This window comes from Delphinus delphis, chromosome 4 (genome assembly GCF_949987515.2).
Source record: "Delphinus delphis chromosome 4, mDelDel1.2, whole genome shotgun sequence".
In the NCBI taxonomy this organism is placed as follows: Eukaryota; Metazoa; Chordata; class Mammalia; order Artiodactyla; family Delphinidae; genus Delphinus; species Delphinus delphis.
In genome coordinates this window covers 142,703,657-142,847,835 of record NC_082686.1, presented here as the reverse complement: position 1 = coordinate 142,847,835, position 144,179 = coordinate 142,703,657, and the positions used below count along the sequence as shown (strand labels likewise).

Sequence of the window (144,179 nt, the reverse complement as noted above, 5' to 3'; positions counted from 1 at the left end):
ACAATACCACTGAAAATAGTGCTCTCCCCTTATTTGGCTTCGTTTTCTTCCCCTAGCACTTGTCACTATCTGACATTACATGTATTTATCCACTTTCTAGCTCCCGCCCTAGAACCTAAGTCCTATGAGAGTGAAATTTTATTTAAGTCACTGCTGTGTCTCCAGCACCTGCAGCAATTCCTACAAATAACAGGCACTCAGCAGACATCTGTTCCATAAATAAATCTATGCCATGTCCCCATGACTCAGAAGAAAGAAGAAATAAAAGCTTAGTGTGTGCAGAAGTTGTTTACATGGCAGGCCCTGGCTCTTCACTCCCCTTCTAATCGAGCTAAAGAGGCTGTTCTAGTAACATCATAAAACCAAACAAAGAAAAGATCAGTTCCAAAGGGAGTACAAAGGGTGGGCAGGATTCCTCGTCTGAAAAGCTTTGGAAGTAGTATCGTTGAGAATCAGAGCCATGACACTAAAAGCCTTTTTAAATCCTTCAAGTTCTAAGTGACCGTAAGGCCCAAGTCCACTTGGAGACACGTGTTCAGCCACCTCGGCGTGATGCCACACGCTAAAGAAAGGATTTTTCCAATAGACAGATGTTCCTGGAGAAACTGCTGTACATCCTCGTAGGGAGAAGACCTGGCACCTCTTAAAATGACAACCCAGAGACCCATCCTGTATTTAGGGGTTGGGGCCGGGGATGGGTTACATTTTATTTTTACATTTTTAAAATAGTTTCCTGCATTCAAACATTGGAATCCATACTTTCTATGACCTGTTGAAAATGTGAAAGCTCTAGCAATACCTAATAGTCAGTGTGAGGCTAGTGACAGCTGCTCCCTCCAGATCGGGAAGCACTCAGACTGCCGCCCCGCTTCCCATGACCCATGTATGAACTCAGGTGGGTTCTCTCATTTAGTTGACCTGTCTGGGCCACGTAGCCATTTAAGTTCTGATTCCTGGCCTTAAACCTGATGGGTTACTTTCCCTAGAGTCAGAAAGACCATAAAAGGAACAGAAACACTGATAATGCCGTGAAGAACCACCAACTTTTTAAATGAGGCGTCACCGTAGAAATGTAGAGCTGGGAGGGGCCTCAGGAATCAAACAGTGGCTTCCTTATTACAGGTGAGGGGCAGGTGGTCACACTTTGAACAGATCAAAGATTGCATCTCCCAATACCCGATATGGGTCTTATATGCCATCTACGGAGTGGCCATCAGAACGTGTGTTCGCAGATTAACAAACAGTGCTATTGGTCAATGTCATGGCCATTCAGTGGCCCCCATCCCTAATGTTTTGAAAACATTTTTAAAATCTAAATACTAAGAAAAGGCAGCCTTTCTAACCATGTAAGGGCAATTGAGAAACATCTATTAAATAATATCCTCATGAGGCCAGGACAAGATTCGGAGAACTGAGTTGGCCTAAATCAAAGGTGAGGAAATTCTTTTGGTAAAAGACTAGAGAGTAAATATTTTAAGCTTTGTGAGCCATCGGGTCTCTACGGCAGCAACTCACCTCTGCTACGGTCTCAGGAAAGCAGCCCTAGGGGATATGTAAGTAAATAGGTATTACTCTGTGCCGATAATACAGGCATTACTATGGACACCGAAAGCCGAATTTCATAACACTTTCATGTGTCATGAAATAATAACCTTCTTTGATTTTTTTTTTTGGAACCACTTAAAATTGTAAAACGCATTCTTAGCACACAGGCCATAAAAATGACAGGCAGACACAACATCGTAAATCAACCGCGCCAATAAAATTTTTTAATTTTAATGTTTAATTAATTTATGAAAATGATAGATAGGATTTGGCCCTCGGGCCATGGTTTGCAGATCTCTGGTCTTGATGGTGAGGGGGGATAACAAGAGCAGCCAACCTGCCTGTCCTGGTATCCCAAGGTTGCTTTCAGTTTGAATACAAGATCTCTGTCCCTAACTAGACCAGCCTGACTTTTTTGTTTTTAATTTCTCTTTTATTTTATATTGGAGTATAGTTGATTTACAATGTTGTGTGAGTTTCATGTGTACAGCAAAGTGATTCAGTTATACATATACTTATATCCATATTTTTTTAGATTCTTTCCCCCTGTAGGTTATTACAGAATATTGAGTAGAGTTCCCTGTGTTATACAGTAGGTCCCTGTTGATTATCTATTTTATATATAGTAGTGTGTGTGTGTGTTAATCCCAAACTCCTAATTAATCCCTCCCTCCCCCCACCTTTCCCTTTCGGTAACCATAAGCTTGTTTTCGAAGTCTGTGAGTCTGTTTCTGTTTTGTAAATAAGTTCATTTGCATCATTTTTTTAGATTCCACATATAAATGATATTAGACGGTATTTGTCTTTCTCTGTCTGACTTAGTTCATTTAGTATGATAATTTCTAGGTCCATCCATGTTGCTGCAAGTGTTATTACTTCATTCTTTTTTATGGCTGAGTACTATTCCACTGTGTATATGTACCACATCTTCTTTATCCCTTCCTCTGTCGATGGACATTTAGGTTGCTTCCATGTCTTGGCTATTGTAAATAGTGCTGCTATGAACATAGGGGTGCATGTATCTTTTTGAATTAGTTTTGCCTGGATATATGCCCAGGAGTGGGATTGTTGGATCATATGGTAGTTCTCTTTTTAGTTTTTTAAGGAACCTCCATACTGTTCTCCATAGTAGCTGCATCAATTTACATTCCCACCAACAGTGTAGGAGGGTTCCCTTTTCTCCACATTTATTATTTGTAGACTTTTTGATGATGACCATTCTGACTAGTGTGAGGTGCTACGTCATTGTAGTTTTGATTTGCATTTCGCTAATAAGTTGCAATGTTGAGCATCTTATCATGTGCTTTTTCCAGCCCAATGTTTTTCTTTCTTTCTTTTATTTTATTTTTTTTTCTGCCACACTGCACGGCTTGTGGGATCTCAGTTCCCTGATCAGGGTTTGAACCCAGGCCCCAGCAGTGAACAGAGTCCTGACCACTGGACCACCAGGGAATTCCCCAGCCTGACTTTTACAAAGTGAATCAGTTATACATATACATATGTTCCCATATCTCTTCCCAGCCTGACTTTTTAATGGCAGTATTTGAATTGTCCTACAGTTTATCTAGTTGACTCATATTCTCTTGTTTGATCTTTACCATGTTCTATGAGTTACACAGGGCAGGTATATACATATATATATGGCATTTCAAATTTGTTCATTTTCATACAGATTATAATCACAATAACAGATGAAAAATTCACCCAAAAAATCAGAAACTCAGGAAAAAATATTTGATGTTTTTCTTTATATTGCTCTACTCTCTTTTCACATGCCAAATTTTACTGAATTGGCACCATAATATTGATAAAATGGTAAATTCCAGTTTTTCACATAATGAGTCTATGCATTATACTGCATTACTAAATAGACCTCATGGTGAATGTTTAAGATTCTTTTGTACTTTATCATTATTTACTTAATCTTTTCTCACTTGTTGGACATTTAGGAAGTTTCCAATGATTTACGATGATAAATAATGCTGTAATGAATGTCTTTTTCCACTTTACTTTTATAGGAGTATTTTCTTATGATATCCCCAGAAGTGAGATTACCAGATAAAAGGATAGTAACACTCTTTAATTGTTCGTAAGCTTTGGAAATTCCTTTCAAAAAATTTTTACCGAAGCAGAATTTTTATTAGCATAGGGTTAAAACAATGGGCCCTGGAGAAGCCCAGTTCTGTCACTGACTCCTGTGTGACCTTGGGGAAAGTCTCTTATACTTTAAGCTTCAATTTCCCCATCTGTCAAAAGAGGGAAATAATCTATGCTCTCAGTGAGGATTAAAAGAGATAATCTATGTAAAGGTGACTCATAATAAGTAACTTCCCAATACTAGTGAAGATGGTGTAATGATGGTGACGGTGATGATAATGGTGATGATGAAGGTGATGATGATGGTGATGGTGATGATGATGATGATGATAATTCTGATGATGGTGATGATGATGGTGATGATGATGGTGATAATGGTGATGATGATGGTGATAATGGTGATGATGATGGTGATAATGATGATGGTGACGGTGATGATAATGGTGATAATGAAGGTGATGATGATGGTGATGGTGATGATGATGATGATGATAATTCTGATGATGATGGTGATAATGATGATGGTGATAATGATGATGGTGATGATGATGGTGATAATGGTGATGATGATGGTGATGGTGATAATGGTGATGGTGATGGTGATGGTGATGAGCTTCAGTTTATTTATGAAGAACTGAAGTTCAGACTTAAGTGTCTCACCCAATGCCACACAGTTGGGGAATAGCACTTCAGACTCTAGCTCATGCCTTTTGCTGTTTCTTTTGGACGGCACCCAAGGATCTCCCACGATTTTGAATATATACGTAGTTTTGATTTCTTGTTCCCTCTCAGGGGCGTTTCATTTGCAGACTGACTTCTAAGTCCCAGATATCAGCCAATCTGTTCCTTCCGGACTGAGGACCCTACTGGTCCATCTCTAATCTGCTACACAAATCCAGAGGTGAGGCTTTTTTTCCTTTTTATTTTTTAAATTAAACAAGTAACAAATGAGCATTATGTGGCATAACATTTGTGCCTTTACATCAGCCTAGTCACTAAACTTGCTGCAACAGTCCCTTCCCTTCTGACAATATTTACTTGCTATTTAAAGTAGATGTCAGCAAGTCCTAACTGTGAGTTCATTTATATTCTTAACGCTTTATCGACACTCTGATATTTCAAGGTTAATGACATTTGTACTCCTGAAACTGAGAATTAATATCCAAGAAGAGTTCATATATGAAAAACATTTATTACTTCCCCTTCTTTATTTCTTCTTTTACGAAAATATCCCTAAGAAACTTCAAAATTATAGAGTTAATAACAACATGAGAATGGTGACAAAAACTGTAATCTTTGTCTATATAATATTCTGAATGAGATGCAAAGATGGAGTCTAGGAACTTCCTTGGCCGCTTCTGTCAGTGCTTAATCACTCCTCCCAGGATGTTTTCTGTAAGTTTACTCATTGACGCAGTTGTGTTTCTCACTGTTGGTTGCACTCAGTAACAACTTTGGTTTAAAGTATTTGAGGTGGACTTCCCTGGTGGCGCAGTGAATAAGAATCCTGCCAATGCAAGGGACACGGGTTCGAGCCCTGGTCCCGGAAGATCCCACATGCCGCGGGGCAACTAAGCCCGTGCGCCACAGCTACTGAGCCTCTGCTCTAGAGCCCGTGAGCCACAACTACTGAAGCCCGCGCACGTAGAGCCCTTGCTCTGCAACAAGAGAAGCCACCGCAATGGGAAGCCCACACACTGCAACAAAGAGTAGCCTCCGCTCGCCGCAACTAGAGAAAGCCCGCACGCAGCAACAAAGACCCAACACAACCAAAAATAAATAAATAATGAAGTATTTGAGGGACTTCCCTCATGGTACAGTGGTTAAGACTCCGTGCTCCCAATCCAGAGGGCCTGGGTTCGATCCCTGGTCAGGGAACTAGATCCCACATGCATGCCACAACTAAGAGTTCACATGCCGCAACTAAGAGTTCACATGCCACAACTAAGGAGCCCACGTGCTGCAACTAAGGAGTCTTCAACCCGCAACTAAGGAGCCCGCCTGCTGCAAGACCCAGCACCACCAAATTAAAAAATAAATAAATATTTTTAAAAAAAATAAAGTATTGGGGACTTCCTTGATGGTCCAGTGGGTAAGACTCTGTGCTCTCAATGCAGGGGGACTGCGTTCGATCCCTGGTCACGGAACTAGATCCCGCATGCATGCTGCAACTAAGAGTTCGCATGCCACAACTAAGAAGCCCACGTGCCACAACAAAGATCCCACGTGCTGCAACTAAGACCCAGTACAGCCAAAATAAAATAAATAAATAAAATAAAGTATTTGAGGCAAATCTGGTTCTAGGAATTAACGACACTTGTAGTTATAGGTTGGGGGAAATTGGGAGTTTTAGAACAGATGTCAGCAAACGTTTTCTTTAAATAATCAGATGGGAAAGATTTTAGGTTTTGTAGGTCTCTGTCATAACTAGTCAACTCCGCTGATAGCACACACGCAGCCACAGACAGTGTGTAAATGAATAGGTGTGGTTATGTTCTAACAAAACTTTATTTACCAAACCAGGTAGCAGGCCTGCAGGCCATAGTTCTCTCACTTCTGGTCTAGAAGTTGAGAGAACTTGCACTTCTAGGTATCAGTGACACTAGTAGTATCTTGGCACTTTGTGGCACTTTTTCACACTTTTAATGGCACACACTATTCTAGGTTTTGGCGTTTTCTTGCACTTTGTGGAGCCAGCACTTGGTGAAGGCCTCTTGGGACTTGGTGGAACTTATGATTCTAGATCTTGATAGCACTTGAGGTTTCATGCTTGGCAATTCTTGTGGCTGTGAATATTGCTGGCATTTACATTTCTAGAAGGTGGTTATTTAATGGCATCAGTGGTCATTTGCCAATCCCAAACTCATAGCCCTGATAGTAAACTCGCAGAGAATGTTTAGTGAATACATGACTCCTTCGTGGGTCTCCAAGGTGTGCCAAAAATTATATCTCTATTATCATGCTAAGTGAAGTAAGTCAGACAGAGAAAGACAAAGACCGTATGATATCATTTACATGTGGAATCTAAAACAATAATACGAATGAACTTATTTACAAAACAGAATAGACTCACAGACATAGAAAACAAACTTGTGGTTACCAAAGAGGAAAGATGGGGGGGGATAAATTAGGAGTTTAGGGTTAAGATATACACGTTACTATATAGAGAATAGATAATCAGCAAAGGACAGGGAACTCTACTCAATATTCTGTAATAACCTATATTGGAAAAGAATCTGAAAAAAATGGATACATGTATATGTATAACTGAATCACTTTGCTGTACATCTGAAACTAACACAACATTGTAAATCAACTATACTCCAATATAAAATAAAAATTAAATTTAAAAAAATGTTAAGAACCGTAATGGCAAAATAAAATAAAATAAAATAAAAATTATGTCCCTAATATTTACAAATTTCTGCACTCCATGCTTTTTATTCAATAAAAACTGGCTATTAAATTTGGAAAAACTGACAGACTTTGGCCAACAGGTGGTTCTGGTTTTCATTAATTCATATTTGCAGTCATTGTGTCAGCAAATATTAATTTAGAATCTACCATGTATAGGGCACAGAACCTCCTCTAACTAACCTTTTTTTTTTTTTTTGTGGTATGCGGGCCTCTCACTGTTGTGGCCTCTCCCGTTGCGGAGCACAGGCTCCGGACGCGCAGGCTCAGCAGCCATGGCTCACGGGCTCAGCCGCTCTGCGGCATGTGGGATCTTCCCGGACCGGGCCACGAACCCGTGTCCCCTGCATCGGCAGGCGGACTCTCAACCACTGCGCCACCAGGGAAGCCCTAACTAATCATTCTGAATGTTGCATTCGGGTATCTGGGTTCATCAGCTTTATAAATACCTTTTACTGAAAGTTAGTATATCTCCCAAAGTACTATGGAGAAATTTCTGCATTCCCTAAGAAATGGGAATACTATTAGATACAGATCCTACTGGTCTCATTCTTAAATGTAAAAAGTATATAATTGTTTCCCTCTTCAGCACAACTCTGAGAATGTGCTCCTCTGGGTTAGAAAACTCCAGTTTTACAAATAAAACATCATGAGAACTAAGTCAGGTCTACCTGTTGACTTAAGAAACTGATTAGAAATAAAACATTACTTTGAAGCTACAAAAATATTATTTATGTTCCATGACTTTGTTTCTTAAAATAAAATAACTGAAGCCAACGCGGCCACGTTTCTATACAAGAAGGAATTTGCAAGCTGGTCTGAAAAGCCATATTAACTACCAATGCTTTGGCACCATCATGTGGCCGTTTAGATTCACCCACTAAAAACTAAAGTGAGTGCTGCCATGACCAATATGGCAACTCCACGCAGATCATAACCGGCATCTGGAAATGGAGAAGAAGCTCTTCAAAACGGTGTTTCAGTCCAACCTGTTCTCTGGTTCTCTGACAGGGGACAAAAGATTATTATAATCAAATTATTATCTGACGTATAATGGTAGCTTGCCTATTTTGAATCCAATTGTTGTCAAGCCTTGTGGAATTTGCTGGCTAGATATCCGCTGCATCTTCTCTCTCCTGTCTTTTCCCACTGCCACCACCCGAGTCCAGGCCCTTGCATCTGTCCTCAGCAGATCTGTCTCCTAGGCTCCTGAAGCAATTTCCCGCTCGAGTCCCTTCCCCCTTTCTCCACTCTGTTACCACAGTGAAAACAAGACCAATCCTGTCACTCCTAAACTCTACCTAAAACTCTTCAATAATGTCCCACTTCTCCCAGGAAAAACGTCCCAATTCTAACTCAGCCTTGCAGGCCACCCAGCTCTGTCCAACAGAGGAGCCTCCAGCCACTTGAAAGGAGGCTTGTGGAGATGAAATGTGCTGTGAGTGTAAAATACACCCCAGAATTTGAAGACTTCAAACATAAAAAAGTATGTAAATTATCTCATTAAGAATTTCAGAGTAAAATGATAATGCTTTGGATATTAAGGGTTAAATGCAGGATTTTTAAATTTTTTTATTACTTTATACAATTTTTTAAAATTAATTAATTAATTTATTTTTGGCTGCGTTGCAGCTTCATTGCTGCGTGCGGGCTTTCTCTAGTTGCAGCAAGCGGGGGCTACTCCTCACTGCAGCGCGTGGGCTTCTCATTGCGGTGGCTTCTCTTGTTGCGGAGCATGGGCTCTAGGTGCACGGGCTTCAGTAGTTGTGGCGCACCAGCTCAATACTTGTGGCTCGCGGGCTCTAGAGCACAGGCTCAGTAGTTGTGGCACACGGGCTTAGTTGCTCTGCAGCACGTGGGATCTTACCAGCCCAGGGCTCGAACCCGTGTCCCCTGCATTGGCAGGCGGATTCCTAACCACTGCACCACCAGGGAAGTCCCTATTTTATACAGTTTTTAAAGGTTACTTTCCCTTTACAGTTATGACAAAATACTGGCTATGTTCCCCGTGTTGTATAATACATCCTTGAGCTTATCTTACACCCAACAGTTTGTACCTCCCCCTAACCCCACTGGTAACCACTAGTTTGTTCTCTATATCTGTGAGTCTTCTTATGTTATAATACAGTATATTATTAAACTTACTTTCACCTGTTTCTTTTTACTTTTATAAGGTGGACGTAGAACCTGGGGATATAGTGAAGCAAGCAAGAAAAGTGCCTTTCCCTGTGGCATTTCTCCCAATCTTATAGGAGAAGTGGGAGGTAGACAACACAGAATATGAGACAGAGCAGGTAAGGGGGTGACACGTGCTGAGGAGGGGGGGCGGATAAGAAGAGCCGGGACAGGTGGGTGAATTGGAGATAAGCAATTCTAGGCAAGGCCTCATTGAGTAGGTGATTTTTGAGTCCTAAAGGAAGTGAGGGAAGCCACCCAGAAAAACCATTTGAGGCAGAGGAAATAGCAAGGGCGAAGGCTGTAAGGCAGGAGCAGCTCTCACTCATTTAAGAAGTCTCCAAAGGTCAAAGTGGCTTAGCCTCAGTCAGCAAGAAGAGACAGGGGAAGTGAAGGTCAGGGAAATAACAAGACATCACTGAGAGTCTTACAGAAGGTAGGAAGGACTTCAGCTGAGGAAGACAGGAAGTTACCAGAGACCTTAAACAGCAGACCAGCCCCAGTGCTTTCCCTGACTCAAGCCTCTGCATCCAACCACTGCACACCTTCCCTTCGTTGTCTAAAAGCTCTTTCAGAAGTGACTGATTCCTGACATGTGGCCCCCAAGACCAGCTCCTCACCCAGGAGTCCTCATCTTACTAAGTTACATCTACATACACCTATGTAGCACCTAAATAAAAGGAATTGACAGTAAAAGTCTTCTGGTGTTAGCCCCAATATGGAAAAAGCTTGGAAGGCATCACTCCCTTCTTACAAAAAGAAAAAGCTGAACAAACTGAAAATCAGAGACTTTTCTTGGACCTGTCAGAGAACTGAGGTGGCAGGACACACAGCACCCTGAGATCTTGAGAGACAGCGGCATCCAGAGGGTCACAGCCAAGGTCAGCAGAAGCCACTGGAGTCATAAATTGGCAGCCACAGTTCCACATGGTGGCTACAATTAGATTGAGAATTTGACTCCTAGGCACCTGGCAGGTTTCAAAGGCTTTTCTGAGTAAGAAATGGAAACCAAAAGTAAGACATTTACCCAAGCCATGAAACCTAAAAACAGGTTTTGATTATGCACATAAAAATGAAGAACTTCTGTACAATGAAAGAGAAGAAAAGTTTAAAAATAACTAGGAAACTGGAGGGAGTTATTTGCAGCATAGGTAACAAAAGGTCAATGTCCATAATATATAAACAGCACCTACAAATCATTTTTTAAGTATGAGCAAGTTCTTGAAACATTGTTTCCAATACAGAAAAACTGGACTACCTTCACCATAGGCAGGGTATAGCCATTCCATAAGGTTCTATGCAACTGATAATAAAGGACTATTGTAACTCATCTTCTGTCTTAGAAAAAGCTCCATGATTTGTATTTAAATGACAATAGCATGATAAATATTGAAAGTCTCATCTCAAGACAAAGTATGTAATTTATCTCTTCAAGACTTCTTTATGCTCAGAGAAAAACATAATTCAAAAAGACACATGCACCCCAATGTTCACAGCAGCACTATTTACAATAGCTAAGACATGGAAGCAAATGAAATGTCCATCAACAGAGGAATGGATAAAGAAGATGTGGTACATATATACAATGGAATAGTACTCAGCCATAAAAAAGAATGAAATTGGGTCACTTGTAGAGCTGTGGATGGACCTAGAGAGTGTCATGCAGAGTGAAGTAAGTCAGAAAGAGAAAAACAAATATCATATATTAACGCATATATGTGGAATCTATAAAAATGGTAGAGATGATCTTATTTGCAAAGTAGAAATAGAGACACAGAGGTAGAGAACAAATGTATGGATACCAAGGGGGAAAGGGGGGGAGGTGGGAGGAATTGGGAGATTGGGATTGACATATATACACTATTGATACTATGTATAAAATAGATAACCAGTGAGAACCTACTGTATAGCACAGGAAACTGTACTCAATGCACTGTGGTGACCTAAATGGGAAGGAAATCCAAAAGAGAGGGGATGTATGTATACATATGGCTGATTCACTTTGCTGTACAGTAGAAATAAACACAACATTGTAAAGCAACTATACTCCAATAAAAATTAATTTTAAAAAAACTTTAAAAGAGAGAGGAAAAAGAAAAAAAAGATTTCCTTATGGCTCCACGATGGAGTTTTACAGTTTTCTTCCAAAAGATCCTTTACATTTTTCATTAGATTTATTTCTGGATATTTTCTGTTTCATGATGCCAATATGAATGGAATATATTCTTCCATTATATTTCCTACATAAATTTCTATACAACTCATATAAAACTTGTTCATGTTTTTACATAAGAAATCTGCTGATTTTCAGATATTAATTTATAATTGGACTCAGAGAATTATCTTATTGTTTCTAGTAGTTTAATAACTGTGCTTACCCATTCTATTCCTTATGTTTCCTCCTCTATACCCCCAAGAGGAGCTGTTAAACATGACTGCAGTTCAGGGGAATTTTACTGCTAAACAGCTGGGAAAAGAGAATAGGGAACCATAAAATTACTCATATTTGAAAACAAAACAGTTTTGCAAAATCAAGTAAGTCAGTATGTGGTCCCTGAACGACGGTTCCTGAGTCTTTCTCAGTCTGGGCAGTGGTGATCACACATGCTTTAGGCAAGCAGCTCTTTCTCCAAATGAAACCTTGAGCAGGAAAAAGCCCAGTATCTAAAACAGAGCTTGTGTGATTGACACTGCCGGGGGAGAGGGGGGGCAGAGGCGGGGAGGGGGTGCAGCATCCTGGGTAAGAGAGGAAGCCTCCTCTGAACTCCGGCAACTTCCCAGAATAATACACTAAGCACTGAGAGCCCCTACTACTCTCACTTCCCCTTCATCCCTGACAACTGCGCTCAAAATTCTTTTCTTCACTTGTCCCCTTCTCTCAAATGTATATGCCTCTTCTGCCATAGAAAATTACTCTTTTTCAACGTATGGGGGCCCCAAGATAACTTCTGGACACAAATATAGGGCATTTTCTCACAGTGCCAATGAAATGTTCCACGATCACCTGGAACATTCTGGGATTTGACTTGACTTCAAGGAACCAGAAAACAAAAAACTGTGTATGATGACTCTTTGCTTTAAAACCCATTTAACCGATTCTTGAGAATTCCAGCCTGTTGCCCTTAAAAACATAGCAAGTGAGTGATTAAAATTCCAGTGTTTCTGTTGATTTTCTGTCCTTATGACGGTTATCAATTTAACAAAGTTCTGCGTGCCCACAGCTGCTTGAGAGAACTTCTCCACAAATCAGAAAAATCAAATCAAAACAAAACTGGAAAGGAAGCAAAAAACTTTTAAAACATTCCAGACCCAGGATAGGGCTTTAAACAGCAGGGCTTTCACCCAACACTGTGCCTGACGCAAATCATTCTTCACGTTCCATTTACCTGATTGGCAAACTGAGAGGTCTGCTGTCTGGCAAGTACTCACAAGCACCCACTGGGGGATTTGGTTCTTCCAGTCCCCTGTTCCACAGAGCTGGCAGCTGTGCTTTGAAGCTCCTCTCACCATCCTGGAACGCATCCGCGTGTGCTTGCATAAAATTCCATCTGGTGCTATAAGCGTGATTTTAATTACAAGACTGAATTTGGCAAGTAGCTGAGAGAATGCATCAAAAGTTCTCCACATGATGGAACTGCACCTCCTGGCATTTTACTTTTTGATGAACCTATGAGGCTAAACTACATTGTTTTTGAGCAAAAGCCTTTCCACTGAAATCATGTCTTATGGTAGGAGGAGCTGTCATGAGCTGAGCCATCACACTGACCAGAAGGCTCTCCCCAAAGAAAACGCTGTTGGCTGCTAGAGGCTCTATAGAAAGTACAGTGTGGCACAGGGATTAAATGAATAGCTTTGATAACTACTCTGCATAGGTGATATAAAGAGAATAAATACACAGTTGAGGAAAATCATAGGTGTCCAGATTCATAGTATTTAATTAGCTTAGCCAAGACTGAATTCACTATTTCCACTTCCACTTCTTACAAGTTTACTGTGCTCCCATCTCCAGGCTTAGGTTGAATGCTTAGTTTTCTGTCTCAGTTAAAGTCTAGACGTATAAGCTTCAGGAGGCGTTACCTCTCCTAATAGCCAAATGGTGCATGTAAGTTCTATTGGTGTCCATTTCTTTCTGTCCACAGAGCTCTCCCATTGATTCTGAACCTACTGCATGTTGGTTTTATGCATCAAGTATTGCTGATGAAAAGTCTGATATCATTCTGATTTTCTTTCCTCTGTAGGTAATTTGGTTTTTATCCTTCAGGATTTTCTTTTCATGTCGAGTGTTTCAAAGTTTCACTCCAAGGTGTTAATTTTTGTGACAGGTGTAAAGTCTGTGTCCAGGTTCATTCTTTTTTTTAATTTTAAAAGAAAAAGATTTTAATTGAATAAATTTGACATGTAATATTGTATAAATTTAAGGTGTACAGTGTATTACTTTGATACATTTAAATATTGTAATATGACTGTTGTAGCGATGTTTATCAGTATTATATAGTTATAGTACAATATTATTGTCTACTTTCATTATGTTTTATATTAGACCTTTATGGCTTATTTACTACTCTTTACAAGTTCATAGCCTTAAACACCATCAGTCTTATCCCCCCAGCCCTCATCTCCTGACAACCACCATTTTACACTCTGTTTTTTACTAGTTTGACTTTTTTAGATTCCACATGTAAGTGATTGGTTTGTACAATAGGTTCATTTTTTGCTTCTGGCTTTCCAATTGCTCCAGCACCGTTTGTTGAAAAGATTATCCTTTCTCTATTGAATTGCCTTTGATCCTTTCTCAAAAACCTGTGAGGGTCTATTTCTGAGCTCCTTAATCTGTGTCACTGATCTAAATCAATCTACGTATCTGTCACCAGTACCATGCTATCAGCATGTCCTGCAAGAAAGGTTTCCCAATAACACTGTTTTACCTTTTCTCCGTATCGCCATCAATAATGAATGTTATGTCTTTAAAATGTTTTTCCAATCTACCAGACTCTTCTCCCCATCCCAAATCTTTACTTTTTCAAAACGCCTAGTATATTGTGTCATTTGTTTTATTTTTTTAATTTATTTTATTTTATTTATTTTTGGCTGTGTCGGGCCTTAGCTGCAGCATGTGGGATCTTCATTGAGGCTTGCACGATATTTCACTGCAGCGTGCAGGATCTTCGTTGCGGCATGCGCGCTTCTCTCTAGTTGTGGCGTGCAGGTTTTCTCTCTCTAGTTGTGGTGCACAGGCTCCAGGGCATGTGGGCTCTGTAATTTGCAGCACATGGGCCCTCTAGTTGAGGCGCAAGAGCTCAGTAGTTGTGGCACATGGGCTTAGTTGTCCCACAGCATGTGGGATCTTAGTTCCCTGACCAGGGATTGAACACACGTCCCCTGCATTGGAAGGCAGATTCTCTACCACTGGACCACCAGGGAAGTGCCTGTCATTTGTTTTAATGATTTGTCAATACTGTTTACATATTACAGATATTGACCTTTTGTTACCAATATTGGAAATAGTTCCCTTCAAATTCCTAGTTATCTTTTAACTTTGTTTCCCTTTTATTACATGAAAGTTCTTCATTTCTATGTAGTCAAACCAGTCTTTTAAGTTTCATGGCTTATGTGAATGTTTTACTTCTGGTTTCATTTCTTACTTAGAAAAGCATTTGACACCTGCCATGTCCTTGGAGTCAAATTCTCAGTTTAATTGTAGCAACCAGGTGCAGCCTGTGGTTCACATATTTTCATTTGAAATTTTTGCTTTCTCATGTCATCATTCTAAACTTCTTAATGTTATCTAATATCCAACTGAGCTAATATATCAAATACCACCTCAAAAAATGTTTGTGTCTTACATGAAATAGAAATAAAGTGGATAAAAATAAATGTACATTTCACTCAGGTATATACCCAGAAGGATTGAACCCAGGTCTTCAAATAGAAACTTGTATACAAATGTTCATACAGCCCTATTCACAAGAGGCAAAAGGAGGAAACAAGTCAGATGTCCATCAAATGATGAATGTACACTAGAGATGATCATACTAAGCGAAGTAACCCAGACAGAGAAAGACAAATATCACATGATATCACTTACATGTGGAATCTAAAAAACTGATACAAATGAACTTATTTACAAAACAGACACATGAGTGTGACAGGGGCCGTGGCGAGGCTCTGAACGGAAGTCCTGGCTGTGCCCAGCCTGATTTCTCACTGTCTCAGGTGGGTTTCCCTCAGTGACCCTGGCTCAGCATGTCACCTGAATCAGATGCTTTTAGTGCACATTGCAGAAACCTCTTAACCCCACGTCTTCCTTTAGCCATTGCTGCAGTTACTAGTTCTATGCAGGCTTTGACCTCCTTTGTCCCTGGGAGACTGGGTTGTACCTTGCCTTTAGCTGCACTGAGAACCTCTTGCTTTGTGCCCAGGGATTCCTTTGAGGCGAACCCAAGATGTCTTCCAAATCACCCGGAATTCATGCATTCTCGATCCAGATTACAAGGAAGCTAACGTCAGTGAGACCACCCTTGACCATGGGGGACAGATGTTGATTAGTAAATGCTCCCCCCTTGCATTCTCCACCCCCTGCCCAAGAAAACAATTCCTGGATGCATTTCCTAAGGTTCCTCACGAAGTCTCACTGGATCCAACACCAGATGCCTCCAGCACTGGTCCAGCTCAACAATGCATCCTTGTACTGCCTTCCCTCCTTTCCGGCTTCATTCCTGCATCCTGCACCCTTGCTCCCTGGGATCATATTTTTTAATAAACTGACTCTGCACAAACTGATATCTCAAGTTCCACTTTAGGAGAAATCCAGCCTAAGACCCCTCCCTCCACTTTCAAATCTTACTCCTCCAGCGTGGAGCCTCTTGGAACGTGGTGCCTGCCTGGAATCTCGCAAATTGTCACACTCACCTGATCTTGACTGACAGCCAGTTCTACCCTGGCTGCCCCTCAGGCCCTTTTAGCTCCCAGTCACCTTCCCCTCCCTCTTCATCTCCTCTGTTCCCCAGAGCTAGAGACAGAAAATGAACCTGGAAAATAGGGGGCCAACAGATTGTGAAAGTCCTTGGATGCCATGCCAGAAGTTATAGGCAGAAGAGATCCACTGGGTGTTTTTAATCAGGGGAACAATGTGATCATATTTGAGAAAAACAACTAAGGGAAGAGTATAGAAGGTAGATGAGAAGAAAAAAGTCTAGAGCCATGGCGATTAGGAACAAAGAAAGTGGAGGAATACCCACTCTGATTATGGCCATTCTCTCCCCAAAACTGGTCGTATGCCAACAATGCTGGGCATAGCAGTGGAGCCAGGGCCCACGGGGAATGGTGGATGTGCTTCCTTGAGGTGCTCAGGGCTGGGTTGCTCTGAGTGGGGTTGGCATGGTAGGTGCACTGGGAACACAAACAGATGGGGGCCCTGGTGATGTGAGGGTTATGGTGGAAGGGATGCATCATGGGACTCATACTGGATGGGAAGGTAAAGAAATCAAGAGGCATGACCCACACTCTGAAAGAATCAAGACAGTCAAAAAGGGACTTCCCTGGTGGCGCAGTGGTTAAGAATCCACCTGCCAATGCAGGGGACACGGGTTCAAGCCCTGGTCCAGGAAGATCCCACATGCCGCGGAGCAACTAAGTCCGTGCGCCACAACTGCTGAGCCTGCACTCTAGAGCCCACGAGCCACAACTACTGACCCCATGCACCACACCTACTGAAGCCCGCGTGCCTAGAGCCCGTGCTCTGCAGTAAGAGAAGCCACTGCAGTGAGAAGCCCGTGCACCACAACAAAGAGTAGTCCCTGCTCGCCGCAACTAGAGAAAGCCCGCGTACAGCAACGAAGACCCAACGCAGCCAAAATAAAAGACAGTCAAAAAGAGATGCTTGTGAGAAGGAACAAGGAGGTGGAACCCTAAAATGTCCATCTTGGGACTTCCCTCGTGGTCCAGTGGTTAGGACTCTGTGCTTCCACTGCAGGGGGCACGGGCTTGATCCCTGGTGGAGGAACTAAGATCCCAGGTGTCACACAGTGCAGCCAAAAATGAAAAAATAAAATAAAATGTCCATCTCGCTCCTTCATTACATTTCTGAGTGGAAGGCTTGTTACAGAATCCATGGATGCTAAACATTCAAATGAGGTTTGGAGATTATCTGTGGATTTTAAAGGTAATAGGCAATGAAATTCAATCCTGCTTAACTTACAGGAACTAATGATCGCATTTCAAAGTCTAAAGCGAGACAGGACGAAAACTTTCTATTAGTTCAGCATAAATATTGCACAGGGCTAGAGAAAGAAGGCCAGATTCGTGGCCCTAAATTTACTTAGGATAATGCTCACTGTGGTCAGAAACTAATCACACAGCATTGTAAGGGCTGACAAGACTCTTAAAAATATAAGTAAATTAGCAATCTTTTAAGCCAACTTTAAAAGTAAAGTCGATTCACCAATATGGCCATTTTTCCTTGTTCTTAGTAAGTTAACTTTCCCATTTTCTTTCTGTAATTGAACAACCAATTAGTCATTATTCTTTTTACTATTGAAAATATTTTCATATATATGAAATTAGATAAATGCAAAAGGCCAAGATAGGAATGCAGTCTAGAAACTACCAAGGAGGTTTTTGCTTGTGTCTTTGTTTTGTTCTTTTACTTGTATCTAATTATAATGGATGGACATTATCACTTCAGCTGAACTGCATTTATTACCTTGAAAAAAATTCCAGGAAAATATGTTAAGGCTTAAAAAACTACCAATTAATATATGTACTAATAAAAAATAAATGCCACTGTATCAGTTGTCTGTTGCCACATTCATGCTGAGTACCAAACAACCACAAATCCTCACTGACATACAAAACCCGGCATTTAGTGTTCACATATCTGTGGGCTTGCTGTGTGGTTCTGCTCATCTTGCTGGGTTCACTCAAGTTTCTGTGGGTTGGGTGGGCGGCTCTGATTTACTCAGAACTTTATTGAGTCAGACTAACTGGGCCTGTTCTGCTTTCACTGTCCTTCTGGAACCAGCAGGCTAGCTAGGAATGTCCTACGGCAATGGCCCAAGTTCAATTGCAAAATCACTTCTCAAGACTCTCCTTGCATCCCATTTCTAACACCTCATTGGCCAAAGCCAGCCATCTGAGCCCAGGGGAGATATTACACCCTGCCCACAGTGGGAGAGAGCTGAAAGGCTACACGGCAAAGGGCACGAATACGAGGGGGGGAAATGCAGCCTGTGGCACAATCCACCATACCCACTTCTAAGAATTTATCCAAGGAAATGTTTTAAACAGATAAAAACAAAATGATGTACAAGAATGTTCAGCAACATACTGATTACTATATGGAAAAACTAGAAACCTAAATACCCGTGAATAGGGGCCTTTTGAAGCACATCATGATACAAGAAAATGAAAACTTATCATCTATAAAAATTGAAGTAGACGCTTTTCTTCTTTAAATGGGAAGAGGTCCACTACATATTATAGAGCAGGAAGGATAAAAACAACCTAGAGAATAGAATGACTGATATGAACCCATTCATGTAAAATGTGTACGTATTTCCACATGTTACACACATGAGAAATATCTGAAACAATGTCATCTGAGGTTTTCTTGCAATTGTCGAGTTCTAGGTGCTTGTTTTTCTCTGTATCATTTGACTTTAAAAGTGCATAAGTATTGGGGCTTCCCTGGTGGCGCAGTGGTTGAGAGTCCGCCCGCCGATGCAGGGGACACGGGTTCGTGCCCTGGTCCAGGAGGATCCCACATGCCGCGGAGCGGCTGGGCCCGTGAGCCATGGCTGCTGAGCCTGCGCGTCCGGAGCCTGTGCCCCACAACGGGAGAGGCCACAACAGTGAGAGGCCCGCGTACCGCAAAAAAAAAAAAAGTGTACAAGTATTATTTTTACAGAAGCAGTAACATGCTCAAAAGATAAGTAAATTACTCATCTTTAAAATTAAATATAGTAGAAAGAGGTATGGATAAAGAAGATGTGGTACATATATACAATGGAATACTACTCAGCCATAAAAAGAATGAATGTTTGCCATTTGGAACAACATGAATGGACCTGGAGGGTATTATGTTAAGTGAAATAAATCAGGCTGAGAAAGACAAATACTGTATGATATCACTTACATGTGGAATCTAAAAAATACAGCAAACTAGTGAATATAACAAAAAAAGCCGACTCACAGACATAGAGAACAAACTAGTGGTTACCAGTGGGGGGGGGGAGGGGCAACACAGGGATAGAACAGTAAGAGGTACAAACTAGTATGTATAAAATAAGCTACAAGGATATATTGTACAACACAGGGAATGTAGCCAATAATTTATAGTAACTATAAATGTAGTATAACCTTTAAAAATTGTGACTTACTATGTTGTATGCCGAAAACTTACATAATATTGTACATCAACTATACCTTGATTTTATTAAAAATTAAACATAGGAGAAAATAGACCTTTGCTCTTAATTTAATTCCTGACTCATTGTCAAGATTTATACTGGAAGTCCCAGTTTTTCTGCACGAGAAAAGAGTAACTACTCATTTAAAAACGTTTCATTTTTTTATTAAACTTGGGTGGGAAGTACAAAGGTGTTTGTTGTGTTATGCTTTATACATTTTGTGTGTCTTATTTATTTCATAATAAATATTTTTGAAATTTTTTAAAACCAAACCTGTTTCACTACTCAGTGTACTTTATTACAAATGCAATTTTTTAACATCTTTATTGGAGTATAATTGCTTTACAATGTTGTTAGTTCCTGCTTTATAACAAAGTGAATCAGCTATATGTATACATATATCCTCATATCCCCTCCCTCTTGCGTCTACAAATGCAATTTTTATTAGTTCTGAGACTCTTAATGTCCTATAAGGAAAATTTTCAAATTTGAGGCTATTTTTAATAATTTGCTCAAAGCCTCTAAGAAGTAATCATCATTTAATAAAGCTATCATTTATGGAACTCCTACTATATACAACAGACTATATCAAGGGCCACTCAGGGTTTGTTTTTAAGTACATGACAAAGAGTCTACTTTTAAAGAGGAAAACGCTTCATATTTTGAAGAACAGTCCCTAAGTAGGATATGATACAAAGAATTTCTGCCTCTAAAATGATCTAGGGAGGACCTTCCTGGCGGTCCAGTGGTTAACACTCTGCTTCCACTGCAGAGGGCATGGGTTCAGTTCCTAGTCAGGGAACTAAGATCCCACAAGCCACGTGGCACAGCCAAAATAAATAAATAAAAATAAATAAAATAATCTAAATGTCAAAGCTAGATTTCATGGAGAAGATTCATCTCATCTATGAGACTCTCATATTAGTATAGGTGTCCTACGCCCATGCTTCTATTGGCTTGAAACTTTGCTCCCGAAACTATAGACAGTCAATAGCCAACTTTAAGACCCAATTACAAGCATCTTGCCCACAGGGTACCAAATAGAATATGTATTCGAGAAAAAGAACAAACACAGTGATATTAAACAGTGATATTGCTTAGCACAGCAATCCAAAGTTGGCCGGTATCCCAAGGTGACTGTTCTCCAAGGCTACTTAAAGTAGTTTGTTGTCAAAAGAGAATGGTTTGCTGTCAAAAGAGTCTAACGTACACACCTCTCGGTCTTGGCTTAGCATGACTGTGCACACAGATTCAGCTATGACATTGTCAAATCACCGTCCTCCACTTTCTACCAAAAATGGGGATTCAGCTATCTCTATGTTAACATACACTGCAAGAGCTTTGCATCATTGCCAAGCGACATACTGCAGCCAGACTTCCCAGTAGAGGACTGAAATGGTGATACATTCATTTTAGTTCTTCAATACCAACTACCTGCTAGAGGTAATATTTGTTTCTTTAAACTCCTGTAGTTTATTTTTCCAGTACAATTGCACTTATGTGTTGATTTACATTTAAAGCATTTTCATCTAGGTCCTGCCTTCCTTCACTGACTGTTTATCCCTTAAGGCAAGAACAGCACCTATTCATCATTGAAGCCCCAGAACACCTACTACACTGTCTGGTAAAGAGCAGACTCTCAATAAATGGATTTTTAAAAAATGAATAAATTCTAATTCTGTTTCTAATTCTGAGCTATAAAAATAAATCTGATGAGATAAGAGCACTGGACTTTCAGTACAGAGATATAGCAGACACCATTGGCTATCAACTCCACATTCACTTTGCAATACTGTCCTACGTTACAGCAAAACCTGCCTCCAGTGACGGAGACTAAAAATGCCAGATACTCACTTTTCCTGACCTCCTTGCAATTAGGAATAAAAATGTAACCAACTTCTAGCCACACTGATACCTGGAGAAATCTTTGGAGAATTAATTCTTGGAAAGATGTACCCCCCTAATTGAAGAGGGGGAGAAGGAAAGAATGTGAAAGTGAGAGAAAGAAGAGATAAGAGATGAAGAGGGAGGGAGGGAGGGAGAGAGAAGTAGACAAAGTCAAGGAAGAAAGAGGGAGGGGGAAATAGAGAAACAGAGTGGAAGAGGTGGGCAGGAAACGACGAAGGGAAAAAGGAAGAGGGAGGAGGAGAGGGAGAAGGAGAGAGAGCTATCCTATCTCTCCCTTCCTGCTTTGGGTTGATTCTGTAATGGGAAGATGTGATGGCTGGAGCTGTTGCAATCATCTTGTGGCCTTGAGGGGAAGGTCAAGAGAATCAAAGAGACACAAGCCTAGCTCCTTGAACTAACCTGGAACCACTTGCTTCCAGTCTTCTGTTCATGTGAGATTGTTAATGGTCTTTTGTGTTTAAGCCTATATTAGCCAGATACCCTGCCATATGTAGCTGAAAGCATCCTATCTGATAGGTTTAAGCCCCAGCTCTGCCACTTACTATCCGTATGACCTTAGAAAAACTTCTTAATATCTCTGATTCTCCATTTCTCTATCACTGCCTTCCTCACAGGAATGGTATAATGAGTGGCTATGAAAATTGATTTAATTACAGGTTGAAGCTATAGACATCCTCACACTTTGTCAATGATTGTTGTCAGATCATGTCCTCAAATCCCAAACTCAACAGGTAAAGAAAAGCATACCATAGAAACAAAATCACAATCTGCTGATTAACAGCAGCAATTAAATTTCTCATATCTCCAGGTTATATTCCTTCCAAAGAGAATTCCCAAAGACTCACTTTACCAACTTACCAACTACCAAGAATTAGTTTTTTTCATGCAACACGATACCATGATTTTAAATAATACGGATTTTAGTTTTCTTAAAATATGTTGAAAGTGGGCCAAGGAACATTTTTCTGGAATGTAGTTATTGCAAATATGGACTAATTACAGGACAAACCCAAGGGCTGTTTTTCTGTGCAGGTTGCACACTAACTCACTGTGGGTAATGGCCCAGTCACTTAGAGCAGCACATAATTACTCAGCAGTTAGGACTTCCCTGGTGGTCCAGTGGTAAAGAATCCACCTTCCAATTCAGGGGACACGGGTTCGATCCCTGGTCAGGGAACTAAGATCCTACATGCCGCAGGGCAACTAAGCCCACTTGCCACAACTACTGAGCTCGTGCGCCTCAACTAGAGCCCACGTGCTGCAAACTACAGAGTCCACACGCTCTGGAACCCGCGCGCCACAACTACAGAGCCTACGTGCCCTGGAGCCTGCACACCACAACTAGAGAAGAGGAAACCCACACAACACAACTAGAGAGAAGCCCACGCACCACAACGAAGAGCCCGCACACCACAGTAAAAGATCCCACGTGCTTCAACAAAGATCCCGAGTGCCACAACGAAGACCCAACACAGCCAAAAATAAATAAATAAATAATAAATCTTTAAAAAAAAATTACTCAGCATTTACAGCTAAGTCTTTTCTACGCTTTTGCCAAATAAAACCATGAAAATACTGTAAGACTGTAAGGCAAGCAAATGATTCAGAGAAAGCTAAGTGTTGTATGTACGGGTCACTTAGTGTCTGATTCAGAATGATTTTTGCTTTTAGCTGCACACACTTGTGTGGGAAAACTCCAGCCTGCTTAAGCTCTATCAAGCAGAAGCACTGCTCAACCTGCCCTTCACGTAAGAGGCTTGAGCTTGAAGATGTCTTGCTAATGATAGTCGCCTGTAGGAACTACTATTTTGTCTGCTCCACATACACACTCTCCTCTCTCCTTTCTTCTAGTAACAAACTCTCCCCACCAGTCACAGGCTTGGGCATGTGACCCAAACAGGATCGGTCAAGGGCAACAGCCTCCTGAACCCAGTGATTGGTTCAGGGATGTGCACATACGGCCAATCAGAATCCTTCCCTGGGTTTACTGTATGAATGTTAGTAAAAGTCCATCTCCAATAAGAGAGAGTCAGCTGGCACATAGGAAGAACTAGTTTCATCGTTTGGGTGAGGCTTTTAGCCTCTGCATATGGGCAGGTTGCCAATCGAAATGACTTCTGACGAAAATTCTCTGGTTAATTCAGACATGTGACTTAATTGCTCCTCCAAATAGCAGTCAGCAAAAAGTGGGTGGCAAAGTCAGCCGCCACGTGAACTCAGAAAAGACTTGACTTAGCTATACCACTGGACACAGTGATTAACATGAGAAGCAGAAATAGAGAGTAACTAAGAGTAAAGATTAATTGATCCAGAGAAGAGAAGAATCTAGAGCAGCATTATCCAACAGAAACTTCATGTAAGCCACGCATATAATTTTAAATCCTCTAGTAGCTCTGTTTCCGAAAGTAAAAGGTGAAAATAATTTAAACAATTTCTTTTATTTTATATAGCCAAATCTTATTATTTTGACTTGCAATCGATATTTTTAAATTATTAGTGAGACATTTTGCTTTCTTTTTTTAGTAGTAAGTCTTGAAATCCTGTGTGTATTTTATACTTACAGCTCATCTCAATTCAGACTAGCAGTATTCTATGTGCTCAATAAACACATGTGGCTGGTGGCTACCATATTGGATAGTGAAGCTCTAGAGAATAAGATATCCTAGTGTTTAACTTTTGCTGGCAGCTCCCTAATATCTCTTTGAGCTGGGAATCAGGGATTCCCCTAGATCCAAAGCTTCATTTACCAGCACAATATGTAGAAATTCCATCCTGGGGAATTTTTTTGGTTTTTTGTGGATTTTTTGTTGGTTGGTTGGTTGGTTGGTTTTGTTTGTTTGTTTGTTTTTGGCTGCCCTGTACAGCATGCAGGATCTTAGTTCCCCACCCAGGGGTCAAACCCGTGCCCCCTGCAGTGGAAGTGCAGATTCTTAACCACTGGACCACCAGGGAAGTCCCCATCCTGGGTATTTTCAATGGCAAATTCAAGATTCCACGTGGGTGTGGATACACCCAAGTATGTGAGCCGAGAATCTGAAACACCTCATGTGGATTACGACACCTGCTCAGTGAAAAGATGACCATGGATCATCTATCCTGTCCTTGCACCCAGGTTGTTGAGCAACTCTCTTGGAGAAAAATGACATAACTCGGAGCATTGGTACCATTACAAATTCAAAGCTTTAAACCTCAGATAGAAACTCAGTTCTACCGAGAAATTCTGTCCCTGGTCAATCCCCTTTCCCACTGTCCTCCACAGCTATTTCACATCTTCACCATTTTCCTTAAGCCCCTTACCTCAGCATGGCCCCTTCTTCTGGCAACTTTCCATGCACAACCCTAACCTTCCTTCATAGAGAAATGGAGCCCTCATGTAAGAATTCCATTTCCCTACACTTGTTTCCTCCTTCAAACTTCAGACTTCAGCCTTTATCCATCCTTTTCTGCCTCTTGTCTAACTCCTGTCACCTCCCGTCTTCCGGGCTCGCTCCATCTACTATACCACTTCTTGCACATTCAGCCTTTCTTCTCTACTTTCTCCTCTATTCAGCATATAAACCTGTTCAAATTTCTATTGTATTGAAATTATATACATCCAATTATTGCTATTGCTTGCTTTCTCTGCATCCTTTCAAAGCAATCTATCCTCCTTTCCCCACGAAAACTGCCCTAAGATCATCAGATGCCTCTTCCTGGAAAACCCAGAAGAGTCTGTTCTGTCTTTGCTATTGTTTCTCAGCAGCATTTGACCGAGTTGAACACGCTCTCTGTCTTGAAAATCTTTCCACCATTCACTCCATGACACAATCACTCTCCTGATTTCTTCTATTTCTGGCTACTCTTCACAATCCCTTTGCCGCTTTTTTCCCCCTCTGCCTATTATTTAAATATTGTTGTTCCTTAAGTTCCAATCGTCTACCTCCTTGGTTTTCCAAGTGTGGTCTGTGAAGCAGTAGCATCATCATCATCTGGAGCTTGATGAAAATTCAGAATCTTGGGCCTTGCCCCAGGGCTTCTGAATCAGAATCTGGATTTTAACAAGATTCCCAGGTGATTTATGTGCACATTCAAGTTTGAGAAGTGCTGCTTTCCCCTGGTCTCTTCTTATTCTACACATTTCTCCATGAGTGATCTCATCCGCTCTTATGACTTTCATCACTACCCATATACCAATGACTCAAACGTGCATCTCCAGCCCGGCTCTCTTGTCTGAGCTCCTTGCATATCTATAAAATTGCCGACAGGAGACTTCCCTGGTGGTGCAGTGGTTAAGACTCCGTGCTCCCAATGCAGGGGGCCCAGGTTCGATCCCTGGCCAGGGAACTAGATCCCACATGCATGCCGCAAGTAGGAGTTCACATGCCACAACTAAGGAGCCCACCTGCCGCAACTAAGGAGCGTGCGTGCTGCAACTAAGGAGCCGGTGAGCCGCAACTAAGGAGTCCTAGAGCTGCAACTAAAAGAGCTTGCCTGCCACAACTAAGTAGCCGGAGAGCCGCAACTAAGGAGCCCTCGAGCTGCAACTAAAGGAGCCCACCTGCCGCAACTTAGACCTGGTGCAACCAAATAAATAAATAAATAAATGTTTTTTAAAAAAATTTAGTATGATCCCACAGACAAATCTGATCCCACGTGTTCAGATAAGGGAGAGATCATGAGAGAGGAGTAATCATAAAAGACCTCACCTTGGAGCTGGGGTTGAACTTGACCTGAGCCTATGAAAATGCGGAGGGCAGGGATTCAGATAAAGGGAAAGGGAAAGGACGTGTAAAGCACATTTATCTTTTTTTTTAATTTTTTAAAAAAATTTTATTGGAGTATAGCTGCTTTACAACGTTGTGTTAGTTTCTACTGTACAGCAAAGTGAATCAGCTATACGTATACATATATCCCCTCTTTTTTGGATTTCCTTCCCATTTAGGTCACCACAGAGCACTGAGTAGAGTTCCCTGAGCTATACAGTAGGTTCTCATTAGTTACCTATTTTATACATAATATCAATAGTGTATATATGTCAATCCCAATCTCCCAATTCATCCCATCCCCCCCTTTCCCCTTGGTATTCATACGTTTGTTCTCTACGTCTGTGTCTCTATTTCTGCTTTGCAAATAAGATCATCTATACCAATTTTTTCAGATTCCACATATATGCGTTAATATACGATATGTATCTTTATAATTGATATGTAAGGCTTTCTCCCAAGGCAGCCGTCTCCTGCCAGGGAATCTAAGGAAGAAGTAGTGGTTCGGTGTTTCTTCAGCTGGTGTGAGAATTCCCCTAGATCTCTTAGTCTCTATCCTCTTCAAATTTCTTTTCATTAATTGAACAGATGTTTACTGAGATCCTGCTATGTGTCAGGTACTGTTCTACGTGCTGGAGATAAAGTAATGAAGAAAACGCAAAAATTGCTGCACTCACATTCTTGGTAGAAATCTTTTTTTAAATTCACTTTTTATTTATTTTTTTGGCTGCATTGGGGTCTTCGTTTCTGCACGCGGGCTTTCTCTAGTTGCAGCGAGTGTGGGCTACTCTTCACGTGCTTCTCATCATGGTGGCTTCTCTTGTTGCAGAGCACGGGCTCTAGGTGCGCGGGCTTCAGTAGTTGTGGCATGCGGGCTCAGCAGTTGCGGCTCGCAGGCTCTAGAGTGTAGGCTCAGTAGTTGTGGCACACGGGCTTGGTTGCTCTACGGCATGTGGGATCTTCCCGGACCAGGGCTTGAACCCGTGTCCCCTGCATTGGCAGGAGGATTCTTAACCACTGCACCACCAGGGAAGTTCCTTGGTAGAAATATTTATTTTCTCCTCTTAATGAGTCATTTAAAAAGAGACTATCATGCAAATCGAGTCCTTTAGTGATGAAGTACCAGGGCTCAGGAAGAATCCCAAGACATCACATGAAATACTTTAAGGCAAAGGCCTTCTGTTGGTGAAACTTATGAGTAAGTGTCAATAGGCAAAGAAGGCCTGGATCCTTTATGTTCCCACTGGCCCTACCGAGAGGCTTGCTGGGATGACCCCCTGGCAACCCGAAATGACTTATGCAGCTATTCAGTGCTTATATATGCTAGACCCTGATATCACAAAGAGGAATAACATCTCTGTCCTCCAGTAGGGAGAGGAGGTGAAGCGTGAATGGAACAGTGCAAATCCACCACCACATCTGAGAAAATTTTCCCAAGTAGATTATTAGGTTTATCAGTGTAAATAAAAACAGTGTGAAACATCCTGTTGTATCTCTTATTTTGTATAGATTTCACTTGTGATACATTCCCCATTGCTAGGATAGACTGATTAAAACCAGCATTAGAGCCCAAAGACCAAAAAAATTAACTAGTGACACACGCCCACAAAAGTGAAGGTTAGTCTAGTAGAGTTCAGTTATGAGCAGAAAAATACCGATAACAAAACACTAAACCACAGAAAATAGATAGTGGAATTATCAATTAACTGCAAAAATGGAGTGTGTCTTTGACACTTTCATAAAGTGATATTTTCCTCAAATTCCAAAGATAATTGTAAAAGTTGGAACTGTAAGTCACCACATGTATCTTCACATTTCTCTTTTTATATTGTATTTTAGTGCCAATAAAATATAATAGGGGAGAAAAAAGTAGAGCTTTGATATCAGGCCTCTTACCTTTTCATTTGATTTCAATCTTATATTTCTAGAAATACACAATAGTGCCAAATAGCTTTCTTTATCTTGGGTTGGTTTTTCTGTATATTAGCAGTCATTGTAAAATTATTGCACTCCTACATGGAGACTAAAATTCCAGACAACAGTTACTGACAAATTTCTCTACAGTTCACTGATTCCTCAAAGAAAATGGGTTTTCTACACAGCTAAAATTAATTATCATTGTAACAGAAGTCAGAATGCATCTGACAGCTGGAACAGAAAACACAGCTTTCCTTTTTTATCATATCAGTAATAACATTCTCCAAAACCAATCTGTATAGTATAATCTTCCTAAAGAAATACCTACCCATGATACACACTTACTGTGCAAAAGTCAGTCACAAAAATCTCCTGAACTGGAGGGATGCAGGTTTGGGCAGTGAGAGAAGGTATCAGGGAATGTTTTATCACCTCTTGCTTGCCCCAAGAATACGTAGGATCTGGGAAAGTGATGCTATGGTACCAGGCAGCCCAAGATGGCAAGTTTCAGGGTGTTTTAGTACTTCTGCCTAACAAGCCACCCAAAACTTGATGCCTCAAAACAGCAGCCGTAACAGCAAGGTCCTACCGTGGAGAACAGGGAACTATATTCAGTATCCTATGATAAACTATAATGGAAAAGAATATTAAACAAAGAATATATATATATATAACTGAATCACTTTGCTGTACAGCAGAAAGTAACACAACATTGTAAATCAACTATACTTCCATTAAAAAAAAAACAAAACAGCATCCATGTATTATTGCCCACACAGGTATGGGTCAGCCAGGCAGTTTGCTGATGTGAGCACACTCCAGTCTGTAGCTGTGCACTGGGCTATCAGCAGTGGCTCCAGCAGACGCTCCTCCACGCTCCTCCACATGGTCTTATCTTTCAGCCAGCTAGCCTGGGCTTGTTCCCATGCTGGTGGCAAGGAGAGAACAGAAGCGTGCAAAGCCCTTGATGACTGGGATTGGCCAAAGCAAGTCACCAGCCAGCCCAGATTCAAGGGACAGGGAAATGGACTCAACCTCTTGACGAGAAGGTCTTCAACGTCACGTGGCAAGGGGCTAAAATACAAGGACAGAGAATTATTCAAGTGTCTTGGCCGTAAGTCTAACATCCCTAGGAAACCCCCGGCTAGTCTCCTTAGGTGTTATAGTTCTACCTGGCACATCCCTGAGGAACTGTTCTTGCTGAGACTTTATCTTACTGTGACCCTGTCTTGCAGTCGCCATTACTCTCTAAAGGGCAAGTCAGAGGAGACAGGGCCAAAGGGGGAGAGGAAGACACTACCTGTGTCCACAGGGCTTTACTGTCTCTCGACTCCCACCAATAATACACCCAAACCCTTGCTCTGGCCTCTCAGTGGGAGAAGTAAGCTTCCCTGCCCCTCACCTGTGGGACAGCCACATGCCTTGCTTTGGCTGATGAGACGTGCCACCAGCAAAGATTTAAAATGTGCTTTTAAGCATTAAGCTTACGCTATTGCACTTGGGCCATTGCCATGAGAAAAACATACCCTGGGAAGACACTGCCCCTTCAGCACAGAGCAAACCAGCCCGGACACCCCAGAGTACATGAGCCAAAAATAAATGCTTGTAGTGGTATGCAACTGAAATTGACTGAATTCTTGATAAACTGAATTAAGAGTAGATGAAGTTGATTTACAATGTTGTGCCAGTCTCTGCTGTACAGCAAAGTGACTCATTTATCCACATATACACATTCTTTTTTTTATATTCTTTTCCATTATGGTTTATCCGAGGAGACTGGACATAGTTCCCTGTGCTCTACAGTAGGAACTTGTTGTTTATCCATTTCTAAATGTAATAGTTTGCACCTACCACCTTCATGAAAAGACTCGCCATTATTTATTTATTTGTTTATTTATTTATGGCTGCATTGGGTCTTCGTTGCTGCGTGCAGGGGCTACTCTTCATTGTGGCGTGTGGGCTTATTGCAGTGGCTTCTCTTGTTGCGAAGCACGAGCTCTGGGCGCACAGGCTTCAGTAGTTGTGGCACGTGGGCTTCAGTAGTTGTGGCTGGAGGGCTCCAGAGTGCAGGCTCAGTAGCTGTGGCGCACAGGCTTAGTTGCTCCGCCACATGTGGGATCTTCCCAGACCAGGGCTTGAACCCGTGTCCCCTGCATTGGCAGGTGGGTTCTTAACCACTGAGCCACCAGGGAAGTCCCAAGACTCACCATTATTAAATTTGCCTTTTTAATCAAAAAAAAAAAAAGGAGTGGATGAAGAAGCAAGGAGGAGAACAGGAATTCTGAAGGCAGGAAACCAGCAAAGAGGTGATGGAATCATCATCTTTAATACAGGTTTATTCAACACATGAATTTTCTGAGAGAAATCATGCAGAGTCATTTTTACTCACTGAATATTACAAGCATCAATCCAAGAGCATCTTTTCTATCTCTGCGTGTGTGTGTGTATATGTGTACGTCTTGTTTAATGGTAGGCACTGGTTGTGGCTAATCATTAAGAGAAAACTTTGTATTATTTTTGTAAGCATAACAGGATACATTGGTGTTTGCTAAAGAAATGTCCCATATTCCCCCATCTGTGAAATGGAGATTAACATGTTAAGATGCCTCAAAGGGTTTTGTTTTCTGGGATATTTTTTCCCTGAAGAATAATGGAAAAGATAACGGAAAAAATGTACGGAAATACAAAGCGGTATAAACAGTAAATAATAATTACTTGTGAGAATTGAAATGAGAATTGCTTTGCCAAGAATCTTGAGTTAGATTATCGCTCCATTATTTGCGAGGAATAGCTAATGAGAATCCTCATTAAGATTTCTCATTTTCTACCGACTGACTCTTTACCAGGTCGAAATTATTAGCAAATCCCTATCAAGCATTGTGAAGCAGAAAGATATTCAAGGCAAGCAGCATAATTTCCTTTTGGGACACGGCTGACTAGGGTTGTCAGAAGTCACCTAGCCATGGCAGAAAGACATGGCGCTTCCAGTTAGGGAGGAAAACAATCACCCCCCAGCAGATAAAGCTGCACAAGGGCACTAGAGCCTCTAGTTAGTTAGCTGGACGGCTAACTGATGTGCTATCTGTACTACCACCATTCCAGAAGACTTATTGCTGGTTTACGCCTGCACACCAGTAATAATAATAACAATAATAACAGCCACTACTCATTGAGCAACAAGTATGTGTCAGGAACTTTATATAAATGAGCTTATCCTGACATCGATCATGTCCAGTTCTTTATATATAATAGATGCCAACACACATGTGTTTAATAAATCAATGAATGTTTATAATTCATTTAAACAATGTAAAAAAAAAAAAACCTTTTCTGAACCCAAAGCCTAGTCTCTTTCTATTACATCTCCAGTGTAGACATGAAGAACAGAATGGAAACAAACAGAATCCCTGCTCTTTAGACATTTCTGGTCTCAACCAGTAGAGATGTTACCTGCCGCATCCTGAGTTGGGCTGACCGTCCTGCAAGGTGAGGTGGAGAGGTGTGGCTTAGATCACGTGACTTTCTCTACCCCTCTCTCCCATGTCTCTGAGGCTGTGCTCTCTGGATATCAGAGAAAGGTATCCTGGTGCTTCCAAGCAAAGAGTCCGCCCAGTAGGGCTCCCAACTTCACCCCTGCCCTAGTTCTTCTCATTGCTCTACCGCCCCGCGAAAGTAATGACCTGCCCTTGTACCCCCTGTTCTACAAAGATGCCCTGTTCCTTGCTGCAGGAAAACACACGGATAAGTCTGGGCTTCCAGGATCCCTTAATTTTCTTGTTCAATTTTCCTCTTATTTACCGAACAGAACACCACCACCCCTGACTCCCACCAGGTCCCACTCAGATCACCACGTGCCTCTCTGGTGTTTACTAGGGTATCCTGAGCATAAAATCTGAAGCCAGAAATCCCAGCTCTGTCATTTATTCACTGACTTTGAGAATGTCTCAAGACCATCTAAGCCTTCGTTTTCTCATTTATAAAGTGGGGACAAATCTAAACAGAAAAAAAAAAGGACTTTAGAGCAGGCCTTTTATAGCTCACCAAAATTATCATTAATCCAGGTACTTCAGATAGAGTATCATAACAAGTTGGGGTGAAGGAGAGTGAGTTTTTAAAATTTTATTGAGGTATAGTTGATTTACAATGTGTTAATTTCTTCTGTACAGCAAAGTGATTCAGTTATACATACATATATTCTTTTTCATATTCTTTTCCATTATGGTTTGTCACAGGATGTTGAATATAGTTCCCTGTGCTCTACAGTAGGACCTTGCTGTTTATCCATTCTCTATATAACAGTTTGCATCTACTAACCCCAAACTCCCAATCCTTCCCTCCCCCACCGCTTCCCCTTTGGCAACCACAAGTCTGTTCCCTATCTGTATCTGTGAGTCTGTATTTGTTTTGTAGATATGTTGATTTGTATCATATTTCAGATTCCACATATAAGTGATATCATATGATATTTGTCTTTCTCTTTCTGACTTACTTTGCTTAGTATGATAATCTCCAGGTCCATCCATGTTGCTGCAAATGGCATTATTTCGTTCTTTTTGATGGCTGAGTAGTACTCCATTGTATATATGCACCACATAAGAAGACTGATTTTATGTGAGGGATGTTCTCTATGACCAAAGACCATAGCCCCTAGGGCCCTGCCTGATCCCCCTTCAACATTAGCCTTGAATCACAGCTCTGAAAAGAGGTAGACATAATGAAAGGTCAGAGGGCAAGGATTCTTGTTTGGTTCACTGGTATGTCCCAAGGACCTGGCACATAGTCAGTGCTCAATAAATATCTGTTGAATGAATGAATGGAGAAATTGTCATAAATGACTAAACTTAGAGCAATTCCACCCACTGAGGAAGTAGTTGACTTAGTGGTTTCAAGCAGTGATTTAGGTATCTGATGGATCTGAGTTCCAGTTCTCGATCTGCATCTTATTATGTGAGCTTGGCCAGGAGTTAAGTTTTCCCAGGCCTGAGTTTCATTATCTGAAAATGGATATAATAATAACACCTATTTTCTTTTTTTTTCTTTTTTTTTTTTGCGGTACGCGGGCCTCTCTCTGCTGTGGCCTCTCCCGTTGCGGAGCACAGGCTCCAGACGCGCAGGCTCAGCGGCCATGGCTCACTGGCCCAGCCGCTCCGCGGCATGTGGGATCCTCCCGGACCGGGGCACAAACCCGTGTCCCCTGCATCGGCAGGCGGACTCTCAACCACTGCGCCACCAGGGAAGCCCAACACCTATTTTCTTAAAGGTCGTTTGAGGGATTAAATGAGATAATACTGGAAAACATTTAACACAGTGTCTGGCACACAGACTAATTGCCAAGAGGAATAAAAACAAAAGATTGGGTGAGGGGGTAGTCACGTGAGCCAGAGGCCTTTTGGCTCATTGGATACATTTGTGTTCTGTTTACAGGGATAAGTGACAGAAATTCAGTCATTCATTCAGCAAGTATCAATATGTTTTAGGCACTTTCTCTGAGCCAGACACTGATGCAGGCACATGGGATGCTTCAGTGAACAAAACAAAGCATCCTAGGGCTTCCCTGGTGGCGCAGTGGTTAAGAATCCACCTGCCAATGCAGGGGAAATGGGTTTGAGCCCTGGTCCAGGAAGATCCCACATGCTGCAGAGCAACTAAGCCCATGCGCCACAACTACTAAGCCTGTATGCCACAACTACTGAACCTGTGCTCTAGAGCCCACGAGCCACAACTACTGAGCCTGCGTGCCACAACTACTGAGCCTGTGCTCTAGATCCCACGAGCCACAACTACTGAGCCTGTGTGCCACAACTACTGAAGCCCACGTGCCTAGAGCCCGTGCTCCGCAACAAGAGAAACCACCGCAATGAGAAGCCCCTGCACCGCAATGAAGAGAAGCCCCTGCTCACCGCAACTAGAGAAAGCCCGCACACAGCAACAAAGACCCAATACAGCCAAAAATAAATAAATATAAATAAATAAATAAATAAATAAAATCTATAAGAAAAAAAAAACCAAAGCACCCTACCATCAGGAAACTTCCCTTCTGGCAGGAAACAATATGCAAGTACCAGACAACTAAGTAAATTATAAGGTATGTTAGGTGGTGACTAATACCTTGGAAAATTAAGAAGTTGAGCAGGGTTAGTAGCAGTGTGGATCAGTAGTGTGGAAGTAGGAGGCAGAATCCTTTTTTTTTTTAATTTTTATGTTCTACTGGAGTATAGTCGATGAATACTGAGCGAGGCAAGTCAGACAGACAAAGATCACATGATATCACTTACGTGTGGAATCTAAAGCAGTGATACAAATGAACTGATCTACAACACAGAAGCAGACTCACAGACTTGGAGAACGAACTAGGGTTTCCGGGGGGGGAGCGGGGGGATGGGGGATACAAAGGGAGATTGGGATCGACATATATACACCGCTATATTTAAAATGGATAAGCAACAAGGACCTATGGTATAGCACAGGGAACGCGGCTCAATACTCAGAATGCAATATTTAAAAAGAGTGATTAGGCTGGGGATTCTTGAGGTGACATTTGAGCAAAGGCTCGAAGAAGGTGAGAGAATTGGTTGCGCATCTGGGAGAAGAGCACTAACGGTAAAAAGAACAGCCAGTGCAGAGGTCCTATGAAGGGATGTGACAGGTACACTTAAAGAACTGCAAAGAGATAAGCAAGGCTGGAGCAGAGTTAGCAGAAGTGGTGTAGATCCTTTAGAAGCTTGTGAACCATTGCAAGGACTTCAGTACCTATTCTGAAAGGTTTTGAGCAAAGCAGTTGTGCCATGGATTTGGTTTTAAAGGGATTATTCTGGCTGTTGGGTTCAGAACAGGTGGTAGGGAAGCAAGTACAGAGTCAGGGAGACTAAAAGGCTACTACATTGATGTAGACGGGAGAGGGTGGTGACGTCAACCAGGGTAGCAGGAGCCTGTGAGATGACAGGAAGGGGGTAGGTTCCAGATACAGTAAGTCCCCTACATACAAACCTTCAAGTTGCGAACTTTCAAAGATGCGAACGTGGGTTCGCACGTCCAATCACGTAAGTTAGTTCACGTGTCTGGCGTACATTGTCACGTGCGTGCACCCTCTACAAGTGGTTGTGCTTTTGTGTATTTTATTGTTTAGCACTGTATAGAGTACAGTAGTACAGTATCTTTATTTCAAGCCCAGGATGTCCGGAAGCAAGCGTAAAAACAGCGGTGATGTAGCTGGTACTGCTAGGAAGTGCCAAGCAATAACAATGGAAACAAAAGTGAAAATAATTGGAGAGTGGAGCGAGCAAAAAGATGGTAGACGCCGCTCATTCTTATAACATTGAACTCCTTGTCGTGCAACACGAGGGGCTTACTAATGAAGACCTGATGGAACTGGATCTTCATCCAGCGAAAGGATGAAGAGAGACAAGAGGAAGAAGAAGTAACTGAAGAACCGAAGGGATTCACAACGCAGGAAATGGCAGGGGATTTTCTTTATCTGAGGCGGCGCTGTTAGTTTTTGAGGTACAGGACCTGAACGTAGAACGGTACACGGAGGCTGCAGCAGCTGCTCAGAATGCAACCCAGTGCTGCCGTGTCATCTATGACGAGAAAAAAAGAGCTACTACCCAGGCATCGCTGGATCGAGTTTTCAAGAGGATGGATAGAATTGAATCCAGCAAGGAACCAGATCCTGTGCCATCAGCGTCAGGCGTGAGTGACACTGCAGCTGGCCCTCCATCCCCTATTGCTGACGATCCTTCAGCTCTACCATCTCCCACCTCCCCTCCCTCCTCCAGTCAGTAACTCTTCCTGCTGTTCCCTCGATGCCAGCCTCTGGATGCCAGCTGTTGTACTGCACTACTGTACTTTTCAAGGTACTGCACTGTAAGATTTAAAATGTTTTATATTTTGTGCTTGTTTTTTATGTATTATTTGTGTGAAAATATTGTAAACCTGTTACAGTACAGTACCGTATAGCCGATTGTGTTAGTTGGGTACCTAGGCTAACTTTGTTGGACTTATGAACAAATTGGACTTAATGTGCTCACAGAATGGAACTCATTCGTATGTAGAGGACTTACCTCTACTTAAGGTTATCAGAATGGGTAGAAGTCAGAGATGTGGCCCCAGGGAAGGTCTGCTCATCTCCCCCTTTTTATAGCTGTCGTGATGCCCAGTCAATAAGGATACATTTGAATAATTTCACAGTATTGTCGTGGGTGGACCTTCCCGTATTCAAAGAGGCATCTCCTCCAGTGCTAATTTTTATTCAGAATTAGCAATTTTTAAAATTCAGCTTATCTCATATATACAATGGAATATTACTCGCCATAAAAAGAAAGGAAACTGAGTTATTTGTAGTGAGGTGGATGGACCTAGAGACTGTGATATAGAGTGAAGTAAGTCAGAAAGAGAAAAACAAATACTGTATGCTAACTCATATATATGGAATCTAAGAAAAAAAAATGGTCATGAAGAACCTAGGGGCAAGATGGGAATAAAGATGCAGACGTAGAGAATGGACTTCAGGACACAGGGAGGGGGAAGGGTAAGCTGGGATGAAGTGAGAGAGTGGCATGGACATATATACACTACCAAACGTAAAACAGATAGCTAGTGGGAAGGAGCCGCATAGCACAGGGAGATCGGTGCTTTGTGACCACCTAGAGGGGTGGGATAGGGAGGGTGGGAGGGAGGGAGATGCAAGAGGGAGGAGATATGGGGATATATGTATATGTATACCTGATTCACTTTATTATACAGCAGAAACTAACACAATATTGTAAAGCAATTATACTCCAATAAAGATGTTAAAAAAAAAAGATTCAGCCTATCTGCTAACATCACAAAATGATAGTCATTGTGTACTGTGTCATGAAGGCACATAATACCCTTGAACAGTGCATGTTCTTGTAAACTTGGGTTAAATCTCCAGTTCTAACCACCAATTGCTAGGCAATACAGAGGACAGAGGAATACGTTAAATGATACCATAGACTTCAACCAGCAAAATATAGATGTGGGAAACGCTATAGGACAAATGATCTGTTTCTTTAACAGCTAAATTGCAAGGGGAAAAAAGAGAAAAGACGACTGCCTCCTTTAGATTAAAAATGACAATGTGTTGACCTCATTTGGATCCTTGTTTTTAATATATCCATATTTTTTTAAATTTATGAGGTATCTGGGGAAATCTGAATACCAATTGGATATTTGATAATATTAATGCATTATTGTTAATGCATTAGGTGTGAAATTAGGTGTGAAAATTATTAGGTGTGAAAATGAATTCTGGTTATGTTTTTTTAAAAAGAAAGAGAGTCTGCTTGTCTTTGAGAGCAGGAGTTGGTGAACATTTTCTGTAAAGGACCAGATAGTAAATATTTTAAGCTTGTGGACCATAAGTCTGTCACAACTACTCAACTCCACCATCGTAGCACAAAAGCGGTCACACACAATAAGTACATGAATGGGCATCACTGGTGTTGAGAAAGAAAACTTTTCCTCCACCCTCTTAGGTTCAGATATTGGGGTCTGTGAATTAAACTGATTAAAAAACAGATTAGGAATACATGCACCCCAATGTTCATAGCAGCACTATTCACAACAGCCAAGACATGGAAACAACCTAAATGTCCATTGACAGATGAATGGATCAAGAAGATGTGGTACATATATACAATGGAATACTACTCAGCCATAAAAAAGAATGAAATAATGCCATTTGCAGCAACATGGATGGACTGAGAGATGATCATACTAAGTGAAGTAAGTCAGACTGAGAAAGACAAATATCATATGATAGCACCCATATGTGGAATTTAATGTTTTAAAAAATGAAACAAATGAAATTATTTCCAAAACAGAAACAGACTTACAGATATTGAAAACAAACTTATGGTTATCAAAGGGGAAAGGGGGAGGGATAAATCAGGACCTTGGGATGAACATACACACACTACTGTATAGAAGATAGATAACCAACAATGACCCACTGTATAGCACAGGGAACTCTACTCAGTATTCTGTGATAACCTATACGAGAAAAGAAACTGGAAAAGAATGAATATATGTATATGTATAACTGATTCACTTTGCTGTACACCTGAAACTAACACAACATTGTAAATCAACTCTACTCTGTATTCTGTGATAACCTATACGAGAAAAGAAACTGAAAAAGAATGAATATATGTATATGTATAACTGATTCACTTTGCTGTACACCTGAAACTAACACAACATTGTAAATCAACTATACTCCAATAAAATTAAAATTTAGAAATAAAAAAACAGATTAGGAAGAGAAAAGACATTTTTATTCATGCACATACACAAGAGTTCACAGAAAAACATGACTCAAAAAGGTGTCTTATCTTTATAATTTGGGACCTACAAATTATCTTAATAGGGGAAGTGGAGGGGAAGAAAGGACACTTATGGAAAACCAAATGCCTTTTAGGAAAGATAAATGGGCCCTCAGGAGAATAGATGACAGGTATAGTTTTGTGACAATGTCTGGTTAGATGGGGTTCCAACTTCTCATATCTGTGATAAGAGTTAATCTTGCCTGGTTGAGCATTCCTGGGGAGTTTCATCACAACTGAGTTCTTCTAGGAGGATCTGCTCTTAGGCAGATAAAAGAGTTCAGAAAAAAAAGCCTATCCTCAGATGACTTCAGTTCAAAATAATTTTTATCCATCAGTGGCATATTGTGGACCCCTTCACTGTGTTCCAATAAAACTTTATTCATAAAACAGAGTTTGGGCCATAATTTGCTACCTTTATTTTAGAGATACATACTGGAAGATTTTAAAATGAACTAGAGTATGGATGAGATCTGTTTCAAAATAATCAAGTAAAAGTAGGGGAAGTGAATGGGCATTTAGGTAAAACAAGATTGCCCATAAATGGATAACTGCTAACAAATACATGGGGGTTATTATACCTCTCTCTATTATTAAAAATTAAAAATTTTTCCATCATAAAACGTAAAGAGGGCTTCCCTGGTGGCACAGTGGTTGAGAGTCCGCCTGCCGATGCAGGGGACACGGGTTCGTGCCCCGGTCTGGGAGGATCTCACATGCCGCGGAGCGGCTGGGCCCGTGAGCCATGGCCGCTGAGCCTGCACGTCCGGAGCCTGTGCTCCGCAGGTGGAGAGGCCGCAACAGTGAGAGGCCCACGTACCGCAAAAATAATAATAATAAAAAAAAAAAACAGTAAAGAAGTGAAAACAAAAAGGAAACAAAATAAAACACAATAATACTTAAGATTTTGAATTAATTGCTATTATTGAACACATTGTATTCCAGGCACCATGCTAACCACTTTACACTTATTAACTCATTTAATCTTCCCAGCAACCCTACGAAGTAGGTAACTAATATTATCCCCATTTTACAGATGAGAACCATGAGGCACAAGTACGTTAAATGCATTGCTATGATCACAGAGCCCATAAAAGCTCAGAACCAGTATCCAAACCCCCAAAGCCTGGCTCCAGAGCCCATTCTCCCACAGCACTACACAAGTTACTTATTAGATACGTGGTGCTTTCCAGACCTGGGAACTCTCTGTGTTCTCTGCTACAAAGACTCTTTCCTAGTTAATATGCTGCTCCAGTGATAGCTTTCTGGGGGAGTCACCTCCCGGGTCTTTGCATTCTACATTATTATTCATTCCTCTTTCTCACCCACAATATAAAAACTAAGCTTAGTTATTAAAATAATCTAAATCCTTCTGTATTTAAATGCATTTTTTTATCAACCTTCCCCCTCTTGCTTTAGTCCAAAATACAATAACAAGAAATCTTTTTGAGGAGAAAAAAAAGACCCAATGGCTTATATAAGACACGAGCATTTGAATCCTGTTAATCTCAAGTATATGATTTTAACCAGGCAGGCATAGATTCAGGTCAGGAGCCAGTATTTTTAACCATCACTGTGTACAAAGGATTTTACATCAGCAGTATTAGCGTAATCTTTAAACAGACATCAAAAAACAAAACCACCAGCGACAAGGAACCTTGAGAGGTCATCTGATCCCCCGCTGCTGCTAGGAAGGGGTGGGCCTGAGCCAGCCAAGAGCAGCAGCTTTCTCATCTTTCATCTCTTCAGAAGGAATGTCATAAGCTTCTTTGTTAACGTTTCTATGCTTCACACTGCTTATTTTGGGGGAAAATCCTAAAGTCTAGATATGGTGCTTTTTACCTTGACAAAGCTTTTCTCCTATGTAATAATAGGTCACATGGATGATGCTATAATAATAATAAATCTACATAGATATAGAAATATGAAAATAATAATAAAATCCAAACCAATTGTATTTTCTGGACTTAGCAACGAAGGTCCTAGAGAATCCATACATACGGAAAAGCCCACACTCAGCTCTTAACAAAATAGCCGCTCTCTGTACAGAGGATACACTTAGTATTCTCTGTACAGTACTGATAACCTCATTTGAGGCTCAAAACCATTGATGCATGGATAACATTATTGACTCTGAAACCGAGCAGTACACTGTGGGGTCCACCCGAGGACAAAAGCCCCTCTGTATCCCCATTTCTTGTTTGTGGAAAAAGGCTTTATTCTCCTAGGGCTTCCCTGAGTTCCGAAGAGAAGGCACATGCCCTTCCTAATTAGGGAAGAGAGGGAATGCAGATACAAAGGAAAAGCAGTTGAACAAGAAAAGTAATGACAAGAGTACAGTGATAAAACAGTCCTAGTTCCTCCTCAAGGAATATACCTAACAACCTGATGCACAGGTTGTTCAGTTGTTCTGCAGAAACTAAGACCCTCCTGCTACCCAGGTGGAGGATGGTAACTACAGGCTGAGCATGAGCACTAGACCCCAGGCTGCTTGGAATCAGAGGCTGATGACTGAGATTCCTGAAACGCCACCCTATTACCTCACCTCCAACCAATCAGAAGAAAGCCATGCACCCTGCAGCCTCCCCCCTAAATGTTGCCATTGAAAACTCTTCCCTGAAGACCATCGGGGAGCTTGGCTCTTCTGAGCACAGGAGTCACCCGTTCTCCTTGTTGGATGCCCTGCAATAAATGTTGTACTTTCCTTCACCACAACCTGGTGTCAGTAAATTGGCTTTGCTGCAAGGTGGGCAAGTGGACCCAGGTTTGGTCCAGTAACAACTCCATTTACAGATGAGAAAAAGGAGGCCCAGTGATAGTGATTTAAACCTAGGTTACTGAGTCTAAAGCTCCCACTCTTCCCCCAACATCACTCTGGAAAGCAAGGAAATCTCAGGTGGCTTATTCACCACCAGCCCATCTTTAACAGAGCTTGGCTAGGGTGGAATTAAGCAGTGAAAGTGAAACCAAGTCCTCCTAAAGCCGAGTGCCCCTGCTGAGTTTATGATTAACCTCTCTTTGCAAAACTTTATTCCCTTTCTTGTCCCACCCTGGTCCCCTCAAGACTGAGGGAGATCAAAGAAAAGAGAGGATTGAAACTGAGGCCCCTGCAGGGCCCTCCCAGACACAGAAGCCTTCCCATACCCCCCATTTCTCATTTGTAGGAAAAAGGCTTCCGTCTCCTGGGCCTTCCCTGAGTTCCAAAGAGCAGACTCAAGCAGTTAATAATCACAACAGTAGAGTCACAGGACTCCTAGTTCCTCCTGAAGGGACATAGGTAACAATCTGGTACATATCTGTGAGCTGTTCTGCAGAACTATGACCCCCCTCAGCCGCCCAAGGGGAGGATGGTGACTACAGGCTGACCACAAGCACACAGACCCCAGACTGGTTGGAACCAGAAGGTTGAGATTCCAGAAATTTCACCTGTTACCTCACCACCAACCGATCAGAAGGTTCACGAGCTGATCATGCAACCTAGGACCCTCTCCCCTCACACTGTCTTTAAAAACCCTTGCCTGAAAGCCATCAGGGAGTTAGGGGTCTTTTGAGCATTAGCTACCCGGTCTCCCTGCGTGTTGCCTGCAAATAAACCACTACTTTACTGCAAACGCCCGCTGTCAGAGTTTGGCTTTCTGCACCAGGGCATAAGAGCCCTTGCTTGGTAACAGGAGGATAAAGGAAATCCTCATGTGCTGTCTGCTAAAGTTAGGCCAGATCCAAATGGCAATACATGTGTCAGTTACTTTGAGGTTATAAAATGTTATTAGCCGGTGGTGAGGGGGTGTGGCAATGGGCTGACACATACTCTTCCGCTCTGCTTTAATTTTTTTTAAATGAGCATATATCACATACCATCTGATGGTATATGGAAAATATACCATCAGTGTTTTTAACCTATAAATTAATAGGTCCTTCCCTTAAGATACTATGATGAATTTTTTAAATTATAAAGATACACTAATATTAAACCTGGAAAGAGTAGAATATATATACTTAGGGAAGGATCATATTGATTTTCAAGTTGGGGTTTGGTTATCCGTCTTTCTATATTCTAATTTAATGTGTCAGTACCTGCAAAAACAAAACAGGTCCCGTCTTTCCAAAGAAACAAAAGGAGATGTTCAGGAAACTGCATGATTCCTCCTCCCAATTCAGAACAAGGTCCAAAAGAGCTGGCTCTGCCCCTGCCTATAAGATTTCCCTTGGTAGAGCCTCAATCCTTGCACTTTGGGCAGGTGGTATATTCATGAGGGTAAAAGTCTGCTCTTTAGGGTCAGAAGACACTCTTGAGTCCCCGCTGTGCCATTTTTTGACTGTGTGACTTTGGACCAGCTTTTTAACTTCACTAAATTTCAAATTCCTTATCCATAAAATGGGGACAATGATGTTACCTAAATTACACAGTTGTAACCGAGCAGGACCCCCTGGGGCCTTCCTGGGACAGACCCCTCCCCCGTATTCTCTGCTTTAGCCCGTCTCTGAAGTATCTGGATAACAGTATGTGACGCACACTTCCTGAGTTGTTTCACAGATGTCAAAATCCCCCAGCAAATGGAAGATGCTACCTACTTGATGACCTTGAGCCCCCAGTCCCCAGGCCTACTGGAGCCTAAGGACTGATAATATTAACCCCTGTGATCCTGCCCTGTGACCTCACCATCAGCCAATCAGAGAATTGTGCACGAGCTGATCACATACCCTGCAACCTGCACCTCCCTCACCTGGTCTTTAAACATACTTTGCTGAAACCCATCAGGGAGTTCAGGTGTTTTGAGCACTAGCTGCCCTGGACTCCTTGCTTGGTGCCCTGCAATAAAAACTGCACTTTCTTTCACCACAACTAGGTGTCCGTAGATTGGCTTTACCGTGCACGGGCTAGTGGACCCATGTTTGGTGAGGATTAAATGCAAAAACGTTAAGAAAGATAGTTGAAATATTGCCTGACATACTACATAAGCATTAGCTATTGCTATGATAATTATTGTTATTATTCCAGGACGGAAGTCCAGCTTTCTAATTTTACGCTGCAAAATTTCTAGACAGCCCACGGGCACAGAAAGGCTAGCTGGCTAAACACTTCAGAGAATGAGCTTCCTTGAAGACTTAAAGCAGGAGTCACGAAACTACAGCCCATTGGCCAAATCTGTCTCCCACCTCCAGCGCCCCCTCCAGGTGGAATCCTGCACGCTTGTCACTTGTCTAAGTATTGCTCATGGCTGCCTTGCACTACTAGCTGCATGACTGAGAAGCAGCAACTGAGACCATGTGGCCCGTAAAGCCAAAAATATTAACTCTCCAGCCCTTTACAGAAAAAAAATGGCTGAACCCTGAGCTAAAGGCATTTTTGTTCAAAACAACATAAGTAGGTTTTTATAATTCAAGGTACACTGCTTTTAAGCAATTCTAAAGAAACTACCAAGATAACCATGACCCTTCCTCCTTGGTTTCAAAGACCAAAGCTGAGCCTCTAGTAACTAGGCAGAGAAAAGCACTGCAGCCCTCACTCATCACAGCCGTGAGGGCCATCCCCAGAACTTCCTCGAGACGGTAATGACAACCCTCTCGGTTTTCTATGACCATGAACGAACTGGTCTTCCTCAACGTCTTCCTGAAACAAAGATATTTTCAGTCACTGTTAGGACTAATATTCTTCTCTTTGTGTTGGTGTGTGTGTGCACACGTGTGCGTGCCACACGCTTTGCTGGATTCTGGGAATACGATTTTTGTTCCCAAGATCAATAAGATTTCTCTTCTCATAAAGTGTACATTCTAACAGAGGAATAAAAAGCCCGGAAAAAAATATTTTTAAAATGACATCATTGGGTCTTCCCTGGTGGTCCAGTGGTTAAGACTCTGCATTCTCAATGCAGGGGGCCCGGGGTTCGATTCCTGGTCGGGGAGCTAAGACCCCCCCATACCGCAACTAGAGAAGCCCACGTGCCACAACAACAAAGAACCTGAGAGCCACAGTGAAGACCCAGCGCAGCCAAAATAAATAAATAATTTTAAAAAGGACATCATTTCTGATCGTGATAGATGTAAAGAAACAAAACAGGGCTCTGGGATGGAGAGAGATTAGGAAGGAGAGAGGGGGCTCCTTTAGATTGGAGGCTCCCCCCAGAAGAGGCAGTTGTGCTGAGACCTGAATAACAGAAGCAAGCCAATTTGCACATAAATGAAAAAGGACAAGAGAAGAGCAAAGACAGAGGCAGAAGGGAGCTTGGTATGTGTGAGGAAGAAAAAGAGCACAGTTTGGCTTGAATGCAAGCAGTATGAGGTGGGATTGCAGGAGGGTCAGGGCCACATCACATGCCCTGGTAAGGAGTTTGCCTTTCATCTACTGTGAAACGGGCAGCCATTGGAAGCTTTCCAGCAGAGAAGGGGCACGATCTCATTTACATCATAAAAAGATCAACTTGACAGCTATGACTAAAACTGTTGCAGGAAGGGGGACCCCTTCCAGGGCTCGAGAGCGGGCTCTTGTCTGACCCTCGGAAAGGAATTGTCCGAGGAGACACACGTGCTGACAAAGCAAGAGACTTTATCGGGAAGCGGCACCTGGGCGGAGAGCAGCGGGGTAACGGAACCCGGGAGAACTGTGCTGCCACGTGGCTCACAGTCCCGGGTTTTACGGTGATGGGTTAGTTTCCGGGGCGCCTGTGGCCAGTCATCTTGCTTGGCCCATATTTGGTATCACTCAGCGTCCTCCCGGGTGGTGCACGCGTCTCTCAGCCAAGATGGAGTCCAACGTGAGGGTTTCTGGGAGGTTGGCCAGACATATTATGGGCTGGCACCTCCTCCCTCCTGCTTTCAGCCCCTCCTGAATTCTCCCAGTTAGTTTTCAGTGGCAGCACCACGTTCCTTATCGGGACCTCCTGTTGTGACACAACTCATGCAAGTGGTCATCATCACGCCCAGCCCAGGCGGGTGGTTTCAGTCAGCGGTTCCCTGACAAAATGAATGGTGCTCGGGAGGCCATGGAAGGTGGGCAGAGGAAGAGCAAAGAGTTGGCTCTTGCGGGAACTCGGGGAGATGGACAGCAGCAGTGGAGGTGGAGGGCAGCGCTGTGCGGGGGCTATTTTGGGGATACAATCTGGTGGAGTATTGGAAGAAGGAGATGGGGGAAAGTGGGGAGGGCAGGAATCAAGCTGCCTCCCACTAGCCTTGTGATCGGTGGAGCAATTTTCTGAGATCCGCTCATTTGTTCATCCAACAAACGTTTATTGGGGACACACTTTGTGCAGGTACTGTTCTAGGTGCCAGGAACTATAGCAGAGAAATAAGCAGCAGAAATCTCTACTCTGGGGACTTTCTGGCGGTCCAGTGGTTAGGACTCAGTGCTTTCAAAGCTGGGGCCTGGGTTCAACACCTGGTTGGGGAACTAAGATCCCACAAGCCATGCCACATGGCCAAAAAGAAAAAATCCCTACTCTGGTGGAATTTATATTCTAGCAGGGGATAGAAAATACAGAGGATTATGAGAGAAGCAAAGAATTTGGGAAGGAAGACAAGGGGAATCATTTACCAAATCCTCTGCTTCTGTCTCCTAAATATCCCTTGCAGTAGTTCAAGTTGAAAACAGGTGGCAGCTGCATGAAAGTCATATTCAAGGTGTTAAATTAATCAAACAGGAGGCTGTTAGACTGAGGTGGCCCCCATGTCCTGGCAGCCTAAGTCACCAAACCAACACCTAAGCCCGAAATGCCTCAAGGTTATTAAACTGAAACTAAGGACAACAAATCACCAACAGCCAACTAGGCTTTAACCTGTAGCCAATCAATATGTCCTCGCTTCGCTTTGCTTCCTTTTCTCTACAAGTCGGTCCCTGAGCTCCTGCTGGTGACGTCACCTAAACACTCACGGTTTGGCCCATTCGAATCAAAAAACGTTCAAATCAACTCTTAAAAATGTTTACTGTGCCTCAGTTTACCTTTCAACAAGTTCACTTGAAAGACACTGGTGAGGGGAAATCTTCCCGATGGGCGGAGCTGCAAACAAGGCATCTGGTCAACCACTTTGTACAGGAGAAACTGCCCAAGAAGTGAGACTACATCAGTATTTCTGGACAGTGGCCAAAGGTCTGGCCTTCAGGCAGGGGTCTGGAAAGAAAACATCTCTGGAAGACCAGAGATGAGACGGTCTGGAGCAGAGGCACGCAGACGGACACCCAGACACTCCATGGAGAGTACAGATTTTCCTATCACACATTCACACCCACCAGAAAACACTCACAGGGCAGAGGCACTGAACGACCACGTAGACAAAACGAATCTGTCCGTTGACACTATCAGCCTTTGTCACTGGCCACCCAGAACTTACACAGAAGGCTTGTGAAAGAAGCCACAGCGGCAGAGATGAAGGCCACATGTGGGCCCAACACTGCGGACCCCTACTTACCAAGATGGATCTAGCTACCGCTGCCTCTGCTTACTTAATACAATCCAGGTACTGCTGCCTCTGCACGTCCAACCACGCTCCAAAAGGAGGACCTGCGGTTCACCCTCGCAGGCGTAGATTCCAATTTCAGGTGTGGGTTTGCCCTTTCTGCCATCGAGCCTCAGCCGGCACCACTGTCTGCAGGTCCACAGGCGTGGATTCCCTTCAACACAACTTCTGAGTGTTGGATCAAAAATTCAGGAGCTTCCCGGGAGAAATCTGAACCTGGCCCCCACAAACGGAAGACAAGGAGGGACCAAAGAAAGAGGCAGGTAGGTGGCAAGTGTAATAAGCAAGGGAACTTACACAGGAGGCTTGTCTTGGGCGCCAGAAGAGGAGGAGACCTCTCCACCCACCAAATCTTAAAGTTTATACAGAGAACTTCACTGGGTTCAGTCATGTGTTCAGTCCAGATGGTCTCAACACCACACTGCTCTCTCAAGGCTGCGTCCTTGCAAACAACTCCCACTGTGGGAATGGTGGGCGGAAGGTACGTTTCAAGGACAGGGGAGGGGTTGTGAAGCCTCCTATTGCCCGGGGCCAGCTCCAGGGTCAACCAGCGGTCGCATCCTCTCAATGACCTCCCTGCACACTCCAGCCCTCCTGGTTCCTTGACTCCTACAGTCTCTCACGCCCCCCCAGCCCCTCCACAATGGTTCTGAGAGGTCCGCGAGCAGTTTCACTAGCATCGAGATGGCCTGTTTGGTAGCTGTCTGGCTACACTGTAGCAACACAGGCACAGGCAAGAGAAAACACAGATCAACATAATGACTCCCAAAATAAGTAGCAACTTTTCCCACCAAGAGCCCCATGATCCAAACCACTGATTCACTAAATGTCCCAGGCTGGGGACAGTGGATCACTCAGGGTGCTCGCTTGAGTCCCCATGTGCTTTAATAAAGAAGACACATTAACAGACCATCAGGTGTGAACACACAGCATTCTGTCTGGATAACACACAGGGGCCTCCTTGTGAGGCAGTGGTGATGTCCGACCGAGGCCATTTTATTTTGGAGGATGGCTTTTCTCACTAGAGACAGTTCAGGGTCCGGTAGGGGCAGGCTTTGCCAGCTCTCATTTAAGGCTTGCTGGGTGAATGTGGTGAGGGCTTGTGTGTGAGCTAGAATAACCTCCAGGCCAATGGAGGAACGAAGATGGCGGCCACATGTTCGTACCAGTGGAAAAGAGAACGGGCCCGCCTGGCCTCCAGGAGAGGGAGGTGGGCAGCTTTAGGACCTTGACCCAGTTGTGCTGGCCATACATGTTGACCGGGAAGGCAGCAGTATCAGGAGTGAGGGATGGACCGGAGGTGGGCTATGTCAAAGCAGGACCCAGACCCCCCCTGCTCCCCTCTCTCAATGGTGCACGCTCCAATCCGGGCACAGCTGGCAGCAGGACAACGGGGTCCCAGTGGAGACGCCCTCCCGCAGGGGCAGGGAGCAACTCTCCTCTCCTGGTGGGACGTCCCACTGCAAATTCCAGCACACGACGCCCGTCCCGGGCCTGAGGGGGCCGGGTGTTCTCAGCAGCACACCACGTTGATCCGTGGTGTCAGGGCACTGCCACCCCCTGACACTTCCATACTTTATGGTGTTGCGGGTCTCGGCAGGGGGCCCCGGACTGGCACATGGGGCCACGGTCCCTACTGGTTGATCACTCAAATGTATAAAGTCTGGGACAGTGGCTTAGTCCACCCAGCCAAGGTGGTTTGACCTGTTAGTGATTTAACCTGCTGCTTGCAGGTTACAGGGGAGATGAACCCTCTATTCAACGTCATGTTCCTCTGCCTAGTCTTGCAGAGCATGGCCCTTGAAATGGGATCTCCGATCACTATTTGACGAGGGTATCAGTACAGGGCACTCAGCTTCTCTAATCACCTAAGGGTGGCAGCCCCTGGCTTGTGCAGTCACAGGGGAAAGCTTGGGTTAGGCCAGATGCAGTGTCCACAGGAACCAAGGCATATTTAGAACCCTCACTCTGAGGGTTTGCCAACCCCTCGCTGGCAGGGAACTCCAGGGGGTGGTCCCAGACTCCTCTGGTAGTTGCCCTGGGCACCGTTTAGAACACACAGGACACACTGTTGCTGCATGAACCAACTCACTGTATTTCAAGGGCAATCCAGAGTCGTGGCAATATGCCATCCCACCCTGGTGCTACGGTGGCTGCCCTTCCTATGCACCCCATCTACTGATGAATCTACTGAAGGGTCAGTTACCAGGGCTGGTACCCAAGCTAGGGCATCAGCCTCCTGATGGCCAGGGGGTGTCAGCGCCTCATGAGCCGGGAGGTGGAAGCCAGTGAGGACGGCCTCAGCCTCTTGCAGGTGAACCGAAACGTCTCTCCACACATCCTGCCCCAGCGAGGGTTTATTCATGAACATCCACCTCCCGACTCCCCACTGTTCAAACCACAGGGTTAATCCCTTTAGATCAGCCCAACTATCATGGCAAAGGGTTAACGGCCAAGGCTCATGAGTGGTCGCCAGCCAAATGCTGAGTTCAAACCCCTGGCTGCTGCAATTCATTCCTGTTACAAGATGAACAGATTCTTGTTGAACTTACGCAAATAACTATATTGCCATGAAACTAAGAATGCTCATTCTAAGACTTTCTGAATTCTGCAGGGGTCAGGTAGGGAGGAAAAGGTGAATGTTTCCTCTTTGTTCACAATGGTATATGTTAGCAAATTGCTGACAGCTTAAGAGAAAAGAAAATTGTTTTTCTTAAACCTGGGAAAACAAAACATAAAAGGATCAACAATGTTTCCAATTTAAAAAATCATAAAAATGATAGTCATCCTCATCAGTTTTTCCATTAGAGTTCTGCAAATTCTTACTCAGTTTAGTAGCATGATCTTAGTTATCAGAAAGCTATATTCTTCCACAAATCTTGAAGATGAAGCACTCTTACAGGAACACTTTTGCAAAAGCATCAGAGCATGACAAAAGTCTGTAAATGACAGAAGACTTTAAAATGGCCAAGGTTAAAGATCTGATGAGAGCTCATTATAATGCAATTGGCAAGGAAATTTGGTTATTGCTGTGATATACATCCTCCTGATGACCTCCTCTGACACCGAGCAGGGGACCTACTTCACAGCAAAGATGGGCCGTGGGCATAGGCCAATGACACGGGGTCCCCGGGTTGTATGAAACATCATACCATGCAGAAGCAGCCGGCCTCCTAGAAGGATGAACTGCCTTCCAAAGGCACCCCTGAATGACCAGCTGAGAGGCAACCTCCTGAATGGGTGCAATGCCATCCTGGGGATGCAGTATGTGCTTAAATCAAAGACTTCTGTACGGGGCTAAGTCCCCAGTAAGAACAACACACAGGTCCAGAAACAAAGCGGGGTGGGGAACAGGGGTGGCCCCACTTACCATCACTCCCAGTGATCCAATCACAGCCAGGAATTTCATGCTTTCCATCCTTGCCACTCTGAGCTCTGCAGCGTTAAAAGTTCTGATCTCCAGAGGGTATGCACACTTTTGCCAGGGGCCACAGCAAGTGTCTCATTACAGCCAGGACACTTTGGCCTCCCTGTGCCCAGGGACCAGAAAGTCAGCATGCTGGCTGTGGAATCTGACCCTGACCAGCCAGGGAAGGTAGCATGCGTATGGAATCCCGGTGGTCTGCTTGGGTGCCTCCTGGTATCCGCTGGCTTCCTGATCCCAGTGCCTAGGACACAGCTCCAACTGCTGTCCGAAAAGAGTGTGGCATGATTGCCAAGGGCTCAGCCTTTCAGGACTAAAGGTTTTGAGCCACACCACCAGGGAAGCCGCCAAAGCCTGCCAAGATAATCACTGAAGGTGAGGGGAATTTGGAAAGAACAGTGGCTTAGGGAGTGGATGGGTACCAACAAGTATGCACCTGAAACCAATGCAGGATCAGGGGCTACTGCTTGTCCCACTAACTTCCCTCTTCTAAATTCTCCCTCAGAAAGAGAGGCCCACAGAACTCACAGAGGACCTGCCCCCTAAACTTGCTTGCAGAAGTAGATCACTGTGGTACAAGGGGTGCAGCACACTGGCCACGAAAAACGCACAGCTCAGGTCTCCGGCCGTGCCCTGGTAGCACTGCCGCCGACCACAGTGGGGGCACTGATGCAGGTCCACCCCTGAGGGTCCCGGAGCTCCTTCCACATGAGATTCTCGGTCGATTTGGCCCGTCGGCCTGGCCAAAACTCTCTTAGAATGGGACTTCCATCTGAAACCTTTCTAGTCCACCCCCTTTCATCCCTGCCCCCCCTCCTGACGGGTGTCAGACTCTCATCACGGTCGGAGGGGCTCCCTGCCTTCTCTTGTTCCCTCTCCCCTCATCCTTCACAGGCCTTTCCCCCCGAAGACTTGCACAGGAAATCCTCTCCTGGTGTCTGCTTCTCAGGGGACCTGAATTAAAACTAAAGCTAACTGTTAGTGCTTTTATTACCCTAAGTTATCTACTTTTTTCCTTAAACATAAAGACCCAGGGGGAGAGGAGGGTCTTTGGGTCCAAAAATAGTCATATCCTCTTGGCACTAGACCACAGAAAAAAACGGTCAAATTTCTACCAGTTCAATATTCTCAGTAATGTGTGTGTATACAGATGTACACACATCTATCTATATACACCACATACACATATATACACAGTTGAGCCTAGAACAACGTGGGTATGGGGTTGCTGACCCCCCTTCCCTAGTGTGCAGTCAAAAGTCTGTGTATAACTTTACAGTTGGCCCTCTGTATCGCTCGCTCTGCATCTGTGGATTCCACCAACCTGTGGACTGTGTAGTACTGTAGTATGGACTATGGAAAAAAATCCTTGCACAAGTAATCCAGGGATCAGTTCAAACCCATGTTGTTCAAGGGTCAACCGTATACCCTTTATACAACTGTATCCTTGTAGATTTGTGATTTTCAAAGGAAGGATTCTTCACTTCAGAAGCTATCAGTTTTAGAAAAAATTTTAAATCCTTGTCTTCCGTGCAAAAGGCAATACCCATCCATCTAAAAAATAACAGTGAGATTAAGTAAAATGCTATAAAATAAGCTGAGTAGGGATTAGGGAAAGATTAAAAGCCAAAAGTATCTGTATCTATTAAAGACTTTTTAAAAATCAGTAATAAAAGAGGAAAGCGTTACTGATACACTCAATAATATGGATAAATCTCAAAAAAATTGAGAGAAAGAAGCCAGGAACCAAGGGGTATTCTGCATGACTCCACTTATATAAAACTCTAGAAAAGGCAAATCTTATCTATAGTGACAGAAAGTTCTTCTGCAGCTGGGGAGATCGGCTGCAAAGGGGCACAAGGAAATTTCTGCAGAGATGGAAATGCTCTATACTCTGATTGAGGTAGTAGTTCCTCGAGTGTGTATAACACCTTTATTAAAACTCATTTAACCATACACTTGAAATGGGTGCAATTTACTGCATGTAAATTATGCCTTAGTAAAACTGACTAAAAAAAATGAACGTGATTTTCAACTTTAAAATAAACTTGGGTCAAAATATCCTGCTCCATCCATCCAGGCCACCATCTTTTCTTACCTGGATTTTGCTCTCCCCTTCTGATTGGATTCCCTTATAGGAATCCAGCTTCCCTCCAATCTGTTCTTTGCTCTGCAGCCGGAGTCATGTTTCTAAAAGGAAATGTGATTATGTTACTCCCAACAACTCCCATTCTTCACATGTATCGGTCAGGGTTCAATCAGAGAGAGAACCGCTAAGAGAGATACAGATGTAGATACTTATTACAGGGATCTGACCTACACAGTTACAAGAACCGGCTAAACAGTCTCTGTAGGGGTGTTAGGTCCACCTATTCTCTTCCGCTGCTGGAGACTCAAGTCCGCCAGGCAGGCGACTGGGAAGGGAAGATGGATGTAAAGTTCCAACAACCAGCTGGAACGCACAGCCACAAGAATGAACCTCACCCTGTCAGTTCTTGCTTCCTCTGACCTTGGCGTCATGGGGTGGAAGCTGGGCCATTCGTGAAGCTAAACGCATGTGGCCCAGGAGTCAGGGAAATTGAGGGAGGATCCAGGGGCGGGTGGAGCAGTTACAGGCTCAGCCACTGCCTCACCTCAAGAAGTCAGCCAGCAAAGCCACAACACACGTGAGCTACAAAATGGTTGCTGCTTCACGTCGCCCTGCATATCTCCTACAAGACTCTCTCGTGGCCAGCCCTAACCAAAAAACATACGGTAGAGCGAATTCTGGGAAATGCGGCTCAGCCTAGCCAACTTGACACGTTACAAAACCATCGTTAACACACCAAACCTTAGATGGCTTCCATTACTCTCACTGCCTTAACAGAACTTATAAGGTTCTTTGTGACCTGATTTCCACCAGGTCTTCTGGCTTTATCTCCTACTCCCATCTCAGGCTGTAAGTATTGAAATATTTACATTTGGTCCTGAGGTTTTCTCTAAATTTCCTAGCCGTTCCACACTATGCCTCCTGGCTGGAATACTCTTCCTTCCTTCCCCTGTAACCTGACTGAGACCTTTTCACCCTTAGGAAGCCTGTCCTGACATATCACTTTATTGCTGGTGGCCAGTACAAAACCAGGTCCACAGCTGGCACCCAATAAATTTCAACTGAACAAACCATACGCCCAAGAGAATTAAGACTGATTACCACTGAATGAACATGACTGGAGACTTACGTATATAGGGGATAAAGTGCTGCAGCAAAGGTAATACGAGCAGCCCATTAACACATGGGGAAGGCTGTTCCCTTCTCACTTTTGTGCCCCCTCCCCAAGAAACAGGGGGAAATGTCTAGAGACATTTTTAGTTGTCACCACTGGGGAAGTAGGTGCTACCAGAATCTAGCAGGTAGAGACTAGGATGCTGTAAAGCATTCCACGATGTATACGACAGCTCCCCTCTCCCCAACGAAGAATTACCTTGCACAAAACGTCAGCAGTGCCAAGGCTGAGAAACCCTGACAAAGATAACGCGTATCTGGATACTGATATATAAAAACATGCATTTACATAAACATATTATTTCTCAACTTAATGCAGTTTATAACAGGTAAAAAAATCAATATTTAATGACAGATGATTTGTCCTACATGCCAGCAATACAAAGTGTTGCATTTGTACCACCAAAACCAAAGGAATTGGTGAGTCCAATACATCTCTTCTCAGTTTTCCATTCCTGTGCCTTGAGTGGAACATAATTGAGATCAAATTCTGGTTCTGTACAGTCCAGGTTTAAAGTAGGTGGCAGTTTTCGATGATAACAAGCCAGGGAGGTAAAAGCTGCCTCAGCGGCCCCGGCAGCCCCCAGCAGGTGTCCCGTGGCTGCCTTGGTGGAGGAAACGGCAAGGGCGTGGGCGTGCTCTTTGAAAAGATGTTTGATGGCTTTGTTTTCAGCAGCGTCTCCCAACGGTGTGGAAGTAGCATGTGCGTTGATGTAGGATATCTCTTCAGGCTGTACACCTGCATCTTTTAGAGCAGCAGCCATGCATCTAATAAAATGAGAAAAGCAACTGAACTTATCGGAACGACATCTAATTTTAGCAAGGTATTCATTGTCTGTATGGCTTACGAAAAAGAAATATCCAAGTACACTGGATGAAAAGAACCCTTTATGCACTAATGACAGAACAGCATCTTGGATTACCGTGTGAGTTGGAATGCGGTCTGCATGGGAATAACAAGGCACCCCCAGGACCCTGGACTGATTCATCACCATGACATAAACATACAAACCTATGGATTTTACAATCTCTAATAAAATGTATTTCCATTTTATTTGAATCGTCCTTTCGTCCTTGAGGAAAAAGCCACATAGACTCAGGCCTAGAATAATTTCTCTTCTAGGAATTTCTTATCAGTGGGGTGTGTTGTAGAGTTAAAACGTAGAGAAAAAAATTTATAACGATGCTTTAATGTTTTCTTCCACAGTTAAATGTAAAACTTGGAATATGTCCCAATAATCTAAAAAATGTCTGTCCTATTACTTTAAGGCTCAAACACCCTTTCAAAAATTGTCTATTCAGGATATGAGAATTCTAAATAAATGAAGAAATACAAAGCCAAACCCCAAGAGAAACAAATCCAAAAATAAAACACTTCTCTGGGAAAACCTCTGAAAATCTCATGGATGCTAACACCCTTTTTTTTAGTTGTTGATCTCTGGGCTGCATACATTTCCTTAAGAGGCAGCTCAGAGTATCATCTGAAGCGTGCTGGAAGGTTTCACCTAAACATAACTATTTCCTCGTCTAGCTGACTACTAGGCTTGACATTTCCAGCACTAGCAACTACTCACTAAAACTCAGAAATATAATTCAGGGGTCGGTGAACTATGACCCTGGCCAGATGCTGCTTTTGCAAACACAGTTGGCCCCTGAACAAACTGGGGGTTAGGGGTGCTGACCCGTCACACAGTGGAAAAGGCCCCTATAACTTTACCGTTGGCCATCCATTCCCCCAATTCCACATCCACAGATTCAACCGACCGCGGATCCTGTAGCACTGTAGTATGTACTTAGCGAAAAAGACCCGCGTGTAAGTGGAACCGCGTAGTTCAAACCCGTGTTGTTCAAGGGTCAACTGTACTTTCATCGGAACACACCCATTCATTTTCGTACTGTCCATGGCTACTCTCAGTTACAAAGCAGAGTCTGAGTAGCTGTGATAGAGACCCTCGTAGCTGGGATAATATTTTTGGCCCACAAAGCCAAAAATATTATTTGTTCCTTTACAGAAAAGGCTTGCCAACCCCCGGCTAATTTAACTGGTTAAAACGTAATATGATCTAAGCAGGCTAACCTATGAACAAACATACTGACACATAATGTTAGTGTCAGAGGGGTGTTTTGTTTTGTGGGTTTTTTAACTTAACTCGCTACCTCTTTCACAATAAAAGCACCTTGCTTTTCCAAGTGCGGTCCTCAGACCAGCAGCATCAGCACCACCTAGGAGCTGGTTAGAAACGCAGCACCTCGAGCACCACCCTAGACCTACGGAGTCAGAATCTGCATTTTAATAAGATCCCTGGGTGATGAGAAGTCGCAGCAGAACCCTGCTGAAATGGAGCAGAGACCAGGTACACGTAGGACAAAGCGCTAACTGTACTGTCCAGGTCTGATGGAGGGCTGCAGAAGGGAGCCTGCTGACCCTGACGTCTGTTAAGCACAACTGAAGGGATGAAAATGTGGCAAAGTCACACACGGCCTTCTTCACAACGTTACTGGCCTTCGCTAAAACTCCAGATTTTGTAAGGATATTCACATGTTTTCAAATATTTCAAACGTGGTAAAGCAAAGAATTCAAAAACACTAGTTAGTCTAAAATGGGAACACAACAGAGATACAGTACACCAAGGCCAGATACTACAGTTTCCCCTAAGCTGAGACTCCAATAAAGAGTCTTACCTGAAGAAATGTGAACAAACAACCACTCTTTACCTTAAGGCACCTTCTCCTCCAGGATCAGGGGCGGTTATGTGACTGGCATCACCTGAGAGTCCGTAGCCCAAAATCTCTGCATAGATCCGAGCCCCTCTTTGAACAGCATGCTCGTGTTCTTCTAGCACCAGCACAGCTGCACCTTCTCCCATCACAAAACCATCTCTCTTGGGATGGAATGGCCGACATGCCGACTTCGGATCAGAGTTTGTGCTCAAAGCCCGGGCTCTGGAAAACGCAGCCAGCGACAAAGGGCTGATGCAAGAGTCGGCACCTCCAGTCACCATCACATCAGCATCGCCGTGGGCTATGAACCTCAGAGAGTCTCCCACAGCGTGAGCTCCCGTGGTACAGGCCGTGGACACTGCATGATTGGGGCCCTTGAGTTTATAGCGAATGCTGACCTGGCCTGTGGCCATACTGATCAGAATCTTAGGGACAAAGAATGGGCTGACTTTACTGTAACCTTTCGTCTGAAACATCAACGCGGTTTCAGAAATCTCTTCAAGGGGAACCATTCCCATGCCAATTGCAACACCAGTAGCCACTTGGTCAGCTTCTGACTGAGGATGCCAGCCGGAATCTTTCAAGGCTAACTCAGCAGCCCCAATGGCCATAACGGTGGGAGAAGACATGGACTTGATATCTGATTTGGGCACAAAGTTTTGTGCGTTGAATTGACCTTCATCACAACCTCTTGGCACATAAGCTGCAACACTGCAAGGGACACTCTTATACTCTTCACCGACCAGTGAAACGATTCCACTCTCTCCCTGGATAAGACGATCCCACACCAGCTGAGTGCCAACACCCAGAGGAGTCACTAAGCCAATGCCTGTAACGACAACCCGCCTACGCAATCTGGGTGTTGGCACAGTTCCGAAAAACCTCCTTTCACTTATCAATCGCTGGCACAACCCTGTGTGTATTAGATGAGGGCTTGTAACTTTTAGGAAACTTTGCAAGCCGTTTGACAGCATGGTTGAGACTCGGAGGGTCAGAGACGTTCTGTAGCAGACCACGACACGCCCAGCAGGTACTGACTGTTGTTGAAATACCTTAAAGGCCAAAGAAACAACATCCAAGGTGGTTTTTCTCGGGTGCTTGGTATGAGCTGTTAAGGAGCGCAGGGAAAATAATGTTACATCACTTTTACTTATCAAACCACCTGTCTGGACTCAACCCTTTTTAGACTCTCAGTACCCTCGGACATTCCAAGATAAAGAGCTGAAAAGACGACTCATTCGATTCACAACAGAACTTCACAATGAAAAATATACACGCACTCCTGGCCTGATATAGGCTGCGAAGAGCATCCTTTTTCAGGATTACCGAGGCCTTATTACAAAAGGCACAAAACACACTTCAGGGCCTATTATTTGGGGTGGCGGTGAGAGAACTTTTTTGATCAGGGTTTCGGGGACCGCGAAGGTCAAGGGTGGGGTGGGGGGGAAGGGAAGGGGGTGTGGCCAACTCCCCGCACCAACCCAGAAACCCGAGGAAAGCGTGGCGAGAGGAAAAGACACCTGACCCGGCTCCTCCACACCCCTCTCCCCACGCAGCGCCGATCCGACTCGGAGCTGGAAGGCGGAAGGAGAAGAGGAGCGAGCACACACTACCTGCACCCGGCCTCCGGCGGCCAGCGCAGCCACAGTCCCACGCGCGATGCGGGCGTGCGCACGCGCACAGCACGTCCACGTACGTCCGCGCACACACACGTCCGCGCACGTCCGCGCACACACACGTCCGCGCACACACACGTCCGCATAGGCGCGCACGCGCACGCCCGGCGTGCGCGCCCTCTGGGCCGGGCGCCCTTCCCCCGCGTCACCTTGGCGGAGGTCAGACGGTGAGGGGAGGGTCCGGGCGCCACCTCACCGACTCCAGCATAACTTGGGAACGAGCACGTAACGAGGGGAGATAGCATTTTTGCGTATCAAAAAGGGATCTCTTTTTTTTTTCTTTTGCTAATAATCCCAGATATTCGCCTGTTGTGGGAAGAGGGACTCCGTCATATTCGCCTGGAATGCTAGGGAAGAATTAAAGAAGTTACCGTATCGTTACAGTGATCTCTGTATCGCCCAGAGTTGTTTATAATAGCAAAGTAGGACTCACCGCAGTTGTCTATTTTGTGATACATCTAAGTAATGTGCAAACATTTAAAATAATTTTATAAGTGAATATTTATTAATGTGGAAAGATGTTGATAATTTCTTAGAAGATCCAAGTAGTAACTTGTATTTTTCCTTTTTTTTTTAAAGGGTTTTCTTGGGGGCGGGGTCTGGTCTGGTCTGCAAGCAAGTATAATGATTGCGGTGTTTTTCCCTTATTTTATTTTTTAATTTTTAAATTTTTTTGCCCACTCCTTGTGGTGTGCAGGATCTTAGTTCCCCGACGAGGGATGGAACCCAGGCCCCATGCAGTGGAAGCGTGGAATCCTAAACACTGGACCGTCAGGGGATTCCCTTTCCCCCTTATTTTTGCTTAGCTTTATTTATCATCTTCTCTATAGTATACAAACAATGCTTTTGTAATAATAAAGTTACTTTTACTTTTTGAAACTTATTTTCAGCTCTTGGGCGGTGCTCAAAATATCACAGCCAGTGTCTAAGAATGGAGACAAGAACAGAATAGAGAAGAATGTAGACATTTATTTCTAAGTGTTCGAAAAATTCAATAACTTTTATTTGCTCAGAGCTCACTGTGAATCTATCAAGGGAAAAATAACATGAAAATATAAAAAAGCAAGAAATCAGCAAGGTAGTATTTGTTTAGATGACCATCTGTTGCTCACGTGCTGACCCAGGTGCGTTTTGTGTCCTTCTTTCTTCTGTAGATAAAGGATTGACCATATAACCTGCATCTGAACCTCTCAGCGTATTTGTTTCTTTCTGGACAGTGTGCCTCTTGATGGCTTCCAAGTAGAGTGCTTTGTCTTCTTTCCCAGCTCTAGGGAAGAATTTGGGAGCTTAGCTTTTCCTAGTTAGTACTGGATTTAAATGTGTCTGGAAATAGACTTTTTCTAAAGTAGTTCCCTAGTATGACCTTGAGTCATCCTTGATCCAAGGCCTATTCAGTCACTTCTTAGGATGACCTCCTTTCAGTGACGATAGAGTTACTTTAAGAGAAATTAAAACAAACGTGGTTATAAAATACAACTAAAAGTTAAGGAGTGAGAGGTACCCAAACTTGCTCTCTCCTCTCTTCATGGCTATATAATATTTTAAAATCATAGTGCGAAAAGTCCTAAAATATTTTTTGAAGCCAAACTCATATGAAACACAGTTTTAACATGCTGTTCTTTTTTCTTTTGTAACATCACAAAATTATCTTGGATAAGAAGTGACAAGTCAATTAAAATATTGTAGAGGGAATTCTCTGGCGGACCAGTGGTCAGGACGCCCCGCTTCCGCTGGTTGGGGAACTAAGATCCTGCAAGCTGTGCAGTGTGGCCAAAAAATGGTAAAAAAAATTGTAGGAAAGTAAAGCCACCAAAAGTCTTTTCATTTTTATTTCTACCTCTGATCTTTCCTTTGGTCTGGAAAGGGGTGAGAGGTTTTATGATATTCTAATAGCTATACTGTATGATTTAGTACCATATTCCTTGTTAAAATACCATGGTGTTTTAGCTAAAGTACCAAAATCTTCAAAAAGGCTCCACTTGCCATAGCCTTTTGTTCAGACATATGTTTACTTAAATTTTTTGTAATGTGATTCAAAACTATCTTTCCAGATATAGTTCCCATTCTCTATTAAAATAGATTTCCACCCAAGACGGCTGTTCTCTTGCACTCTGTACATCCTCTGCCTGACAACTGCCTGCTTCACCTACACCCTACTCACGCGACTGACCTTCCTACAGACTTGCCCCCAGCCCCAGCTGGTGACTAATCTTTAGATCAGAACCTCTGTAATGTGAGAGTTCATCAAAGAAGCAGTGAGGGGCGTGCCTCACTGTTGGTAACCGATGAGCCAACCTGACATCAATTGCCCTATAACTGGTAACCTCCCCCTCCCCCAGGAGCAAAGACTGCTGCCATGTCCTGCCCACCGTCTGCTGCAGACGGTGGGGTGTCACTCCACGACCTTGCTTCAGACATGTAAGATCCTCCCATCTACTAAACCACTGGTGTCTCTGTCACTGACTCTGGGCTCTTTCTTTTGTCTTGAAGCTGGGTAAGCCCAGGGCTTGCAGGCCTGCAGGGTGCAGCCCAACACCCAGCAAAAGTGATCTTATCATCTCTAGGTTGACTTCAGCTTGTCTTTTTTCATCTCTGTATCTTTGCTTGTACTTTCTTTTGTTCAACATTCATTTTCTTCCTAAGCTGTGCTAGAAGCTGGCATATGAAAATGAATAGGGTATGGTTCTTGCTTTCAGGAAGTTCATAGTCTAAGGAAACAGCCATGGAGACAAATATGTGCAAACCACTGAAACAGGTGCTGGAATAGAAGAATATGACAGAATTATAAAAATACAAAGGAGACAACGGGGTCAATACTACCTTCCAAAGTCAGGAAAGCCTTCAAAAAAGTTGACCTTTGAACTGCATCTTGAAAATGAGTACATGTTTGTCTAGTAAATTTGGTGGGAAAGGGCATCCTGACAGAGTAGAACAAAGGCCTGGATACCTGATATCTTCCACAAACTGCTAGTAGTAGTTCAGTGTGGCCAATGCTGGATGTGAGGTGTGGGACAAAGCAACAGTGAAAGCATGAGAGTGAAGCAGGGGCTGATCTGAAAAAGTCTTGGATGTTGTGCAGAAGACTTTGGATTTGATCCTGTAGGTCAGAAATGACATGCAGGCAGCCCTGGTCTAACATGGACTGCAACATTCTTTTATTGAATCTAAATTCCTCTAGGAAGGAAATGGTAAACTCTCTCATTCCTTCACCGGACTCTCTGCTAGTTCTTTTGTCTTGAACAAAGCCACTTAGTACATTCAAGTTTCTTGCCTGACTCGTGACATCATTTGGCGGTAGAGTGTGTGTTGCTGAAATCAGGCCTCTACGCTGGTGCCAGATTAAATCTCGGAGACAGAGTTTTGGGTGAAGTAGAAAGAAATGGCTTAATTGCTTTGCCAGGCAAAGGGGGCCACAGTGGGCTCGTGCCCTCAAGACTGTGCGCCCCGCCCTGGAGGGGGTCGAGAGAAGTCTTACGGTGTTCAAGGAGCAGGGCGTGGTCAGCTCGTGAACATTCTGATTGGTTGGTGGTGAGGTAATGGGGAGTCGGCATCGTCAGCCTTCTGGTTCCAACCGGTCTGAGGTCTACATGCCTGTGGGCAGCAGACAGGTAACATCCTCCACCTTGTGGGGTTTTCAGTATCTGCAAAACAGCTCAAAGGATGTGGCTCAGAATATTCTTTATAGTCCTGGAGGAAGAACTAAAGGTCCTTGACTCTGTTTAATGGCTAAAGTATTGTTATTTGGTCTTACTTGATTGTCTTCCTTTCTTTCTGCATTTTCTCACTTCTCTGATTATTCTTCAACTAAAGTTTTTCTACAAACAAAAGGCAGGTGTAGGATGTGGGTGGAGGTCTATTCTGGGAAGGCCTCATAGGGTCCTGCTCAGTTACATGTGGGCAAGGGGTAGCCATAGAAAACGTTTCAGCAGAAGAATAACATGATCAGATGGGTGGTTTAGAAAGCTCATCGTTGCAGCATGTGCAGGGGGATTGGGGAATGTGGGAGTGGACATGGGGAAGAGAGTTAAGACTGGTGAGGCTCTACGGAGGGGATGAATTGGGGGCTTGGGGTTGACATATGTACACTACTATGTATAAAATAGATAATAATAAGAACCTACTGTATAGCACAGGGGACTCAATGCTCTGTGGTGACCTAAACGGGAAGGAAATCCAAAAAAGAGGATATATGTATACATATGGCTGATTCACTTTGCTGAACAGCAGAAACTAACACAACATTGTAAAGCAACTATGCTCCAATAAATATTAAAAAAAAATTTTAAAAAGACTGGTGAAGCCCTAAACTAAGGCAGTGGCACGGAGGAGAGAGTGCTAGGATGCTGTCCTTAATTAAATGTGTGTTGGGGGCATTTCCTCCCACAGCTGGAAAGTCCTGCCCTTCCTCATCTCATTAACCTCCCAATTTAAGGGTTCTTTTCAAATTCTTCTTCCATGAAACTGCAACCACAGAGGAATTTTCCTTCTTCTAAACTAATAGTTCTCCAAATTTACCGTGCACCAAAATCACCTGAAGGGCTTACCACACACATTGCTGGGCCTCATCTTTTTTTTTTTTTTGCGGTACGCGGGCCTCTCACTGCTGTGGCCTCTCCCGTTGCAGAGCACAGGCTCCGGACGCGCATCCTCAGCGGCCATGGCTCACGGGCCCAGCCGCTCCGCGGCATGTGGGATCTTCCCGGACCGGGGCACGAACCCGCGTCCCCTGCATCGGCAGGCGGACTCTCAACCACTGCGCCACCAGGGAAGCCCTGGGCCTCATCTTTAATGGTGGGGCTTGAGAATATCCTGATAGTTCCCTGGTGATGCTGATACTGCTGGTCTCACCAGTGCTCGAACTCGATGACTCTTATGAAGGCGGGGCCTGTGCTCATCTCCTCCCCTGCTTCACAGTGTGTGGCGCACGGCCATTGGCTTCATAACTATTTGGTGAATGAATGAATTACAGAATGAATTAATAAACACATACCCTTATGCATATACCACTTTGTGCATTTCTTACCAAATGATTTTTTCACAGTAACTCTGTTTCATCAACTGAAGGGCTATCTGTATGTAAGGTATTCTTATTCATTTTGTCCTTCCTACTAGATTAAAAGTTTCTTATGTCATCCATCTCAGACTGCTTTGCATACAGCATGTGCTCAATAAATAATAGTTGCTTAATTACTTAATACAGTCACACAGTAGTGAGCTACCACATCAATTCCTGAGAGGCTTCAACCCTTCTCCTTGCCAATAACCTTTACTGAGGTCAACATTTTCTTTTTTTTTTTAAAATATATTTATTTATTTTTGGCTGAGTTGGGTCTTTGTTGCTGCGCGCAGGCTTTCTCTAGTTGCGGCGAGCAGGGGCTGCTCTTCTTTGAGGTGTGCAGGCTTCTCATTGTGGTGGCTTCTCTTGTTGCGGAGCACGGGCTCTAGGCATGCTGGCTTCAGTAGTTGTGGCTCACGGGCTCAGCAGTTGTGGCTTGCGGGCTCTAGAGCGCAGGCTCAGTTGTCGTGGCACACGGGCTTAGTTGCTCCGCGGCATGTGGGATCTTCCCGGCCCAGGGCTTGAACCCGTTTGCCCTGCGTTGGCAGGCAGATTCTTAACCACTGAGCCACCAGGGAAGTCCCAACATTTTCTTTTTTATGACAAAACCTATCCTGGGGAAATTTCAGTGAGTTATATCTTTATTTCATTTTAAGAATAGTGCCACCATATGTCAACTCTAAAGATGATGTTCTTAACAAAGCTGGAATCCTAAAAAGAAATTCATTATCTTGAAGCAAAAAAAAAAAAAAAATCAAGTGAATGAACAGGAAGTTCAAAGCTGATTTAATACTAGAACATCCTTTTATGTGTTTGGAGCAATGGTAGGTATAAAGACATTGACTAGCTTAAAACCTTTAACTTTTCTAAAGGAAACTGAAGAATCAAAATACTTTCAACTTGACTTAAGTGGAAGAAGCAGACAGGGAAAAGAATGAGCCAAGTCCTTTGTTATAATAAATTCCCTTAGTAGCTTCATAGATGGTGGTATCCAAGAGAGTAGTTACTCAAAGTAAAGAGTAATTGGGGGGCTTCCCTGGTGGTGCAGTGCTTAAGAATACACCTGCGGATGCAGGGGACACGGGTTTGAGCCCTGGTCAGGGAAGATCCCACATGCCACGGAGCAACTAAGCCCGTGCGCCACAACTACTGAGCCTGCGCTCTAGAGCCCGCGAGCCACGACTACTGAGCCCGTGCCCCTCAGCTACTGAAGCCTGCGCACCTAGAGCCCATGCTCTGGAACAAGAGAAGCCACTGCAATGAGAAGCCTGTGCACCGCAACGAAGAGTAGCCCCCTCTTGCTGCAACTAAAAAGAAAGCCCGCGCGCAGCAATGAAGAGCCAATGCAGCCAAAAGAAATAAATTAAAAAAAAAAAAAGTAATTGGGAAGGATTTAAATTCAGGTGAATTAAAATAAACAATAATTTAGTGAATTACCATTGAAATGAGGATTTCTATGATTTTATGGACTGTACATTATTTTAACAGCATTAATTTTATGGCATTGGTTTTCACACTGTGGTTGCATGTCCCTCACAAAAGTACCTTAAAGCCATTATCTACTCAAGGGGAAAGCTAAGTTGATAACATTCTATTCCTCCCCCACCACACAAGCATTCCTGCTTCAGTTCTAGAGCGCCTCCACTTTGGTGTTTTGTATATACTAGGTTTCCTCCTAAGGGTTTATTTGAAAAAAAAAAGTGTTCTGTAGCCTTAAAAAAAGTCATAAATACTAGATAGTATATGATAACCTTATACAATTATTATAAGAATAAATGAGTGTGCTGATGGAAAGAAGAAACTCAAGGGGAATACTGTTTGTAATAGAGACAGCTAGTTACATCCCAGGCCTCCCACCTCCCATCCCACAATTCCCAGAGTTGTGGGTGGTGCCTGTCCAGCTAAGGACTACATTTCCCAGTCTCCCTCCCTTTTCATCTAGGTGGGGCTTCATTTTCACTAATGATACAGTAGAGAAAACGCTGTTTGTCATTTCTGGGCCCATGTGGTTAAGAAGCAGGTATGCGGTCTTTCTGCCCAATCACTAACTAAATGCAAAAGTCTCTGTGGCCATATAGCAGTAGTTAGCAAACCACACGCTAAATCCAGAAGGCTGCTTGTTTTTGTAAATAGTTTCATTGGACATACCCATACACATTCATTTTAAAGTACAGTTGACCCTTGAACAACACGGGTTTGAACTGCATGGGTCCACTTATATGAGGATTTTTTTTCAACAGTAAATGCTACAGTGCTACATGGCCCACTGTGAGTTGCAACCTCAGATTCAGAACCACAGATACAGTGAAACTTTAGATACAGAGGAAGTTATACACAGAATTTGAATGCTTGGAGGGTTGGTGCCCACGTTGTTCAAGGGCAAACTGTATTGCCTATGGAACAACTGCAAAGGCAGAGTTAAATAGTTGAACCAGAGCCCCTATGGCCACAAACCCTTAAACATTTAATATTTGGTCCTTTATAGAAAATGTTTGTTGACTTCTATGGGATGAAAGGAGCCTGGGGCCCTGCATCATTATCTGGAGGAAAGCTGCTCACTGACAAATGATACCTCTTCTATGAACAAGAAAGAAATTTCTCATGTTACGTCACTGAAAATTTCAGTTACAGCAGCTAGCAACACACTATCAGTTAAACACTATTGTTGGAAGCTGGTCCAAAAACCTACATATTTATTAAAAACTCCTCACATATATCTGGCAAGTGAATGGTAACTGAAGTGGGTGGTTATTGCTCAGGGTCTTGCTCAGAGACACTGGAAGAAAATTTCAAATTTAAAAAGCGAACTGACAATAAAGCATCAAGAATATTCAAAGAAGCTACTTAGGCAAACAACTTTTAAAAATATATAGTGTCAAGAAAAACATTTGTTGAGGTTTGGAAAAGAAAGAAGGCATTGGTAAAGTACACTTTCAAGGTCATGGAGAGGTAGATGATGGATTAAAGATGTTAGGATTCTTCTTTTAAGAGGAATAAAGGACACTGATCACAGGATCTACCTGCGAAACAAGGTCACAAATTAATACGTACACTTACTACATGGGATGCATAATTTTGCTGTCTTTCCTTTCTCCTCCATTCCATTCTACTTTGTCCTTATTGGATATGTGTTTTACTTTGGTCAGTGGAGTCCACAACCCACTATGTTGCAAACTGCAGTTTAGAAAAAAACTTCTTTACAGAGGCATCATATTCTCTGAGCTGGGACTTATGCAAGAGATTTTCAATCATTTATCTAATTCCAAAAAAAATCCATATAGGAGAAACCCAGCAGAGTTTATGTGTTTGGTTTTGAACGTGGTTTTCTGCTTCCCTCTGGGGTCTTTCATCCACATTTACTTAGGAAGGCCTGACCATCTGCGAGGAGGAAGCTGTAGAATAGTTTCATCTGGGGGCAAAGGGGTGGTTGGAATATAGGGGGTTTCTCCACCGTCTGGCTGGATCTATTGAGGCCGGCCCCGAGGCGCCAAGGAACCTGGGTTCCTGCGATGCACCAGCCAGCACCCCCTACCCCTGCGCGAAACCCCCGCCCCTCCACCCCACCCCGCGGTCCAGACCACCAGACACACATGGGCAAAGCCCCTCGGTCCGGACGACCAAGACCCACACCCCAGCCTGGTCGAAGCCCCCAGGCCCTGACAACCAGGCCCCTGTCGGCCCAAGCCCCCAACGGCCCCAAACAGCCCCCAGCTCCTCCCAGACGAACTCCACCGGTCCCGGATACTAGTCCCCGCCCCCTGGAGACCAGCCGTCCCCCTCACCTCCCGCCGAGTCCCCAGCCCAGGATATCAGACCCCACCCCCTGGAAAACCCCCCGTCCCCTGGAGACCACCCCCCCACAAACGAGCCCTGCCCCCCGCCACGAGCCTTGCACGCCCCCGCGCCCCCGCGCCCTGGAGACTAGCCCCTTCCCTCTCGGCCGGGCCCCGCCCCTGGAGACCAGCCCCTTCCCTCTCGGCCGGGCCCCGCCCCTGGAGACCAGCCCCCTCCCTCTCGGCCGGGCCGGCCCCTGGAGACCAGCCCCCTCCCTCTCGGCGGAGCCCCGCCCCTGGAGACCAGCCCCCTCCCTCTCGGCCGAGCCCCGCCCCTGGAGACCAGCCCCCTCCCTCTCGGCCGGGCCCCCGCCCCTGGAGACCAGCCCCCTCCCCCCGGCCGGCCGCAGAGCGCGGCGAGCTGAGGCGCCTGCTCAGAGCGCACGCGGTGCGGGCGGGGGGAGGGGGGGGTCACGGCCGCGCGCTCGAGTATGGCGGCGGCGGCGCTGGGCAGTTCCTGTGGGTCCGCGTCCCCGGCGGTGGCCGAGCTCTGTCAGAACACCCCGGAGACCTTCCTGGAGGCCTCCAAGCTGCTGCTCACCTACGCGGACAACATCCTCAGGTGCGGGGCCGCGGGAGGGACGCGTGCCAGCGGGCGGGGCGCGGCGCACGCGCGGCCGGGTTTGGGGGCGCCCGGCCGGCCCCGGGGGCGCGGAGGCCGGGAGGGCCCCGGGCCTGGCTCCCGCTCAGGGGGGCGGCGGGGGGGGAGCTGGGGCCGCCCGCCAGGGGCCTGGAGACCCGCCCGGCCCAGCCCCGCCGGAGCGGAGGGAGTCTCTGCACCTGTGACCGGACACCTGCTGTCGCGGAGCCCAGGGCGAGCCGGGTCCCGGGACGCGCGGGGCGGAGGAGGGGAAGGCGCGCCCCGGGCTCTGGCCTCGGTCCGGCGCTTGAACAGTCTTACGTGTCAGGACAGGAGCGGCGACAGCGTTTCATCCCCACTGCGTGCGTTTTACCCACCAGCAGCCTTCAGTTGCCATTGGGCTTCTCAGAAGTTTGCCACGGACAAGATGTTTTCTTCCCAGCGTTTTGTGAATATCCTAATACTAGAGCCTAACACTACCGTGGTGTTTGTGAGGATAACCTTGGCCAAGAGTAGTTTGTTTCCTTTTACTCTGAGCACACTTCTAGACCTCTAAGGAACCTTACAGATTTGGGGAATTGGGAAGTAAGTTTTATTAGTCATTTTGAAGCATTACGTCCCTCCACTCTTAGATCAAATGATGTGGTGTCCTGAGGGACGGGATGTGTGGGGGAGGGAAAAGGAGCCCCACGTGCCTCCGCCTTAGTGCTGTTAGCTCGTTTATCAGGGCGCCGTGATCATATAGGCTCTGCCCCCCGCCCCCCAGCCCCTGGTGCGCTTGCTTTTCTAAGGGGTGGATGTATTGGCCTGAAGTCTAAAAGGAGATCCTTCGCAGTGTCAAGGTTATAGATTTCATGTGACCCAGTTTTGGAGACCTTAGTTACAAGTGCAGTGTCTTAACCCATGGCAGTTTTAATATGGCTCATATAAGCAACATTAATGATTTAAAAAGTGAATTGAAAGAAGAACATATTGAGCCCTTGTTGTGTGACAGATGCAGAGAGGGATGCAGCATGTGCACTGTGCACAGCTGCACAGTTAAGACCTATATGGGGGCCGCCTTCCTCCTCTGTGACACCCTCTCAGCTCACCTTCTCAGCCCTGGGAGATCTGACAGCTCTTCAGAGCGCAAGGATGCCAGAGGATTCTGCACAGTGAACTCCGAGGCAGAGTTCTCCAGAGGCCGTCAGCTAGCACCTCCCATCTGGAAAGCCACCAAACTATTTAAACCCCATTCTTCAGAAAAGGGAGTTGCCCTTGTAATGAGGATTCACTTCTGCTTTCAATCCAGGGAAACCACAAATGCTGAGATCAAGGTGTTTTGAGGAAGGAAGTCTTTTCCATCATTATCGTCATTATGAGTGTTTACCAAACTCATAGAAGAAACGTGGCATGCTGTCAGTGTATGTTATAGTCTCTACGATGGCTTATGTTTCTTATCTTAAAAACGTTTTTTATCCAGAAAGGGAATTAGGAGTCTGGAACTCATATAAGTGGAGATGGTATGAAAAACTACCCTTTTTAGTTTGTCTTAAGTAATAGTATTAGTTCCTGCCCTCATTCTTTTTTTTTTTTTTTTTTTGCGGTACGCGGGCCTCTGACTGTTGTGGCCTCCCCCGCTGCGGAGCACAGGCTCCCGACGCGCAGGCTCAGCGGCCATGGCTCACGGGCCCAGCCGCTCTGGGGCATGTGGGATCCTCCCGGACCGGGGCACGAACCCGTGTCCCCTGCATCAGCAGGCAGACTCTCAACCACTGCGCCACCAGGGAAGCCCCCTGCCCTCATTCTTACAGTTCAAACTCGTTTGGTCTTCAGAGGGGGGGAAAAAACCTCACCTTTTCTTCTGCTTCCAAGTCCAGTGATTTGCTTGCCTCTTAACAGAAAAGCCCCAGGCCTCTTCTTGATCCCTTAGCTACACTGCATTACAGACAGGCTAATCTAACTTATTTGAGAATAGAGGAAACCATCGTTTCTTTTGCTGTTTTAGGAACACCTTTAGCATGAGCGATAAGGGGTGTTGTCTTGATATCCTTTGCTCCTAACTCAGGATCTGACATAGTATTTTATAGGGTGAGTGCTGAACTGAGAATTTCATTTGCAGTTTTTTAATTGTTGGTGTTAACAGTGATATTTGTCACTATACACTGGTGAAAATAATACTTTGGGTTAAGTTTGAAATTTCTGCTTCAGATGATGTTTATCCTATTCCCCAACTAAGGCTCGTAAAGCTAATGAAATTATACAATGAAGTATATACTAATTTGCATGCACAGCGTACCATGGGTTTGAACCGTTTTTTCAGTTCACTGACTTATAGATAAAAATCAGCTTTCCTCAGTATCTGCCTTTCAAAAATCTGCAGTAGTTTTACTGGCATTCCATGTGGGTTCCCTAGGAAACTTGCTTCATTCATTCTTTAAAAAACAATATTTGACTAAATTCGGGGGGACGAGGGGAAGATGGCGGAAGAGTAAGAGGCGGAGATCACCTTCCTCCCCACAGATACACCAGAAATACATATACACGTGGAACAACACCTACAGAACACCTACTGAACGCTGGCAGAAGACCTCAGACCTCCCAAAAGGCAAGAAAGTCCCCACGTACCTGGGTAGGGCAAAAGAAAAAAATAAACAGAGACAAAAGGATAGGGACGGGTCCTGCACCAGCGGGAGGGAGCTGTGAAGGAGGAAAGGTTTCCACACACTAGGAAGCCCCTTCGCGGGTGGAGACTGCGGGTGGCGGAGGGGGAATGCTTCGGAGCCGCGGAGGAGAGCACAGCAACAGGGGTGCGGAGGACGAAGCGGAGAGATTCCCGCACAGAGGATCGGTGCCGACCGGCACTCACCAGCCTGGGAGGCTTGTCTGCTCACCCGCCGGGGCAGGCAGGGCTGGGAGCCAAGGCTCAGTCTTCGGTCGGAGCGCAGGGAGAGGACTCGGGATGGCGGTGTGAACACAGCCTGCAGGGGGCTAGTGCGCCACAGCTAGCCGGGAAGGAGTCTGGGGAAAAGTCTGGACCTGCCGAAGAGGCAAGAGATTTTTTTTTCCCTCTTTGTTTCCTGGTGCGCGAGGAGAGGGGATTAAGAGCGCCGCTTAAAGGAGCTCCAGAGACGGGCGCGAGCCGTGGCTAAAACCGCGGACCCCAGAGACGGGCATGAGAGGTTAAGGCTGCTGCTGCTGCCACCAAGAAGCCTGTGTGCAAGCACAGGTCACTATCCACACGCCCTTCTGGGGAGCCTGTGCAGCCCGCCACTGCCAGGGTCCCGGGATCCAGGGACAACTTCCTCAGGAGAACGTACGGCGCACCTCAGGCTGGTGCAACGTCACGCTGGCCTCTGCCGCCGCAGGCCCGCCCCTCACGCCCGCCCCTCACGCCATGCCCCTCCCCCTGCCTCCGGCCTGAGTGAGCCAGAGCCCCCGAATCAGCGGCTCCTTTAACCCCGTCCTGTCTGCTGAGCGAAGAACAGACGCCCTCAGGCGACCTACATGCAGAGGCGGGTCCAAATCCAAAGCTGAACCCCGGGAGCTGTGCGAACAAAGAGAAGGGGAAATTCCTCCCAGCAGTCTCAGAAGCAGCGGATTAAAGCTCCACAATCAACTTGATGTACCCTGCATCTGTGGAATACATGTATACACAACGAATCATCCCAAATTAAGGAGGTGGACTTTAAGAGCAAGATTTATGATTTTTCCCCTTTTTCCTCTTTTTGTGAGTGTGTATGTGTATGCTTCTGTGCGAGATTTTGTCTGTATAGCTTTGCTTCCACCATTTGTCCTAGGGTTCTATCTGTCTGGTTTTGTTTTTCTTAAAAAAATTTTTTTTTCTTAATAATTACTTTTTATTTTATTAACTTCATTTTATTTTATCTTTTATTTTATTTTATCTTCTTTCTTTCTTTCTTTCCTTCCTTCTTGCCCTCCTTCCTTCCTTCCTTCCTCCTCCCTCCCTTCCTTCCTTCCTCTCTCCCTCCCTCCCTCCCCCTTCCTCCCTCTCCCCCTCCCTCCCTTCTCTCTTCCTTCCTTCCTTCCCTCCTTCCTTCCTTTCTTTCTTTCTTTCATCTTCCTTCCTTCCTTCCTTCCTTCCTTCCTTCCGTCCTTCCTTCCCTCCCTCCCTCCCTCCCTCCTTTCTTTCATCTTCCTTCCTTCCGACCTTCCTTCCTTTCTTTCTTTCTTTTCTTCTTTCTTTCTTTCTAATTTTTTCCCTTTTGTTCTGAGCCGTGTGGATGAAAGGCTCTTGGTGCTGCAGCCAGGAGTCAGTGCTGTGCCTCTGAGGTAGGAGAGCCAACTTTAGGACACTGGTCCACAAGAGACCTCCCAACTCCACATAATATCAAACGGCGAAAATCTCCCAGAGATCTCCATCTCAACACCAGCACCCAGCTTCACTCAACGACCAGCAAGCTACAGTGCTGGACACCCTATGCCAAACAACTAGCAAGACAGGAACACAACCCCACCCATTAGCAGAGAGGCTGCCCAAAATCATAATAAGTCTACAGACACCCCAAAACACACCACCAGACGTGGACCTGCCCACCGGAAAGACAAGATCCAGCCTCATCCACCAGAACACAGGCACTAGTGCCCTCCACCAGGAAGCCTACACAACCCACTGAACCAACCTTAGCCTCTGGGGACAGACACCAAAAACAACAGAAACTACGAACCTGCAGCCTGCAAAAAGGAGACCCCAAACACAGTAAGATAAGCAAAATGAGAAGACAGAAAAACACACAGCAGATGAAGGAGCAAGATAAAAACCCACCAGACCTAACAAATGAAGAGGAAATAGGCAGTCTACCTGAAAAAGAATTCAGAATAATGATAGTAAAGATGATCCAAAATCTTGCAGATAGAATAGACAAAATGCAAGAAACATTTAACAAGGACCTAGAAGAACTAAAGATGAAACAAGCAATGATGAACAACACAATAAATGAAATGAAAAATACTCTAGATGGGATCAATAGCAGAATAACTGAGGCAAAAGAACGGATAAGTGACCTGGAAGATAAAATAGTGGAAATAACTACTGCAGAGCAGAATAAAGAAAAAAGAATGAAAAGAACTGAGGACAGTCTCAGAGACCTCTGGGACAACATTAAATGCACCAACATTCGAATTATAGGGGTCCCAGAAGAAGAAGAGAAAAAGAAAGGGACTGAGAAAATATTTGAAGAGATTATAGTTGAAAACTTCCCTAATATGGGAAAGGAAATAGTTAATCAAGTCCAGGAAGCACAGAGAGTCCCATACAGGATAAATCCAAGGAGAAATACGCCAAGACACATATTAATCAAACTGTCAAATATTAAATACAAAGAAAACATATTAAAAGCAGCAAGGGAAAAACAACAAATAACACACAAGGGAATCCCCATAAGGTTAATAGCTGATCTTTCAGCAGAAACTCTGCAAGCCAGAAGGGACTGGCAGGACATATTTAAAGTGATGAAGGAGAAAAACCTGCAACCAAGATTACTCTACCCAGCAAGGATCTCATTCAGATTTGATGGAGAAATTAAAACCTTTACAGACAAGCAAAAGCTGAGAGAGTTCAGCACCACCAAACCAGCTTTACAACAAATGCTAAAGGAACTTCTCTAGGCAAGAAACACAAGAGAAGGAAAAGACCTACAATAACGAACCCAAAACAATTAAAATGGGAATAGGAACATACATATTGATAATTACCTTAAATGTAAACGGACTAAATGCTCCCACCAAAAGACACAGATTGGCTGAATGGATACAAAAACAAGACCCATATATTTGCTATCTACAAGAGACCCACTTCAGATCTAGAGACACATACAGACTGAAAGGGGATGGAAAAAGATATTCCATGCAAATGGAAACCAAAAGAAAGCTGGAGTAGCAATTCTCATATCAGACAAAATAGACTTTAAAATAAAGACTATTACAAGAGACAAAGAAGGACACTACATAATCATCAAGGGATCGATCCAAGAAGAAGATATAACAATTGTAAATATCTATGCACCCAACATAGGAGCACCTCAATACATAAGGCAAATACTAACAGCCATAAAAGGGGAAATCGATAGTAACACATTCATAGTAGGGGACTTTAACACCCCACTTTCACTAATGGACAGATCATCCAAAATGAAAATAAATAAGGAAACACAAGCTTTAAATGATACATTAAACAAGATTTACTTAATTGATATTTATAGGACATTCCATCCAAAAACAACAGAATACACATTTTTCTCAAGTGCTCATGGAACATTCTCCAGGATAGATCATATCTTGGGTCACAAATCAAGCCTTGGTAAATTTAAGAAAATTGAAATTGTATCAAGTATCTTTTCTGACCACAACGCCATGAGACTAGATATCAATTACAGGAAAAGGTCTGTAAAAAATACAAACACATGGAGGCTAAACAATACACTACTTAATAACGAAGTGATCACTGAAGAAATCAAAGAGGAAATAAAAAAATACCTAGAAACAAATGACAATGGAGACACGACGACCCAAAACCTATGGGATGCAGCAAAAGCAGTTCTAAGAGGGAAGTTTATAGCAATACAAGCCTACCTCAAGAAACAGGAAACATCTCGAATAAACAACCTAACCTTGCACCTAAAGCAATTAGAGAAAGAAGAACAAAAAAACCCCAAAGTTAGCAGACGGAAAGAAATCATAAAAATCAGATCAGAAATAATAGAAAAAGAAATGAAGGAAACGATAGCAAAGATCAGTAAAACTAAAAGCTGGTTCTTTGAGAAGATAAACAAAATTGATAAACCATTAGCCAGACTCATCAAGAAAAAAAGGGAGAAGACTCAAATCAATAGAATTAGAAATGAAAAAGGAAAAGTAACAACTGACACTGCAGAAATGCAAAAGATCATGAGAGATTACTACAAGCAACTTTATGCCAATAAAATGGACAACCTGGAAGAAATGGACAAATTCTTAGAAAGGCACAACCTCCCAAGACTGAATCAGGAAGAAATAGAAAATATGAACAGACCAGTCAGAAGCACTGAAATTGAAACTGTGATTAAAAATCTTCCAACAAACAAAAGCCCAGGACCAGATGGCTTCATAGGCAAATTCTATCAAACATTTAGAGAAGAGCTAACACCTATCCTTCTCAAACTCTTCCAAAATATAGCAGAGGGAGGAACACTCCCAAACTCATTCTATGAGGCCACCATCACCCTGATACCAAAACCAGACAAGGATGTCACAAAGAAAGAAAGCTACAGGCTAATATCAATGATGAACATAGATGCAAAAATCCTCAACAAAATACTAGCAAACAGAATCCAACAGCACATTAAAAGGATCATACACCATGATCAAATGGGGTTTATTCCAGGAATGCAAGGATTCTTCAATATACGCAAATCAATCAACGTGATTCACCATATTAACAAATTGAAGGAGAAAACCACATGATCATCTCAATAGATGCAGAGAAAGGTTTCCACAAAATTCAACACCCATTTATGATAAAAACCCTGCAGAAAGTAGGCATAGAGGGAACTTTCCTCAACATAATAAAGGCCATATATGACAAACCCACAGCCAACATCGTCCTCAATGGTACAAAACTGAAAGCATTTCCACTAAGATCAGGAAGAAGACAAGGTTGCCCACTCTCACCACTCTTATTCAAAATAGTTTTGGAAGTTTTTGCCACAGCAATCAGAGAAGAAAAGGAATCCAAATCGGAAAAGAAGAAGTAGAGCTGTCACTGTTTGCAGATGACATGATACTATACATAGAGAATCCTAAAGATGCTACCAGAAAACTACTAGAGCTAATCAATGAATTTGGTAAAGTAGCAGGATACAAAATTAATGCACAGAAATCTCTGGCATTCCTATACGCTAATGATGAAAAATCTGAAAGTGAAATCAAGAAAACACTCCCATTTACCATTGCAACAAAAAGAATAAAATATCTAGGAATAAACCTACTTAAGGAGACAAAAGACCTGTATGCAGAAAATTATAAGACCCTGATGAAAGAAATTAAAGATGATACAAATAGATGGAGAGATATGCCATGTTCTTGGATTGAAAGAATCAACATTGTCAAAATGACTCTACTACCCAAAGCAATCTACAGATTCAATGCAATCCCTATCAGACTACCACTGGCATTTTTCACAGAGCTAGGACAAAAAATTTCACCATCTGTATGGAAACACAAAAGACCCCGAATAGCCAAAGCAATCTTGAGAACGAAAAATGGAGCTGGAGGAATCAGGGTCCCTGACTTCAGACTATACTACAAAGCTACAGTAATCAAGACAGTATGGTACTGGCACAAAAACAGAAAGATTGATCTTTGGAAAAGGATACAAAGCCCAGAGATAAACCCAGGCACGTATGGTCAGCTTATCTTTGATAAAGGGCAGGAATGTACAGTGAAGAAAGGACAGCCTCTTCAATAAGTGGTGCTGGGAAAACTGGACAGGTATGAGATTAGATCACTCCCTAACACCATACACAAAAATAAGCTCAAAATGGATTAAAGACCTAAATGTAAGGCCAGAAACTATCAAACTCTTAGAGGAAAACATAGGTAGAACACTCTGACATAAATCACAGCAAGATCTTTTTTGACCCACCTCCTAGAGAAATGGAAATAAAAACAAAAATAAATGGGACCTAATGAAACGTCAAAGCTTTGCACAGCAAAGGAAACCATAAACAAGACGAAAAGACAACCCTCAGAATGGGAGAAAATATTTGCAAATGAAGCAACTGACAAAGGATTAATCTCCAAAATTTATATGCAGCTCATGCAGCTCAATAACCAAAAATCAAACAACCCAATCCAAAAGTGGGCAGAAGACCTAAATAGACATTTCTCCAAAGAAGATATACAGACTGCCAACAAACACATGAAAGGATGCTCAACATCACTAATCATTAGAGAAATGCAAATCAAAACTACAATGAGATATCATCTGACACCAGTCACAGTGGCCATCATCAAAAAATCTAGAAACAATAAATGCTGGAGAGGGTGTGGAGAAAAGGGAACCCTCTTAGACTGCTGGTGGGAATGTGAATTGGTACAGCCACTATGGAGAACAGTATGGAGGTTCCTTAAAAAACTACAAATAGAACTACCATATGACCCAGCAATCCCACTACTGGGAATATACCCTGAGAAAACCATAATTCAAAAAGAGTCATGTACCAAAATGTTCATTGCAGCTCTATTTACAATAGCCCGGAGATGGAAACAACCTAAGTGTCCATCATCGGATGAATGGATAAAGAAGATGTGGCACATATATACAATGGAATATTACTCAGTCATAAAAGGAAACAAAATTGAGCTATTTGTAATGAGGTGGATGGACCTAGAGTCTGTCATACAGAGTGAAGTAAGTCAGAATGAGAAAGACAAATACTATATGCTAACACATATATATGGAATTTAAGGGGAAAAAAATGTCATGAAGAATCTAGGGGTAAGACAGGAATAAAGACAAAGACCTCCTAGAGAATGGACTTGAGGATATGGGGAGGGGGAAGGGTAAGCTGTGAGAAAGCGAGAGAGTGGCATGGACATATGTACAGTACCAAACGTAAGGTAGATAGCTAGTGGGAAGCAGCCACATAGCACAGGGAGATCAGCTTGGTGCTTTGTGACCACCTAGAGGGGTGGGATAGGGAGGGTGGGAGGGAGACGCAAGAGGGAAGAGATATGGGAACATATATATATGTATAACTGATTCACTTTGTCATAAAGCAGAAACTGTCACACCATTGTAAAGCAATTATACTCCAATAAAGATGTAAGAAAAAACAATATTTGATTTCCCACTAGTTTCCTTTGCAAACTGCACACAGTTACTGGTTATGAACTGTATTGGGTGTGATTGGGAAGGGCCAAGAATGGAAAGTGGTTTCTTCCTTCAAAGAAAATAAATACGTCTGGGAGAAAGACACAGGTGTGGAAAATAGCCACAGCATAAAATCTAGAGAACAATTAATTCCAAGACAATGTTTAAGCACTTACGTGTTTATGTGAGGAGATAGCTGGATGACCTAGTGTGGAACAGTTCTGAGAACAAAGGTTTGGTAAGAGAACATGTATTTGACATGATAGGCAACAGAAAGTAATTGTAGTTTCTAGACTCAAAAAAGAAGCATAACGAGAAATTCACGTGGAATAATGATGTGAGAAGACACAAGGCATGGATTTCACTTCTGAAGCTACTGCAGAGCATAAGCATAACTGTGGATGTAACAGAAGAATTGTAGTCAGGGACTGGCAGTCCTTGATGAGTGAGTGCCAGGGGTAGAGCTGGTAACGGGAGGAGACAAAATACTGTACCTGAAATAACTTGAGATTTCTCATCTGGGTTATTACTGACACCTGGAGAAACTGAGTGAGGATGGCTGAGTTTGTTGGCAGCTTGTATGGTGGAGAGTGTTTGTAATCGAACCAGTGGGTTTAAGTCCCAGTCAACCATTTCCTAAGAATGTATGTAAACTGGGCTTCAGTTTCCTCATTTTTAAAAGGAACAAACAATACCTACATTATAAGATTGTTGCAAAAGATAGAAAGAAATAGAGAATATGGCACATGTGTTGTTTGTTAGTCTCATTCAGTTTTTCATGTTGAGCTAGTTTACGTGCACATGTTTCCCTTGTTGTCAGCTGCAGAGAATGGTGGAGTTAGAGCCAGGGATGCTTCCCAGATGTTCTAAAGGCAGAGAGATGTTTCTGAAAATTTTACATGTAAGTCGCACTAGCAGATTTTCAGAAGGACTAGAAATAGTTTTTCAGATGGCCTACAAACCAACTTTTGTCATCAGTAATAAAAATGCAAGATTATAGGATGCACTCACGTACTAAATTTCCATTTGTGAGAACTCTTCCTGGGATTATGCGTTCTAAAGAGGAAGAGAGCTAGAGAATGCTCAGATATATTTAATTCCTAGCATTTCTGAAAGAGAAACATTTAAGCTTTCCTTTTCTGAGAAAAGGAATGCTGTGACTCAGTGGGAGGCTTATTATTAACATGTTGTAAAATCTTAGAAATATGGTAGATTATGACTTTCGAGGTGCAAAGCGGGTGTTTTTCCTACTATTCAGTTGTAAATACACAGGCTAATTTTCTGTAAATGAAACAGTTTGTCTATCTGTGGATAAGACAGCTAGGAAGGCACCAAAGCGTGTTCAAAGTGATGGTTGCGTGAGGTTTAGGAAGTTTTGCTGCCCTTTCAAACCTCATTCATTCAACATCATCATCCAACAACCAGAAAAAGAAATCTCAAGCTAAGGTGCAAGATAATTGCTAACAAGCAAGATAAATAATAAAGTCGTAGAAATAGTTAATTGTCACCAGAGATAGGGGAAAAAAAATCGAAGAGTTATAGCAAAAAATATTGAGAAAAGTCTGCACAGAAAATTAAATTAGTGGAAGAAGAAGGTCAAAACTAAAGGTCCGTAGGGGTACTTCAGATGCCGCAGGATACTGAGCGTAGTAATGGGCTCGAGGAGAGTGGCCACTCCAGGCTGATGCTGTGAAGCGAGAGGTTCAGGAATGTTTGTATGGCACTTCTCCAAGGGCAGGAAATGGGAGCTGATGGATCCGAGGTCTGATGGCCCTGGGGCCAACTTCTGTAAGCCTTTGAGGGCTTCAGGGGCTGACTTTCACATCAGTCTGTGCTCAAGACTATAGTTGGTCTGCTCAACACATTCATTCATTCATTCATTCATTCATTTATGGTTACGTTGGGTCTTTGTTGCTGCGCGCGGGCTTGCTCAAAGCTGCGGCGGGCGGGGGCTACTCTTCATTGTGGTGTGCGGGCTTCTCATTGCAGTGGCTTCTCTTGTTGCGGAGCACGGGCTCTAGGCACGCGGGCTTCAGTAGTTGTGGCACATGGACTCAGTAGTTGTGGCTCGTGGGCTCTGGAGCACAGGCTCAGTAGTTGTGGCGCACGGGCTTAGTTGCTCCGCGGCGTGTGGGATCTTCCCGGACCAGGGCTCGAACCCGTGTCCCCTGCATTGGCAGGGGGATTCTTAACCACTGCGCCCCCAGGGAAGTCCTGCTCAGCACATTTAAAAAGAGGAAGCTAGGATTTGGGTACCTGGATGTTATTGCCATTTTTCAAAAAATTTTTTTAATAAATTTATTTATTTTTGTCTGTGTTGGGTCTTCGTTTCTGTGCGAGGGCTTTCTCTAGTTGTGGCAAGCGGGGGCCACTCTTCATCGCGGTGCGCAGGCCTCTCACTGTCGCGGCCTCTTGTTGCGGAGCACAGGCTCCAGACGCGCAGGCTTAGTAGTTGTGGCTCACGGGCCCAGTTGCTCCGCGGCATGTGGGATCCTCCCGGACCAGGGCTCGAACCCATGTCCCCTGCTTTGGCAGGTGGATTCTTAACCACTGCGCCACCAGGGAAGTTTTGCTCAGCACCTTTAAAAAGAGGAAGCTGGGATTTGGGTACCTGGATGTTATTGCCATTTTTCAAATTTTTATTTGCAATATACGTTGAGTGAGAAAAACACATAAATGATATGTGAGGTCCACAGATGTTGTACAAAGATAGAACATTGTTCGTTAGAAACTAGAGAGGAAAATCTAAGCTATACAAAGCCTGTAGCAGAGAAGCTGCTTCGACCCTTTGAAACATGTCTCAAAATAATAAGCTATATCAGAACAGCTCATGTAAGTTTTATAAGAATTTTTTAGTGTGAAAAAGGGAAGAAAAATTAGAAAATTAAGCCCAGTGAAAGATTTTGATTATGTAGAAATCTGGAAACTCTTGGGAAAAAATAGACTAAGCTAGCTCAAGCAGTTCTGCACCAGTGGGATATACCATCCTGGTGGTACTGATTGTTTATCACCCTGTGGAACGTGTTGAGTGTCGTGAAAAGATGCCTCATTTACCTGTAACTAGCTTTGGTAAAGGTAGGATTGTTCACTGTTTAATGTTTAAGTGGTAAGAAAGAGCGGCATGCTTATGATGTAGTGTGGTGTAGAAGCCAGGGATGTAAACATTTTACTGTGCCCAGGGCAGCCCTCACAGCAAAGGCCAAAGGTCAGTATTGCCACGGTTTAGAAACCCTGATCTGATACACAGAATAAAAGAGTAAGGCATCTGTATCTCTTTGTGTTTCTCAGTTATCTGTGATTTTCAAATGACCTGCAGTAAAGAACAGTATTTTTAATTTCCAATCCTTTGTGGACCTATAACTTTTGTAAAATGCAATGAAAATTTCATGGCAGTGTCAAATTGCTGTAATAATTACTGAATACTTTCAATTTCTGTACTCCTCATGGATGAAAAGCAAAGTGTTTACAGATCAGCACCAATCTGGACATTTTAAGTAACACTACTTTGGAGCTTTTGTCTCTGAATATTCTGTAATAAACTGGTGTAATTTTTGAAATTAAAAGAGGTTTAAAAAAGTTTTGTGTAGTATTTATGACAGTTTGGCAACAGGAACTGCTTGATGGAAAACAAATGTGAAATTTGTTGAAACTTCTACAGTTAACAATCTCTGTTTTGGTTTTTATATCACCATATCTAGAGAACATGTGTAAGTTTAGGGCAAAGGTGTTTGGTCATTTGCCAGCACTTGGCCACCCCATCATCCCAGACCCCAGGCTGATAGCCTCAGCACTGCTTCTGTGGACCCCTGAGACAGCCTCAGTCTTTCTTAATGCCATACTGATGGAAGCCACTACCATTTTAAGGGCGTCAGTATCAGATATGAAACCTACTTATCATCCTGAATTAAGTTCAGAAGGCCTTTTGAGTATAATACCTTGATTGTCTTTAACCTTTTATTTTCTTTCTGATTTTTTTTTTACAGCCTTTCTGATTTATCAACGTTATTACAAATCTCAAATCAAAGATTTTTCATGTGCTGGTCTCATCTCATGTGTACTATTCAAAATCTTAATCATGGTAAAAAATTCATATGTTCACTGTATTTTATTACCATAGTTGCTGTGACAAAAATATATCTTTAGCTGAAACAGAAATTATAGTAAAAACAACCATTGCTCTAGGGAAGAAAGAAAAATCAAGCGACCGTAAAGGTATACCTAGGTTCATGTTTGTCAGAAGTAAAGTCTTTGAGGAGCTGTGATTCATTTGTCTATAGCTTCTTAGTTTCTTTTATTCATTCGTTTCACAAATATTTATTAACCACCATCTACATGTCCATCAGGCGCTATTCTCGATGACTGAGATCCATCAGAAGAAAACAGGCAAAACTTTCTGCCCCTGTCTGGAACTTGCATGGAATTTTTTCTTAGCAACTTAAACACTCATAAAGGTCTCTAGTTTTAACAGCACAGAAATAGAATGTCGCATGGGTTTCCCTTACGTCAGCATTGATATTATCAGCTGTGAAGTTAAACAGTAATGTTGCAGTAAGTGTGTACAAGGTAAGAATCACAAAATCAGTCTGTCTTTCTAGACTGTGCATCCTCTTTCTTTAAAGCTGGGATCTCTACTACCTCGTAGGCGTATAGCCAGTATAAAATGTGAAAAAGAATGCAAAAACATGGTGAAAAATGTAAATTGTTATATATAATCAGACTTTTTTTTTTTAAATCAGAAACCCTAATGATGAAAAATATAGATCTATCCGGATTGGAAACACAACTTTTTCTACTAGACTCTTGCCTGTCAGAGGAGCTGTTGAATGTTTATTTGAAATGGGCTTTGAAGAGGTAAGTATGTTCACGGTTTCTTCTCCACAGTTCATGTACAGAGCATTCATTATAATGTTGATAGATAATTTCTAATAAGAATATTTTTATTGATTGATTCATTTTGGAAAACTGTGGAACTAGTCATTTCTTCACTTACTCTACATTGAAAAGTCACAGTCCATATGCTTTAAATTCACAGTAAAATATAACAACTCTCCCACAGGGAGAATTCTTACAATCTCAGTCCTTTAGGGAGGTCAGGCATGCAACCCAAGGACTAAATTGTGGTTCTCTTTAGACTTTTAGCAAAAACCTGCTATGTGAGCAAACATGAATTGCTGATGGGGGTCCAACCACCTGTCTCCAGTAAGAAATGAGAAGAGTAAAAACAGAAAAGTTGAGTTTAGTTGCCACGCATAAGGGTTCCCTTCTGTGACAGGAGAAAAGAATCTCAGTGGGGTTTTTTTGTTTTTAGGTCAAAAGAAAAGCTTGGTGTTTCCATGTTGTGGAATCTTGTGGCATAGTTTAATTTTATGACAAAATGAAAGTAGCTTTCAAGATGATAAGTTTTCTTTATGCATATATGCTTAACCATTTCTAGTTTATGGAATACTGAGAGAAGTCCAGCCAGGTTCTAGAGGCCAAGCAGTCAGTAGCAGTCAACTGGCAAGACCGTAGCAGCTGTTAAGGAGATACGCTGAGTTGCTCTGGGATGTACTTTCCTCCCCGCCTCTCTGCTTCCCTCCCCGATTCTGTTTCAGGCCTTGGGAATATAGTGGTGAACTAGTTAGATAAGAGCTCCCATCTCACATGGGGCTTGCATTCCTGTAGGTTAGACAGACAGTAGGTGTGAAAGCAAAGATGAGCACAAAGAAGAAAATAAGGCATGGAAAGAACATCATAAGCAACTGTAGTGATGGGCAGCTGTGTAAGGACGAGCGCTCAGGGGAGGCCCCTGAGGAGATCATGTTTGAGCTGGGACCTGAGTGATGAGAAGCAATTCAAATACCTGACGCCCTCAGGTGAGCGTTTTTCAGGCACAAAGAGCCACACGTGTGGAGGATCTCTAGCAGGAGTAGCCTTGGCACAGAAAGTGGCCACAGAGGCAGGCCTGGGGTTTGGGGAACTGCGGTAAAGATTGGACTTCATGACCAGTGGGATGGGAAGCCATTGAAAGGTTTTAAACAGGGAAGAGTATTTTTGAAGATTGCTCTGGCTGTTGGAAAGAGAATATCCTGGATGTTCTGGATGGGGGCAAGGGGTAAAGCAGGGAGGCCGGTTGTAAAGCTTGTCACGTTAGTCTCAATGAGAAATGGTAGTGGTTTGTCTAGATTCCATGAGGGCAGGCTTTGTGTCTGTGTTGCTCCCCATGTGCTGGCTGCTGGGAAAGGAGCAGAGCAGGTGGGCACCCAGTAAATATTTGTGGAAGTAAAGACCGACGGCAGTGGAGATGGGGGAGTAGTGGGATCCAGGATTTCTTTTTGAAGCAGTCTGTGGGACTTGCTGATGAACTAGATGTGGAATGTAAGGGAAAGGAAGGAATCAGGGTGACGTCTGGGTTTTGGTTTGAGCAACTGAGTGGATGGGAGTACTATTCATCGAGGTTGAAAAATCTTGGAGAGTAGCAGGTATCAGGGGAGAAAAAACGACCCGTCTTTTGGATTATTATAACTGATATACTGTTAAATATTCAAGTAGAGGTGTCAAGGAGAGAGTTGGATATATGAGTCTTTGATGATTCAAAAGGAGAGGCCAGGGTGGAGGTATAAATTATGGTGTCATCTGCTTGTAGTTGCGCACAGACATCTGAACCTAAAGAATTTAAAACTATAGATGGGGAAAGTTGAGAACATTGATGAATTTGTTCAAGGAAATGCAGATTTTTGAGAGTCAAATGACAGGAAAATTAAGTAAATGACAACTGGAGACTGTTGAAGTGTTTCAGTTTCTCATTGTTTCTCATTGTTGCAGTGTCACAGATTCGGTGGAATCATATTTATCTTTCATTCAGCAAATACTTGAGTGCCAGGAGGGATGACCAACCGCTCTAGTTTGCCAGGGACTGTCCTGGTTTTAGCAGTGAAAGTCCAGCCCCGCAGAAAACCCCTCAGTCCCAGGCAAACTTGTAAGTTGGTCATGCCAGTGCCAGGTAACAAGCCAGATTGAGACTTGCAGTAGTATTTGATGCAAGTAGAGTCACAATTTCAGAAACGATGATCATGCTTTAAGACTAATTTATACTTAGAGTTTCTGGCTGGCTTTGGACTTCACACGGTAGGAAGTAAATGTTTTATCAGTGTTAGCCAACGGAGTTGAGACTGAACTCTACCACCAGAAAGAAACTTGGTGGGCTTTGAGATGAAGTAGGAATCCAAGACCTATCCTGAAATTTTCAGTTACACATTAAAATCCTGGACACCTTTGTGCCCACTTGTCCCTGAGGCTGCATTCTTGTTTATGAAAATTCTGAGGAGGAGGTTGAGAAAGATTGGGATTCAAATGGTCGTGTGACCCGTCAGGCTGGCTTAGTGGAGTAGTTCTTGCTGGGAGCTGCCCCCACCCTCGGGGAGGATGGGGCATCGAGGGCCATAGTTTTGGTTGTCTTGGTGACTGGAAGATGTCACCAGCATTTAGCGAGCAGGGACGGGGTTGACTCACATCTGGCAGTGAGAACTGTCTCACCAAGAATGCGTTGAGAAACATAGATTTTGTTAAATACTAGAATCCTCGTTGGTTTCTTAAAGTGTTATTGGGTCTAGTGCATTAAGCCTGTAGTTTTGTCCTTTTATGAAAATACAGTGCTGTCGATTAAACTTTTTCGTACAGACACTTCAGTCATAATCATACATTCTTTTAGGACTGGTCCTGAAAAGATGGAAGGGAAGGGAGCAGCCTCTGTCTCACCGGGGCCCTCTCTGGGGTGTGGACCAGACAGACCCACGTGGCTGTCAGGCTCTCCTGCCTCCGGCCACGGTGTCGTGTACCTTCCTCAGTGCCACTCCATTCAGAGTGTGAGATCAGAGGCCTCCATGCTTGGTTTTAACCCAGGAGTCTGGTTTCTCTTCCCAGAGCTCATCGTAGATAGGAAGTGGTTCCTTTCTCCTGTTGGAAAATTCACTGCGTTCCAATTTGTGCCAATCATCGTGTATGTAATCATCACAACTGTAGAAATGCTTTTTGCTCAACCCTTCAAGCTATTTGTACAGGCTTGTGGGTTTTGATCTCTGTTCAGTCTCAGGTGGAATCAGTTATAGCATAGCGATTAAGATCATGCAGTTTGAATCCTTGCTCTGACGGTTGGTAGCGTCAGGCAGGTAGGTTATTTAACTTCTCTGAGCCTTCATATTTCCATATGAAAAGCGGGGATAAACCCAATACCTACCTTTCAAGGTGGTTGTTAAGAATTCTTCAGATAATGTGGGTAAAGTGCTTTTTAGCACAGTACCTAGAAACACATAAATGCAGTAAATGGTAGTAGTCTTTTTTACAGCTGTTTTGGGTAATACATGGAGATTGCTGGCCTCTTCCAGCTTTTTCAAAAGGATTCACGTGGAATTGATTTTCATGTCATGATGGAGTAATGTCTTGGTCCGTTGATTCCTGTAGATCTGCCATCACCAGGGAAATAAGGTCATTCTCAGTTGTGGAGTTGAATTTAAATGCTCACAATCTACAGGTTGGCCCACTGCATATTGTAACAACTGTGTTATCTCATTTGCAGTTGGTGGAATTACTGTTTTAGCATTGTTGCTTCTCAACCCTTAAACCTTGATGGAATATATTTTCATTTCACTTTTTTGTTTTGTAATTTACTATTTTACATTGTGAGCTTTGTTGTAATGTTTACTGTACCTCAGAGCGCTCTGATTATATTATGTGGATTCATTAAATGAATCACTTCTTAAAGAATCAGATTTTTATTGTTTGATGGTCTTGTTTTTGTTTGGACCACCTATGTATTACTAAATAGCAGTAGTTTTTCCATAGTTTTGAATTGACCCTCAGGATGTAATTTTTGTTATCTTGGAAGAATTAGTGAACTCCATACACAGACTTCTAGTCATGTAGCTATTCTTAAAGACTTGAGTTTAGAAGATTCAAAGGTTGTTATATAACTTCTTACTGGTTTTATGTGACCAGTGATCATTTTGAATGGCTGTATCTATAGTATCATTATTTCATAGGGAATTTCATGGAGAATAGTTGTATCATATACTATTGCAGAGGAGATAGGAATGTTCATTTTTGGATCTCTTAGGAGGCTTTCTGACTCATTACAGTGTTTCTAAAAGGTAAAGTATTTTTCTGAAGGTCTTTTGAACAAATAAAACAGGCTAAACATTTTATGCTAACAAGGAGACATATTTTCTTAATTTTCTAGTATACCTTTGCCTATATTTTTTTAAAAAGTGCCAAAATGGTAAGAAAAGAGAAAGATTGTTAAAATATGATGTGTTCTGTAGTATTGGCTCCATTTTATATATACTGTGTAAGAATGACTGTCAGTATAAATCAAAGGTTAAAATTTTCCCTAATTTTATAAATTCCAGGGAGAAACCCATCTTATCTTCCCTAAAAAAGCTTCAGTGGAGCAGCTGCAAAAAATTCGTGACCTGATCGCCATAGAGAGAAGTAGCAGATTGGATGGATCAGATAAGAGCCACAAAGCAGAATTATCTCAGCAACTTGCAGCCAGCACCCAGCTTCCTACAGCACAGCCTTCCAGTCCTAATGGGTTAACCCAGCATCCAGGGAACAGTGAAGGGCAGTCATCAAATCCACCGTCCGCTCCAATGGTAATGTTAGAATTAAACCTTCCTTGACTGCTCCTTTCAAAGTGTTGATATAGCAAAAGCTTTAAAATAGGACTTATTCCAGAATTTATGTCTCAGTCACTCTTGGTTCTTATAGTTCTAATACATTCAGATTTCCTGAGCTCTTTTAAACAATTGTCAGATCTGTAACAAAAGTGGGGAAATGGCTGTCTTTTATTTGGACTTTTAAATGTTAACTTGTGACTTACTGTTTCTGAGGCAGTCAGGGTTTTATTTAATTTATCGTTTGTAAATGTACCTGTTGCCGTGGCACTTAAACCAGTTGCACAGATCAGCGTGTGTCTTTAACCTAGAAAAAGTAAAGGACTTGCTAGACAGATGTGTGGCCATCAAGTTAGATTTCCTCTATTGCTTTGACACTTCTGATGTAATACCTGCTGCTGTCTACCATGGAATTATTAATTCCAACAACCTACCATTATCAGCACCTCAATTCAATAAAAAATGGGCTTCTTTAGGCTTAAGGTAAATAATCATTAATTTGCTGGTAGTGGTGCTGGCATATACATATATACTTCCGAAGAACTGAAGTCACATTACTGATGTCTAACAGGCATTCTTGGTGTACTTAAATGACCTTGTTTAATAGGAAATTATCCTGTTTACAAAAAAATCCCTTTTAATAAAGGTCCTTAAGCATTTTACTCCTAAATTTTCACTGTCAGAAAAATTTTCATGGCTTTTCTATAGTAATTTTGTCAGTAGGCAGCTTAAACTCATGTCCTCTTTCAATTTTGGTGAAACACCTGGTTGCTCTCCTCCGTACACTGGAACTCTACATCTAGAGTCAGTTGTTAAATCTACCCTCAATTTTCTCCAGCTGAATAATTGGAGAGCCTTTAACCTAACCTCCCTGGTAGTCAGATGATGGGCAGTCATTCCTTAGTGTAGGCTGGGAATACCCTAAGCTTGTCTTTAAAAAATAAAGAATTGAAGGTGGTAGGGGCTGGCAGGGGAAGAGAGAGTGTCTGTCCTTTTGAATAATAATTCTTATTTATTTATTTATTCATTCATTCATTCATTTATTTATTGGCTGCGTTGGGTCTTCATTGCTGCATGTGGGCTTTCTCTAGTTGTGGAGAACGGGGGCTACTCTTCCTTGCAATGCAGAGGCTTCTCGTTGTGGAGCACGGGCTGTAGGTGCACGGGCTTCAGCAGTTGTGGCACGTGGGCTTAAGTAGTTGTGGCACGTGGGCTTCAGTAGTTGTGGCTCACGGGCTCTAGAGCGCAGGCTCAGTAGTTGTGGCGCACGGGCTTTGTTGCTCTGCGGCATGTGGGATCTTCCCAGACCAGGACTCGAACCCATGTCCCCTGCATTGGCAGGTGATTCTTAACCACTGTGCTACCAGGGAAGCCCCAGAATAATAATTCTTGATGAGTGGTTTCCCAGATTTTTGTGGAGGGTTAACTCTTCTAAAACATATTCTTTTGTGCCTCAGTTGACTTAGGTTAATGTTTAAGTCTTTAAAATATTTCTCCTCTCATTAGCTTCAGAGCTAATGTTTGTTTATACTAATAAACACAGCTATTGTTTATGAATGCTTCCAAGAAACTGTTACTGGATACTATTGGATCAACTAGTAATGATGTTAAGTGGCCGTGGGCATCAGATAAGAGCATATGTGAAAGCTTAATAAACTGTAAAGGACTGAAAGGTTTGCTCTTGGTAACAGTAATTCTTTCTGTAAAGTATCTCAGCTGCTTCATTCAGAACAAAGTTACCACAGAGTAACAGAAAAGTGGGACTACTTAACTCTATTGGGACAGAATAGTAACCCTAGCCAGTCCAGTCCTTAGGACACTGGTTTCCACTCTTTTTTGATTGTACATCTTACCAGGGATAAAATGTTGAACGCATAACCCAATAAGTGTCTATTTACTTATGAGTTACATACTTCTATGGGTATGTGTTAACGTACCTTATACAGGACTCATGTACAGGATTAAAGCATGTCATTACACCTCTGGGTAACACGTCTCCATCAGTTTTGCAGTTAAGGCTGATACAGGGGCTTCCCTGGTGGCGCAGTGGTTAAGAACCGCCTGCCAATGCAGGGGACACGGGTTCGAGCCCTGGTCCGGGAAGATCCCATGTGCCAGGGGGCAACTAAGCCCACGCGCCACAACTGCTGAGCCTGCGCTCTGGAGCCCACGAGCCACAACTACTGAGCCTGCGATCCACAACTACAGAAGCCCGCATGTCACAGCTACTGAAGCCCACGCGCCTAGAGCCCGTGCTCCGCAACAAGAGAAGCCACCACAATGAACCCGTGTCCCCTGCATTGGCAGGCGGATTCTTAACCACTACACCACCAGGGAAGCCCCTCGGTTATAGTTTGAGGTCTTTGATCACTTACCAGAAAGGGCCTGGATACTACACTAAAAACAAATTATCATCCTATTGTCAAAACTAATTTAGAGTTTAGAAGAAAACAAACTTTCGCAAACACATATGCTCTTAGAAGGCTACTGTATATTAACTCTTAACTTCTTGAGTCCCTGGGACAAAGTATCTTTTTCTGTATTCCTTAAGGGAGTTGGGAGAAATTAGAATGAATCTTGTTTTTTATAGCCAACTCCTGGTTCCATGGATCACTGAAGTACACATTTTTAAAAAGTATTTTGTTATTTAAGCTTTTATCACCATTAATTGCTGTATTACAGAGTTTGACAATTATGTTCTCCTCCCTTTCTCATTTTGAGTGGGGATATTGAGAATTAAAATGGACCAAGTAAAGCAGCAGGAGAGAGATTAACAAAGCATGTAACTGCATATAAACTAGACAAATCCTGAGCACTGTTGAGTGTCACATCTAATATATTTCTTTGGTTGAAACTGTATCAAGTAAAATTTGGAAGTATAAGACAAGGTGATAGTCATTGATGTTGAAGTTGCCAGTAAGTTTTTCCCTTAAGATATAAAGTACTGGAATATACCCGTGCTCAATAAACAGTGATGTAGTTAGAAATTTATTTTGCTGCTTTTTCTGGATATTTTATGTAAATGAATGATACACTACATAGTCTTTTGCTTCTGGCTTCTTTTACTTTGTATGTTTTTGAGGTTTATCCATATTGCAGGATGTATTAGTATTTTTTTCCTTTTTATTGCTGAATAACATTACATGGCGGACATTTGGGTTTGCCATGTTTGCTTGTTATGGACAATGCTGTTATGAATGTCCACATACCAGGCTTTGTGTGGGCAGATGTTTTCATTTCTCTTGGGTAGATTCCTAGAAGTGGAACCACTGGGTTGTATGACAAGTTTATGTTTATTGCTTTAAGAAATTGCAAGCTGTTTTCCAGAGCTGTTGCACCTTTTTACATTCTAACCAGCAGAGTGTGAAGGTTCCGATTTCTCAGCATTCTCATTGATAATTGTTAATGTCTTTTTTATTATAGCCATTTTAGTCGCTGTTAAGTAGTATCTCATTGTGGCTTTAATTTGTATTTTCCTAATGAGCAAACTGATTTCTTAAATTTGCTGGTTATACATGCTGAGTATTTAGTGTTCTTATATGAAATAACTTCCTGATAACCCTTTATATATTTTTATGCCCTTTGCCTTCCAAAAGCAGGTTCAAAACAGCAAAGACAGTTTTTCAGAGACTGAGCCTCAGAGTGTTAGAAGCACTGTTTCCAATTTTGCAACTTTTTCTAGGTTGAAAGCATGTGACTCTTGAAGTATGATTTGCTTAAAATAAGTCGTTGCCAGTTATTGCACAGTCTAACGTGTGCTTTTATTTGATACGTGACTGCTTTTAGAATGTGTATGAAGTTGTTGAGGACTTTGCATCAACACTTTTATGACTCTAGAAATTATTGCCCATTGTGTATATGACTATATATGTATCTGTTTAAAAGAATTATCATTTGAGATTATATTAGTGAAATTATAAAAATAATATTAGATAATGATAAATAACAAAATTAGTTGATTTTTTTTAATGAAGATATTTTTTTTATTGTTTCAAATTTAACATTTATTTTATATTGGAGTATAGTTGATTTACAGTGTTGTATTAGTTGCGGGTGTGTAGTGAAGTGGTTCGGTTATACGTATACATGTATCAATTCTTTTTTAGGTTCTTTTCCCATATAGATTATTATAGAACATTGAGTAGAGTTCCCTGTACTATATAGTAGGTCCTTGTTGATTACCTGTTTTATATATAGTAGTGTGTATATGTTAATCCCAAACTCCTAATTTATCCCTCTCCTAGACCTTTCCCCTTTGGTAACCATGTTTGTTTTTGAAGTCTGTGAGTCTGTTTCTGTTTTGTAAATAAGTTCATTTGTATCATCGTTTTAGATTCCACATAGAAGTGATATCATATGATATTTGTCTTTCTCTGTCTGACTTACTTGATCCTCTCTAGGTCCATCCATGTTGCTGCAAATGGCATTATTTCATTCTTTATTGTGTCTGAGTGGTATTCCAGTGTGTGTGTGTGTGTGTGTGTGTGTGTGTGTGTGTGTGTACACATCACATCTTTATTCATTCATCTGTTGATAGATATATTGGTTGTTTCCATGTCCTGGGAATTGTAAACAGTGCTGCAATGAACATTGGGGTGCATGTATCTTTTCGAGTTATGGTTCTCTCTGGATATATGCCTAGGATGTGGGATTGCTGGGTCATATGTTAGTTCTATTTTTATTTTTTTAAGGAACCTCCATACTGTTCTCCATAGTAATTGTACCAATTTACATTCCCACCAACAGTGTAGGAGGGTTCTCTTTTCTCCACACCCTCTCCAGCATTTATTGTTTGTAGACTTTTTGATGATGGCCATTCTGACCGGTGTGAGGTGATACCTCGTTGTAGTTTTGATTTGCATTCCTCTAATAATTAGCAATGTTGAGGATCTTTCCATGTGCTTTTTGGCCATCTGTATGTCTTCTTTAGAGAACTGTCTATTTAGGGCTTCTGCACATTTTTTGATTGTGGTGGGTTTTTTTGGTTTTTTCCTTTTGACATTGAGCTGCATGAGCTATTTGTGTATTTTGGAGACTAATCCTTTGTCAGCTGCTTCATTTGCAAATATTTTCTCCCATTCTGTGGGTTGTCTTTTAATTTTGTTTATGGTTTCCTTTGCTGTGCAAAAGCTTTTAAGTTTAATTAGGTCCCATTTGTTTATTTTCTTTCTATTTTCGTTACTCTAGGAGACAGATCCAAAAAGATATTTCTGCAATTTATATCAGACAACGTTCTGCCTATGTTTTCCTCACGAGTTTTATAGTATCCGGTCTTACATTTAGGCCTTCAATCCATTTTAACATTACTTTTGTGTATGATGTTAAAGAATGTTGTAATTTCATTCTTTTACATGTAGCTGTCCAGTTTTCCCAGCACAGCTTGTTGAAGAAGCTCTCTTTTCTCCATTGTATATTCTTGCCTCCATTGTCATAGTTTAATTGACCATAGTTGCATGGGTTTATTTCTGGGCTTTCTATCCTGTTCCGTTGATCTATATTTCTGTTTTTGTGCCTGTACTATACTGTTTTGATGACTGGAGCTTTGTAGTATAGTCTGAAGTTAGGGAGCCTGATTCCTCCAGCTCTGTTTTTCTTTCTCAGGATTGTTTTGGCTATTCGGGGTCTTTGTGTCTCCATACAAATTTTAAGATTTTTTTTGTTCTAGTTCTATGAAAAATGCCATTGATAGTATGATAGGGATTACATTGAATCTATAGATTGCCTTGGTTAGTATAGTCACTTTGACAATATTGACTTTTCCAATCCAAGAACATAGTATATCTTTCCATCTGTTTGTGTCATCTTCAACTTCTTTCATCAGTATCTTATAGTTTTCTGAGTACAGGTCTTTTGACTCCTTAGGTAAGTTTATTCCTAGGTATTTTATTTTTTTTGATGTGATGGTATATGGGATTGTTTGTTTAATTGCTCTTTCTGATCTTTCACTGTTAGTGTATAGAAACAACAGATTTCTGTGTATTAACTTTGTATCATGCAACTTTACTGAATTAATTGATGAGCTCTAGTAGTTTTCTGGTGGCATCTTTAGGATTTTCTATGTATACAATCTTGTCATCTTCAAACAGTGACAGTTTTAATTCTTCTTTTCCAATTTGGATTCCTTTTATTTCTTTTTTTTCTCTGATTGCTGTGGCTAGGACTTCCAAAACTATGTTAAATAACAGTGGCAAGAGTGGACATCCTTGTCTCATTCCTGATCTTAGAGTAAATGCTTTCAGCCTTTCACCGTTGAGTATGATGTTAGCTGTAGGTTTGTCATATATGGCCTTTATTATGTTGAGGTAGTTTCCCTCTGTGCCCACTTTGTGGAGAGTTTTGATCATAAATGGGTGTTGAATTTTGTCAAAAGCTTTTTCTGCATCTATTGAGATGATCATATGGATTTTATTCTTCAATTTGTTGATATGGTGTATCACACTGATTGGTTTGCAGATGTTGAAGAATCCTTGCACTCCTGGGATAAATCACACTTGATCATGGTGTATGCTTCTTTTAATGTGTTGTTGGATTTGGTTTGCTAGCATTTTGTTAAGAATTTTTGCATCTATGTTCATTAGAGATGCTGGCCTGTAATTTAATTTTTCTGGTGGTGTCTTTGTCTGGTTTGGGTATCAGGGTGATGGTGGCCTCATAGAATGAGTTTGGCAGTGTTCCTTCCTCTGCAATTTTTTGGAATAGTTTCAGAAGGACAGGTGTTAACTCTTCTCTAAATGTTTGGTAGAGTTCGCCTGTGAAGCCATCTGGTACTGGACTTTTGTTTGTTGGAAGATTTTTAATCACAGTTTCAATTTCAGTGCTTGTGATTGGTCTGTTCATATTTTCTATTTCTTCCTGGTTCACTCTTGGAAGATTGTTCCTATCTAAGAATTTGTCCATTTCTTCTAGGTTGTTCATTTTATTGGCATAGAGTTGCTTGTAGTAGTCTCTTATGATCCTTTGTATTTCTGTGGTGTCAGTTGTAACTTCTTTTTCATTTCTAATTTTGTTGATTGAGCCCTTTCCCTTTTTTTCCTTCACGAGTCTGGCTAAAGGTTTATCGATTCTGTTTATCTTTTCAAAGAACCAGCTGTTACTTTCATTGACATTTTATGTTGTTTTCTTCATCTCTATTTCATTAATTTCTTCTCTGAACTTTATGATTTCTTTTCTTCTACTAACTTTGGGTTTTGTTTGTTCTTCTTTCTCTAGTTGCATTAGGTGTAAGGTTAGGTTGTTTCTTTGAAATTTTTTTGTTTCCTGAGGTAAGATTGTATTACTGTAAACTTCCCTCTTAGAACTGCTTTTGCCAGGTCCCATAGGTTTTGAATCATTGTGTTTCATTTTCATTTCTCTCTAGTTATTTTTCAATTTCTTCTTTGATTTCTTCATTGATCCATTGGTTGTTTAGTAACATATTGTTTAGCTTCCACGTGTATGTGTTTTTTTAGTTTTTTTCTCATAGTTGATTTCTAATCTCATAGTGTTGTGGTCGGAAAAGATGCTTGATACGATTTCAGTTTTCTTAAATTTGCTGAGGTGTGCTTTGTGACCCAGCATGTGATCTGTCCTGGAGAATGTTCCATGTGCATTTGAGAAGAATGTGTATTCTGCTGCTTTTGAATGGAATGCTCTATAAGTATCAATTAAGTCCCTTGGCCTAATGTGACATTTAAGGCCTGTGTTTCCTTATTTTCTGTCTGGATGGTCTGTCCATTGCTGTAAGAGGGGTGTTAAAACCCCCACTATTATTATGTTACTGTTGATTTCTCCTTTTATGGCTGTTAGGATTTGCCTTATGTATTGAGGTGCTCCTGTGTTGGGTGCGTATATATTTACTTGATCATTATGTAGTGTCCTTCCTTATCTCTTGTAACAGTCTTTATTTTAAAGTCTATTTTATCTGATATGAGTATTGCTACTCCAGCTTTCTTTTGATTTCCATTTGCATGGAATATCTTTTTCCATCCCCTCACTTTGTATGTGTCCTTAGATCTGAAGTTGGGTCTCTTGTAGACAGCATATATATGGGTTTTGTTTTTGTATCCATTCAGCCAGTCTGTTTTTTGGTTGGAGCATTTAATACATTTACATTTAAGGTAATTATCAGTATGTATGTTCTTATTGCCATCTTGTTAATTGTTTTGGATTTGTTTTTGTAGGTTTTTTTCCTTCCCTTCCTCTTTTGTTCACTTCTCTTGTGATTTGATGCCTGTCATTAGTGTTGTTTGGATTGCTTTTTCTTTTTTGTGTGTGTATCTATTGTAGATTTTTAGTTTGCTGTTACCATGAGGTTTTGATATAGCAATCTGTATACAAACACGATTGTTTTAAGTCGCTGGTCTTTTAATTTCCAACGCACTTCCAATATCCTGCATGCGTACTCTCCTCTTCTCACAGTTGCTGGGTTTGATATCATATTTGTGTGTGGATGATTTCCTACCTATACTCTATGTTTGCCTTTAATGGTGAGCTTTCCCATATGTAATTTTCTTGATTCTAGTTGTGGTCTTTTCTTTTCTGCCTAGAGTAGTTTTTAAAGATTTTTTGTAAAGCCCTTTTGGTGGTGCTGAATTCTCTTAGCTTTTGCTTGTTGGTAAAGCTTTTGCTTTCTTCATCGAATCTAAATGAGAGGCTTGATGGGTAGAGCATTCTTGGTTGTAGGTTTTTCCCTTTCCTCACTTTAAATATATCATGCCACTCCCTTCTGACCTGCAGAGTTTCTGCTGAAAAAAATCAGCTGATAACTTTATGGGGATTCTCTTGTATGTTATTTGTTGCTTTTTCCTTGTTGCTTATAATATTTTTTCTTTGTCTTTAATTTTTGTAAGTTTGATTGATATGTGTTTCGGTGTGTTCCTCCTTGAGTTTATCCTGTATGGGACACTCTGCACTTCCTGGACTTGAGTGAGTGTGTCCTTTCTCACGTTAGGGAAGTTTTCTGCTATAATCTCTTCAAATATTTTCTCAGGGTCTTTCTCTCTCTCTTCTTCTGGGACCACTATAATGCAAATGTTGCTGTGTTTAATGTTGTCCCAGAGGTCTCCAAGACTGTCTTCATTTCTTTTCATTCTCTTTTCTTTATTCTGTTCCACAGCAGTGATTTCCACCAATTTGTCTTCCATCTAACTTATTCGTTCTTTTGCCTCATTTATTCTGCTATTGATTCCTTTTAGTGTATTTTTCACTTCAGTTATTGTATTATTCATCTCTGTTCTTTAAATCTTCTAGCTCTTTGTTAAATATTTCTTGTATCGTCTCAGTCTGTGCCTCCATTCTTTTTCCAAGATCTTGGGTCATCTTTACCATTACTCTGAATTCTTTTTCAGGCAGATTGCGTATTTCCACCTCACTTAGTTGTTCTTCTGGTGTTTTATCTTGTTCGTTCATCTGAAACATATTTCTCTGCCATTTCATTTTGTCTAACTTGCTGTGTTTGTGGTCTCTGTTTCTCAGGCTGTAGGTCTGTAATTCTTGGTTGTGGTGTCTGCCCCCTGGTGGGTAAGGTTGGTCCAGGGGCTTGTGCAGGCTTCCTGGTGGGAGGGACTGGTGCCTGGCCACTGGTGGGTGGAGCTGGGTCTTGTCCCTCTGATGGGCAGGGCCATGTCAAGGGGTGTGTTTAGAGGTGTCTGTGTGCTCAGGACGTCTTTAGGCAGTCTGTCTGCTCATGGGTGGGGCTGTGTTCCCACCCTGTTGGTTGCTTTGACTGAGGTGTCCCAGCACTGGAGCCTACATGAGCCACAGCTGACCCCCGCCTCCCCAGGAGACCCTCCTAGACCCACAGGTAGGTCTGGCCCAGGCTGATACGATGTCACTGCTTTGCCCTGGGTCCCAGCGCATGTGAAGCCTTGTGTGCGCCCTCCAAGAGCAGATTCTCTGTTTCCCCCAGTCCTGTGGAGCTCCTGCGCTCAAGCCCTGCTGGACTTCAAAGCCAAAGGCTCTGGGGGCTCCTCCTCCTGATGTGAGACCCCCAGGCTGGGGAGCCTGACATGGGGCTCAGAAGTCTCACTCCTGTGGGAGAACCTCTGTGAAATAATTATTTTCCAGTTTGTGGGTTGCCCACCTGGTGGGTGTGGGATTCGATTACACAGCGAAAGCGCCCCTCCTACCGTCTCACTGTGGCTTCTTCTTTGTCTTTGGGTGTAGAATATCTTTTTTGGTAGGTTCCAGTCTTTTTCATCCATGATTGTTCAGCAGTTAGTTGTTATTTTGCTGTTTTCCTGAGAGGAGATGAGCTCAGGTCCCTCTGCTCCACCATCTTGTCTCCTCTCTGTTCTGTTTATAATTTTAAATTGACACCAATTCTGCTTATTGTATGCAAAGCCCTTCTCTAGTCTCCACATCAAAGTCAAATTTGTTCCATCTTGAAGATGTTAAAGAGTTAAGTCAGAATTGCAGAACCTTCAAATGCAGACTTAAAACGGTAGGAGCCCAGCATGAAGAGCACTCGGGTTCAGCCTCCTGGCCGCCCTGGTGTCTTCTTCCCCTGGCTGTGCACCTCTGAGTTAGTCGATTTTTAAACTATTTAAATCTCATAAGACAACTTCTTAGTCTGGATCTATATGCAAACTTTGTAAGAGGAGAAATCTCCTCCTCGTCTCCCTTGGACACAAGATTTAAATGTTCAATTTCTTGTTCGTGAACCATTCTTAAAAGTAACATATATTTACATACTTTCAACAGGCAATTATGACACATATTTACATTGGCATTCTTAATATTCTTTAGAAATGATGATGTGGTATATTTTGACATGAAGACAATTATGTGGTGAAAAAAAGGTGAACTAAGAATTCCAAAATTAAACAACATATGTTGTGTGTTTGTGTGTATTTTCATTTTTCTTATTAAAAACACACATACATAAATGTGTTCATTTTTAAAAGGTCTGGAAAGCTGTACACAGATATCTCAGCTATAATTTTCTCTGAGTGGTGAAATTATAGTGATTTCACATTATTTATACCATTCAGTATTTCCTGAAAACTTTCTGCAACATTTATTACTGTTACAAATAGAATAAAGCGGTTTTTGTAAGAAATGTTTATTGAAGTCACAAGTTGATTAAAACTGTCGTTAAAAATTTATTAAACATAACTTTTATGTTAAGAAAACAGGTTCTAAATTTAAAAGCCATTGAAGCAAAGGGTTGTAAAAAGGTAGAAAGAGGGCTGGTGGGCTTGAGAAGCCTTGTCCTTTACTAAAGAAGTAAATTTGCTGATCCAAATTCCACTGCTTCTATCACTGCTTCTATTTTGTGTGATTTGACAGAAATACACATTGTACTTGTTTTCTGATAAAGAGTCTTAAATATCTCACATTAGAAACCAAATAATTGGAATCCAGATATGATTAGTGAAGAAAAAAATCTTTTTTGCTCTAAAACAGATTTCATGTTTTAAACTCCCATTTGTATTCCAAATAACTTTTAACTCTTAAGCAATGAACTGTTGCCTCCTTTACATGGTTACCCAGCTGCTATAATGGCCATGCAATCAGCAAACTTCTATTTTTATGAATTAGTTTTTTTGGCACTGCGCTAATGAGTATTTAAAGAAATAAGGCAAAGAAAATAAACTTTATTCTTCCAGATTGTTTGAGTGCCATTGTTTGTTTCTGTGTCAGTTCTGGTAAAAAGCACACTCCTTCCTGCTGTGGATGCCCTGGGTTTCCCACCTTCAGGTCTGCCCCATCTCTTCTGTCATCTGTTAGTAGAGTAAATGTGTCTGCACCTACTAAAGGCCAGCCCGTCCTCTGTACCTGTGTTCCTCTCCTCTGTTCACCGTGGGATCGCAGGTGGGCTGTGCAGTCTTGACCTGCCCCTTTTCTTGGAGATTCTTCTCAGTGGCATTGAAACCTTGCTTGAGGCCAGTTTTCATCTAAGCTTGGACCATTGGCATCAGAATAACCTGGACACGCAGATTCCCGGACAAACCCCAGACAGGCTGAGCCAGAAAGAGAGGGGGGAGCTTGGAAACCTGCATTCTTCCCAAGCAGATTAACGTTTATGAACCTCTCATGTAGGTCTTAGAAACAAGCTGTCACACAAGTATCCCTGGATCGTGCATTCCTGTATTTCTGACTTCCTCTTCACAGCAACTTTCAGGGAGAATCCCCAGTACGCATCCCTGCATCTGTACTCCTCATGTACTTGTCTTGCAGGTCTCCTCATTCTAACATGTGCCCCGTCAGTAAAACATTTCTGAGCATGTCCTCTCAATGTGTATTTATTTGTTTATAAATTATATACATATACTAGTATGTCAGTGTACTCGATGCATTATAAAACAATGTAAAGAGGAGCTAGAAAATAAGTAACATTTTTAAATTAAAAAACGTATTAACACTATATCATTTCAAGAACATGATAAGTAGACATGTCTTATTTTAAATACTCTTGATTATTTTGTTTGTCAGATCTCAGTAGATTGTGATTTTTTTTTTTTTTGGCATTAAAATATGGCTGTTGAAGGGGCTCATACTAAAATAATAGATGGGTTAGCCCTGCCAGTTTCTTCTTGTAACACTCCACATGTGCTTACATTGTAAGTATTAGCCTCAGTGCCTACAGGTCTTGGAAATCTTTTTTAAGCCAGGTTGAGGGTTAAATTAGTTAAAACCGCACAGTATAATCTGTAAATCCACTGAACCAGGCACATTTGAACTGCAGAAGTTTGTAGCATCATGGGAGCAGAAGTAGGAATGAGCCGTGCCACTGTGAACCCCTCCACTTTGTGGGACTTTCTTCCCTCAGGATGGCTTCTGTAGCCTGGGAGGAAGCCACCATTGATCCAAATATTAAATATTATAATAAATTGCTTTACTTTTTGGACAAAAAAATAATATAAATAGAAGTTGTAATATTTTCTGTCCCTATCCCAGTGGACCACTTTGTACAGCTCCTTTGGGGCACCTGGCCCACTTCGGGACACCACTTATACCACTGAGTCTCTTAAAACTTGTTTTCCTTATTAACACTGTTACAAAACTTATTACTAAGATCATCAGTGATCTCCATGCTGCTAAACTTAATGGACTTTTTTCAGTTCATTTTTATTTGACCGTTCGTAGTTTTTAGCTCAGTTGACCATTTCCTGGTGTTTCTCCTATTATAAGTGGTTCAACCATTGACCCAGTTGCTCATATGTGAATCATTCCCAAATATTTTTCTACTTTCCTAACTGCCCCCTGACCCCACGGTTCAGTCACTAGGATTTGTTGATTCTACTTCCTACATGTTTTTCGTACCCATTCACTATTCTCCCACCTCTGTCCCCACGCTGGTTTAAGCCTCCGCTCCCTCAGAGTTCGGCAGTGGTCCCCCAGTGAGTCTTCTGAGGCCTGCCTTCTCCCCCCTACAGCTGGTGTCAGACTCAGAGAACACAAATCTGATCATTTTACTCCCTTGCTTAGGTTTCTTTAATAGCTTCCCATTACAGTGGAAAGAGACAGGGAAGATCTAGATGCTTCCCCAGCCCAACTTCTTGCTCAGCTGTCTCGCACCATCATTTCCCCTGGGTGCTCTGTGCTCCAGACACACTGACTTTCTCTCTGATCCTTCACAGCATGTTAAGTGTATCCCCCTGTGCAGACTCCCCGGCTACCTGCACGTTGCTCCCTGTGACAGGAATGGTCTTCTCCCTTCCCTGGTTACCAGCTGCTTCTCATCCTTCATATTTTACTGCAAATATCATTTCTCCAGGGAATTCTAGTTGTACAGTTACACTGTCCTCTGTGTTTGCTTTATAACTCTTACCGTACATATGAATAAACTGTCTAACCATTATATCCCCCGTACCTAACAGGTAATAAAGGCTCCTTAAATATTTGAGTAAATTAGCATCATTGTAGCAATATTTGTTTCTGTATCCACAGACTCCCTACTCTGTGAGGATAATGTCCTTGTCTGGTTTGGTCTCCATTATTTTTCCATCATCTAACACATATGCACACACACATTTACACACAAACATTTGTCGACTTCATGTGAAGATTCTCTTGTTTCTTGTTTAATGCCTTCCCCTTTAGACTGTAAAGTGATGATGTCTATTTTGTGCACCCATGCCCAGTGCTTGATACAGTGCCTGACATTACAGTAAGTATTTGGTAATGGTTTTTATTTTTTAAATTAATCTATCTCTGCCTTTTAATAAACAGGTTAATCCATTCCTATTTACTGTAATTCTAATATGTTTGAACTTACTTCTGACATCTTATTTTGTGTTGTCTGTGTCCTTCTTGTTTTTTTTTTTCTTTTTCTATTTTTGTTTAGATTGATCAAGTTTTCTTCCATTATTTTCCCTCTAAAAATTAGGAAGTTAAGTATCCTCCTTTTAGTCTTCTCATTATTCTCTTTAAATTTCTAATGCAGGTATTTACTTTATATTTTTCTACCAACATCTTACAACAAGACAGGAACCTCAGAAAGTATTTACTCTTCTCCCTTCCCTGCCACCTTTCTTAGATTTTGCTTTTCAATTATCATTATTTATAACAATCAGAACTTAAGTTTAACTAGTTTGTTTGGTTTTTATTTAACTTGCTCCTGCTCTTTTATCCCAGGTTCTACTCCTTGGTGTTCTGTTTATTTACTTTGGCTATATTATATTTGGGGGGGACAATAACTTTTCTAATAATTTTTTAAAATAGGATTTGGGAGTGATATATTTTCTGCATTGTTACATATCAGAAAATGTGTTTATTTTGCCCTTCTATGTAATTAGTTTGCCTGGGTATGCGTCGTATGTTCTCATTTTCTCTCAGTATTTCAGAGATTTTACTCCGTTGTTTCCAGTGAGATGTCTGATATCATTGAAGGCTCTTAGTATTTTGTTTTTAATCCTTTTTACTGTCATGAAATGTCACTATTACATACCTGGTATAGTTTTTGTTTTTGTTTTCCCATTCACACTGGCTCTTTCTTCAACTCTCAGAGATTTTCCATTATTTCTTTGAGAAGTTTTTTCTTCCATTTTTTTCTACGCTACTTTCTAGACTTCCTGTTAGCTGGATTTGGGAAGTTTGGGGGTTTATCCTCAGTGTCAGTGTCTATTTGTTCTTTTGTACTGCATCCTCAGAAAATGTCTCAGTCTTCTAATTGATTGATCACTTAGCTGTGTTTGTTCTGCTGTTTGACACACCATCTGTGCTACATTTCAGTGTTTACATTTTTAATTTCCTAGATCCATAGTTTTCTTTCTCTGACTCCAGTGTACTCTTGCACTTCTAAAGATAGACTTTTTTTAGTCTTCTGTATTTGCTGCCATTGCCACAGGTTCCTTCTTCTGCTGTTGATTCTAGTGCATCTTCTCAACAATACGGGTTGTTGGAGATTCACAGGGGTCTGGGAGTCCCTGCTAGCCTATCTGTGAATACCACATGTGGTTTCAGCCACTGTGGGGAGGGACAGGACATGCCGCCAGGTGGGCTTTGCCTGAGCAGCGCCTCTTCTGAGCCGGGGCGCTCGTCTTTCCTTTTAGAAGTCTAAGCGTCCACCCTCACTGCCCAGAGACACACTTTTTTGTTGACAGTGGTGACCAGAATGTCTAGCTGTTCCTCCCGTGGAGCCCAGCAGCCTTCCTCACGCTTACTCCAAGGCCCCTTCCTGCTTTGCGGGTCCTCAGGCTCCTCTCTCCTTGGGATTATTTTGAGAACTTTTTCTTAGTTTTTGTAACCACTCTCTCTAGAGGGCCTATTGCCATTGTTTCTTCCTTTAGTCCATTTGCATCTGCCTTTCCTCTCAGGAATTCCTCCAAATTCCTGATCCCTTGAGAGTAGTCCTCGGTAGCTAATGTGCAATAAAGTTCTAAAAAAATTGTCGTTTACAGGGATTTGAAGTGGAAACAGCTGTCAGATGCATTGCTTAGAGTGTTGTCTTGTTCCAGGTGTGTGGTCAAGAGTTCAGCATATCCCTGCCTAAATATTTATATCCTCAGTAACATACTTTCAGATGAAAATACAGACATGTCTTAGACTGTGATACAGATATGGCTGTCTCCTAATACTAATTTTGTAAAGGTTTTGGGTATAACTATTATATTTCAATGAATCCATGCATTCTTTATCTGTGAAATCATAGAACCCGTGTGTTTTTATTATGTTTAACATAGAACCGGTGTTATTATTTTTATAGCATATGGAGAAAAGCTAATTTCATTATTTTCTTTCTGTTAGGTTACTACTGGTGATTCAGTCATTCTAAAAGCTCTTCAGTCCAACATTCAGCATGTACTGGTCTATGAGAACCTTGCTGTCCAGGAGAAAGTGCTGGCTTGTATTCCAGTCCAAGAACTAAAAAGGAGATCACAAGAAAAGTTATCTAGAGCTAGAAAATTGGATAAAGGTAGTGGCTTTACATAACCATTCATTGCTAAATATGCATCATTGCTAAATAAATGGGAATGCTGAAATGGTGCCTTTTGCTGTTGACATTGTAAATACATAACCCAGTTCTATTTGGATTTTTAAGGAGTACAGTAGTATAATTTTTTATTGCGTACACCTCCTGCACACTGGAATGTGTATTTGCAGTTTAATCATTGATATATGATTTTTTTTTCAGATATAGTAGATCTTTAGTCCATGGAATATATGATGGCATTATTAGAAGATTCTAATGTGAATCGGAGAAAAACCTTACTCAAAATTAATTCATGTGATTAGACCACTGACTCCCTTTAATAGACAGTTACTGATAAAGAGTGTGGATATAGAAGCCAGCTACCTGGGTATAAATTCAGCTCTGACTCTTACTGAGCAAGTAGTTTAATCTCCTTACCTCAGTTTCTTCATTTGAAAATAGGAATGATAATTTTAAGAGATAACTGAGATAGTACATGTAAATGGCTCAGAACAGTGCCTGCCACATTCATCAAGCAATAATTGTTTGTTATTTTCATTAATGGTCTTAGGATTTTAGTTGTTAAATGTTTCCAACTTCAGCATTTTTACTTTGAGTTTTATGTAATTGGTTTTTATCTGTTAAGTCATTTCTTAATACTGTCCTTTCTAGGGGGTTCTGTAGTATTTTTTTGGTGGCTGCCCTAGTTTACAGTAAACATTTTTTTTCCAATTTAAAAAAAAATTATCTTATATTGGTATACTTGATTGATAATGTTGTGTTAGTTTCAGGTGTACAGCAAATTGATTTAGTTAAACAGATACATGTATCTATTCTTTTTCAGATTCTTTTCCCGTGCAGCTTATTGTAGAGTACTGAGTAGAGTTCCCTGTGCTATACAGTAGGTCCTTGTTTATCCATTTTATATATAGTGGTGTGTGTATGTCAATCCCAGACTCCCAATTTATCCCTCCCCCTCCTTCAAAAGCATTATGCTGCTTCGTGTGTAGTGCAGATACGTTTCAACAGAATGTCTCAATTCTTCCTTCCCATCCCTTGAGACTCTGCTGTCATTCATTTCACTTACCCAGACACTGTAATCACTCAGTACATTGCTATTGTTGTTATTTAAGCCGTTACTCTTTAGACTAAGTAAGAATGAGGAAAATAACAGATTTTATGTTACCTTCATGCATTCTTCCCCTGATGCTCTTCCTGTATGCAGGCCGGAGTTTATGACCATCACTTTTCTTCTTCCCGAAGAACTTCTTTTACTGTTTCTTTCAGGGCAGGTATACTAGAGGTGAAGTCCCTCAGTTTTTCTCTGCCTCAGAAAGTCTTTATTTCTCCTTCACTGTTGAAGGATAGTATCCCTGGGATAGGTTGGTGGGGATTTTTTCTGTCAATGACACTTTAAATTTCTATTCACTCTGCTGCCTGCTTGTTTATGAGGAGAAGTCTACCGTAATTTCTATCTTTATTCTTCTTTAGGTTTCTCCCACCTGTGAAGCTGGGGATGGAGGGAGACCTCCCCCTCCATCCCCAGCTTCACTCAGGATTTTCTCTTTGTTTTTAGTTTTCTTCAGTTTGCATATGATGTGCATATGATGTGCATATGTGTGGTTTCTTGGTACTTATCCTGGTTGGTGTTTTCTGAGCGTCCCAGATCTGTGGTTTGGTGCCTCATTAATTTTGGAACATTCTTGGCCATTATTGCTTCAGGTATCTCTTCTGCTCCTTTCTCTCTTTCTTTTCCTTCTGATATTCCAAAATAGGGTATCCTATTCCACCTTTATTTATCAACCGTTTCCCACCATCGTTAGATGTTCTGGTCCATTTTTTAAATTCTCCCACCATAATTGGATGTTCTAGGTGTTTTGTTCCTTTGTTTTTATTCTCTTTTTTCCTCTTTGATTTTCAGTTTGGGACGTTTCTGTTGACCTGTCTTCAGGCTCAGTGATTGTTTCCTTGGCTGTGTCCAGTCTGCTGATGAGCCCGTGAAAGGCATTCTTTATCTCTGTTAGAGCATTTTTGGTTTCTAGCATTTTTTTACAGTTTCCATCCTTCTGCTTACATTGTTCTCACATGTTGTCTACCTTTCTCATTAGCGCGCCAAACATATTAATCATAGTAATTTTAACTTCCCTAATTCCAAAATTTGTGCCGTATATGAGTGGTTCTAATGCTTTGCTTTACCTCTTCAGACTTTTTTCTTTCCTTCAGGTTTTTCCTTGCCTTTTAGCATGCCTCCTAATTTTTTTGTTAAATGTTGGATACGATGTATTGGGTAATAGGAACTGAGGTGAACAGGCCTTTTGTGAAAGGTGTAAATGTCCATTTTACTAGGAATTGGACACCGTTAACGACATTGTGTTTAATGTTTGCTGTAAGTGTCAGGGGCTTTGGGTTCCTCTGGTGTTCTTGGGGTCCCTCTGTTGTCTGTGGGCTTCCCTAAGGACCCCTCCTTAGCTCGAGTCTGCATCCTGCAGATGGTTTAGTTGTAATCATCCCCTATTGTTGTACCGGAGTCCTGTTGGTGTGGTGGTGAGGTGTGGGAGAGGAGCATTCTGTAATCTTAGGGTTAAATCTCAGGGTCTTAGGGGGCCTTATGCTCGGCCCTGTGACCCACCCCCCATAGGTGAGACAGGAAGACCAGAGGGGCCTAGAGTCAGAGAAGTGCCCTTTCCCCAAACTTACTTAAGCTACAGGTTTGTTGTGAGACCTTGAAACAGTTCTTCCTCTTCTTGAATTAACAGGGTTTTTTGGTTTTTTTCTATTTATAAAACAAGGATGCTTATCAGCATGTGGTCACGGAGGCTCTGTCCATTTCAAAGTACTGTGGTCCTGTACGTGATGCCTGACATACATGCCTATTTCGCAGGTACTTACTGTCATGTTGTGTGTGTGCTGAGCCCTGCAGAGGAGACATAGTTAGCAATGTCCCTGCTGACGTTTGCCCTGGCATTTTTTCCCTCTAATTATAAAAGTAATACCTGTTTTATGTAGAAAATTCAGGAAATAGGGGGAAGATAAGCCATCCATAATTTCATCACATCAGAACGCAACTTCTAAGATTGTGTATACAGTTGACCCTTGAACAACACAGTTTGAACCGTGCGGGCCCGCTTACACGCAGGTTTTTTTTCTCTAAAGACATGCTACAGTACTACATGGTCCAAGGTTGGTTGAATCCGTGGATGTGGGACCACAGAGCGTTGACTGTAAAGTTATACATGGATTTTCCACTGCGTGGGGGAGATCAGCACCCATAACCCCTGCATTGATCAAGGGTCAACTGTATATCCTTTCACACTTGAAAATATAAGGGCAGGATAATGGCGTTTTAATGTAAGTAGGAAAGAAGGAACACTTCTTTTCTGGTAGAGGCATTGGCAACTGCAAAGGCTCCGTGGGTGGGAGTGAGCTTGGCATGTTTAGGGGATGGAAGGAGGGCACCTGGCGTAGCAGAAGGAGCAAGACAGAAAGCTGAGAGAGGCAAAGGCAAACATTAGTTTCCTGTGCTGCTGTAGCAAATTACCACAAACGTGGCTCCTCGAAACGGCAGGAGAGTGCTGTCTCACAGCTCCGGAAGCCGGAAGTCCGTAATCAGTATCCCTGGGCCGAAGTCAAGGTGTGGGCAGGGCTGGAGGGGAGAAGCTCTCCCTGCCCCTGTCCGCTTCTGGGGGCTGCCTGCAGTATGGCTTGTGGCTGCACCACTGCAGTCCAGAAGACCAGCATCTTCACACCCAGCTCCTCTGCCGCTGCATCACCTTCCCCTCTGTAAAGTGTCCCACTGCTTCCCTCTTGAAAGGACACGTGTGATTGCATTTAGGGCCCCCGTTTAGTACGTAGGATAATCTCCCTGGCTCAGAATCCTTACTGCATCATATCTGCGGAGGCTTTCTTTTTTTTTTTTTTTTTTTGCCTTCTTTGGTAGGATTCACGGGCTCCAGGGGTTAGAGTGTGGACATCTTTTGGGGGAGCTACTTTTCGGCCTACCACAGGGGCCAGCTGAAAGAACAAGAGTGGCGACTTTGGCTTGTATTCTGAATGAGATGGAAACCCATGGGAGGGTTTCAGTCGACTCAGGCTACCTTGCATTCTTAAAAAGATCACTCTGCTGTAGGGACTTGTTGGAGAAAACAGGATGAGAGTTCTGTTTTTCTTAAAGTTCATTTTTAGTCCAGCATTCACGAATATCTCCTTGTTGAGAAACTTTCATGTTGTACAGGAAAAGCTGAACTCTCCCTGCCAGTCAGTCCTCTGCCTCCTCTTCTGCAGGTAACAGCTATTACCACGTGACGTGTTCCTTTTCATATCTTTTCCTGTGTATTTCCACTCATAAATAGTTATCTGTAAAAATAAATAAAGTTGCATGGGTTTAATAAAGTGTATCATCTCCCATATATTCAGCTCCGTGGTGATTTTCATTTACTGACATGTCTTGGAAGTCATTTTCCCTCCCCCTAGTGCTCTGTAGTGTGCATGCACTGCTATTTATACAGTTCCCCACTGGTGGACACCAAGATTTCCCTGTTCTGAAGGCTGCTGCAGTGAAGATCCTTGTAAAGCATGCCTGCCTACATGAAGGAAGGTTTCGCTGGGTTAGATATAAAAGTATCAAGGGTTGTGTGATACTTTTATACTACAGTGGATCCCTGCCAAACAAATCGCCTTCCAATTTATACCAGAAGTGTCTGGGAGTGTTTGTTTCAACTTAATGAAATTATTGAACTTCTTTTATGGTCTGTACTAATTTTTCTAATGGGTTCTGTTAATATTCTTACTGATTTATAGACGTTCTTAATATATTCTGTATACTTTTCTTTGTTAGACTCATTACATTTTTCTCTCAGTATTCTTTAATTTCATTCAGTGTATCTTGAAATTCAAAAGTTACAAATTTTAATGAGAAAATTATTTTTTCCGTTTTTGTTTTTACAGTTGTGTTTTGTTTTCTACACCAAAGTCATAAACGTAAACTTCTACTGTTCCTTTTATAATATTCCCTCTCTGTGTATAGTGTTTATATATATGTATTAGAATGAATGTAGTAGGGATCTGATATTTGGATAGCTACTCGTCCCGATACCATTTGTTGAACAATCCATCCTCTTAGAACTACTTTAAAGGCTAACTTTATTAAATACTGTGTATCACTTAGAAATCTATCTTTCAGGACTCTTTGCTTTGTTTCATTCATCTCTGTCTATTCTTTATCAGTATCACAATATTTTAATTATTAGAATTTTGTAATGTGTTTTGATGTACTGTAGACACATTTATCTCATTCTTAGTCAAAGTTGTGTTGATCATTTTGTGCCTTTCCTCTTTCACATGAATTTTGCAGTTAGCTTATCAAAGTTTATGAAAAATTATTTTGTAATTTCAGTTGATTGCATTAAAGTACAGGTTATTTTAACAACTTTGAGTTTTCCCATTCAAGAACATAATGTATTTTGGCCTTTTAATATTCTCTGTAGTTTTTTTTTCTTCTATAGTTTTTTTATTTTGAAACGTATCAAACATAAATACAAGAATAGCGTATAACAGATCAAACACCTGTGCCCAGCATCAGACTTTATTAGATCTTAACATTATGCCATATATCTCCTTCATATATTTTTTTATTTTTAATAATAAAATATTAAAGATAGGAATGAGAATCCCCATATATGTCCCGAGATTGTTTTCCCCTCTCCTTTTTCCCAGAGATACCACTGTCTTGAATATGGTCGAGAGAGAGATCTTTTTATTTGATAAAGTGGATATAATAATATATGTCATGCTCGCTTGCTAGGGTTGTTTTAGATAGATAGTACACATGGTTGTGCTTTTATGTGTTTTGTGAATTATATTGAATGATGGTGAATTATATTGTACAGTTGAAGCACTAATAGAAAAGCTAACAGGATGATTTTTAAGGTATCCAGAATTCTGTGATTTCTGCCTGTAATAACTGTGGTTGTTTCATATTTACTTGTGAATATACCTGATAACAAATATAATGCAGTCATTTAAAAATGTTTGCCAAAATCAGACTTTGTTACCTTCCAGGTGCTTCAGGATCAACTCCAAACTGTCAGTAGTTCCCTGAGAGGTGGTTGTATTCAGCATGGTGTCGGTCAGAGGATGCAGTAAAGTCCCACTGCTTTGAGTGTGCAGTGGATTACGTCCTTGTATTTCAGCCTGCTTCACAATACACTGACAATTCTGTCCGCATCCTATTTGTGAAGACCTTTTAGATCATCTTCTGTTTTCATATATTTCAGCCTCATATTTGAGGATAAAATGCACATGGATGTTTTTAGTTTTTTATGCTCTAAATCTTACTTGGTTCTGTTGTAACTTCTCAGGTACTAATGTAAGTGAAGAGGACTTTCTTTTGCTGGAGCTTTTACACTGGTTTAAGGAAGAATTTTTTCACTGGGTGGATGACATTTTGTGCAGCAAATGTGGTGGCCAGACTAAGTCTAGAGGCGAATCATTGTTCCCCAGTGATGATGAGCGGAAGTGGGGTGCAAACAGAGTGGAAGATCACTACTGTGACGCCTGCCAGTTCAGCAATCGATTTCCAAGGTGAGCATCCCCTGGACACTGAAGTCAGAATAATCTTATTGGGATGGCTAGAAGAGAATTTTATTAAATCAACTTGTAATCTTCGTTTTAGTTATTAGAAGTATATTCCTCTAGGACAGGGGTCAGCAAGCTATGGCTGACTGGCTCAATCCAGCCCACATCCTATTTTTGCAAATAAAGTTTTATTGGGACACATCCATGCTGCTTCAATAGCTTATGGTCTGTAACTGTTTTCACATTACAATGTCAAGAGTTGAATACTGGCAACAGAGACCATATGGTCTGCACAGTCTAAAACATCTACGGTCTGGCTTTATATAGGAAATGTTTGTTGACTCTTGAATATAAATTGAGTGTAGTTCTAGCAACTTAATGCTGTAAATCTTGTATTTTTATTCTTTTAATACATAAGTTTTAACTTTCTGATAACTTTAATAATAATACTGATAACACATAAAATGATGCTGAAACACTAGAATAATAGTGATCATTGTGATAGTAAATACAGTGCTGTACTCAAAATCATCAGATGGAAATATGGAAGGTGAAAGTATAGTATAGGACCATCTTTTTTTTTTGGCTGTTCTGTGTGGTACACGGGATCTTAGTTCCCCGACCAGGGATCGAACCCGCGCCCCCTGCAGTGGAAGCGCCGAGTCCTAACCACTGGACCGCCAGGGAAGTCCCCTCATCATATTTTATCTTGAATGACAGAAGTTTAATTAGGGGCCTCTGCTACCAACCTAACCTACCCTCATATCTCTAAATTCAAACTAAGGAAACTGGAACTTTTCTGTTCACTTTTTCCATCCTTTATAAGTCTCTTATCAGATGTTCTTAATTGACAATACTTGTAAAGTTTGGTTGTATCATCAGGCAAGAAAAGATATCAAGTTTTTGAAATACCTGATTTTGGGGGCTTAGGGACTCAGTTCCGTCCTAATGAGGAATCAGTCCTGTGATATACAGAGTCTAAGATAAACAGAATCCACTGTCCAATAATTATCTAAAATAAGCGCAGGTTATTTTTTCATTCAGCATATGTGTGCACAGGTACTTGGCAAAGATGTGAAGATAAAAGATGTCTGTGATTAAATCCTGTCTTCATAAGGTCTAAGCAGTTGGGTGTCAACTGATAGTGCGGGGAGACAGAGGCTAACAAAGGTGTCTGTACCGAGCATTGTCCTTTTCCCTCCTAACCGTGTGCTTGTCTTACTGTTAGCTGTTCTCTGGGTAGGGCTGGGAGGATGAACACTATTAATCAGAGACCAAGCAGCCTTTCAAGTTGGCAAGAGTGTGTTTAGAAGATGGAGGCGTAGGATGCTCTAATTCTGCTGCCGTTACTTCTTCAGGTTAATACGCAACTTCTTCCAGTAACTACCTTACCTAAACCATAAATTCATTTAACTTAGCTCAAGCAAGAGCATCTGCTTGATTGAAGACAGCTTGTCATTGCAGATACGGTTCATTCACAGCTGACATCGCTGCTCACTTTTCCTGAGTAGCTTTATTAGCTCAAAATCCTTCTCAACACAATATGCAAATTTTGATGTGCTTCAGCTTTATGATAATTTTATAACTGGAGTAACTTTTTTAAAGAATGTTGCCAACACATTTCAGAACACAACTTGCAAATTAGCAAACACCTGTAAGTAATTCAGCAGAATAAAATTTCAATCCAAATGGTTGTTAGAAAGAAGAATAGTATTTTAAGTAAAACTGAGTTCAACTAAGCTTTAAAATCTTCCTTGAGTTATTTGTTAAAGTTGTTTACCTTTGAAGTACAATGAGCTAATTATACCACTTGTTAGAGTAACACTAATGCTTAATGCAGATTTCCTAGAGAACCTGCCTGTCCAGATCCTGCCTGTCCTTCAAGGCCCAGTTCAGGATCAAGCCCTCCTCCCCGACCCCTCCCCCATGACACTAATTCTGACCTGTTGTAGGGTAGGTATCACAGTCTGCTGTGTATTTAAATGATTTGTGTTCTCTCCTTCCCTCTCTCAGGACTGTAAGCTCCTTGAAGGCTGTACCACTGTTGAATCATTTTCCACCCAGGATTCTAGCACAATGCCTCACATAATCTAGGCTCTTTAATTGTTATTTAAGAATACGAAGTTAAGAAATATTACTGTTTAGCACGGAGGTAATGTAAATTCTTCAGAATGCTTGATTTCTATAATGAATCGAAGCTTTTTGTTGTTGTTATTTTAAACCAGGTATAATAATCCCGAGAAACTTCTGGAAACAAGATGTGGACGGTGCGGGGAGTGGGCCAATTGTTTCACACTGTGCTGCAGAGCCCTGGGCTTCGAAGCCCGCTACGTCTGGGATTACACAGGTGCGGACGCCATGTGGGCAGAGGCCAGGGTGGTCTTGCTGACTTCAGGATGGGGTGTACAGTCCCTCCTTGTCAGTCTGTGTTTCCATTTGCCTTCTGTAAATAGCAGTAATCCCAGCCTCGTGGGGTTTTTTTTTTTTTTTAATGGGGATCACAGGATTGTTTTTAGTACCCCTAGCATTTTGCCTGGTACTTTACACTATAAACATTTTTTATTAACAATTTATCGTGACATTTTAGTAGTGCTGTTTCTCTATGGATAAGAACGTGTGTAATAATGTTCTGTAGAAATCTTCATTTTTGTAGAGATTAGTGTAAAAGATTTAGTAATCTTAATATACAATAAAATATAATAATAGCCATGTGAGATTTATATTGTCCTTATTTAGTTATAACTTGTGTCACATGTTAAAAAGTTTTTCTTCTTAGATCTTTTTACTTGTGTTTCTGTTATTTTCTTAGGATAAAATGAAACCTTCACTTAATAGTTATTGTTCTCTTAACAGTCAGATAGAGACCATCAGTAACCAGACATCCTCTGTTAGACCTCTGCTGGCCTACAGTTCCAAAGTGGAATTAACTCCTTCACATTAGCAAACTGTGTGCATTAGTCCTATGGTTTACGTGCTGTTGTTCAATGTGTTTGCCCTTTTCAGAGTTATAGCTCACATTATTTTTAATTAAGCCTAAAACTGACTGTATTAAAGGAGATTTTCCAAAACAATTGCAAGGATTTCAAAGAGAGAGAGAGGGACTTCCTTGGCGGGCCAATGGTTAAGACTCCATGCTTCCACTGCAGGGGGGCACGGGTTCGGTCCCTGGTTGGGGAGCTAGGATCTCAAATGCCGCAGGGCACGGCCAGAAAATAAAAATAAAAAGTAAAAAAAAAAAGTCATCAAGAATTGCCCCTATTAAAAAAGAAGAGAGAGAGAGAGAAATTAAAGCAGGTGTTCTAGAGTCTTGTGTGCCACAAAATGCTCACTTGTTAATTAAAATTTAGACTCTTGCATATTATCACGTGGTTCTCATCTTAGGCGTTTGTATATAGTTATTGGAAGTCTTGGTTTTATAAACTTAGCTTTTGTTTTTCCCTTTCTGTCGCGTCTTTGTCTGTCACTTGCGTAGACCACGTCTGGACAGAAGTGTACTCCCCTTCTCAGCAGCGGTGGCTGCACTGTGACGCGTGTGAAGACGTCTGTGACAAGCCCCTCCTCTATGAGATCGGCTGGGGCAAGAAGCTGTCCTACGTCATCGCATTTTCTAAAGATGAGGTAGGACGGAAGAGAAAAAATGTGTTCTAAGAATAAAATTTTTTTTTCTTTTTTGACAGCCTTTGAAGGTATAATTGACATAAAATAAGCAGCACTTGTTTAAAGTGTACAATTTAATAAGTGTTGTCATTTGTATATGCCCGAGAGATGACCTTTGCAGTCAAGGTGGTGAACACATCCATTATCCCGGGAGTTTCCTTGTGTTCGTTCTCGCTCCTTCTTGCCCCTCTCCAGGCAACCACAGATCTACTCTCTGAGACTGTACACTAATGTGCATTTCCAGAGTTGTATGTAAACGGAATCATATATACTCTTTTTGACGGGGGGGGGGGTTATTTTACTCATCATAATTATTTTGAGGTTCCTCCATGTGTTTACAAGTATCAATAATTTATTCTTTTTATTGCTGAGCAGTATTCCATCGTATGAATGTACCACGGTTTGTTTATCCATTTGCCTGTTGATGGACATTTGGGTACTTTGCAGTTTTTTTTACTATTTCAAATACAGCTGCACAAGTCTTTATATGGGCATATGCTTTCTTTTCTCTTTGGTAAATGCCTGCTAGTGGAATGACCGAATTGTATGGTAGGTGATTGTTTAACTTTTTAAAAAACTGGCTCAACTGTTTTCCAAAGTGATGATGCTGTTTTGCATTCTCATCAGCAATATGTGCGAATTCCCAGTTTCTCCATATTCTTGCTAACAGTATGGTCTGACTTTTTCATTTTAGCCCTTTTTAGGAGATGGGCGGTGGTGTCGCATTGTGGTTTCATTTGCATTTCCCTGAGGACCAACACTGAGCATCTTTTTTATGGGATTGTTTGTCATCCATTTCTCTTCTTTGCCCTTTCTTTTTTTAATTGGGTTGTTCATTTTCTTATTCTTGAGTTTTGAGAGTTCTTCATACATTCTGAATACAAGTCCTTTTTCAGGTATGTGCTTTGCAAGGATTTTCTCCCTATCTGGCTTGTCTTTTTATTCTCTCAGTGACTTTTGAAGAGAAGAAATTGATGAAGTCCAGTTTATCAATTTGTTCTTTTGTGGATCTTGCTTTTTGATGTTATGTCTAAGAGATGTTTGCCTAGCCCGAGCCACAAGGATTTTCTCCTGCATTTTCTTTTAGAAGTTTTATACTTTTAGTTTTACACTTGTGTCTGTGATCCATTTTGGGCTAATTTTTGTAGATAGTCCAAAGTGTGAATTGAAATTCATTATTTTGCATATGGATAATGAATTGTTCTAGCACCGTTTGTTGAAAAAGTTATCCCTTTCCACTGAATTGGCCTTGTACCTTTGTCAAAAATCAGTTCTATAATATATTTATATATAATTTATATATTCAGTACAATAAAAATGGAGTGTTTATTTGTTGAATTTTGTGAAATCGGCTTTGTAGGTAAGTTATAAACAGCTAAATGTTCTGAAACTTTTATCTCCTAATCACAGTCTTTCTTGGAAGTGTACTGGTTAGAAAATGAATAAAAAGCATATTCTCTTCGATTTTTTTTCCCACAGGTTTTAAAATGTTAAACAAAGGACAGCATTTAAAAAATTCTATTTAAGAATTACATGCATTCTAGGTATTTAGCAAATTAATGTTGATGGTTGTAATCTTATTAAATATTTCTGTCCTGTAATTCGAGGTGGTTGACGTCACTTGGCGATATTCTTGTAAACATGAAGAGGTGATCTCCAGAAGAACTGAAATTAAAGAAGAGTTACTTCGAGAAACTATTAATACACTTAATAAGCAGGTATGTGATGGGCATTTGGCATTTTTCAGAGGACATTTGAAATATTATATAATCAAGAATAGCCAATTTTTTAACCCAGTGAAGTTCTTCAAGTAGTAGCATTATTTTACAATGAAAAATATTTAAATATTTAAATTAAAATTTTTGAGAACTTGTTTTAAGTATTGTGAGGTGGGGTTTTTTTTGGCTTAAATTGTCACATCTCAAAGTTCAGTGAAACAAAATTTCCATATATATACTAGTTGACATAAAAAATATGTTGCCTTATTTTTCGAAGTAATTGTGTCTTGAATATAATTACCCACACACTTGTCCACGTAGGGAAATTTCTGGAACAAGGTACGGGAAGTTGTTAACAATGAGTATTTCTGGGAAGAGGACTGGGGGGTCCAAGAGGGAAGTTTCAGCTTTGATTTTATACCCCTTTGGTAGTACTGAAAATTTTTTTTACTATATATATATATATATATATATATATATATATATATATATATATATATGCATATTATTTTGCAATTAGAATAGGGCAGATCACCTTACAGTGGTTGAGATTCAGTGTTTCAGTGCGTTCACCTGTTTTGAGCTTGGCTCCTTGGGCCATTTGATGATTGGCAAATGCCTGGAAGGGAGAAGAGGTGCAGTTCAGTTCACCTCAGTTTGTTTCTTCCCTTGGGATCTTAGCTTCTTCAGGTCGGGATACCTTTGTAGTTCTGTGTTGCATTCAGACAGCTGGTGTGCGTGTGTGTGTGTGTGTGTGTGTGTGTGTGTGTGTGTGTGTGTGTGTGTGTGTGTGTGTGTGTGTGTGTGTTTCCCTGCTGTCCTCGCCTTTCTCAGCAGGACAGTTGTTTAAACTTAAGCCAGTAAAGGGCATGGGAAGTTGGATATGGGTGTTCAGTGATTTCTTAACATAAAATTTGTAAAAGTATTTTGTTTCTATTTTCCAAAATTACATGTATGAAAACAAAGTTGGTTACTTCTTTCCAAGACCCTGTTAAAATACAAATGTCTTAATTATATTCATACTTAGAGATGGACCTCTGCATTCCCCTAACCGTTAATGACGGTTTTTTAAACGTGCATTACAGAGGCAGATATCTTTGTCAGAAAACAGAAGAAAAGAACTTCTCCAGAGGATCATTGTGGAGCTTGTTGAATTTATATCTCCCAAAAGCCCTAAGCCTGGAGAACTTGGAGGAAGGATATCTGGGTCCTTGGCGTGGAGAGTAGCCCGAGGTGAAACGGATCCAGAGGTATTTACTTCATTACAGCCTGATAACCTTCTCACTTTACCACTTCCTGTCCTGTGCCCTTTACGTACAGAAAAACACGGTTGGCCACGACCTTTCAATGAACTTTGCAGGGTAATTATTAAAAAATGTAAACATTTGAAGAGAACCAATAATAGATTGATGTAGTATAATTACATACAAGAGTTAGCAAAGCAATTAAAATGGGATTTTTCTGTTGTTACCTTACGTAAATTTCTAGGGCAGTTATGACTAAAGTACATAAAAACGCATTAATTGTAAGTGTACAGCTTAACAGATTTTCACGAATTGTGGTTCCTCATGTGACCACTAACCAGAATAAGAAGTCAGACAAGCAGGTGTCTGAACGACCTGAGTTCCCTTCCAGCCACTGCCTTTCACCCCTGAGAGTGACCTTTTTCCTGGTTTCTAATATCATGGACTAGTTTTGCCTGTTATTGTGCTTTATGTAAATGGAATCATACAGGATGTACTCTTTTGTGGACGATTTCTGTCTCAACATTATTTAGTGAGATTCACACTTGTTGCTGCGTGTTTATAGTACATTTATTTTCTCATTGTGGTATAATATTCCACTGTGTGAATATAGTATAATTTATCCACATCACTATTGGGTATTTGGGTTGTTTCTCGATTTTGGCTTAAAATTGTGCTGCTGTGCTATTTACAATAGCCAAGACATGGAAACAACCTAAATGTCCATCAACAGATGAATGTATAAAGAAGATGTGGTACATACATACAATGGAATACTATTCAGCCATAAGAAAGAATGAAGTAATGCTATTTGCAGCAACATGGATGGACCTAGAGATTATCATACTAAGTGAAGTAAGTCGACAAAGACAAATATTACATGATATCACTTGTATGTGGAATCTAAAACATAATACAAATGAATCTATTTACAAAACAGAAGCAGACTCCACAGACATAGAAAACAAACTTATGGTTGCCCAAAGGGGAGAGGAATGGGTTATAAATTAGGAGTATGGGATTAAGAGATGCACACTACCATGTATAAGAGATAAACAACAAGGGTTCACTGTATAGCACAGAAAACTATATCCAGTATCTCGTAATACCTGTAATGGAAAATAACCTGAAAAATATATATATAGAAATAACTGAACCACTTTGCTGTACAGTTAAAATTAACGCAATATTGTATATCATTGTATATATTTATTGTATATTATTATTTATAATATATTGTATATTAATATTTTTTTAGTAAGAAATTACTTTTTTTTCCTGGAAAACATAGGGTTTTTTTAATTTATTTATTTTTTATTGAAATATAATTGACTTACAATGTTGTGTTTCAGGTATACAGCAAAGTGATTCAGTTATACGTACATATATATCTATTTTTTTTTTGCGATTTTAAATTTGCACTTTGGTGCTGAATGATGAAGTTGAATGTCTGTTCTTTAAACTTTCGTTTATTTATTTATTTTTATTTCTGGCTGTGTCAGGTCTTCGGTTGCCGCATGTGGGATCTTACTGTTGCGGTGCACGGGCTCTTCGTTGCAGCGCGTGGGCTTCTCTAGTTGTGGCGCGTGGGTTTTCTCTCTAGTTGCGGCGCGTGGGCTCCTGTAGTTCGGGGCGCGCAGGCTCTCGTTGAAGTGCGCAGGCTCAGTAGCGCGGCGCACGGGCTTAGTTGCCCCGCGGCATGTGGGATCTTAGTTCCCCGACCAGGGACCAAATCCACGTCCCCTGCGTTGGAAGGTGGATTCTTAACCACTGGGCCACCAGGGAAGTCCCATTCTTTAAACTTTTGGATATCCTCTTTTGTGAAGTCCCGTTCAGTGCTAGGAAAACTTTATAAAGTGGGAAAAATAATAGAACCTGGGTAATTCAGCAGATGAAAGTGTGTATTTCTTATTACATACTTGCCTGCATCTGGTTTGGGCTAGAAAGTGTTGTTGCTCTGAGTACTATTATATAGTCAAACTTATTTGAAGATATCACTTGACTAGTCTCCCAAAATTAAATAATGAACAATGGAAATGTAATTTCTAGAGTTAGGGACTAGCATTAAAGCAGTGTGCTCTGTAATGGACATTAAGTACAATAGACTGTCCTTTGCTCTTAGGGAGCTTAAAGTTGACTCACTAGAAAGTATTTAATATAAACGTCTAAGAAGATAAGCAATGAAAAATGCTTGAAAGGAAAATAATCCATCACGGTAGAAGTATCAAACAGCTCCACACAAAGTTTTATATCTACTTTTTCTAAATTTGCCAGTTACACCTCATTTCTCTAATAAAGGAATATGTCCCGAAGGGGAGAATTATCTCTAGTAAACTTTGTTTACTCTTAAATTTATCCCATCATCTTTAGCTGGCAGTTAGAAGTGTTGGTTCAGCTATAGAATTACAAGATCTAATTTCAACAAATAATTCAGATCACTGCTGATGCAGTGCAAGTTACAAGTCTAAATCTAAATGAAGCCAATTGAAAAGAGCTAATGTAATTCACAGCTGTGTTCAGTTTAAAATGGGGGTATTTAGGTCTTCGCTTCTTTTTCTTTTTGTGGATGAGTGCGCTTCCTCTTGCATGGCATATACATTGATTAAACTTTAAAAATATGAATTGGGTCCTATGCCCGGATTGTTTTCCCTGATGAACATTTTTTAAATTTCTCAGTTATTGGAGACCATATTAGGGCCGTGGATTTAAAAAATCATTTTCCTCTTTACAAATAGATGTTTGTTTTAAAAGTCAGTCCTAAAAAATTAGGGAACTGTATCTTGAAATCGGTTGGAAAAAGAAGGAAACATTGGTGATATTTTCATAAAGAGAAGTTTTGTCTTAATCTTATATTTTAAAGAAATTATGAAATATGATATATTCAGTAACGTATATTTTTCTTTTCCCTTTGGTAATTAGTTATCCTTGGTAAAATGGTAGACAATGCTACTTTAATATTTTAATTCCACCTGGGTTATGTCAGCACTCTGAAATACCTTTGATAGAGAAGAGAAGAATTGAGAAGTATTGTTACGTGCTCGTTTTAAAGTGTAGTGTACTAATGCATAGTTAGAAAATCACCTCCTAAAAATAATAGACTGCCCTTTTTTTTTTTTAACCATATCCAGGTTCTGCTAGGGAATTATCTTGTTTATACATTTATAAATATTTTTCTCTTTCCATCTCTAAGATGTTTTATATTCTACTTATTGATCCTTGTACATTTGAAGTTTTTACATTGTGTACTACCTAGTTCCCAATGTTTAACAGGAAAGCATCACCTACTATCTTGATTGATTAGTAAATTGATTAGTTAGAAGCAAGAGGTTGATACAGACTAGAGCAGTGGTTCTCAACAGTGGATGACTGCCTTCCAGGAGCCATCTGTAATGTCCAGGGACATTTTGGGGGTTCCAGCTGTGAGGGGCAGTACCACTGGCATCTGGTGGGTGAGGGGCCAGGGATGCTGCCGAGCAGCCTGCAGTGCACAGGGCAGCCCAGCCCCGCACACCACACGCTGCTATGCTCACATCTGAGCGGGAGGGGATGTTGTGTCGGTGCCACAGACAGGCGTGGGACAAATACATCCTCTTCCTCAAACCTGAGATTCAACCGGTGATTTCAGGTGCCTGTTTTACATTAAAATAAACATTTATTTTGTAATAGAATGCAAAATTTGCCTGGAATTTTAAGGTGAAACAGGAGTTTTTGTAGCAATTTCACATGTGCGGAAGATTGTTTCCAGCTATACCTCCCAGGCACTGTCCTCTCTTCGGGCATCAAGAAAGGACCCTGGTGAAACGGCTTTAGGCTGAGGCCTGAAGGGTGAGAAAGAATCACGTAGCTGGAGAGTAGAAGGAACAGCATTCCAGACGGAGGGAACAGCATGTGTCACGGCCCCATGGCAGGAAGCAGCTGGGCCTTTGTGAGGAACTAAAGAAGAAGTAACACGGTGCGGGTGAAGAGACCGCAGAGAAGGGTGCCGTGGGACCTGGTTGGAGAAGGAGCACAGGACAAGCCACGTGGGCCCTGGTAGCCCTGGTAGAGGTGTGGCGTTCCTGTGCAGTGAGAGGTCAGTGGAGCCAGTTAAGCAGGAAGGTGAGGGACTTCCCTGGGGGGTCCAGTGGTTGAGACTCCGCACTTCCACTGCAGGGGCCGTGGGTTCAATTCCTGGTTGGGGAACTAAGGTCCCCCATGCCACGTGGTGCAGCCAAAAAAAAAAAAGAAAGTGATGTGTCCCAATTTACATTTTTAACAATCACGGTGATGACTGTGTGGAGAGGTGAAGAGTTGAAAGCTGGGAAATCAGCTGTAGGAGAGGATTGCAGCATCCAATTAAGACATGGTGGTGGAAATGAAGTCATGTTGACACAAAATCCGAAAAGTGTAAGTCAGCTACAGTTTATATTTCTTGTTTTCTGTCTAGTAATGTTTGGTGCTACGTCAGCATCATCCTGTTCATATTTAATCTGTAAAATATTTTCCAGATTTTCCAATGGCACCAGTTTTTCATTTTCAAGTTGAAGGAATCTCTTAACCACTATCCATAGCAGTACCTCTCTATGTATCTGTTTTCTATTATGTTGAAAAGCTAATTCTGCTTTCTTTTTAAGAGTAAAGAAACCCTGTTCATCCCCTCTGAAAACGAGAAGATTTCTAAACAGCTCCACCTTTGCTATAATATAGTAAAAAATCATTATGTCCGCATTTCAAGTAATAACCAAACCATTTCTGGATGGGAGAATGGTGTGTGGAGAATGGAATCCATCTTCAGAAAAGTTGAAACAGACTGGAACATGGTAACGTAATGCATGAAGCTGTTTAAAACTTCAGTCGTTGTTTAAACAAATATAGATTGGCTTCATTTTTCAGCTGTGCATAATGTGAAACTGGATATCAAAATTACTTTTAGTAATGCTTAAAGTTGTAAAAGAAGATCCTGCTCTCTGTTTAATGAAATGTCCATTCGAAATCTCTGTGTTTATATCAAGAAAGTATCCATTTTCATCAAAGAGGCCGAATTTAATTCTTTCATGGGGAAAAATAATCAAGTGTATGACCAACTCATGTGACTAGTTTTTGCATGAATATGTAGAGTATACTGTTACCCACTTCCTTCATAGATGTGTACTGATTGCCTGCTACGGGCAGGCTCTTAGGGACTGTAACCCATTTAGTCCAAAGTCCCAAGAGCTAACCATCTAACACGCTTCTGTTTCATAAGAATGTCGATGATTGAGCGGCGATATTGGTTATTTCTTCTCTGTTTCCTAAAGATAAAGGGAGAAATGGATGGTGTGACTGTAGTAGTTCATTATACCAACTTGTACGTTGTTGTCACTTGTTGTCTCGAATAAGAGGCTTTGCTTTTAGACTGCCCTCCCCCTTAGGCACACACCAAAAACAAGCTCAGAGCAGCTCACATGACCTCAGTAGGTCTGACCATATTATTGATGGGTTTCACTGGAGTGAATGAGCTTATAGGCAGCTTTAACTTGCCCCCTGAAGAGTGAGAAGCTGTTCACTTGTAAGGCATAGTGAGTAGATTTAGCAGGTGAGTCACAGATGAACAGCTGCTGGTGTTCATGAGCATCTACTACATGCTTATCACTGTACCAGCCATTAATCAGAGTACAGAGGACATACAAAGATAAGGTCCCTGCTTTCTTCCACCACCACCACCACCCCCCCATAGGTTTTTGTTCTAAACTTACCTTGGTGCTTATTTTGACCATCTTTTTGTATTAAGCCAAGAATGATTTGTAGGCTTATTGAGATTGTAGGTGGAGGAATTCTCTCCCTTAGCTAAGGAAGGGCATAAAATGTAATACAAGATAAAATTTAAAACTTCAAGATACGTGTATCTGTAATTGACTCTTCTCGCTGATGAGAGAGGATGAGCTTCTTCTGGAAAACCATCCTTACCTGAAGAATTGCTCTGAACAGAAAGCAGGAGAGGACAGACATGGCGTTTACCCAAGGACTAGCGTGTGCTGAACTGGAGACAAGGCATGCCTCGCGCCCTGACCACCGGCCTGGTGGAGAAGACAGCACTGTGCCGAGGAGCAGGGCTAGTGTGTGGCATGCTCGTGTCCTGGTCCCGTTTGCTCATCGGCACACGCGCACCGAGCGCCTGCTGTAACCGGCACAGCTCCCACCGCGAGGACGCGCAGGTGAAGGTGCCACCGGTGTCGGCCCTCACAGTCCAGGAAGCGTGAGCAGCCACGACGCAGGGCGCTGTAACAAGGACGCCAGCGTGTTGCCATGGGGACTGCGGGAGGCTGGCAGAGCGCCACAGCGCCAGCGCTGCTGGGCCTGCACGCGGAGAGCGGAGTAGGTGCTCGCGAGGCAGGACCGGAGCGTGCAGGGCAGGGCTCGCTTCCAGACCACTGAGTAGACGGTCGTGGCCGGAGCCGGGGTGTTGTGTGAGAAGGCTTTACGTAAGGCAAGTGAGGTGTGAGGGCCATTAAGTATGAAACAAGAGCCTACTGAAGCAAAGTTTGTGCCTTCGTATGCTTTTACGAGGGGAGCCATTTTTCAAAAAGCTAAATGAATCCATTCCCGGTTAAAATACTTAATTAGTAAATTAAGAAGAATGCTGGAATTGTAACTGCGCTTGTAGAGACTAATCACTCCAAAGTCATATGTTGCCATTTAAAAATGAATTTTTCGCCTAAATCAATCTCTCGTCGTTCTGTTCGAGGGCGCCCCCTGCTAGGGATTCTCTAACTCGGCTAAAACTAGAGGCGCATTCCACTCTGTAATCGCCACGCTGGAGTCACGGCAGGTCCCGTGCAGCCCGTCTGTGGGTGATTAGAACAGAACCTTACGCTCTCACAGTGGCAGCCTCCCGGGAGCACAGAGACTCTGAATTTTACTCCTTAGCAAAGACACTGTTCAGTGGTGTCTGGATTTGAAGGGAACATAAAAAGCTCAATCAAGAGTCTCCTTTTTAGGAGTGATGTTAGTGGCTTCCTGACTAGTCTCCCTGCATTGCCCTGGCCCCTTCAAAGATGTTTTTCTGGCTACAGCATGGAGAACATTGGCAGAACCCCGTTCGTTACTGAGTGCTCTCAGGGTGAGAAGCAGCTCCGGTCTTCTGAGTCTGGCCCTCGCCTTGCACCACCAGGCTGCCCCCTGGCTCTCTGCATGCGCTGCCCAGCCTTGCCCCCCTCCCCGCGGAACCTCGTTTCTTTCCTTTCTGTGAGACTAACTTATTCTTACCCTTAGGACCTGTGTAAGCCTCATTCCGTCCAGTCCCAGCCGGCTGGTTCCTTTTACCCTGTATTGACTCGTGGCATCATGCCCCTCCCCTTCCTGAAGTTTATTCTACGCACGTGTGTGAGAACAGATTGTCTCTCTCCTACCGGACTGTAAACATTGCCCGGGCAGAGACCTTGTCTTTTCCTACTCACTTCTGTGCTCTCAGTATTCACATGTCTAGCATAGTGCCTGATACGTAGCAAATGTTTAATAATAAAGACGGGTGGATGTGAGAACGAGCGCTTGAGTGTGTACGGCATAAATTCTGCGGCACCCGAGGGCCACGTCGAGCACCGCAGGAGCTCTGTTCATTCAGACTGTGCCCCGTGGATGTTCCTCAGTACTTTGCAGTTTTGAGCAGCTTTGTCATTCTCAATGCCACTAGAGTCACGTTAGCCCTTTCGGGCGCACGGCGTGATGTCAGGAATTGACCCCCTCAGCCATTCGGCATCCGTGCACCCTGTCATACTCTGTGCTCTGCACTTAGGGCCTAGTGGTGAGTTACGAGGCGCACCCAAGGTGAGCTAGGCCTGTGTAGGAGGAAGACACGTGGACCAGCTGTTTCGGTCAGCAAGGTGGGCGCTGGAAGGACACACGAGGAAGAGCCGCTGCACCTCACGCCGGAGCCTTGCAGAAGAAATGATATCCGAGGGGGCGGCAGAGGGGAGTTTCTCAGAGAGGGGCATGAGAAACAGTGTGCACACGCACAGAAGCGGGAAACACCCGCAACTTCAGAGAAGAGGAAGCAGTCGGGAACGCGGGGAGAGCAGCGGGGAATAAGGCCGGAGGGGTGAGCGGTTGTCAGGCCCCAGGGACTTTGATGACCTTGTACTTATGCAATAGGAAACCTTGCAGGAGTTCAGGCAAAGGAGGGCCATCATCACACTGGCCATCCAGAGGCTACAGATGGAATAAGTAGGAAGCATAGTCTGGAAAGATGTAAATACAGTGGGAACTGACAGTGTTCACGTTGGACCTCAGTTGAAAAATTGGAATAACCAAAAATAAGATTCATGAGCTAGAGCAGCTTACTAGCATTCGATTAGGGTTTCTTGAAATACAGCTGCTCTGCTGGATATCTGTAGGAATGACTGACTGCACCGTGAACTCAGAGTTCATCGCAGCAGCCGCGGCAGAATGAGAATTTTAAGTGTGTACTGAAGAGCAGCTTCAAACAGTGCAGTGCAAACTGAACCTCCAGGAAACCATAACAGCCGGCTAACCAGCCTGGCATGTTTCTCATGTGATGAGAAAATCTTTAAGTGCAGATCTTCCCAAGAATGTGAAATACGGAAAGAAGCTGATGTGCAGATTGTTCACAGTCTTGAGAGTAGTGGTCGCAGCCACAACCCGCAGGACCCATTTCAGCAGGGTGCATGGCAAGCAGTATAACTTAGATCTGAAGCCACAGATGCACTGGTCTCACTCCTCCCCACAGGTTGTGTGTGATGTGCTTTCGTTGTCTACAGATGCCAGAGAGGGGCCAGGGTGGATCACGTACAAATTTAAAAAGCCAACAGGCAAAACATTTGTTGAAGGTAAATCAAGAAGTTTGGAACGATCAACAGTTACAAAAATGCTTTTTTTCCCCTTTAGAGCAAACAGTTGCCTGTTGGAGAGGTTATAAAGTATTTTTTTCTCCTAAATAAATTATAATTACCGGTTCTGTTGGTTTCACACCTAGACAGGACCACAGTTGGAGGTTTATGTAAATCCTGATGTTTTGGTACATTTCAAAGTGCCAAACTGAGTATATACATAGTATACTATGGAACTGAGTATACATAGTGTACTCAGTTACCATAGTAACATCCTACAGTCTCCAAAAATGCTGAGTTAAATAAGTTGGTTAAAGTGCTACAGACAGAATATGTTGCGTCCAAAAGATGACATGAATTTTCAATATAAATAGGGTCTACTTTATCTCCATACGCTGTTTCTTTAGCCTAAGAGAACTTTTATTTTCTCACAGTATGCTTAAAGGTTTATTTAAGCATCTAAGAATCCAATGATGAATTTCACCCTATCCTTTAACGTTTTAGAGTTGTAAAAACTGATGCCTTCAGGACTGAAACATGTAAGTCTTAGAAAAAGCAATTTTCAGACATGTTCAACAGCCATTATAAGCCTTCTGTGACAGTTAAAAACAGTTCTAATTAGATTGTCTTCACTTCCAACTGTGGTCAGGTATTTTCCATGTGTACCTGTAAGACTTTTCTGTCATATCTCAAAATTAGAAGCTTTAAGAAAGAAGAAGAAGAAAAACATTTTGGCCCAGACTCACGTGATATAATTAAGGCAGTTCTTGGGGGTAAACTAGAACTTTGAAGTTAGCTTGACTTCAGCCTATCGTATTTTATATGCCCACACTTTTAGGGGGGCATTTGAAGCCACTGAGCTCTGAAAACACACAAGACACAGAAGACAGGTTTTGAGACATAAATATATTTGCCCCCTGTCTTTCAGTTTCTTCCCACCACCTTTCTTCCAGTGACCCCTCTGTCTGGCTCTTCTTTCCCAGGTAGCCCCCTTTACCAGCCTCTCCTCTGGAGGAGTGATTACATTATGGATAATCCCTAGGTGCCCAGGAGTTTAGTGTTGTAACAGCTCCCTGGCAGCTTTGCTGCAGCCCTGAGCCCAGGCTCTCCATGCACACAGCTCTCGGGGGAGCGAGCAGGAGGTACACACATCCGAGGTGCTAGAGTGAGGTACCCGGGACCCGAGTGGGGCAGGCGACCGTGCAGACAGCTGGGATGGTTGTGCAGGACAGCAGCAGGCGCTTTATGTGTTTCTGGTCTAAGGAGTTTTAAGTCATCTTCCCTGGAGAGTGACTGTTTAACGGTTTCATTGTCTCCAGCTCACTGATTCTAAAAACTCAAATTAGCCAGCATATTTAACCTGGAGGACAACTAGGTAGAGGTTGCCGAGCAGAATAGCGTATCAACAGCATGCTAGCAGCGACTGACGTTTTACTTGATGGCTGAGGGCTAGAATAGGAAGGAATTGGGCATTTCCATGGCAGGTGTGTTTCATGCGGTACTGCCAGCTACTTGCCCCTGAGAAGTAGATTAGCTGTTTCTGAAAGAACGTATGTGCGCGTGCGCGCAAGTTTCTAGTACTTAAATACTGTTTATTAAACCCCATAAACCCAGAGCCTGTGCCCCCAGAGCATTTATGATTTGGTTAAGTTAGATAATACAAGCACACCTGAAATAAAACAGTTATATTTGGGTCACGGAGTATTGGCAGTTCAAGGCGGGATGCACTTGTGGAGGACCATGAAAACTGCGAGTTTGGATGTCATGCAAGAGGCAGGTACTTGCTGTACGTTCTAGACCAGCAAACAGTGGGATGTTAAAAACATTAATTACGCAGTTGCAGAAAGATGAGTGTAAAGTCACGACCGAAGTGTTAAGTGCAGTAAGACCAAAGGAAAGGGTTTTTCGCTTTTTTTTTTTTTTCAAGACTTATTTCAAAGAAATGCATGGATTATTGTGGGAGTTTGGACATTAGGGATAAATGACTAAAGAGTCAGGTTCTCAGGGGTTCAAGCCTGGGTGAGTGGGCCAGGGCTGTGGACGTTCAGTTTTCACGTCAACACATTTGAAGAGTGTGGATGAAACTGTGAAGGGAGCTGGACTGGAGGCAGCGGTCGGTCTGGATGTCTTAGGGAGGACATTGACGGTGGTCACAGCACTGACGGTGAAGGCCTGGGCAGCATCCTGTTTAGAGAGGCTTGCGGGGAGCATGGACTTTTAGCCTTGTAAACCTTTCCCGTTGCTTAGCACTGACTGAGGTTTTTGCTTGATTTAGAGGATATGGCCCATCTCATTCTAGGAAAGCTTATCTGAAAACCCAGGCTTAGAAAAGAAGATACATTAAGGAATAATTGCATTTAAAAAGACTTCATTTTCAGCAGGATTCATCATAAAGTTCATTTTAAATAGCTGGACTGGGGACTTCCCTGGTGGTGAAGTGGTTAAGAATCCGCCTGCCAATGCAGGGGACACTGGTTCGAGCCCTGGTCCAGGAAGATCCCACATGACGCGGAGCAACTAGGCCCGTGAGCCACAACTACTGAGCCTGTGCTTTAGAGCCTGCGAGCCACAGCTACTGAGCCCACGTGCTGCAACTACTGAAGCCCGTGTTCCGCAACGAGACGCCACCGCAATGAGAAGCCCACACACCGCAACAGAGTAGCCCCCACTGGACGCAGCCACAGAAAACCCACGTGCAGCAACAAAGACCCAACGCAGCCAAAAATAAACAAATAAATGTAAAAAATTAATAAATAAAAAATAAATAAATAGCTGGAGTTGGTAATTTAAAAGAGAATATGATTTACCAAAATTTTGGTTAGCATGCAGCCTTAGGGCTCTACTTATTGAGGCACCTGTATTCAAATAATACCTTACATCCATAGCAAAAGACGCTATCGCAAAGATTGCTAATAAAATGAAAAATTGTTAGCAGTAAAAATCTTTTCAGTGGGGAAAAGTTATGTTTTAAATAACCATTTGTGCATAGTTCCTGTGGCAATAAGACTTTGACTATATGTGTTTTTCTACACTGTTTGATTATCTCTGACAGTTCCTTTTCTCCCACCTACTTTATAGGTGTATTTAACCCGAAAGGAAGGATCGTCTTATGCTTACATTTCCTGGAAGTTTGAATGTGGGTCAGTTGGCCTCAACGTAGATAACATTTCCATTAGGACAAGTAGCCAGACCTTTGAGACAGGAACAGTACAGTGGAAATTGAGATCTGATGCAGCACAAGTAGAGCTGGCGGGCGGTAAGCATTTGACGGGAGAAGTAATCGTGAAGTGTGTGTTCAGCACTCTGAAGGGTGATTGTGCTTATCTGAGATGTAGTTGAGTTTTCCTTAGCCTAGACTTATTCATACTGTTGCAGTAAAAAAAAAAAAAAAAAATTTAAGTTAAAACCTGTAGTTTAACCTCATTATTAATAGTAGGGCTGATGTTTTTCATTGTGAAACACAGATGGAAGGAGAAAACATCATTTCTTTTTTCAGAGGACACATTTCCTCCATAAAGAATAATTTGTATTTATTTTTTAAGGGTTGATTTTTACCTATAAGGCAGGTATGTCAAATGCATTCCGAAACTACCTCTTTATGTTCTTACCAAAAGCAAAGTGTTAATTTTTTTTTTCTCCAACAGATAAAATTCTTCGCTCCTATCATGATTTTTCTGGTGCCACTGAAGTTATTTTGGAAGCAGAATTAAGCAGAGGAGATGGTGTTGTTGCTTGGCAACACACCCAGCTGTTTAGACAAAGCTTAAATGACCCTGAAGAAAATTGTTTGGAGATAATTATAAAATTCAGTGACCTTTGAGAACCTGAACATTATAGAAAAGCTGGCAATAATCAAGGACATAGCATGTTCTAAAGTAGTCTGTTGGTTCCGTGCATGCTTAGATGGCAGTGTTCTACCCCCTGCTAGCATATTTCCTTGTTGGCTATCCATCGTGTTAACCCTCATGAAAATGTATCTTTTTACTGTGGACCCTAATGAAACCTTGAATTAAAAGCTTCCTTCCATATGTGACTCTGATTTGGAGTGAAGTCTTACTGCCCCACTATGAGATTTTAACCTAAAAGTCGTAAGTATGGTTTTAAAAGTAAAATGAAGGTATTCGTGATTAAATGCTATTCGTGATTATGATGACATCTTAAGCTAATAATAGTAACTTGACAGTTTCTGATCATTCTGGCATTAATTTCTCCGTAAGTAATTGAAATAGATTTCCTAAGATTTTTTAATTTTTAATAAACGTGAAAGTGTAGTATTTCATAAGTTACAGAGCATGAAAATTTTTATGACTGTAAATACGTACGCATTTAAGAAATAAAATGAATTATTTTGCGTTATATCTTTTTAGTGATTACTTTGGCTAAATAAAAATCATAAGTATGCTAAACATTGAAAACCACTTGAATAGACAAGAATTATGAAAACAGTTAACACTGCGTAAATTCAAAGATACATTATAGATCCATAATATGTGGACACTTCTGAAAATGCTTTACTTTTGAGTTTACCTTTGAGTATTTTTATCTACCTCATTGAATAAAATGTTTATTCTTGACTTTGAAACTATGTAACTGGGATTATTCAGTGTGTATACACTGTATCAAGAGTGTGTGTGTGTGTGTGTGTGTGTGTGTGTGTGTGTGTTCCATGTAACCTCTCCAGTTAAACTTAGTGAACATATATGAAGTGTTTTGTGTGCACTGCAAGGGATGCGGTGACGAAGACGACCACGGCCCCACTCCCTAAATGCTTTTTGTCACGTTCTGCAGAGCGAGTTCTCAGCTCTCCCGGCCAGAAAAGTACGTTCTCAGACATTCTCACCCTGTGCAACTCACTAGCATGTTTACATGCGTTGTGAAATATGTACTGGAATTCTGAAACAAAGGTCTTATGTTTTCTTTTTAATTGTAGTCCAACTCTGCTGAGGATCACCTTCTTGCTAAAAAGTTACACTTAAAGGTAGCTTGTGCGTCTAAATTTATTAATACGTCTCGAATATTAGAAAATTTTCTGGAATTCTGAAACTGTTAAGTTAATCATAGCATCGTAGAGTGGCCGAATACGTGAAGTTGGACAGCCTTGTCTCCTACCTGTCTCGAAGTGTCTGGTTTTGTCAAGGTAAGTATTTGGATGATAAGTGGAACAATACTCTTCATGAGAAAAACTGGAGCTTGACAAGCAGTCTTGTTAAAGATGGCAACAGAGATAAACTGAATGTACTTTATCTATGAAAAGGAAACATTCTAATTTTTACTGTGGCTTTAAGCAGAAAGTTCAAATGTCCTGTATTTTTACAGAGTTGAACTACTGAAGAGAAAAGCAGTTGCACACTTTTCTTAAGTGTGTTCCTTGAGAGTTCCAACCTCAGGGTACCTGACACACGTTAATAGATATTTTATGATACAGACAAGTTTGGCAATAGTACAGAAGGTATGAGACAAAGCAATTCTCAGTAATGTGTACGGCATAGTGAGTAAACCAGTAAGGCAAAAGTAACTGAGGCAGAGACGGGCTGTGATAGTACAAACCCCGTGAATAAACTGGCAGTCACATTAGCTGCCCTTTATAAAGCAGTCATCGGAGATCTTTTTTTATTTTCTTTCCAACTGAAAAATTGTAATTAATTTGCAGGGTTTTTCATTTATCTCGATCAAAACAAATTTCAGAATCCAAATATATGATACCAAAACTAGACCATTTATATTTTGTAAAAATTAATAATAAGCCTCTCTTAAAACCTTTACAAGATACAAATCTAAAATACAAATGCTTAGGGCAGTGGTTTCAAAAGTGTTCTTTATCTGTGAACCAGTGGCATCAGTATCACCTAGAGACTGCTAGAAATTTAAATTCTCAGTCCCCACCTCAGACTTACTGGATCAGAAACAACCCTCCAAGTGATCCTGGGATCTTATTGTAAGAGCCCTCAGTCTGCGGTGACCCCGGGGTGAGCGCACAGCGCTCAGGGGACACCTGCACCAGGCTGCAGAACCACCGGCTGGTCGGTGAGCCCCTGCTGTCATTGCTCACCATCTAACAGGCTTTATACCTCGGCGTCCTGAGCAGCTTTACAGACCGTCTGCTTTCTGTTGCAGTGTTGTTTTTTTAAAGTAGGTCCTTTGCTGGAAATCACATTCTCAAGATGAACAAGAAGTTACATCTGATATTTTGATCACTTTAGAAGGAAAAGAAGTGCCTCGGATTAAGGGAGGGCTAGAGAACACGGTGTCATGAATTTGGGGGTAGGGGGGGTTGTTAGAGATCATTTAATCCAGACTCCTCACTTTTCCCTGAGGAAGCTCAAGCCCGGAGAAGGGCCTGTCTAAACAATGCAGTGGATTAGTAACACAGGCAAGATTGACTTGTACACTCAGTGTTCCCTTCTACCGAGTTGCAGGGTTGTAACACAGGGTTGTAATCCTATAGAATTCTAGTCCTGTGTGTGGGCTGCTGTTGTATTACATGTTTCATGAATACAGATACTTTGGTAGGAATGTTCAAGTTGAGGAGATACTAAAACTGATGTTAGAGCCAGTTATTTTTCTAACTATAGTTAAGCTTTCCTGGAGAGTAAATGTATTATAATTTGATAATAGATAACTATAGATATATATGCTTTGGTATTTTTTTCTCTACAACACAATAAATTGTGTTTTGATTTTATAGTTCAAGCAAATACACTTTTTAAAATTTATTGAAGTATAGTTGAGTTGCGATGTTGTGTTAGTTACTGCTGTACAACAGTGACTCAGTTTTATATATTTATATATATGTGTGTGTGTGTGCACACACACACACCCTCTTTTTCATATTCTTTTCCATTATGGTTTGTCACAGGTTATTGAATATAGTTCCCTGTGCTGTACAGTACGACCTTGTTGTTTATCCATACTATATAGAATAGTTTGCATCTGCTAAACCCAAACTCCCAATCCATCCCTCTCCCACCCCGCCTCCCCCTTGGCAAACACCAGTCTGTTCTCTATGTCTGTGAGTCTGTATTTGTTTCATAGATAGGTTCATTTGTGTCATATTTTAGATTCCACATATAAGTGGTATCATATGGTAAAGCAAATACCCTTTTTTTTAACATCTTTATTGGAGTATAATTGCATTACAATGGTGTTTTAGTTTCTGCTGTATAACAAAGTGGATCAGTTATACATATACATATATCCCCATATCTCTTCCCTCTTGCGTCTCCCTCCCTCCCACCCTCCCTGACCCACCCTCCCCGTCCCACCCCTCTAGGTGGTCACAAAGCACCGAGCTGATCTCCCTGTGCTATGCGGCTGCTTCCCGCTAGCTAGCTATTTTACATTTGGGAGTGTATATATGGTCTGTCATACAGAGTGAAGTAAGCAAATACACTCTTATAAGCTGCGATCAAGGTGGTACTCCTTCCTAAAGTACTCATGGGAAGAATAAGGGTAAACCACACGATTGTGGTTTTATTGGTTTTATTACCCTTAGGATGTATTCAGGTACATCCTTTATATTGACCAAACCAGTGCTTTATTTCTGATCAGAGATTTAGAATGGACGTACACTGATAGTGGCCACCGTTCGAGTGTCTACTAGGTACCAGTGGCTTTGGTGTCTCATTGGATCGTAGTGGCACTGTACAGTAGGTAGTATATCTTGTCCCCATTTTATAGCTGATGAAACTAAGAGGCTGAGTCAGGTACTTTAATACCGGACTGTCTAACAGCCGTTTCCCATTCATTACACCCCGACAAGTGAAAGCAGACTCAGAAGTTGAGACCTTGCTCTATTTCCTTAATTTTCTAAAGACTTGATCTGAGATCAATAAAATTGTAGCAGCAGCTAGAAATCCATAAGTGAGCCATAAAGGGTCTCCGAAGAGCTCAAATAAAGTCTAGCCACAAAAGCCCAAATTCTTTACTGTAAGAGGGCACTTTGGGTTGTCACTCAAAGTCCGTTATTTTCCAGTTTTCAATGTTTAGATTATTTATTTTTGTTAAAAATTCAAACAAGACAGTATTATGAATTAAAAGTGCTGCCTTCACGCCCCACTCCTCTGGTACCATTTTCAGAAGTAACCACCAAAATTTTTACATGTGTCTTTCCAGAGCTTTTCTGTAGATTTTGACATTCAGAGATATCTGTGCACACACACAAAATCAGTATTCATGTATTGACATTTGGTTTTCTTTTTACGTAAATGGAAGAGTATTTTCTTCTTGTATCCTTAACAATGTGCCTTAGAAATCTTTCCATGGTCAGTCATAGATCTGCCACATTCTTTTTAACTGCTCCATAGTATTCCTTAATTTATGCATTCCCTAATTTACAGATACGTAGGTTCCCCCCCGCTTTTTTTTTTTTTTTTTTTTGCGGTACGCGGGCCTCTCACTGTTGTGGCCTCTGCCATTGCAGAGCACAGGCTCCGGACGCGCAGGCTCAGCGGCTATGGCTCACGGGCCCAGCTGCTCCGCGGCATGTGGAATCTTCCCGGACCGGGGCACGAACCCTTGTCCCCTGCATCGGCAGGCAGACTCTCAACGACTGCGCCACCAGGGAAGCCCCTCCCCGTTTTTCTTGTTATTGCAAATACTGCACTGAACTTCCTTGCACATACGTCCTTCACATAGAATACCTGCAAAGATATGTTGCATTTTAAATCTTACCACCCACCCACTGTCAAACTGCCCTCTAAATGAGGTACGCCAGTTACACACCCCGCAGTGGTCTGTCAGGGCACCCGTTCCCTCCCATTCTCCCCCATACTGAATATGGCAGTTGTGGTAGCCAGCCTCCAATGATCCTCACCTCCTGACTTCCACGTCTTCGTGTTGTCCCTTCCACACTAAATTAGAGCTGGTCTGTGCCCAGTAGAATGTAAGTGACCGTGTGTGTGGTATGTCATGAGAAGCCTTGCTTTCCTGGACCGCTTGTTCCGGAGGAGGCCCGTGGCCGCGCCAGGAGGCCTCGAGCAGGTCTGGAGAGGAACCGACGGCAATAGAAGCCTCTCCTCCCTCCAGCCCGAGCAAGCCTTCGATGACTGCAGCCTCGTGAGGAGTCACGCCAGTTGAACCTGCCCAGCCAAACCACTACTGAATTCCTAGTGCACAGAAACCAGGAGAGCTAGTGAGTGGCTTGTGGATTCAGCATGAGATTACTGACTGCGACTGAATGTTGGTGTACCCTCCTCCCACTCCAATTCATATGCTGAAATCCTAACCCTCTCCCCACCCCCTACCCCCCACCCCCACCCCCCGCAGTGTGATCTGGGTGAGGGTGTTAGGAGGTGGGGCCTTTGGGAGATAATTAGGTCATGAGGGTGGAGCCTTCGTGAATGGGATTTGTGCCTTTGGGAGGAGAGAAGAGAGCTTGCTTCCTCTCTGCTCTCCAGCTGTGAGAACCCAGGAAGAGGCCATCCTTAAGCCAGGAAGAGGGGAGGGCCTTCGCGGGGAGCCCAGCCTGATCGCGGGCTTAGAGCTTACACAGCTGTGAGAAATAAATGTTTGTGGTTTAAGCCCCCTAGTCTATGTAATTTGTTACTGCAGCGCAAACTAGTACGGTTAATTAAAACAGCGTTGCTCTTTTTGCCGATCCGATGGACGAAAAATACCTAGTTTTAACTTCCATTTCCTTGATTACTGTGAGATTAAAATTTATCATGTTCATTAGCCAGTTTTGTTTCTTATCTAAATGTTCTATATATACAGTCATCCCTCGGTATCCACAGGGGTTTGGTTCCAGGACCCTCCACAGGTACCAAAATCCAAGGATGCTCAAGTCCCTTTTATAAAATGCCATGGTATTTGTACATAACCTGTGCATATCCTGTGTACTTTAAATCATCTCTAGACTGTTTATAATGCCTAATACAATGTAAAAATGCCATGTAAACAGTTGCCAGTGTGAGGCAAATTCCAGCTTTGTTTTTTGGGACTTCCTGGAATTTTTTTTTTTCTGAATATTTGTTTTCAAAGAAATGATTTTTATTTTTTTAATTTACTGCTTTTATTGAATGAAGGAATCTTTAAATTCTATAGTACTTTACAGTTCTCAAAAGTCTCACACATGATTTCATATAATCCCATAATAACCCTTTTTTACCCCCTACCCCTTTATTGCCCCTCCCCCCTTCCCTCTCCCCACTGGTAACCAGTAGTTTGTTCTCTGTATCTCTGTGAGCCTGCTTCTTTGTTTTATACACGAGTTTGCTGTATTTTTTAGTTTCCACAAATAAGTGATATCACACAGTATTTGTCTTTCTCTGTCTATTTCACTTAACATAATACACTCCAAGTCCATCCATGATACTGCAAATGGCATTATTTCACTCCTTTTTATGGCTGAGTAATATTCCACTGTATATATGTGCCACGTCTTCTTTATCCATTCATCTGTCGATGGACACTTAGGTTGCTTCCATGTCTTGGCTATTGTAAATAGAGCTGCAGTGAAAACTGGGGTGCATGTCTCTTTTCAAGTCAGTGTTGTTGTTTTCTTCGGATGCATACCCCGAAGTGGGATTGCTGGCTCATAGGGCACCTGTGTTTTTAGTTTTCTGAGGACCCTCCCTCCACACTTCTCCACAGTGGCTGTACCCGTTTACATTCCCACTGACAGTGAGGAGGATTTTTCTGAATACTTTTGGCTCACATTTGTTTCAGTCCACAGCTGCGGAACCAGAGGTACGAAGGGTGACAGTGTTCGCCTGTTGGGTGGGCTCACTGTTCCTGATCTCTTTCCTCCATATCGGTTTGTGCTTGTTTAATGCCTGGGACATTCTCTCTATCAAGATGCCTAATTATAACTTTCCCATAGGTCTGTTTGTTAAAGAATTATCTCCACTTTCTTCTGGATCCTATCACATTGTTCATCTTGTTTTCTGTTCCATGTGGTTGGTTTTTCGTAAATGTTTGATGGACTGTATTTATGACTAAGGACTAAGCTGATAACTGCCAGGTGGCAGGCCTAGGTTTCCTCACTCAGGGAGGCTGTCGATTGGCAGGACTCTCCCTTGGTTGGGAGGCTGACTGCACAGCAGACCGTGTAAGTGGCGGGTATGACCAGTCCCCAGCGAGCCTCACCCCATCCCTCCCTACTCAGTATTCATTTGTTTCAGGGATTTTCTTTTCCCTTTATGACCTCATGGTTTATTCTATTTTTTTCTTTTTGAAAATATAAGCAGGAAAAACATTTCCCCCCCTTTCCATCACTTCAGATACTATACTATGCTACAGATTCTGTTTTGCACCTCCCCTTTTTCACTTGATACATTGTGGCACTCGCTCTGTATTTTTTTTATATTGGAGTATAGTTGATTTACAACGCCGTGTTAGTTGCAGGTGTACAGCAAGGTGATTTAGTTAGACATAGACGTACATCTATTTTTCAGATTCTTTCCCATATAGGTTATCACAGAATATTGAGTTCCCTGTGCTACACGGCAGGTCCTTGTTGATTATCTGTTTTATATGTTGTAGCGTGTGTATGTTAATCCCATCTCTGTGAGTATTTTAAAAGCTTCCTTATTCTTTCTACAAGTGCATAATATTTCTTTCAGTGCACGACAGCTCGCGTTTTGGGCTGTCCCCAGTCTTATTCAACCAACAATTTGAAATTATGTTACGTTTACCATAAAATCTGGATTTCAGCTTACATTGGAAAGTTAGGTGCTGTGACAACACTGCATGCACAATGGCGCAGCTGCGCTTTCTTTAAGGCAGGACCTGTATCCCCACGATAAGGGCCGTAGGGACCATAAGCCCGCACCCCTGCCCAGCTCTGATGCTGAAGCCTAGGGTCAGTCAGTCACCTTTTGCTGTAATACTTGCACTACTTTTTTTCTTAGAGAAATAAATCCCCTGTTCCCGTCTACCAAGATTGTAAAATCAAAGATAGACTACATGGATTGCATATGGTTTTATTTATTCATTAATTCACTTTTACCTAGGGTCAGTTTACTCATAGAAGTTATCTGCCCACCTGTGTGTTGCAGTTCGTGCCGGCCCTAAAGGAATGTACTATTTTATTTGTACATATTTTACTCAAGTTTAAAGTAATTGCTTAATAGTACAAGTTGCTTAAAGCAAAGTAATTTGACACGTTGAATAGCTTTAGGAGAGGTTGTTGTCTTTGAATTTTCAGGAACTTAGGATCCATCAGGAAGTCAGCTAAGATGGTAGGACTCATTTCTGATGTCAGATACAAAATGTAGGTGACAATTTTTATATCTTTTTTTAAAATAAATTTATTTGTTTATTTATTTTTGGCTGTGTTGGGTCTTCGTTGCAGTGCGCGGGCTTTCTCTATTTGCAGTGAGCGGGGCTACTCTTCGTTGAGGTGCGTGAGCTTCTCATTGGAGTGGCTTCTCTTGTTGCGGAGCACGGGCTCCAGGCGCGCGGGCTTCAGTAGTTGTGGCGCGCAGGCTCAGTAGCTGTGGCTCACGGGCTTAGTTGCTCCGCAGCATGTGGAAATCTTCCCGGACCAGGGCTCAAACCCGTGTCCCCTGCATTGGCAGGCGGATTCTTAACCACTGTGCTACCAGGGAAGCCCAATTTTTATATCTTTGTTTGTATAATCCCCGACTTCAGTCAGTGTTCTGTGAGACAAAGCTCAATTCTCATGACTGTCTTTGACAAGAACCCTTGTACTGAATAATTTTCAGAATGCTTTATAAGTATCATCACGGCATTTGGAGGAACTAGCGCCACAGGGTGGCTGGCCCCACTGTAGCACCCTCGCCGTTTAAAAGGATCATTGTGGGCATCCAGAGATTTTTTTCCAGGTATCCCACACTGTTACTTGTTAATACATCAGTTTAAAAATATTTTTAAATACAGGGAAGTAGAAAGAATGATATAACAAAACCCAGTGTCCTCTCCACTTGAAAGTGAAATACATTAGCATTTGGTTTTTCTCGTTTGTTTTTTTTTTAACATCTTTATTGGAGTATAATTGCTTCACAATGGTGTGTTAGTTTCTGCTGTATGACAAAGTAAATCAGTTATACATATACATATGTCTCCATATCTCCTCCCTCTTGCGTCTCCCTCTCACCCTCCGTATCCCACCCCTCCAGGTGGTCACAAAGCACCGAGCTGATCTCCCTGTGCCATTAGCATTTGGTTTTATTTGCTTCATCTTCTAATGAACACCTGAACAGCACTTAATCAGTTGAAGGCCTTGTGGGTCCTCTCTACTCCCTCTCTCCCTTCCCCACAGGCAACTGGAATCAGGAATTTAGAGTTTATTTATTGCATGATTTTTAAGCTTTTACTATATGCATATATTTAATAATATATAATATTAATTGTAGAGTTTTAAATCTATATAAATAGTATTATAAATAGTACATAATGTTCACTAATTTACTTTTTCAGTCATTTTCCACATCCATGTTGAAGGATATAGATCTTAACTATCTTAACTGCTGAATCCATTCCATCGTTTAATGGTATCACAATTTATTTCTCGCTTACCAACCTGATGGGTGTTTGTCTTGTCCTCCGTGTTTATTACAAGCAGTACTTATAACCAGTGCTACCTGTTTCTCCTTGTGGGTAAGTGCAGTTTCTCTAGGATATATTCCTAGATATAGAGTTGCTGACTCACAGTCTATGTATATTTTCACATTTATTGCCAGTTTTTCTCCAAGATGTTTATACCAACTTATAGTACTATTGGCAGTTTATCCCAGTTCCTGCTTGTCTACATCCTGGCCTACACACAATATCGTTAAACTTTATAACAATATTCTTTTTTCTGAAGTATAGTTGATATACAATGTTGTGATAGTTTCGGGTGTACAGCAAAGTGATTCAGATATATGTGTGTGTATACATTTAATTATTCTTTTTCAGATTCTTTTCCATTATAGGTTATTACAAGATATTGAATATAGTTCCTTGTGCTATATAGTAGGTTGTTGTTGTTTATTTTATATTATATATAGTAGTGTGTATCTGTTAATCCCAAACTCCTAATTTATCCCTCCCCCCTTTTCCCCTTTAGTAACCATGAGTTTGTTTTCTCTGTCTGTGAGTCTGTTTCTATTTTATAAATAAGTTCATTTGTATCGTTTTTTAAGATTCCACATGTAAGTAATATCATATCGTGTTTGTCTTTCTCTATCTGACTTAACTTCACTAGTATGATAATCTCTAGGTCCATCCATGTTGCTGCAAATGGCATTATTTCATTCTTTTTTATGGCTGAGTAGTATTCCATTGTGTATATGTACCACATCTTCTTTATCCATTTCATCTGTTGATGGAAAGTTAGGTTGCTTCCATGTCTTGGCTGTTGTAAATAGTGCTGCTATGAACACTGGGGTGCATGTATCTTTTCGAATTAGAGTTTTCGTCTTTTTCAGATATATGCCCAGGAGTGGGATTGCTGGATGATATGGTAGCTCCATTTTTAGTTTTTTAAGGAACCTCCATATTACTCTCCATAGTGACTTACATTCCCATCAGTTATAAACTTTAAAGTTATAAACTTTAAAAATACTTAAAAAGCATTCTGAAAATTATTCAGTTATAAACTTTATAACTTTTGCCATTATGATCTGTGTGAAATAGTATTTTGTTGCTTTACTTTGTATTTTTCTGATTACTGGTGAGTTGGAGTATCCTTTTACATTCATTGATCTTTTGAGTTCCCTGCTCTGCAATTGCCTGTTTGGATATCTGGCCTCCTTTTCTATTGGATTCTTTTGTCCTTTTCTTACTGATTTTTAGTTCTTTATATACTGGGACAGTAATCTTTTGCCTGTTTTATATTTTTCTCCATATGTGTTCCATCTTTTAAGTATGTCAATGATCCTTTGCCAGACGGAAACAACACAACAAAGGGCCATCTTCTCTAAGATCTGTTTAGGAAGATAACAACCTTTGACTTATACCATTTTATAAGCCCTAAAGCCAGTCTTACTAGGAAAAGAGCTTTGTGGGAAGAAGAGGGACAAAGCTGTATCTGGTGGCAATTAAGAATGGTGTGTTAGATCCCTGGTGTTCTTGAAACATAACACTGAATGAAATTCCATGTGTGATGGCAGCATGCTTATAATTTGGAGAACGTTGAGGCTTAGAGAAAAATAAATGCTTGAAAATGAAGGCATTCTCATGCTAAATTCTTTGGTGGAAAGAAAACCTGTCATCTGAAATGTTCTGTTATCCCTTGCAGATGTAAAAGACGAAAAAAAGCAAAGAAGGCCTTTGATCTTCACTGAATAAATATGGAGCCATCAAAGCTCTTGTACTTCTTGTAAACTTAAATTTGAAACAGATTAAATGCTAAGGCAGAATGATGGCAGGAAAACTTTGTTAAAGTGAATCATGAAGTAGTTGAATTTCAAAAAAAAATTCATGGCTGAAGCAATGAGTGCTGTAATTTCAGTTGGATTCAAATCATCTCACAGGATAAGGAGTGTCAGTACCGAATGGTTGTGCAATCAAGTCATGTACCTTTGCCACTAGGGAAAATTGAGGTATTTTCATTAATCAGATACTATATCCTGAAAGTGCCAGGTGGCAGAGGAGCTGTCCAAAAGGCACAGCGCAAACCTAAGTACCACTTTTTCCTGTCCACATGAATGGGAACGGGCGTCTACACTGAGGTGTCGCCAGGTTGCAGTGCTGCCTGACTTGCCAGCGAGGGGCAGGTGCTGTCCTTCCTGTCCTCCTCCCACTGCTGTGTAGGGTACTAATATCCAGTCCCACATCACCAGGAGCTGGAGGGATGCCTTGCTAACAAGTAGGCCTGCATATTAAACAATCACTACTTTTAAAATACGTTTTCAGTAGGAGAATGGAAACAGTCTGCATTTGATTTCTCAGACTCTCCGCAGCATAATTCCTAAATCACGATATTTTGGGGAAACTTTTCATTTTGATTTGCGAATACAAGTTGATTATTTTTCTTAGTTTGAATGCAGTGTTGTGTTTAAGCCTCATTTTCGGAAAAAAAAGTATAATTTTGATTTCACTGAAGAAGGAATTGCATGCAGATTAAATTATACTGTTTATGAAATAATTCCCGCTTTAAACTATTTGTGATGTATTACAATGGGAATATATAAATGGAAACAGGAAGAAAAGAAATGGCAGTTTGCGTGTTTAATGTTTCTGCTATTTCCCTCTTGTAAGGGTGATGCCTCGCACAGGACGTAGGATCTTTCAGGCAGTGTCCCCAGAGTGAGGGTTGTATCACATATCTGGGGGCGGTGTGTGTGTTGGGTGGGGGATGTCACTTAAATACAGATTCCTGGGCCTCGTGCAGGCGATATTAAGTCAAAATCCTGGGGTTGAGGCTAGAGAATTTGGTTTATTCACAAGTCCCTGACTCTTAAATGGACAAACATTTGAGATCTGCTGTTCTAACATAATGCTCTCATTTTTATGATGAAGAAATGGAAGGTCCGGGAGCTTAAGACATTGGTCCAAGGCCACACAGCAAGTTAGGAATTCTTTACCCACTGCCTAGTATTCGGAAGCCTCTAACTATTGCTAACCTGTCTCATTCTCATTTTTACCAAGATTTGACTAACGTGGAGTTATTTCATTTTGTTCTTTCCCTTGCGTCATTATGTGCCAGCTGCTTTTTTTTTTTTTTAATTTAACAGAAAAGGAATTTTTTTCTTCTGGTTCTCTCCTCTCAATTCTTAGAGCAGACCAAGGTTACCTCCAAAGGGAGAGAGGGGGAGAAAAGAGAAAGAAAAAAAAAAATGGTGTTCTAGATTAACTGAGCCTACTTCTGGCATCCTCTTTCACTTTGCACCCACTGCAGTTCGTCTTTTACCCCTCACCTTCGCTGAAAACACAAGATGGCAAGCCCCTTCATTCCAGGAACCATGTGCTGTTTTATTTTGTCATCCTTCCTGTACATAGCACAGCACCCAGAAGGGGTATATTGTAAGAGGCGGCAAAGGATAAGCAGATTAACTCCAGAGTAGAAGAACCCCGAGTGCCTCTTCAGGGAGCTGCTACTCTGCGGATATACTTATATCTATAAATGTATAAATTTATAGATATATAAGTGTGTCCTGGTGGTTTTGCCCCAGGACACATTGTCAACATTTTGCACCCCCTGTGCTGTGGATTCACGGAAGATGTGCTTCTCGCCTTTTCTTTGTCTTTCCCTGTGGGTAGTGGTCTCCATACATTCTCCCTTAGTCACCAGGACTCGCTCTCTCAAGCCACATTCTCGTTCCTTTTCCGATTGGATCTATCAGCATAATCCTAACTGGCTTCCAGTTACCCTAATCAGTCCAACAAGTACTCATCTATCCAAATGGATATTATTATTATTTAAATTAAAATCTGTGGTTGAAATCATCACTGGGACAGTCTGACCGCTAGTGGCACATACCATATCCTACAATTTTTTGTTTTGTTTTGTTGTGGTCAATTCTTACCCATCTTTCAGTTCTCTGTTACCAAAGAGATCCTTTATCCAAGCTCCATGTTGAGTCTTCTTTCTAATTTCATTATTTCTTTTATAGAATTGAGCAGATCTCATAGTTTCCCTGACCAACCGAGACATAGCTGACTCCCGGAGCTGGACCTCATGCTGACACCTCAGAGATGCCCGAGTTCCTTTCCATGCAGCCATCCCACTGCCACCTTCAAACACAGCCGTCTCTACAGTGGGAACCTTCTCAGCCGCTGCGTATGAGCCATGTTGATGTTCGTGACATAGTTGATTCAGGCCTTCGGTAAATATTACTGACAGCCTACTCTGAATTAGGAATTATTTTAGGTATGGGGACTACAGCAGCAAATAACACAGACAAAACTCTCTGGCTTCATGGCGTTTGTATTATAGAGAGGGAGATGATTTTTTTTTTTTTGCTGTACGGGGGCCTCTCACTGTTGTGGCCTCTCCCATTGTGGAGCACAGGCTCCAGACGCACAGGCTCAGCGGCCATGACTCACGGGCCCAGCCGCTCCGCGGCATGTGGGATCTTCCCGGACCACGGCACGAACCCGTGTCCCCTGCATCGGCAGGCAGACTCTCAACCACTGCGCCACCAGGGAAGCCCCAGGGAGATGATTTTTAAGCAAGATACACACACATATTTAGATAGTGATAGGCAGAGAAATAGATATTTAAATAGTGATAAATTCCAAAGACAAAGAATATTATTTTACCAGTACACAATATTAGGCTGGTGAACCAAGAGTGACTTGCTTATAATGAACCTAACTGACTGCCCAGCCTCCAAGCACAATGGCTGGCAATTCGGCGTGGCTTTACTGACTACCCGCACCTCTATCTGACAGATGGCGGTTACAAAGAGGACACGCTACCATCTCTCACTGTAAGGGTGGAATAACTTAGACTTTGCACAATTCCTTGAGCTGGCTGCAAACATCCCCCCACATCTGCGTGTCCTCGGGATAAGCCTGTTGCACCTTTTCTCTGTACAGAAGGCCTCACTCTCCCATCTGCCGTGTGAGTGATGTTAACTGCGGCTCCACGTGTTGAAGGACCAGCCGTTGGCTGAGTGGTACAGGACCGAACATTGATTAGGAGAAACAGGGCAGCAGCACAGGGCTTATCAGCCCCTCTCCATCTTTCCTGGGACCAAATTTGCTCCTGTGCTTTGGCCTCAGCAAGATCTTGTCAGCTCTAGTGCACTCACTTTATCACACAGTCATAGAGCCTTAACTAAGTTCCTTCTGAGTCTGTGTTATCGTGTGATACATAGAGAGAATGCCAACGTCTCAAGAACGTGAGAATTGGAGATGTTTCCTATAAAGCAATAGCATTGACACTTGGGTATAATAGGACTTGATGC

At 42.0% G+C, this 144,179-nt stretch overlaps 2 protein-coding genes across 6 annotated transcripts; one reads left to right on the top strand and one right to left on the bottom strand.

Annotated features, from left to right (window-relative positions):
• Nucleotides 1-53,989: 53,989 nt before the first annotated feature.
• OXSM (3-oxoacyl-ACP synthase, mitochondrial) lies at nucleotides 53,990-58,071 on the bottom strand. 3 transcript variants are annotated; one of them, XM_060011572.1, is made up of 3 exons: nucleotides 58,019-58,071; nucleotides 56,400-57,457; nucleotides 53,990-54,452 (listed from the first exon to the last, which is right to left on the bottom strand). In XM_060011572.1, the coding sequence occupies exons 2-3, from the start codon at nucleotides 57,377-57,379 to the stop codon at nucleotides 54,050-54,052; spliced, it is 1,383 nt and encodes a 460-aa protein (XP_059867555.1). In that variant the 5' UTR covers nucleotides 57,380-57,457; nucleotides 58,019-58,071; the 3' UTR covers nucleotides 53,990-54,049. The 3 variants fall into 3 exon arrangements, with proteins under 3 accessions (XP_059867555.1, XP_059867554.1, XP_059867553.1); XM_060011571.1 differs by having other exon boundaries at nucleotides 56,400-57,513; nucleotides 58,019-58,063; XM_060011570.1 differs by having other exon boundaries at nucleotides 56,400-57,513; nucleotides 58,016-58,053.
• Nucleotides 58,072-67,321: 9,250 nt separating this feature from the next.
• NGLY1 (N-glycanase 1) lies at nucleotides 67,322-131,097 on the top strand. 3 transcript variants are annotated; one of them, XM_060011567.1, is made up of 12 exons: nucleotides 67,332-67,532; nucleotides 82,137-82,251; nucleotides 86,784-87,029; nucleotides 103,221-103,389; nucleotides 109,743-109,965; nucleotides 112,185-112,306; nucleotides 113,432-113,577; nucleotides 115,224-115,334; nucleotides 116,420-116,584; nucleotides 121,192-121,377; nucleotides 128,458-128,635; nucleotides 129,024-131,093. In XM_060011567.1, the coding sequence occupies exons 1-12, from the start codon at nucleotides 67,402-67,404 to the stop codon at nucleotides 129,197-129,199; spliced, it is 1,968 nt and encodes a 655-aa protein (XP_059867550.1). In that variant the 5' UTR covers nucleotides 67,332-67,401; the 3' UTR covers nucleotides 129,200-131,093. The 3 variants fall into 3 exon arrangements, with proteins under 3 accessions (XP_059867552.1, XP_059867550.1, XP_059867551.1); XM_060011568.1 differs by lacking the exon at nucleotides 67,332-67,532 and adding an exon at nucleotides 77,289-81,963; XM_060011569.1 differs by lacking the exon at nucleotides 128,458-128,635 and having other exon boundaries at nucleotides 67,322-67,532; nucleotides 129,024-131,097.
• Nucleotides 131,098-144,179: the final 13,082 nt, after the last annotated feature.

What these genes read in the sequence shown, in the direction of transcription:
- NGLY1 (XM_060011567.1), top strand. Translation starts at nt 67,402, where the DNA reads ATGGCGGCGGCGGCGCTGGGCAGTTCCTGTGGGTCCGCGTCCCCGGCG. An exon ending in TTCAGCAATCGATTTCCAAG is followed by an intron (nt 109,966 to 112,184) that starts GTGAGCATCCCC and finishes ATTTTAAACCAG; the next exon opens with GTATAATAATCCCGAGAAAC. An exon ending in ACAAGTAGAGCTGGCGGGCG is followed by an intron (nt 128,636 to 129,023) that starts GTAAGCATTTGA and finishes TTTCTCCAACAG; the next exon opens with ATAAAATTCTTCGCTCCTAT.
- OXSM (XM_060011572.1), bottom strand. Translation starts at nt 57,379, where the DNA reads ATGCTGTCAAACGGCTTGCAAAGTTTCCTAAAAGTTACAAGCCCTCAT. An exon ending in GGAGGAGAAGGTGCCTTAAG is followed by an intron (nt 54,453 to 56,399) that starts GTAAAGAGTGGT and finishes TCATTTTATTAG; the next exon opens with ATGCATGGCTGCTGCTCTAA.